At 37.5% G+C, this 144,179-nt stretch overlaps 1 protein-coding gene and 1 pseudogene across 2 annotated transcripts; both read right to left on the bottom strand.

Annotated features, from left to right (window-relative positions):
- Positions 1-34,634: 34,634 nt before the first annotated feature.
- SDG40 (SET domain group 40) lies at positions 34,635-132,856 on the bottom strand. 2 transcript variants are annotated; one of them, XM_089439514.1, is made up of 7 exons: positions 132,509-132,856; positions 132,198-132,348; positions 131,923-131,967; positions 86,317-86,448; positions 86,020-86,160; positions 85,536-85,898; positions 34,635-35,525 (listed from the first exon to the last, which is right to left on the bottom strand). In XM_089439514.1, the coding sequence occupies exons 1-7, from the start codon at positions 132,655-132,657 to the stop codon at positions 34,746-34,748; spliced, it is 1,761 nt and encodes a 586-aa protein (XP_089295640.1). In that variant the 5' UTR covers positions 132,658-132,856; the 3' UTR covers positions 34,635-34,745. The 2 variants fall into 2 exon arrangements, with proteins under 2 accessions (XP_089295640.1, XP_089295641.1); XM_089439515.1 differs by lacking the exon at positions 131,923-131,967 and having other exon boundaries at positions 132,509-132,853.
- Positions 120,597-121,206, bottom strand: LOC149150734 (threonine--tRNA ligase, mitochondrial 1 pseudogene; annotated as a pseudogene).
- Positions 132,857-144,179: the final 11,323 nt, after the last annotated feature.

The raw sequence follows: 144,179 nt of genomic DNA, 5'->3' as shown, positions 1-144,179 counted from the left end.
TGACTATGGGTCACCTCATCATATGACCCCATGCAAAATAATTGTGTTACATACTTAGCGAGTGATCATGCTTGAGTACATTTAGGAAATAATCACTTTTATAATATTGTTGGAATGGGAGATGTCTGAAACAAGAAAAAGGATGGATAGGGTATCTTGTTGAAACAGGTTAGGCACATCCCAGAGATGCATATGAGTTTGATCTTTATGGGACTATTGGATGATGAAGGTTGCGCCACAATTGTCGAGAAAGGTGGCCGAAAAATTAGTAAATGGCCATTGGTGTTGGCTAAAGGATTCAAGACATGAACTTTGTATATAATGAGGGAAATAAAGATATCAAATGCAGTTGTTGTTGCAAAATAAGGAAACTCAATGAAGTTATGGCATAAGTTCTAGGGACACATTAGTTAAAAGGGCCTTAAAGTTCTTATTGGTAAAAAAAATACTTCTAGGTTTGAAATCCTATGAACAATCTTTGTGAGAATTGTATTTATGGTAGAAAATGAAGAGTTTCTTTTATGAGGTGGTCATGAAAGAAAAAGAAATGTATCAGAATTAATATACTATGATGTGCTTGGGTCAGTGCATGTTGTGTCTTTACAAGAAGCCTCATATTTTTTCACATTCATAGATGATGCATCTAATAAGGTTTGGGCCAACCCTATGAAAAGTAAAGGTGAAATGTTTGAGATAATTCAAGGGACACCTCACCAATGGTACAAGAAATATGATTCATTTATGTTGGATCATGGCTTAAAAATACTAGAGGTTGATTATTTGTCTACATCAAGAGGTATGACCAAGAAAGGTATATTATAATGCTTTGTAATTGTATGATATGATAATTGTTGGACATGATAATAACATTATCAACAGGTTGAAGAAATATTTGGTTAAACAATTTGTAATGAAATATTTAGGTCTAGAACAACAAATATTGGGCACGAGTATTATACATGGAAAAAAGAACAAAAAGTTGTGACTATCATAAGAAAAATATATGAAGAAGGTGTTAGACAGGCTCAATATGAAGGATGTCAAACCAATTGGTACACCCCCAACATCACACTTCAAACTTAGTGTTGATTTGTGCCCTCATGATGAAAATGAGGAAATGAGTAAAATCCATTATGCTTTAGTGGTTGGTAGCTTGATGCATGTCATGGTATATACTTGTCATATAATGCACATTCAGTAGGAGTAGTGAGCGGGTTCCTTACAAATCTAGAAAAACAACATTGGAAAGCAATAAAGTGGATTTTGAGATACCTCAAGGATACTAGTAATTATTGTTTATGTTTTGGTAATAATAATGTTGTTCTTGAAGGTTACATATATGTAAATATGGCCGGAGATGTGGATACTAGAAATTCCACCACCAGTCATTTATATACTTTTACAAGGGCAGCGACGTCTTGATGTATAGACTACAGAAAGTAGTATCCCTCTCCATAGCAGAGGCAACATACATAGCTACCTCTAAGGCTTGCAAAAATATGTTGTGGATGTAGTGATTCTTACGTGAGATGGGAATAAAACAAAACAAATATGTGTTGCATTATGACAATTAGAGCACTATTCATTTAATGTAAAAACTCATATCATTCTAAGACAAAGCACATTGATATTGGATATCATTGGATTCGTAAGTGTTAGATGATGGGTTTCTATAGTTGGAAAAAATACACAATAAAGACAATACAGTTGATATGTTAACAAAAATTTTACCAAGGGATAAGCAGGAGCTTTATAGAACCTTAGCTAGAATAATGCTAAGGCATCTTAGGAAAGGTTTATAGAACCTTAGCTAGAATAATGCTAAGGCATCTTAGGAAAGGATAAGTACAGAGGAGAGAGAAACAATGTAAAAAATATTCACTCAAGCTTTTGTTTGGTCTCAAGTGGGTGATTGTTAGGTATGAGACTAAATCAAAGTAAAAGTTGTCCACACCTATGGTATTGGTATCCCATGGTATTGGCCCATGGTATTGTAATGAAAACTATTTTTACAAAGGTATGAGTAAAGAGACTAGTGTGAAACATAATATTATTATTGTTATTGTAATAAAAGAAAGTTCAAATCTCTTTACCGTTGGTTTTTCCTAAATGGGGTTTTCCGGGTAAATATTGTGTCCAATGTATGAATAATTTTTTTTAGTTGATTCCTATGTTGTCTTTTATTAACATCTATCTGTTGGTTTTTTGGTTATAAATGGGGTTTTCCACGTAAATATTGTGTCTAATGTATGAGTAATTTTTTTAGTTGATTCTTATGTTGTCTTTTATTAACATCTATTTGTTGGTTTTTTGGTTATCATAAACCTCTTTTAGTGGATTCTTATGTTGTCTTTTATTAACATCTATTTGTTGGTTTTTTGGTTATCATAAACCTCAAGTTCAAAAACCATTAATGACTTGACCAAGTCAAGTTTACTCTAACCACCCTAATAAGATCCATGCGAGCAACAAATGGTCCATCCTAGTGGCAGGGTTTTATAGTTGAAGGATAATTCTATACAAATTATGTAGCCACAATCTCGAGAACAATGATAAGGTAGCATGGCTGTGAATGTCGATGGTCTTTGAAATAATCATCTTCATCAACAAGGTGTCCACTCCTCTCACCCGTGTAGAGTAAATGGAGTGACCCCATAATATTCAAATCAACATCTCATAAAAACACAATCTTATTATTTCAACATTTTATTAAATAATAATCTTGCACATAAAATGATAAACTTACCATGCAATAACACAAATAAATAAATCACATCCCTCGATTTCCTAAGACCAAATCCTAACCATCTATTTAATTAAATCATTTTAATTTTAAAAACATTATTATGAAATAAATATGCCTATAACCAAATTATATTATATTTACTAAATACATGAGACACTATCAAACACTCTTCTAAATCATATAACCTATATGAAATAACCCTCTCAAAAATAATAAAAATCCCAGTAAGAAAAGTCTTTATACTAAATATATTAATTTTTCCTTACATTATAATATATTTTTTTTCCTTTACATAACTACATAAAATAGATCCATTTATTACCGGTTAACTAAAAAAATATAATATATTATCACCATGAAAACAATATCTAAACAAAACTCAAAGAACCTCTTATCCTTTTAGGTTTCACCTTTAAAAGTTACAACTTAACTACATTCTAAAGACTGTATTTGCCATTTTGATGTCTACATATAAAGTTAGTGTTGAGTCTCTATATATAGCAAAAATATTTAAACCATTGCCTGGTGTTTTCATTATTTTTTTATTTATCATTCGCGATCTTCCCGTCTTTGGAAAAAAGGATCAAAAAGATTTAAAGATTGCTTGGTGTTTTCAGTGTTTTTACTTTATCATTGGCAATCTTATTTAGAAAAAGAATGGAGAAGATACAGTGGAAGCTGGTGGACGCACGAGCTATTGGACTCATTGTCCACGATTTCAATCCTCATGTCGAGTTCACTATATTCTATGGCGAGAAGTGAGCCAGCATAATTGACAATGTAATGCCTACTGAAGTGCAACGCCAACATAATAATATTGAGCACTCCACAGATGTTGTAGAGATCTATACAACCTTCACAACCACCAACCAGTAGCCTTGGTAAGCTTAATTTTTGCTTGAGTCTATACCGGCATAATAATGAATTAAATATTTATATTTTTTCAGCCTGCAGGAATTAATATTATTAACTTATTAATACATTCACATAATTAGGTTATGCAATATCTTATTGGTGTACATGCATTTAGTTAGCCTTCTTTAAATATGGTTAAATTTTAGTGATTGCATGAAGTAATGTGCACTTAGTTTTAGTTAATTAACTTGAGCACTTATATATCTTGTGCACTTGGTTTTAGTTAGTTAATTCTAGTGCTTGTGGTGTACGTGCACATTAACATAACATAAAAAAAAATTAGTTTTAGTTAAACTTAATTATTATTAGTTATTGTATGTACAACTAAACTTAACTTAGTTGCTATATGTATTGATTCTTGAATCAATATTATGTAATTGAATTCTTTCTTTCTTCCAATTTTCCTTTTCAATTCTTGCAAGTTTGTGCAATTATTCTTCAGCTAGATATTTATATGTGCTCTAATAATTTTACATGGTATCAGAGCTATAGGGGTCTAGAGAAGGTCCATGAACAATATTTTATAGGTTTGAAGATCAAGAATTGGAAATTGTCACAGGAGATCTGATTTGCGGATCAAAATATTGGAAAACTATTGCAATTGTTGCTATAGCTACAAGGTGAAAGAATGGAGTTCTCATCTACAACTATTCTCACTTTGTATAACTACTTCCAATGGAAGCCAAAGATTTTACTTCACCTCAAAGGCAAAGGCTTGTGTTGGATAGTTATGAATATGGAATTTGAACCCAATTTTGCCATTAAAATTTTCAGATACTTCAGCAGGATGGATGAAACTTTTGGTCTTCTATTGTTGTCCATATCTCCAGCATTGTGTTTCCATGTGGACACCTGCAACACTCAAATTAGGTCTGCAAAACCTTGGAGAAATTATTTAGAAATCAAGACGAGATGTGGGATCATATTCTTAAAAATGAGCTAAATTCCTTAGATCCAAATAGCTTTGAGAAAATTCAAGATTTATTTATGAAACTAAAATCATTGCTTCTTCAATTACAGAACTGTGGGATCGATAAATCGAAATGGGAAAGTTAATTGATCCTTTCTATTTTGTCTTAATTAGGTCCTGAATAAATTATTTTTGTCTCTAGATTTCATAAAATTAGACTTGCAACTAGAGATAAATGGAAAATGCCCAAACTTGATGCATTTATTGAGTCTCTCATTCATGAGAAGGATTAGCTCATCAAGATGGGTTCATTAAAGCCTTCAAATGCACATGAACTCTCCATGCATGAAAAAAGAAAGTCCAACTCGAAACCAAATCAACAATCCAAAGGAAAAGGAAAGGCAAGATATCTAGATCCAAGAAAAGGAGGAAATCTAAAACCTCAAGATGACTCTTACAGCTCCAAGGGTAAGAAGGGGAAGAAAGGAAACTCCAAGTGTCCTTATTGTAACAAAGGTTGTTATGAAACTAGCTCACAGAAAGATAGAAAAGATATAGGAACACCTTAGAAATAAGCCTCTTCGAGGGGGAAACCTCCTTTACATTACATAAATGAACAATTCCTTGATGATACAAATGACAAGGCCTCATTTCTATATATGAGTCTAAGGGGTCATAATATAATCAGAGCCGGCCTAACAATAATAATGTAACGGCACAATAATAAAAATATGGGGACTACATGGGCACAACAATATAATAAGGGGGTTGTAATAATAACAATAACGGGTTACACTAGTAGTATAGGGACTTAACATGCCCCTCTCCTTAAAAAAGTGTTGTCTTCAACGCTTTAGTAGTGCTTGATGCTTCTGTATAAAATTGATATGAATGGAAAATGGCATCAACCCATAATATTCATCCACCCGTGTTATTCATCCACCCATGGAATTTACCCATGGTATTGTAAGTGGCATCCACCCATGGTATTGTAAGTGACATCCACCCATGGTATTCATTCACCCATGGTATTTTCCTATGGTATTGTGACATCCATCCATGGTATTGTGCCATCTACCCATCGTATTTATTCACCCATGGAATTGACCTGTGGTATTGTGACATCCACCCATGGTATTCATTCACCCATGGAATTGATCATGGTATTGTAATTGAAAAATATTATAAGAAGCAAATCGCATTTTTTAAAAGGACAGATTGTCCACCACAATGCAGTCCTTACAGTTATTATCTATTTTAATAAAAAAGTTCTTTGTGGTTTTGTTAATTGGGCATTCTACTATTTTTCTTCTGTCAATTTTAATTTTTCAGATCTTGGGGGCCTCCCCCCAAAATCCATTTCAATCTTTTAGATTTTGAGGGCCTCCCCCCAAGATCTAGATTAGTGGTATCAGAGGAGGTTATGATTCCATGGGAATGAGGGTTTCATGCATATTTCAGTTTCAAATTTTTGCAGCAATATTCAACAAACTTCACACACACGTTGCGACTTCCACAGAGCACTTTCTTGGGCCAAGCAGGAAGAATTTTTCTTTTTTCATTTTTTTGTAGGATTTTTTTTTTTGTGGCAAGTTTGCAAATCATATCTGAAATAGTTGGTGCAATATTTACAAAAACGAATAACATATTTACACTCCTTGCAAAAAAAATACCAAAATTCAAAAAAATAATCGGCCGAATCGGAGTCTGGACGAGGGAGATATCGTTGATTTAAAATAATCTATGTTGTAGAATTTTTTTCTAACGACAATTGATCGAAGGCAACTCTCTTATCATGTTTTAAAGTTTTGTGTAGAATTTCAAAAAACATATTGTAGATCTGAGCTCCTCTTGAAAAATTGCCCAATTTATAAAAAAAAAGGGTCGAATCGGAGTTCGGATGTGGGAGATATCACTGATTTAAAATCAACTATTTTTTCAGAACTTTTGTGACGGCGGAAAAATTGCAGCGTGAATCTAAGATTCTAGAATGTCCAGCTAAGGATTTCCAACATGTGGGAAGATGAAAAATGATCCTTTTGCTTCCAAAAATAGGTTATAATAAATATTTTGAGTTATATTGACCAATTTATGTGAATTTTAATTCTGGAGCAGCATTCGGAGCGAGTTCCCGTTGGAGACGTGCCATCCCACCCCACTTTAGTAGGCATCTGCTTCACATTCATTAGTTTCAGCATAGCAGCATTCAGCTTGGGTTATTTGGAGATGTGCCTTCCCACCCCAAGCTTTTTAGGCACCTGCTACTTCATCAACAACCAACATCACGTTTATGGGTCAACCGCACAAAAGCTTTGTCGTCGAAGTCCATTTGCTAGGTCGCACACTGTTAATATCACAGTTGGTCAAAAGCATTACAGGGTATCTCTATCCTCGGATTTTCGTTTGTCATGGTTTGGGTCATCCACAAACCCACACTTCATCGAAGTCCATTTGCTAGGCCGCACACTGTCAGTATCACAGTTGGTCACAAGCATTACAGGGTATATCTATCCTCGGATCTTTGTTCATCATGGTTATGGGTCATCCACAAATCCACACTTCATCGATGTCAGTATCACAGTTGGTCACAAGCATTACAAGGTATCTCAATCCTCAGATCTTCGTTCATCATGGTTATGGGTTAACCACATAAAACCCTTCTCTTTAGTGGCTCTTCATATTCAACAAATATTTCACAGGAGGGAACTTCACGGGGACCATTGCTTCTTAAGGAGGTAGGAATGATCCAAATGGAAAATGGCATCCACCGATGGAATTTACCCATGGTATTGTAAGTGGCATCCACCCATGGTATTTATCCACCCTTGGTATTGTAAGTGACATCCACTCATAGTATTTTACCATGGTATTGTGCCATCCACCCATGGTATTCATTCACCCATGGAATTGAACTGTGGTATTGTAACTGAAAAATACTATAAGTAACAAGTCGTATTTTGTAAAAGGACAGATTGTCCACCACAATGTAGTCCTTACAGTTATTATCTATTCTAATAAAAAGGTTCTTTGTGGTTTTGTTTGTTGGGCATTCTACTCATTTTCTTCTGGCAATTTCAATTTTTCAGATCTTGAGGGCCTCCCCCCCAAAATCCATTTCAATCTTTTAGATCTTGAAGGCCTCCCCACAAGATCCAAATCAAAAATTCCTATCCTCCCATGTGGAATCTTCAACGAATAATTTCTTCAACTAGATGAGATACTCTGAAATTGATCGATTTCGTAGCTGTCAAGTTCTTTTTTTTGTGACTACTCCAGGTTCCAATATGATTTTTACTTCCTCGTCAAGTTTTGGCAATATTGCTTGAACTGGGATCTTTTCATTATGTAAGGTCGCCATTTCTTAAGTGCATGTAGTGTTGCCAACATTTCCTTCACATAAATAGCTTTGTGTAAATACTTTCCTTTGATTGGACGGCCTTTGAAAGAAATGGGTCTTTCTTCTTGTGTTAAAACATCACCAATTCCATTTCCTAATGCATCATATTCCACAATAAAGGTTTTTTTGAAGTCTGACGTAGCTAAGACTGGTGCTTGGCACAATATCTCTTTAAAATGTTCAAAGGCCTTTGTTGCTTTTGGAGTCCATGAAAATGCATCTTTCTTCAATAATGTTGTTTTCAGAATGTCTTCAGTCTTCATTCTTATTTGATGATATCCTGAATGAAGATCCAACTTGGCGAAATAAATTAATCCATGCAATTCGTCCAATACTTCATCAATGACAGGAATGGGAAATTTATCTTTAATAGTGAGTTTGTTGAGCTCTCTATAATCCAGACACATGCGCCATGACCCATCCTTCTTGTGCATCAATACTACTAGCGCAAAGAAAGAAATTTGACTAGGTTGAAATATACCAGCCTCTAGCATTAAAGCAACCATACGTTCAATTTCACTCTTTTGGGCATAGGGATATCTGTAAGGCCTGATGTTTGAAGAACACTTCCTGGAATCAAATCAATAGAATGATCATGATCACGAATAGGTGGGAGGCCTTTGGGAGTCCCTAATACCTTGGAATGATTGTCCAAGACTTTTTGGAGATCTGTAGAAATAGATGATTTCGATGTGGGAACCTCTAACGAACATAATTGTGCAATTACGCCTCGTTTTTCTTTCTTTAGAAGCTTTTTCAGTTCGTCAGAGCTAATTATCTTTCCTTGTTTCCCTATGATATCCCTTAATTCAACTTCCTTTCCTTTCGAAGAAAATTTCATGAGGAGTTCTTGAAAATTAAAATCTATTGTACCCAAGGATTGTAACCATTGGACACCTAGTACAACATTAGTACCACGCATTGGAATGGAAAGCATTGGGTTATTCAATACATATTCTCCCATGGATAGCTTGATATTATGGCACTTTCTAGAGAAATTTATGGTTCCTCCACTTGCAACCATCACTTGACACTCTGGTGCTGGATATAGGAAGCAATTAAATTCCTTAGCTATCTTACAATGAATAAAAGTATGGGTACTGCCTGAATCAATCAACACTATTACCTTTGGCTTTTTCTTCTTGATATGTCCTTCTATCTTGATAGTTTGAGGAGTGGTAATTCCGGCCAATGCATTACAATATATGGTCGGATTCATTTCTTCTTTCTCGATGTGATCTTTCACTTGAACTTTTTTCTTCTTGATATGTCCTTCTATCTTGAGAGTTTGAGGAGTGGTAATTCTTTCCAATTCTTTACAAGATATGGCCGGATTCATTTCTTCTTTCTCAAGGGCTGGTTCTTGGTGTATATCCTCTTCTTTTGATGGTTCTTGATCCTTTTCTTGCTCCTCTTCACAATATATGTAAAATAATTTCTTCTCATCACACTTATGACCTTTAGTGTATTTGTTATCACAATTGTAACAAAGCCCTTTTTCCTCCTTTTTCTTCCAATTGTTGTAGTGTCAAGCTTGTAGGTTGTGCAAGGCTAGGAGAAACAACACTTCCATCTTTATAGTTGTGAGGGGTAGGCTTCCTTATTTCCATAATTTTGCTTTCTAATTTTCTTGCTAACCTGAATGCCTTCTCCAATGAATCAGGGTCCCAAAGATGAACCTCGTGTTGAATGTTATCCTTTAAAGTCCCTATGGAGACATCAAACCTCAGCTTCTCTAAAATATCAGTTTCCCTTATATTCAATTTTTTAAAGTCATCAATGTGTTATGCCATTGAACACTTTTGTTTGAGATTTATCAATTGGCTAAAGAAGGTGTTGCTCTTTGTATCCTCATAATGTGCTATCATTTCCTCCATGAAAATTGACCACGTAACAAGTGGTTTACAAGAACAAAGCCCTTTATACCATAAAAATTGATCTGGTTCTAAATATGAAGATGCAATACGTACCTTTTGTAATAGTTGCATCTCATGTAGATCAAAATATTGCTCCATTGTAGTATCCAATTTACCAGATCCTTGCCATCAAAATTCATCATATCGCCTTTTCTTGATTTTAGAAGCTCAATCTTGAAACTACTGTAACTTTGTAATTTCAAATCTCCAAGTTCTAAAATTACATCCTATAGTATCTCTCTGTGTTCTCTTTCTAACCCCGCAAGTCTGATCAAGATTGGTTCTGCAAGAAAGAGTTATGTCAACTCTCCTACGATGACCGAATTATAGACTTGTTCAGTAGAGTTCACTTGTATGAAGTTCCATGTGTCTCTGTTTCAACTTTAGGATATAAAAAATGTACACAGAAAAATACAACCTGTCATCTTTCTATAACTTCTTACGAAATTTCAATCTGATTCTCAGAGAGAAAGTTATGACGATTTTACCAAGGTCCCCTGTTTAGAATGTAATTGGGGATTCTGCAAAAACCCTAACTTCCTCAGATTATATCTCAGAAAATATTGCGAGACAAGCTCTGAAGTTCAGACTCGAGCTTCACCACGATTTTGGTTCAAATGGGTTTTAATTTCAAAGTCTGAACCTTCGTAGGAAAAATATTATAGCGACAATCCCACAATGACCTATTTGAGATGAAATTTTAGAGCTTGCAAAAACCCTAACTTTCGCAGATCATATATCCAAAAATATAGCGAGACAAAATATGAAATTCGGACCCAAGGTTCAGACTGATTTCTTTTCAAATGGGTTTATTTTTTAGCTTCTGAAACTTCATAGTGAAAATGTTATAGTGAAAATGCCACGATGACCTGTTTGGAGAGCGAAACCCTAGAATCCAAAGCTTTGATACCAAATTTTATGAAACCAGCTCACAAAAAGATAGAAAAGATAGATGAACGCCTTAGAAATAAGCTTCTTTGAGGGGGCAACCTCCTTTACATTACACAAATGAACAATTCTTAGATGATACAAAGGAAAAGACCTCCTTTCTATATATAGGAGTCTAAGGGGTCATAATGTAATCAGAGCCGACCTAATAATAATAATGTAAGAGCACAATAATAACAATAGTGGGCTTCTATGGGGCACAATAATAACAATATGGGGACTACATGGGCACAACAATATAATAAGGGGGTTTCACTAATAAAAATAAGGGGTTACACTAGTAGTATCGGGACCAAACAAAGGCTATCATCCTAAATCCTATTGCATGCAGAAGACTATTGATCTGATGGAAAAGACTCTTTAGCAAAATACTCTTGGTCATCACATTCCAGAAAGTGCCAAGAATAAGATGAAGGGAAAACTATCAGAAACAAGCGGTGATGGTCATGCTTTGATTTCCCTTCATTCTACACCACAAGAATGGATCATCGATTCAGGAGCTTCACATTATATGGCTTCTTCAAATGAAACATTTTCTTATCTTTATGCATACTAGATACCTCCTATTCTCGTGGGGGGCAATTATGCAATTGAAGCAACTAGACAAGGAAGATTGCAATTAAAATATGGAAGTTTTGAGAATGTCTTCAATATTTTGAGGCTTTCTGTGAATCTTATTTCAGTGTACACACGCCGACACCAGAAGTAAAGTGGATCTTACCCCAGATTCTGTGAGCATATATGATATGCAAACCGACTTGAAGATTGCATCTGGCAAGGTAAATGATCAATCTCGTCTGCATACATTTTATAATTTTGTTCCTCACTCAGATTCGATTTTGCTACTTACACATGCAAACGAAGAAATTAAGATTTGGCATGAAATATTTTGACACTTGAGTTGAGCAGTGTAGCAAGAAAGGCTCAATTTGACTTTTCCTTGGTCAAATTGAGAATATTCAAATTTCCACGTCAGTGGACAACTTGGAGGCAGTTAACTGAGGTGACATGGCTCTTGTCACTTGTATTCAGTTAAACTAGTTCCACCTGTTGATAGAACTAGTGGAAGGTCAATTATGCATTGGGATAGCAATCTAACTTAGTGATGATCTAGTTAACTCATCAATCAACTCAAAATAGGTAGTTCATGCAAGGAAATTGAATTTCTTAGTTGTGGTGGAGATTCCAAGGTAGTGTAACAAGCAGTTGTAAACTAGTTTGTGTGTACATGTGTTGCATGCAATCAAATGATCAATCCTTGGGAATTGCGCAATAAATTGTAGGAAAAATTCCTAAAAAATAGGGGCTCAAGTTGAGGCATAAATTGACTAAGTTTGGGTCAAAGCTTCTTATTGAGCAAAGTGAAATTTTATTCACTTGCAGGTTGAGCTCAAAGTGAGAAAGAAATTGTAATACATTCTCTATTCATTTGATTAATGCAAATATGCTTGAGGGGTTTTTCCATGTTGGGTTCCCCTAGAAAATTATCGTGTGTGTGGTTTTTCTTATTGCATGTTTGAGAATGTTGTTCTCAATTGTGAATTAAATTCCATAGATCAACAGAGTAGAATTATGTCTCTTGATTTTAGATTAAATTTATTAAGCAATTGAAATTCTATCACCATATTTCTACATGGTATTAGAGCATTTTTGAACTTGTCTCTCAGGAACTTCAAGTGCAAGTAGCACGAGTACAAGAAGAGTGAGTGCAGGCAGCATGAGTGTAGGCAGAGTGAGTGCAACATTTTTTTCTTCAATTGGGAGAATGACCTTCAATGGAATTAGATTAGAATATGTATTGGAATGCAGTTCAAATTTCATTGCAAGGAAGGATTGCATGGAAGTGGTGCTTGATGACAACATATTGTTGGAATAGTCAAGAAAGAAATTCCAAAACCAGGATCAGCAAATGCACATAACCTAGCCAAATGGAATAAATATGTAGCTAAGATCAAGAGAATAATCTTGGAGGGAGTATGAAACCACATTGTCTCAAATATCCATGGGAAAGAAAATCCTTTCACAATGTGGAAGGCACTGATAAAGCTATTCAAGAATAGTGTGACCATAGAAACTGGCCCTCAAAAACAAACTTCAAAATATCAAGATGCAGAAGAATGATACTATTCCACGATACCTCGTCATATTTACACAAGTTCAGGACGAGCTTGAAGGGTTTGGTGTGAATGTTGCAGAAGATAACCCAGTGAGCCTAACTCGTCTAGGCCTTCCCAAAAGCTAGCATAACTACTAGGACTCGCTGAACGGGAGGGAGAAATTACCGAATCATGAACACTTATGGTTCAATTTGGTACAAGAAGAGATCAAGAAGAATACCATAGATGGAGCCTCATGCAAGGGAGAGGATGAATAAAAATTTGCATTGGTTGGAAAGGGAAAGAAGGGAAAAGAGAAGAAATATCAAACCAAACCAAAATCCAACCAAGGGGGCAAGAAGAAAGACTTGTCCAAAATAAAATGCTTCAATTGTCATGAATTCATGCACTATGCTACAAAGTGTCCACACAAAAATTCTAGCAAGAAGAACTCAGGAGGAGTAGAAAATGAAGCATTGGCTTCACAATTTGAGCTAGAATTCACCCTTATTGCATGCATGGCCAACATTATGATGGGGAGTGTGTGGTACTTGGACACATGTGCCTCATTCCACATGACAGGGTGTAGAAATATTTTCAGTGACCTGGAGGAGAAATATCTCTGGATGCATATTAAGCTTGGGGACAACAGAAGGTACAGTGCTACTAGGATTGGTATAGTAACCTTTTAGAGGGAGTCAGGATCCCCTCTTCACCTCAAAGATGTCATATTTTTATGTCATAGGCCTAAAGAAGAACCTCACCTCTGTAGTAGATTTGGAAGACCATGGTTATGATGTGATCTTCAGTAAAGGTAAAGCCTTTCTGAGGCACATAGCCACTGGACAGGTGAAGTAGATCAAGTTTCGTGTGAAGAACTTGTATAAAATTGATGTGGAATATTGTGTTGCATTAAGCAGTAAGGCAAAAAAAGTGTAGAGTCGCGATGTTGTTGAACTCTGGCATAGGAGATTGGGCTATTTTCATCATGGAGCCTTGAAAATTATGCAGCAAATAACCATTGGCCTCCCTAAAGGAGAACTTGAGCAACAGGATGTCCACAAAGGTTTCACCTTGGGGAAGTATGTGAAATCCACATTCAATGATCGAGATAGCAAAGTACATGTAGTCTTGGGAAGAGTCCACTCTGATGTTTGTGGACCTTTCTCAATAAACTTCACTAGCAGATATGTTATTTTTATTAATTATTTCTCAAGGAATTGTTGGATCTTCTTCATGCAAAAGAAGGATGAGACATTCTCAAAGTTTGTAGAATTCAAGGCACTAGTTGAGAAATAGACCAACAAGAAGGTGAAGGATCTCAAGAGCGACAATGGAGTTGAGTATGTTTCGAATGACTTCAAGGATTTCTATGTGAAAGAAGGCATTCAAAGATAGTTGAAAGCACCCTACAACCCGTAACAGAATGGGGTAGTTAAGAGAAAGAACCAGGGCATTGTTAGAGATACTAGAGCTATGTTGCATGACGAACACCTACCACTACATTTGTGGGCAAAGGCATGTAACATAGCAGTCTACTTGCAGAACCATAGTCCTCATCAGATTCTTGGTATGATTACACCGTAGGAGGCTTTCTCCGGGTGAAATTTGGATTTGTCTCATTTCAAAAATTTTGGAGCCTTTGTTTATTTCCATGTCTCCAAAGATTTGAGGAATAAACTTGCGTCGACAACAAAGTTGGGATTTTTTTGGGTTACACTGAAACTTCACACAATTATTGTGTGTACTTACCTTCCCTCATAAGGACATTTGTGTGAAGTGGTGTAAAGATTTATGAGTAGAAAGCGATGTAGTGCTCTCTTGAGAGGGAGCTTCAGATCCCACCAAAACAGGAGCTTTTAGCTCCAAAGGAGGACCCTCAAGGGGAGCCTTCAAAAGTTATGGAGTAGCCATAAATGGAGGAACAAAGAGGAGGCAGAGTGTATACATTCACTCAAGTATAGAAATCCAAAGAAGGTAGAAAAAGAACCAGGGAAGTTGATAGATTAGTGCAGGATGTGAGGGAGAATGTAGGAGCTCCTTCAAATTTGTGCAGGAAAAGGAGGTAACCTGAGAGGCACACTAGATACATGGATCTAATGACTAATCTTGTAGACATTGAGCCATCCTCTTTTGAGGAAGCAGTTAAGCAACTAGTTTGGGTTGATGCAATGGTGGAAGAATATGAATCCATCATGAAGAACAACGTTTAAGAAGTGGTCCTAAGACTGGCTAAAAATTAGTTGACGGTTAGATATGGATCTTCAAAGTTAAGCATGTATAAGATGGAATCATAGAGTTATAAGGCCAAATTTGTGGCCAAAGGATTCTATCAAGTTGAGGGAATTGACTATGAGGAAACATTTGCTCCCATAGCAAGGTATTCATCCATTAGATCAATTCTTGCATTGGCTATGCAGATGGGGTGGAAGATCCACCTGATGGATGTTAAAAAAACATTTCTCAGTGGTTTTATTGAGGAGGAAGTGTACATCGAGCAACCAAAAGGCTTTGAGACATTTTATTGGGAGTCTCATGTGTGCAGACTTAGGCAAGCTTTATACAGTTATAAATAGGCACCCCGAGCTTGGTACACTCGGATCGACAGTTATCTCACTGGTTTGGGTTTCACCAAAAGTGAAGCAAATGCGAAGCTCTATCATAATTTGGTAGAAGGTAAATTTATTATCATTATTTTATATTTTGATGATTTAATATTGACAGGTGATGAATTGTTGATCATCTCTTGCAAGAAGGACCTTGCAAGGGAATTTGAGATGAAAGACATGGGTCTCATGCGCTACTTCCTCAGGCTAAAAGTATAGCAAGGGAATGGGGAATTTTGTGTTTCTCAAGGCAACTATGCCACCAAGATACTGCCAAGCTTTTGCAAGGAGATTTTCAAGCTCATGGAGAGACACCTCTAGACCAACTGGAGGAAATAGGATGACACTTCAGGTGAAGAGGTTGATACTACCATTTACTGGTAGCTAGTGGGTTCAATGATGTATCTTGCGAACACATAACTAGATATGTGCTATGCAAGTAACTAACTAAGCCAATCTATGGTTAGACCGACCAAATTGTATTGGAAGGCAGCTAAGTATGTTTTACAGTACCTCGTAGGCACTACCCAGTATGGATTATGGTACTGATAGAAAGAGGGAGTGAATTTTCATGGCTTTTCATATGCAAATTGGGCAGGGAGTCCATCTGACCGAAAGAGTACATCACGTGGAATGTTTAGTGTTGAGTTTGCATTGGTTTCCTGATACAAAGGAAGCAAAGGTTTGTGGCACTCAACTCGAAAGAAGTTAAATACATGGTTGCAAGTCAAGAAAAATGTGAGGCAATCTAGATGAGAAATATACTTGTGGGATTGTTTGGTCAGGAGATGGATCCAACTATGATCTATTGTGATAATTGTAGTCACATTAAGCTCCTTGAGAATCTAGTATTTCAATATCGATTCAAGCATATAGATATCTCGTATCATCATTTACAGGAATGTGTGTAGAGGAGGATAATGTTGCTACAATACATTACGAGAGAGGAATAAGATGATGACATCTTTAAAAAGGCCTTGTCAAGAGGGAATTTTGAATTCCAGAGGTGAAGGATAGGGGTGGTTGAAAATCCCTTTCTTGCTAAGAGGGAGTGTTAAGAAGTGTAGAAAGAAAGGCTCAATTTGACTTTGCCTTAGTCAAATTGAGAAAATTTGAATTTCCACATCAGTACACAACTTGGAGGCGGTTAACTAAGGTGGCATGGCTCTTGTCACTTAGTTAGCTCAATAAATTCGAGTTCGAGGGCTTGGATTTCAGTTAAGCATGTGCGATTTCTAAATTATAGTAATTGAGTTCAGTTATTTCTAGTTGTATTCAGTTAAACTAGTTCTAACTGTTGATAGAATTATTTGAAGGTCGGTTGTGCAATGAGACAACAATCTAACTCAGTGATCATCTAGTTAACTAATCAATCAGCTCAAAATAGCTAGTGCATGCAAGAAATTTGAGTTCCTCAATTGTGGTGGAGATTCCAAGTCAGTGTAACAAGTAGTTGTAAACTAGTTTGAGTGTACATGTGTTTCATACAATCAGATGATCAATCCTTGGGAATTGTGCACTAAATTAGAGGAAAATTTCCTTAAAAATAGGGGTTAATTCCTCAGGATTTGTGCAAGGAAATGGGGGCTCAAGCTGAGGTAGAAATTTACTAAGTCTGGGTCATAGATTCTCATTGAGGAGAGAGAAAGGTTATTCACTTGTAGGTTGAGCTTAGAGTGAGCAAGCAATTGTAATACATTATCTATTCATCTGATTAATGAAAAGAGGCTTGAAGGGTTTTTCCATGTTGGGTTCCCCTAGAAAAATACTATGCATATGTGGTTTTTCTTATTGCATGTTTGAGAATGTTGTTCTCAATTGTGAATTGAATTCCACAAATCAGTAGAGTAGAATTGTGTCTCTTGATTTTAGATTAAACTTCTTGAGAAATTGCAATTCTATCACCATATTTCTACAACTTGAATCACACACACACACACACACACATATATATATATATATATATATATATATATATAGTAACTTAGCAATAAAGGGATGGTTAAAGGACTTCTGGCCATTGAATTTTCAAATGGTGTTTGTAATGGATGTGCTCTTGGAAGGCATCCACAAGACAAGTTCGAGAAGGGGCATGCATGGAGAGCCTCTTCACCTTTGGAGCTTGTACATGGTGATCTCATGGGTCCATTTCCAGAACCTTAAATGAGAAAAGAAAGATATGTGTTGTCATTTATAGATGATTACACGAGATTCACTTGGGTTTACTTCTTGAAACTCAAGTCTAAAGTTTTTCAACATCTAAAAATTTTCAAAGCACATGCGGAAAATCAGTCTGGAAAACACATCAAGGTCCTACGCACACATAATGGGAAGGAATATGTCAACAGAGATATCCATGATCTTTGTAATGAAGCAGGCATACAGTTCCTTACACTCCACAACAAAATAGGGTGGTCGAGAGGAAGAATAGATCTTTGAAGGAGATGGACAGTTGCATGTTACGTGCAAGATCTCTTCCATCAAAATTGTGGGTTGAATCTATAAATTGTGCAACTTGAATTCAGACATTTCTTCATTTTTAGATCTCGAGCATGAGCCCACATTCCTACAGAGAAGAGAAAGGCTTTGGAGCCTTGAAGTAAGGAATGCATATTTTTTGGATACTTTTATGAAGAAAAAGGGTACATATTGCTTGATATCAACACGGAAGAGCTCTTTATTGAAAGGAATGTAAAGTTTGATGAAGTTGCTTTATGTGCTCCACTAGATGAACCTATTATAAAGTTTCCCTCACCACTAATTGATAAGTATGTAAATAATACTTCAAATTAGAATTCTGATCTAAATGAGCCTTTTCCTATGACACCTATTGGACCACTAGTCGTTGAACATCAAGATAATACTTCCTCATGCATTTCAGAAGATTCATGACCACCTTTAGCACAAAAATGGCATAGCATGAGTGATCTCTTAGATGATCCTGCCACTATACCTCAGTTTAAGGAAGCTCCACAAGCACTCTTAGATATTGATCCATGCATTCTTATATGATGCATGCATCTGTTCCATACACTTATGCAGAAGAAGTTGGGCATATTCAGTGGGAAGCAGCTATGGATGAGGAACACAACTCTCTCATTGAGAACCAGACTTGGGAATTGGTTCCACTACCTTCCATTCATAAACTTGTCAGGTGCAAGTGGGTTTACCAGACCAAGAAGGCAAAAGATGGCTAATTTAGTTTATACAAAGTATGGTTGGTGGTGAAAGGTTTTCAGCGGGTGCATGGTTTTGACTATGATGATACTTTTACTCCAGTGGCAAAAATGGATTCCATTCAACTAGCTCTCTCCATAGCAATAGCAAGATGGTAGGACGTGCATCATATGGTTGTGAAGGATTCCTTTCTTCATGGTGACCTTGAGGAGGAAATCTACATGGAGCATTTGTAGGGATACGTGCAAAATTCCTCTTTGGTATGCAAACTAAATAAATCTCTTTATGGCCTCAAGCAGGCACCTAGAGTGTGGTATGCAAAGATAGAATCATATTTGTTATCTCAAAATTTTATATGTTGCAAATTCGATTCCAATGTTTATCTGTTAAAGAAAATTGACTCCTCGTTGATCATAGTACTCTACATAAATGATATTTTGATAACGAGTAGTTCATATTCAACCATTGGTGAGATTAAAATTGCATTACATAAGTGGTTTTCTATGAAAAACACTGGCTTGGTAAATTTTTTCCTTAGACTAGAGATCAATCAGTGTTTTTGGGATTACCATTTCTCAACCAAAGTATGTTAGATATCTTTTGGCGCAATTTCACATGAGTGACTGCAAGTCAGCAGCCACACCTTTCTTATTAGCGATAAAGCTTGAGAATGGCAAAGACACACCATTGGTTGATTGCACATCATATCTTCAGCTTGTGGGGAGTCTTATTTATCTCACTCGCTCTCGTCCTAATATCTCATATGTTGTAGGAGAAGTTTCCAGATACATGCAAGAGCCACATGAGTTACACTGGAAAGCCAAAAAGTGCATCCTTCAATATGTCTAGGGGATAATCACCTATGGGATTCATTATGCAACAAATTGTTCTTTAGATCTCATTAAGTTCATAGATTTAGATTGCGCTAGCGAAAGCCTTGATTGCAAGTCCATCTCCAATTATGTACTTAGTTTGGGATTTAATCCCATTTTTTGGTTAAGAAAAAATAATTTTTCCATTACTTTATCATCAATAGAGGTCAAGTATAGAGGATCAGTCAATGCCACTATTCATGCCATTTGGCTACAACATTTCTTTTCTGAGCTTAGTATCATTTTCTATCATCTGACTATCATATGGTGTGACAATAATAGTACACTTTTGCAAAGATCCAGTGTAGCAACAGTGGACCAAACATATCAAGATCCACATGCACTTCATCATAGAATCGATTCATGTTGGGATCATCGATCTGCAATATTATCCTAGTTTTGAGAAAACTATCAACATCTTCACCAAGACATTCATTAAGCAAAAGGTTCAATTTTTGTGAGATCGTCTCAGGGTGAAGGACATGACTACCTAGCAGTTGTATTTTCTTTACTTTTTTCATTTTATTTTGGGGCGAAGGGGGGGGGGGGGTTCTTCCCACTAGGTTTTCCCTCTTTCCTTTTTTCATGCATTGTATATGGGTACCTAAAATGGCCTTGTTCTCAAGGCACATTCATTTTGCATCATACTCACCTAACGGTTATGCTTAAGGGAGGGTGTTGGTGTACATGCACTTAGTTATCCTTAGTTAGCTTTGGTTAAACTCTAATGCTTGCATGTAGTGATATGCACTTAGCTTTAGTTAGTTAACTCAAGTGCTTACATGTGGTGTGCACTTGGCTTTAGTTAGTTAACTTTAGCGCTTGCATGTGGCGCACTTTCACATTAACATAACATAAATCACACTTAGCTTTAGTTGATTTTAATTAGTCTTATTTATTGCATGTACAAATAAGCTTAACTTAGTTGCTTTATGTATTGATTCTCAAATCAATATTGTGTAATCAATTTTTTTCTTCTTTCCAATTTTCCTTTTAAATTCTTGTAAGTTTGTGCAATTATTCTTCAGTTAGATCTTTATTTGTGCTCTAATAGTTTTACAGACCCCAATGTAGAGTATTTGCACTGGTATGTTATAATACTCCACTTAAGTCCGATCAATTTTTTGATAATTTGGCACCCAAATGCCATTAAATAATTTCACAATAACAGTATTAAAACTACCATAAAACATAATGTATTTTTGGTTTGTGGTCGTTATATAGGTCGTGTAGCTACTTCTTTTCTTCACATTGTTATGTTATTTATGCAGTGAGGTGTTCTTTCATAAAATTCCAAATAAATTAGCGGATTTATATAAACCGTTTAGGACGGGTTCCTTGTACGTTGATTACAGTTAGATGTTTTGATGTTGAAACTCCCATAAAACATAATGTATTCTAGTTTGTGGTCATTATCTTGGTGATTGAGGTACTTATTTCTTCCATATTATTACTTGTGCACTGAGGTGCTCTTTTATAAAATTCAAATTCTTCAATCCAAGGAACAAAATCCTTATTTGTTGTTCGATATGGCTAGAATGCAATACAACATACTTATCGTTTATCCATGTGGTATGGGTATTTTTTTCCCATATTATTATTATGAATCCTTGTTTGTTGTTCGATATAGCTAGAATGCAATACAACATACTTATCGTTTATCCATGTGATATGGGTATTTATTTATTTTCCCATATTATTATTATGAAATTGAGTGACCCAGCAAACCAAATCATGTACATAAAATTTAATCAAATCCGTGTGATATGGGTATCTATTTTTTCTCACATTATTATTATGAAATTGAGTGCAAACCAATTCATGTGTAGAAAATTGAATCAAATCCACGTAATATGGGTATCTATTTTTTCCCAATTTATTAGGGATGAAATTTATTTCCCAGCAAACCAATTCATATATAGAAAACCGAATCAAATTTGTGTTGCCACCAACGCTTAATATAAATAACACTCTACAATAAAAATATTTTCTGAATCAAACTTCCCTTTCCACTAGCACTAAATATAAATAACACTATAGAATAGAAATATTAACTGAACCTCATGAAAGATAGAATGGAATTCAAACTCCTCAAATCTCATGAAAGATACAATGGAACTCAACTTCCTCAAATCTCAAGAAAAATTATAAAACAAGAATAGAATCTTGACCGCTATTAGAGTGTAAGGAAAACTTTATTCTCATTTAGATAATGTTTGTTGGCATTATGATGCATGTGTTGTACTTGATGGCAACCCACTTGTAGCAGAACAACTTACTTGTATATGGTAACTAGATGAATCTACAGAAGAAATATTAGATGTGACAGAATGCATGACAGTAGTGTTTACAGATATGATGAAATGCAGGGTAGTTTCAAGGAATTAGTTCAAAAGGAAACTCACTCAGATGAAAGATCACAGTACAACATGACAACAGCAAAGAATAACATTTCAGACTACAAAGAATGTAGAAAAAGAGGTATACGCAGGTTCACCTTGACCAAGTTGCGTATACACATAGGTTAACATAACAAAAGGAGCGTATAGCGTACACACGCACTTTCATAGAAAGAAAAGCGCGTATACCTTGGAAAACTAAGTTTTTTGTCCGAGGTATTTGGTCCATGGTATTTTGATCCATGGTATTGGTCCAAGGTATCTGATCCGAAGTATTGACCCTAAGTATTTGGTCCAAGGTATTGGTCCTAAGCGGTTTTGGTCCATGGTATTGAGAAAGGCCTAAACTATATAAGGAAGAGAATATCGTTAGGCCAAGGGGTACAAGCATTTGAATATCTGATGAAGTGTGAGATCTAGTATGCAGGTTATGGGTTTATGATGCTCTACTTGATCTGAACCAAGGAGGAGCCTTAACAGTTAATGGAGGACAATATCTAATGATGGATCGGGATCTTAAGGCTTGGAATGAATAATCTTTATATGGTTTGATCATGTTTATTCTAGATCTGTATATTGATGCATGTGTTGTTCTGTAAATATTATTATCTAGTTATAACTGAAGTCTGGAATAGCTGCAAAATTATGAATGAATATTTACATATGTATATGATGGTTGACCTTGGTAAAAGCGTGTATACACGCAGGTTCGACACGTCGAAGTAGCGTATACCTTGTGAACTACGTTTTTTTTTAAGTTGCAATTGGTTCTGGTTGTTAATGTAGAGATCTAGGTTTTGCTTTATGTTCTAGTGACTGCATTCTAGTAACAGTGTTCAGATTGATTGATTGTGATTTGCTTCAGTAATGATGGATGAGATCTAATAATGGATCAGAATCATAATGACTTATCATTATGTGGTCTGATGTTCTAGATCTGGTTTCTAACACATGTATTATCCTTTATATGTGATGATCTCGGTATGTCTGAAGTCGAGAAGTGCAGCGAAGTTATAAGTAAGTATTTGCAAATCTTATGCTAGTTCACTTTGATGATGTTGCATATACACACTAGTTCGGCTCTTCCAAGTTGTGTATACACTCTGATGCATGGTTTTGAGGTTACAGTGGGTTCTAATTAATGATGCAGTGTTCTGGGTATAAATCTGCGTATTGGCTACAGTGATCTCTCTGTTCCAGTTGATTTGTTGAAGTTGATTAAAGTATGAATGAATGGTTGATTTAGTTGTGTCAGAGGTTCAGAGGTTGTCAATGATTGATTGAGTTTGGTTGATTCAGAAAGTAATGATTGAGTTTCAGTGATTGGTTTATGTAGATATAGTTGATGGTTGTATTGCAACGATGATTGATTTGAGCTTCAATGTTGTTGATGGGTCCAGTATGAAAATTTGATGAAACGTGGCCTTCAGATTATGGTGTTGTGTTCCAGTAGTATCCAGTCTGAAAATTTATGAAACGAGGTCCTTGGAGGAAGAAAGAAGGTTGTAGCCTTCTGTAGGTCGGCGCCTACGTACTAGTAAACATATTAGCTAGTACAAGAACTAGGGGTTGTAGCTCCCTTCCAGTAGACGCTGGAGAACGAGATAAGGTTGTAGCCTTTTACAGGTAGAATCCTGCATACTGGTATGAGTCTGCACCAGTACAATGTTGTAAACAAATTTTCTTATTATTAAAGGAAGACAAAGATGATAGCAGCAGGTGGTTTTCATCCACATTGGGTTTCCACCTTAAATCTTGGTGTTCATGTGTGTTGCTTATGTGTGATGGTTCACTATGTTATTAACCACATATGGTTACCATTTAATGTTTAATAAAGTACTAATGCACAGATTAAAGATCAACATATGATGAATTAAATAAATCATTAGTTTACTGGATATACACTTGTTTCCTTAAGCACACTTGCGTGTACATGCAGGTCACCCACATGGAAGTAGCGTATACAAATTTGAGTATGAGAAGAAAAAGATTATTGACTTGAATAACATTGATTCAACCCATGCCCCCGGCCCACCCCCCGCCCTCTCAGTATTATTTCCAACAATGTTGATGTTAAACATTATTTAATATGAGTAGTCTTCATCCAAAAGAGGAAAAAATGAAAAAATGAGATAGACACATTTATTCCATATTAAAATGTACATAAAAATAAAATAGTGGCTCTATTTGATTCTAATTGATATGCAAACTCCATTGTATTTGATTCTAGTTGATATGCAAACTTCATTGCACATGATTTGTATGTAAGTTTAGTTGATATGCAAACTCCACTGCACATGATTTGTTTTTAAGTTTAGCGATTTTCCATTGTATGTGATTTGTATGTATGATTTATTTTAATTTTTAGTGATTTTCCGTTGCACATGATTTGTATGTAAGTTTAGTTTAAATATCACTGGTCACCCTCATCACTGTCTTTAAACGTAAAGATAAAGCTACAACAAATGTAAATTTATATTTACAATTGCTACAAGTTTTATTGGTGAAATCAGTACTATTTCGATTTTTTTTTAATTTGAAAATGGGCAACTCATTTACTAATCAGAGTGTGGAACCGACACCAGGTTAACCTAGAGGTCAATAATATTTCCATCACTGAGGATACAATGTGAAACAATATAACTATCTTTAACTCATTTTTTATTCCCGGAATATTTCATAATGGGACAAATAAGAGTGATATGAAAATAGGAGTGAGGGTAATTTTTTTGGCCTTTGTCCTGTCAGCGATATTCCCAATATTCATATAATGGACAATTGAGTTAAGCTCAACGCTGTTTTTTCTTGCATTTTCAAGATTAAAATTAATGCAAAAATTAAATTTCATAAGTTATTTGTTTTTGTAGATTACAAATTAAATTTTATAAGCTACATAGTAATTGTAGGAAAAAAACATCAATTTAACCTCTTTTGAGAATGCCATAAACCTTATTGATGCATTCCAATTCATTAACCTTGGGTGTGCTACCATAGACGAGAAATAGTGGCAGACTGTAAATGACTATGTTCACTCGTGTAGTGTGGAAGCCAAAACAGGTTGGCAAAGAAAATACATGCAGTAGCATGTTGGAAGCAAAGCTAGTTGTGAGGTGAATGCAACCATTATGCTACAGCAACAACTACCTTTGAAAATAACAATGTGTGAATCGGCAAAGTGATCCAATGTTATCTCCTTCTTACCATGCCTTGCAACTATAAGAGTTGCTTCACCACAACAAATAGATGAGTTAATGTACACAAATGCTAAGTATGAATGACCAATACTTGAGCAAGATTAAGTTCTTATAAATATCACAAAAAGATTTATTCTGTGGTCTGCAATAAGGTTACTCAAGGAATATGCTTACTTAGAATTAATGGAGAATTTGGTTATTTCTACATTATTTCATTATTAGGTATTTGTTCTAGTGTGTTCATATTATTAATATTATTTTATTTTATTTAAGATTGAAAAGATTCTATTTATTAGGGAGTTGTTCAAACCTCCCAACTAATTTGTATTCTTATATAGATATGTATGCTTGGTTGAATGAATGTGTGTTGTTGTGAGCTTTGGTCGTCTCCAACAAGTCTCACCTAACCTAAGATCTGCTCAGTTTGCTTCTCATAATTTGTCTTCCCTAATTGCTTTTTATTCTCATACTTTCTCTTAAATTATTATTGCTTTGGTATTAGAGCTTTAAGGAGAGGTTGTTATCGTAGACTGGTGAGTTGAGGAAGAGATGAGTATGTGTTTTCCCTGTGGGCTTCGTTGGTGTACGAAGATTGTTGTTTTCCCTAATTGCTTTTTATTCTCATACTTTCTCTTAAATTATTATTGCTTTGGTATTAGAGCTTTAAGGAGAGGTTGTTATCGTAGACTGGTGAGTTGAGGAAGAGATGAGTATGTGTTTTCCCTGTGGGCTTCGTTGGTGTACGAAGATTGTTGTTATGGTTTGTATCTGTAATAGTTGCGGTCGAAGTCGATCGATCCTATGTGAAAAAAAAAAAAAAAAAATCAGACAAGCGTTTGGAGGAGAGCCCACTTTTTGCAGACCTGCCATAATTGGAGAGTCCACTACTTGTATACATGTCCATAGACCTGCGAAAAAGCCATGTGTTGAATGCTGGAGAAGCACTTGCGTGGAGCTACATGTGGAGCATCTTGCATTGGATTTGCATGTGCAGAGAGTCGATAGGAGTTAATTAGTTGTAGTTGGTATTTTCTGGTATGTTGTTAGCAATATAATCATAACCAAAGTGCACTCATAAGTTTTCACATCAAGTAAAATGAGGATTCAAAATCTTGGTTGTCGGAGTTACCAACAGCGTGGCAATATATGCAGGTCATGTTTTCTTGATCATGGTGACTGTCTCAATGACTTGTTATTGTTCTTGGGTAGGAGTTGTGTACTTATTTCTTCCATCGGGCGCTACCAGTGAGGTTGCACTACAAATTAAAACAAGATATTTTGTGTTATAGAACATAGGTTTGAGCCGTAAGGAGCCTGTTTTCAGCCTGTAGGAGCTTGCGTGGACCTACAACGACCACGAGAAGTAGATTTGAAACCTATGGTGTTATTGGGAGTGGAATTTTAACTTGGAGTGGTGTGAGCAGCCAAACACAGTCTCTACATTTCTCTCATTCTAATACATGAAGGAAAATTTATAATGTCGGTCGAGTTTAACATATTTGTGACAGTATGCATCAATCGATAGATTTGTTTGTAGCATTCGAAAAAAAAGTATTTGGTGCATTTTTTTCCTCTGCAGAGAAAGTGGTGGTGTATTTATGATTTTTTTTTTTATTTCTGGAAGTTCATATTTTTATGTGGATTGAGTTTAGTATAAAGTTGGAGAATTTCTTTTCAAAATGGCTAATCCTCTTGGAGAAACCTATTTAAATGAAGATAATATTGGAGAAACCTATTTAAATGAAGATAATAAGTTGGATGGTTTCAATTATGTAAATTGGAATGGTTTCAATTATGTAAATTGGAATTTTAAGCTGCAAATTTTAATGGAAGGCTATGGTGTATGGTCAATAGCAAGTGGAGATGAAGCGAAGCCAAGTGCTAATGGAGGTGCAACAGCTGAGTCAATTCAAGACTAGGAGAAGTTTTAGCATAAGGCCAAGGTATTTTTAAGGACTTTTTTTAAAGATAGTATCACTCCCCTTCGCAGTTCCAAGACCTCTCATGAAACATGGAATACATTTAAGGATTTGTATGAATCTAAAAGTACAAATTGTGTCCTCTCCTTGAAAAGTAAGCTTATTTACATTAAGATGGAAGAAAATGAAACTATTAGTAGCTTTATTTCAAGAATTAATGATTTGAAATATAAGCTAGGAGTCATAGGAGAATTAGTATCTAGTATTGATTTTGTAACAATCACTTTAAATGGAATATTAGAGGAATACAAGATGTTCATTACATGTCTTGTAGCAAGGGAGAAAGTTCCCACCTTTGATGAATTGGCAGGTATGAGGAAGAGAGGCAAAGAAATCTAAAGCCTCAAAATTCAGATCTAGCATTGATGGCAAAATGAAAAAGAAAAAAACCTTTCAAGGGAAAGCCATGGGAAGGAAACAGAGGAAATACACCACAAAAAAGGTCATCATTTTGAAAACCATCTTACATGAAGCCTCAACAAGGTATAACACCTTCAAAGGGTGATTCTAGAATGAAATGTTATTATTGTGGAATGCTTGAGCATGAGTCTAGAGATTGCTATAAAAGAAAGTATGATGAATCAAAGCATAGAAGTAGAAGGAATACAATTCACTTTGCAAATGGAGGTGAAGCTATGAGTCATGATTTTATGAATATTAAATTTTTTGTTTCAAATGCTTTGTTGTCTGTTGAGACTGATGATGTAAATTCATGGTAGGCAGACTTTGGAGCTTCAATTCACATGTCATGCAATAAACACTAGTTTGACAATTTCCATGAAATCAACAGTGGTGCAAACATTAACTTGGGGATGATCGTTCACACTAGATTAAAGGGTATGGTGATGTTCCTGTAACATTACCACAGGAAAATCACCAAATGGTAATGTTAGACATATTCATAATGTAATGTATGTCCCTGGCATTAAGAAGAATTTAATCTTTGTTTCCACCATTACAGGCCAGAGTTCGAAAGTAGAATTTGTGAAATCACGTGAACTTCAAATTCGTTGTTGCAGGTGTGAGACTTGGAGTCTTATATAAGATTGATGTAATAATAAAAATTCATCAAGCATTGGCATCTACACCTATGACAGTTGAAGATATTTGGTACCAAAGGTATGGCCATCTCAATTATCATGATTTCTTGCTACATCGAAAACAACAAATGGTAGAGGGGCTCCCTTTATTAAAGAATGAATATTTTGCATGTGAAGGATGTGCATTAGGCAAAATGCACAGGGAAGAATTCCCTACTAATATAGATAGAAGAAAAAGGGATGTTTTCGAACAAGTGCATTCATATGTGTGTGGGCCTATGCAAACAAGATCATTAGGAGGAACATATTATTTTTTTATCTTCAATTATGACTGTACAAAATATACATGAGGAGAAAGAGTGGTGTATTTGAATATTTTAAAGAATTTAAAAACTTGGTGAAAATCAAATAGGAAAATACATCAAAATCCTCCGATCTGATCAAGGGGGAGAATATGGATTGAGAGCATTTGTTAAGTACCACAAAGACCATGGAATCATACAACAATTCATAGTGCCACATAATCCATAGCAGAATTGCATTGCTAAAAGGAAAAACAGGACCTTGGTGGAATGTACGAAGAGTATGATGAAAGGTAAAATCTTTCTAATGCATTTTGGGTTATCTATTTAAAAAATAGAAGTCCCACAAAAGGTTTGAACCATAAGACACCATTTGAAGCTCTTCATGTATATAAACTAGCAGTAAACCATTTGAGAATATTTTGATGCAAATCTTTTTATCATATTCCAAAAGAGGATAGGAAGAAACTTGATGCTAAAGACATCAAGTGTATCTTTATTGGGTATTGTTCTAATCATGAGGCATATAAAATGTTTGACCCCTCTACACATAAAGTGTTTGCAAGTAGAGATGTCTTGTTCCATGAACATGCAGATGAAGGCAACGTAGATGAAAATTATGATGTGTGGCACATTCCTCCTAGCCTTAATGATGCCAAAGATGAAGCTAAAAAGAAACATAAACATAAACAAGCAGCAGAATCTAGTGACATGGACACCTCAAGCAGTGAAAGCTCACCCAGAGAAGAAAATGGATCACCACAAAGCAAGAGATGGAACAAGAGTAGTGAACTCCCAAGAAAATCATCATGGCATATTCAACTACCTATAAGGTACTATAAAGACTATGCTTTGATGACTAGTTTGAATGTCATAGAACCTCTTGAACTTTAAAGAAGCCAATGATCATGTGGAGTGGAAAAATGTAATGGAGGAATATAATTTAATAATAAGAAATGACACTTGGGAATTAATTGAATTACCTAAAAATAAAGAACCCAGAGGATGCAAATGGTTTTTCAAACTCAAATTTAAAGTTGATGGGAGTGTGAATAGATATAAAGTTAGATTTGTTGTTAAAGGTTATTCACAAAAAGAGGGAATTGATTATGATTAAATCTTTTCACCAATAGCTAAGTTAAATACAATTATATTGATGAATGATTTAGCTACAAAACATAAATGGAAAATTCATCAACTTGATTTTAAATCTGTCTTCTTGAATGGGGAAATAAAACAAGAAGTATATCTTACTCACCCATAAGGGTTAGTTAAAAAGGGACAATAACATCTAGTTTGTAAATTAAAGAAAGCATTTTATGGGTTGAAACAAGCCCCAATATCATGGTATGAAAAGATTGATTCTTTCTTTCTTCAGAAAGGTTTTATGAAAATTCAAAGTGATCATAATCTCTATATCAAAACATATCAAAAGGGGAATGTTTTATTTATTTCCCTGTATGTTAATGATCTTGTCATAACAAGAAATGCTTGTAATAACAGGCAATGATTGTAAATTAATTTATGAAGTTAAAGGGGAGATGTCACGGGTGTTTGAGATGAAAAACCATGGTGAATTTCATTATTGTTTAGGTCTTGAGGTATGGAGAGAAGATGAACAAACTATGACTATATTGGCTAAATATATCACAAAGCTTCTCAAAAGGTTCAAAATGGATCTTTGTAAAGGAGTGTCGGTACCTTTACATCATAATTTCAAATTTTATAGTGACGATGGCTCGGGAGAGGTAGATGGCACATTGTATTATCATTTGGTGGGAAATCTAAAATATCCCACTATAACGGGGCTAGATATTGCATATTTGTTATGAAATCAGCTCACAAAAAGATAGAGAAGATAGATAAACGCCTTCAAAATAAGCCTCTTCAAGGGGGCAACCTCCTTTGGATTACACGAACAATTCTTGGATGATACAAATGGAAATACCCCCTTTCTATATATAAGAGTCTAAGGGGTCATAATGTAATCAGAGCCGGCATAACAATAATAATGTAAGAGCACAACTATAACAATAGTGGGTTTCTATGGGGCATAATAATAACAATACGGGGACTACATGGGCACAACAATATAATAAGGGGGTTACACTAATAACAGTAAGGAGTTACACTAGTAGTATAGGGACCTAACATGCCCCTCTCCTTCAAAAAGTGTTGTCCTCAACGCTTGAGTAGTTCTGGATGCTTCTGTATAAAATTCTCGTCCTCCCATCTGGAATCTTTAGCGGGTAAGTTCTTCCACTTGATGAGATACTCTGATATTGATCAATTTCATAGCTGTCGGGTTCTTGTTTCCGTGACTGCTTCAGGTTCCAATATGATTTTTCCTTCCTTGTCAAGTTTCGACAATATTGTTTGAATTGGGAGCTTGTCACTTATAAACTTCTTTAAGCATGAAACATGGAAAACAGGGGGCACTCGGGAAGATGCAGAAAGCTCTAATTTGTATGCCATAGTACCAATCTTTTGCAGTGCCATGTAAAGACCATAGTACTTTGGAGATAATTTATTATACTTCTTAGCTTGCTTGAGGAATATTTGTTTGTATGGTTGTATTCGTAAAAATACCCAGTCGCCTATATCAAAACTTCTTTCGCTGCGATGTTGATTTTCCTGTTGTTTCATTCGATTCTGTGCCAACGTGAGGTTATCCTTTAAGAGTTGGAGAACTTTTTGTTGTTGAGTGTCTACTTTAGCACCTTCATGAGATATAATATGACCCAAGTATTCCACCTCTTGTACTCCAAAGAAACATTTGGAGGTTTTTGCATATAATTGTTTCTCATCCAATAGTTTGAGCACTCTATCAACATGTTGAACATAATCTTTTCAAGACTTGTTGTAGATTAGTATATCATCAAAAAATACTAACAAAAGTTTTCTAAGGAAGGGTTTGAAAATGGAATTCATCAAACCTTGGAATGTAAAAGGTGCATGGGTAAGGCCAAAAAGCATGACCAAAAATTCATAATGACCCTCATGATTTCTAAATGTTGTTTTCGGAATGTATTTAATGTTCATTCTTATTTGATGATATCCTGCATGAAGGTCCAACTTGTTGAAGTAAATTTCTCCATGCAATTCATCCAATAATTCATCAATGAGAGGAATGGGAAATTTATCTTTAATAGTGAGCTTGTTGAGCTCTCTATAATCCAGACACCTGCGCCATGATCCATCCTTCTTGTGCACCAATACTATTGGAGCAGAGAAAGAACTTTGACTAGGTTGAATTATACCAGCCTCTAGCATTTCTGCAACCATACGTTCAATTTCACTCTTTTGTGCAAAGGGATATCTGTAAGGCCTGATGTTTGGAGGAACACTTCCTGGAAAATGAATAGCATGATCATGATCACAAATAGGTGGGAGACCTTTGGGAGTGCCAAATACCTTGGAGTGAGTGTCCAAGACTTTTTGGAGATCTGGAGAAATAGATGATTTCGACATGGGAACCCCTAGTGAAACTAATTGTGCAATTATGCCTCTTTGTTCTTTCTTTAGAAGTTTTGTCATTCCATTAGAGATGATTGTCTTTCCCGGTTTCCTTGTGATACCCCTTAATTCAACTTCCTTTCCTTCCAAAGAAAATTTCATGAAAAGTTCTTGAAAATTAAACGCTGTTGTACACAAGGATTGTAGCCATTTGGCTCCTAGTACAACATCATCACCGCCCATTGGAATGGAAAGCATTGGGCTATTCAATACATATTCTCCCAAGGATAGCTTGATATTATGGCACTTTCCGGAGAAATTTATGGTTAACAAAGGAATGTTTCTACAACAAAAATATTGAAAGTGAACATAATGTTTCAAATCAAGTTTAACTCAACAATATAAATATTGTTTGGACAAAACATAGGTTCCAAATGTAAGGAATGTTTCTGTAACCAAAATATTAATAATGAACATAATTTGTGCATAGCAACAATCAAACTCATTCACCCATGGAATGGTGACACATTTACCTAAAAACAAGAAAAATATCTCATGTCCATCAATCACGAAGTGGTATTTCTCTAAGGGCACAATGCCAACTTGAAACATTGATTATGTGCAATTTTTTTCTTGGTTTTAATGAGTGAGACTACTAATTAGTGAAAAAGATATATACTTACATGTCTTTCAACTTCCATAACGACATTTTTTTAATGGTGCAGCTGGATTGATTGGAAAGTGCTAGTACCATCCCAATGCATTTTATGTACATTGGTAAAGTGCATTGCTTATCATATTGTAAATGTTGTCTCAGTAAATTTTAAGTACATTAGTTATTATATTGTATTAATTTTATATTATGTTTAATTTGTTAAAATAAAATATACCAATCAATTTTAGAATATACTATTCCTACATTGTTAATTTATAATGCTCCAAAAGGTATCTCAATTGGAGGCTATTGTTTTAAATCTTATAATAAGATATCTCATTTGAAGGCTATTATTTTTAATCTTTAAAAAATAGAGGATATAGCTAATATCATACATTTTTTCATATTAAAAAAAAAAAAAAAAAAAAAATCTAAATAATCTTATAGAAGCTATTTTTTAAAAAAATGAAGGATATAGCTAATATCATATATATTTTTTCATAAAAATCAAAAAAAAACAAAAATCCCAAATAGCCTTTGAAAGTTATTGTTTTTAATCTTTAAAAAATAAAGGGTATAACTAATATCATATATTATTTTCATAACTATAAAAAATTCTAAATAGCCTTCTGATTTTGGCTTTAAATCTAATTTCAATCCTTAAAAAATGGAGTATAGCTAATACCATATATTATTTTCATAACTTAAAGAAATTCTAAATAGCCTTCTGATTTTGGCCTTAAATTTAATTTCATTGTTTTTATGATTTTAGTTGTAAATTTGGCTTTAAATTTAATTCAATTGTTTTTTATAATTTTAGTTGTAAATTTAATTTTAATACTTTTACGATTTTGATTTTGATTTTAAATTTTATATATATATATAGATATAACTTTATTATGGAAATTGCATTGATCATTAAATTGGCTTTAAATTTAATTTCATTGTTTTTATGATTTTAGTTTTAAATTTAATTTTAATGCTTTTACGATTATATATATATATATATATATATATATATATATATATATATATATATATATATAACTTTATTATGGAAAATGCATTGATTATTAAATTAATATGTATTGATACTATGATTTTAAATTTTATATATATATTATTATGAAAAATGCATTGATCATTAAATTAATATGCATTGATATTTTATATATGCATTGATATTTTATAAAAAAAAAAAAAATGCATTGATTATCAAATTAATACTATTTTGATATTTCAATAATATCATACTATATATATAACCAACAAAGGTATTGATTATCAAATCAATACTATTTTAATATAAATAAAATTTATATTATTAACTAATATTAAATTAAAAATGATGAAACATTCTTAAAAAATAATGTGAAATCAATAAGATTAGAGATTATAATGACTAAGCATCAAAATTTGATTGAACACTAGACCAAATGGGATAAATTATGATTTGCTTTGTTCAAATGTGACCCATCAATACGTGGTGAAACTCTCCATCGGCTATGGCCAAAACCTCAATTCAGAATTTATGATTTGTTTGATATTAAGCTGTAATTTTAAAAATGTGCAGAACTATTAGTCCTTACCAAATATCATGATAAAATATACCCCCATTATAGAAGTCCAAAAATGCATACTCAAGTCATTTCGTTATAATAGTATAAAGCAACTTGGTATGAGCACAAGTCCAACGCTAGCGTGTGAGATTGTTTATGGGTGCGCACACCTTATCACAATTTATGGAAATTTGGCATAATTTATTTTCTTATGAAAGTTCCTCTTTTCTTCATGTGTTATCATCTGATAACATTTAGAGCGTATAATGTCACTCCCATGTCAATAGGATTCTTCTTATTCACGGTTAAACTCTCTTGTGCAATCTCATGATTTCAGGCTCATCTTTACAGGATGGTTTCTAGTTATACATAACTATCATTCAGGTCTCCTTAGGTGAGAAACATGAAACCAGGGGAAGTAACTTTCAGTAAACAAGAAAAAAGTCGATTCATTTACAACAATCACGGCAAGACCAAAAGTACTCATTCTGCGTATTTGTGTCTTTATTTCTTTTGGAAAATTGATCTTAAAATGCAGAGGGCTAATGCAAGATAATATGAATAAGCTAGTCCATCTCTTATCTCCGCAATCTTAGTTTAGCACAACGCTTGGTGGGATTTACCTGGTCTTGTTTACCAGACTCTGCTGCTGTACAAAGATGTTCAAGCTGATCATTACAGTGTAAAATACAACGATGAAGAATTGTCTTGTATCTCAATCTCCACTGGATGGCCAGCTTCCATCTACCTAAAGCAGGACAAGCTTCCGATTTACGAGACAAGTCCATGCCTTTGTGTGCCTGCAACCAGTGCAACTTATAGAATGTTCTTATTTCACTAGTTACTATATTGCGCCTTTTTGAGCAAAGTCTGGACCATTTGGGAAAACTGTCCAGCAATATGCAATTATCGTCACGTTTGCCCATTTCTATATCCTGCAAAAGATCAAGAAGGAATTGATTCCCATCAAAATCAAGGCACCTGTTGATTATTTCCTGCAGTAATTCATCTTCCTCTATTGTTGTGGGTAGCTTTGTAATAAGGTTTTCACATCTCTCTAAAAGCCACTTATTGACAGTTGTGTCATTTTCAACAGATATTTGCAATCCTGAAAACGCAAGATGTCCAATCGCCTTGCGAAGATTTGGCGGTGTTCTATGATATCGTAAAGCAGCTAGCAAGGAAAATGAAGGTTTGCCATCCCACTGCAAATAAAGGTGATTCCTCTCCCACTGTTTCACAGTAGACATATCAACATCCAAGTCAATATATATCTTGTCATTTGGATTATCACTGAGAATGAATCCATAATGCTCGAGGAGCTCCAAGTTTGTATATTGCCCATAGCACAGCAGGACCTGCATATTGTGTCACAACAAAAGGGAAAAGAAAAAGTTCTATTAGGAAATACTGTGAGCTATATTACTAAAACAAGACATAGGATGATTTGACTTCAAGGCTCAAGCTTGGGAGATCATTGTACTTTCAAATCCAGGAAATTTTACATTGCAGCAAAAGATCAGTCAATTCCACCTGATGTTCATCACCATTTCCCACTGGGGGTGGCATCTATTAACGATGACTCCAACAACTTAAACATATCTACTGTGACTCAATAACTACAGTATAAAATGATCCCAAAAGGAAATACCTCAATAAAATGAATGTTAATAAATCATAATAAATTTAGAGAGAAAACCCCTTAATATCCCACTTCGCAACTCCCAAACTAAAAGAACAAAGAATGAACGATTAGAAAGAGTAAGTACCAACATACCAAAGTACCACAAATCTATGGTCAAGAACTAAGGCTTGTGATGATACGTGCATAAAAAGCAATTAAATAAATAAAACAATTAGATCAAAAAGAGGTTTTTGTGCATTACAAAAGTAGATATAGAACACTGCAATAATAAAGTACGGCAGGACATCTTTCAAAGGAATAACAAGGTGTTGTACCTTATAGTGGATATGCAATAGTCAAATTCTCTTTGTGCTAATATGGAGATATTTTCGTGGTAGATGTGCAAGAATCAAAATACCAACAACTTTCCAACCAAAATGCAAACCTCTCGGCTGTTCAAAGTCATAAACCAAAACCGCAAGACTTGAAGGTTTCTTCATAAATTGAGATGTACAAACAAATGGTGCATAGAATTTTTGATGAAAAATACCATATGTATTGAAAATTGAAATAGAAGCAAAGCAGAGGAAATAAGGAAAGGAATTTTTAAGAAAAGAAATTCAATTCTTATTCATTATGATCCATATATGATGTGTTCAACCCTTTTGGCACACCCCCACAACCAGACTGTTGACGAACCATGGCCATTGAGATGGGTTGGGGCTCACACCTATAGTGGAAAATGTTGATTTTTATAGTAGCATAAAACACTAGAGCCATTTTACAAACTGATAACTACTTCCAATGGTACAAGTTGACTTCTTTTCAAACATTTGAATCATTAAGCAGTTATACATGAAAATTTCAACCATTAAAACTAAGATCCATATAGTAAAGATCACAATAAGACAATGAACAAGAGACACCAGAAATTACCCTAGGAAAAACCCAACAACCTTTCCTTATGAGAGAATGTCCAATTCAATCTAATTTGTACATCAAAATAACATATTTTTTACCAGATTACATAACAAATATTGACCATCAAGATGACCTCCCACAAGTGATAAGTCAGCCCTCTAAGGCTCTAACAAACTTCCCATATCCACAGGGATATGTCCCACATGCTCTCACATAGTTCCCCAGAGAGTATATTGCCTCAGGTCCGCAAGGTTCCACAAGGCTAATGTGCCAGTGTTCGGCAAAGCTATTGAGAGATCCTAAGTGTAACTTGGAGGAGAGCGAATAGGCTCTATTTATAGCGATTCATCCATGCAAATAGATGTGTCTCTTGGGCAGGCTGACTTGATCTTAGAGGGGTCAACTTGAGCACTTATGGGGTAATAAACCAATAAATATAAATTCAAATTCTATTTTCCTTTTCAATGTCATGAAATTTTCCTTTTACAAATTTTCCTTCAATAAATTTCTCTTTTGAAAATACTGACAGTAGCTAAAAATTTTCAACACTCCCTCTTAGCTAGGGAGGTATTTTTCATTCTCTCAAGATCAATCCCCCGACCAATCCACTGGCCTCTCAGTAAATGACCCAAGGGAGAGTCAGATGTAGAAGTCTTATCATAAAGAATGGTTCATAGCATCAAGTTCATCCCACAAGCCAAAACCAATGGCATCAAGGTCAGAACCCAACTAACCATGGGATCAATCAACATCATTCATGAGGCCAAACTCTCCAACCATATCAAATGATTTCTCAGTCAATCTCAATGACCCAAGAGAGTAATCAAAGTCAATCTCTCCGACCATCCCATTGGTCTCTCAGTCAAAATCAATGACCCAAGAGAGAGAACACAACACCAATCTCCTCGACCAGTCTACTAGTTTCTTAGTCAAACACAATGACTCAAGGGATTAATCAGGATCAAACTCTCCTACCATACCAATGGTCTCCTGGTCAAATTCAATGACCTAAGAGATTACATAGGGCTCGTCTCCCTGACCATAAACAAGGGTCTCTTGGTCAAGCTCAATGACCTAAGGGAGGAATCCCTATCCATTAGGAGAATTTTGAGGTCTAAAATGGACCTCCTAAGAAAATGTACAACCAAAATAAACTTTATAAGAACCAATAGGATTCAATATGATGATGTCAACCATAGGGGAGGATTCACCATTTTTGGAGTAAAAAAGTAAAAAGATTAAAAAATAATAAAATAATAAAACTACTTTTTCAACTCGTATTTTCAACTTATCTCCTTAAAGTTTTACTCAAATTTCGAGCGGAAGCACTTGTTGGATGCAAAATTTAATTCCTTATCCAAGGAGTACCCATATTGCATACTTTCGATGGACCCTGCTACACGAAAAATGAGAAATATATGAAAAAATGTGAAATCACATTTTTTCATGTAATTCTGATTTTTCGTGTAGCAAGGTCCATCGAAAGTATGCAACATGGATACTCTTTGGATGAGGAATCAAATTATGCATCCAACAAGTGTTGCTGCTCAAAATTCGAGTAAACCCATAAGGAGATAAGTTGAAAATACGAGTTGAAAAAATAGTTTTTTCTTTTTCACTGTAAAATTTGATGATGTAATCTAATCTTATTTTATTATTTCCACTATTATTTTATAATTTTCTTAGGAGGCCCAGTTTAGACCTCATAATTCCCCTAATGTCAATATCAAACTCCTTGACTACATAGTCTCTCAGTCCATGACCAAAGGGAGAAATTTTGATCTCGATGTCAAAAAAAGGGTCAATCTCCCAGACCATATGGTCTTTTAGTCAAATGCAATGACGCAAGGGAGAGTACTCAAAATAAGTGCATAATGACCTAAGTGATCAATCCAAGCCTTAGAACCAACCTCCCCAACTATAGGGTTTCTCATTCAAACTCAACGACCCAAGGAAGTAACCAAAACAATCTTCCCAACCATAAACCATGGTTTCTCAGCCATGCCCAAGGAAGATTCATGATATTATACAATCAATGTTTCCTCTCTTCAAGAGATGGATTCTTAATTATTTCAAGTTTCTCTCAAAAGCAAACAAACTTCATCCAGGATAGTGGTTTTGTCAAATCATCAGCAACCTACTCATCAATGTATTTGAGCCTCATAGCTCCTCTTTGGACAATATTTTGGATATAGTGACACTTGATATCAATGTGCTTCGACCTATAATGAAAAAACAGATTCTCATAAAGCTTTACACAGTTTTGAATATATCACGGTTGATTCCAACACCTAATCAAACACACCAGCAAACAACTTTCGAACACAAACTGCTTCACAATAGGCTGAACAATTAGCTATATATTCAGCTTCAGTCGTGCTAAATGCAACTGAGGTCTGCACAATACTCATCCATGATGTCCAGGCTAAGACAACATCCACAAGTGCTCTTCATGTCTTTGGAACATCCAACCCAATTAGAATCTGCAAATCCATGCAACAAATAGTTCAACAAGCAAAACATGTCAGCAACAAAGTCTCGTAGCTTCTTCAAATATGTTATAATGGAGGTGTCTATGGACTTGTTAATTTTAGATAACAATGGTATGTTCTATGCTTAAGAGCAATTTACTTCAATTTCTCTTATTAGCTCAATATCAATTTCCAGATTAGCAATCACATTAACATTGATAGTAAATGCAGATAGAACATAAACAATAAGCAGAAGACAAGAGGACACAATATTTGGTGGATGCCAGGGAAAAACCCCAATGTGGGGAAACCCTTTGATCAAATCTTCTTATTATTCTTCAATAGTTCAGAGAGAGAGTACATCATACAAAATTTACTTGCCCAATCACTATCAAAACAGTCCAGTCAAACAACAGTCAACAGGATGCCCTAACCAGAAGTCAACGCTGGCCAAACCAGCTGAAAATCCCCTCCAAATGAGCTTGGTTAAACCCAGTCAACTCGGCCTCCAAAGACAGTCAGAATCAACCCAGAACAGTCCTAAAATTCTCGGTCAAACTTGGTCAACACAGAGTCAACATTGCAGTGAAAGGTCCTACGGTCAACACAGGTTAATCTACCCCAAATTCCTCAATTTTCATGCCAGGAGATGTGGCATCAAAAGATCGGAGTATCTACCTAAAAATCCCAGTCAAAGAAGGTGATTTGACCCTCCGCCAACGCTAGTCAACGTCCCTACAAATAGCCCAAAACATTCCTGCAATTTATGCCTATAATTTTCAGTCAACCCAAGTCAACGTGAGAAGAAGAAGAGTTGCTCCTTTGTTGTATGAACCAACGAGGAGAGGAGAGAGAAACATGGTTGAGTGATGGTCCAAATGAGGAGAATGTCTCTTATTTATACAATTTGATGAGGGGTGGAGACACATCTATTGGGCTTCATGAGCCTACATTAGACTTCTGGCCAACCTTGACAATTTGCACGTGTGAGAATTAAATTCAAAATCTCACTTCTACTCATCCAAACAAGATGATATTTAGATCAATCTTGCACCTCCCAGAAAGAGGAATCCAATAAAAATATCATCTCCATCATATGACCTCTCCAAGGTGTATTTTGGCCCTAGTTGCCAATTTTAACAACTTGCAATCCATCGTGCCAAATTTCTAAAGGATCTCAACAGAGGTTTCAACAGGCTTATGCCACACTTTCAATCCCAGATAATAATGCATTAGACCAAGATCCTTCCATCAGATCCCTCTTACACTGGACAAAGAGGTCCTCAACCCTAGTCAAAAATAGATCATCAAAATCATGGGCTCATCTCCCGCAACAGATTGCATTCTAAACAACCATCAATTAGAGAGTACCATACACAAGGTGTTTGACTTCATATTCTTCTCTCCCTTACCAATCCCAAATAGTAATGCATTAGACCAAGATCCTTCAATCAGCTCTCTTACACTCAACAAAGAGGCCCTCAGCGCCAATCAAAAATAGATCATCAAAATCATGGGCTTATCTCCAACAATGGATCGGCATTGTTCTAAACAACCATCAATTAGATAGTACCATACACAAGGTGTCTAACTTCATATTCTTCTCTCTCTTACTGAGGTAATCCTTCACTTGATACTTCTAGCCATCTTCATCTTGGAAGTCACAACTGACTTCTTTTCGACATAGATCAAATCTGCTCCCTCTGAGTTCATAGCTCAACACAAGTCTTCTTGTCATTATCTTTGCTTAGTTCTTCCATTCTTTCTATTAGTTGCTACAGTTGTGGCAGCATTCATCATGTACCTGCAATCCTCACTAGGAGGGCATGGAAGAACAATCACAACCAAGCAAGATATACAAAGACAAGAGACTAATAGAAACAACAACAATAGTAATAAACAAGAAAGAGAAATATAAAATACTTATCTTTTAAGAACATGTCGGCTCCCTCTTGATCTTAGCCTTCTTGCATCCAACTTGCAAATCAACCTCGTCCACATCATCATCATGATGTCTTTCTTGCAAGAGCTAGGGTTTCTTCTTTTAGCGGAAACGTCCAATCCTAGGGTTTTATCCAAAGACCCTAGAGCTTTCTTGTTCAAACCCATTTGCATACTAGGGTTTACAAACCCTCAATCTAACATTTTGTCATCAATCATCTTTAGTCAAAATAGCTTGACTTCTTCAAAAAAAACATTGTGGCAATAAATTTCATCATTCCAATATTCAAATACATGAATATTGCTTCGGCCTTACTGAATTCAAGCCTTTCAACTAAAAGTTTTGCCAATTGCATGTCTATCTTGAGAGATCTTTTAGTGCTTAACTTTGAAAGAGGACATGGCCTCTTCATGCAATTGTACATGAAATGTATCTTTCCAGTGCAAAGAATACTTTGTGACAATTTCCAAGGAAAGTTTTCCAAAAATTTGATACTTGTCACTTCAGATCTTCAAAGATTTGATTCTTGCATACAAGCTTTCTTCAAATCTTAACAAGCTCATCTTCTTGAGAATGCCTTTTGCCTTCAAAACTTGAAGGAGGACTTGACCTTTTTAAATGCTTTACAACATCATCATACACGTCTCATATTTTACTTGTGTGACTACAACAATAATGTCATTTTACCTTGCCATATCAATTTCTCAAAGCATGGACTTTTTCATGTTTGTCCTCAAGGAGTCCTACATCAGATATGTCAAGACAGAGCTTCCAAAAGAATTATGACAATACATACCTCATATGTCAAACTTCAGATTTGCAACTTGGACTTCTGGCCTTTCAAATTATTCAGAAGGATATCAGATCGGCTCCTGACAAAGTGTTTTGTCCTTCTTTTATGAATAGAACAGATACCCCTTTAAGCTGACATCAAACTTCTGAATTGATTTAAGAATTCAACCCTTCAGAAGACAAATTTTGAGATCAAGATATTCAATTCAGGAAGACAAATAAGATACTTGCGGCCTATTGGAAGACTTCTCGAACTCATCCACTTGTTTTTTTTTGTGTAAATAAGCTTTTGTATTAACAAGTAAAACATATATTACAAAACTTCTGCCGAGGCAGATTGCTGGTTGCATGGCAAGCCTTACTCAGTAGCAACAGATTGAAAAGAAAAGAGAGAGCTATAGAAGACATAGAGAGAACTGGAGCTGCCTAGAATAACACCATGCAGGGCGACTTGGTCCCAAAAAACTGATTATCACATATCTGAAAAAGACACAGTAACAGAAAATATAGCAGAGTCCCGTGAAGGGACAGGGGAGACTAATCATGGTTGTTGGGAGGGGTTGCATGCGCCTCTTTGTGCCTGGGGGCCTGGGCCTGGTGGCTGCACGACGGTCCTCCCTTCGGCGAATCAGTGGGCTTGCTATCCTTCTCAATGGATTTTTGGAGGAGCTTGATCAGAACCGAGAGCTTTTTGCTGATGGAATCCATCTCCTGATGCAGAGCACAGAGTTTGAATTCGCTGCTTTCGACCACAGCTCGGTGTTCCTTCGTCATCTGGGCTGCGAACTGTTGGAGGGTGTGAAGTTGCTCCGCCTGTTCCCCTTGAACGTCCATGGCTTTTGCTACGATGGTCTTTATCCGCCATGCTTCGGCTTGAGTGCGGACAAATTGAGTTGCTCTGGTGCTGGGCGTACCAGGGTCCTGCAACCAATCCACTTCCTGGCTGAGCTGGTGATCCGAGAGCTTTGCTTCCTCTTCTTGAGCAGAGGCCTCCAAGTCTATAATTTTTCTCTTATTCCTCTGAGAAGTTCTCCGCTCAAACAATTCTCGGGCCGTCTGCAGGTCTTTGTTTGCCGATTGATTTCGGCTGCTATTGCCTGCCATGAGAAACCTTTCGTGCCTGATACCCTCCTGAATGCAAATGGGAAAGTTGATACTCTGCCTTCTGAGCGCATGAGACATGATGCTCCAATGGAGAGCAGGAGCAAATATATAGAAATTGGCGAGGAGGTTTCGGGCTGGGGAGTGGATCGCGGTGTGATCCTTGCCTGTCCGATCACCATAAATGTTATTGTGCGAAAAATTGGAGGGGTTTTCCATTGATTGGGAATGTTTTCCTTCGCCGCCTCCTGCTCGATCTTGAGAGTGCCACGTGTCCCTCCGTCCCGCGGTTCTGCGTTGGGCTATGTCATCCTGGATCATGTTTCTGTACAAATCCCTGTAACCTGCTATATTCATGAATGCCTTTAATCGGCTTGTCCTGCGGTAGTTGTTGGGAGTTGATGGTCCCAGTCCCGTCGGCCTATCCATGTACCTGTGTAAGATCATTAAACGGAATGCTGACCTGCCCTTTCCGCAGCCACTAAATCTACGCGAGCGAGTTGAGAGCATCGGTCTTTTAAATGATGATTTTCCACCATTTGCCAACAGTTGTCCACCATTTCAGCTGGGTATTCGATCCCGTGGTTAGCCAAGTGGTCGGCGACCGAATTTGCCTTTCTCCTTACTGCTTGGAAGACGAGGCCTTTCATTCTTCCAAGCAAATTCCCAATATTTTCTGTGACCATGGATAGGCGCCAGTGTTTCGTTACTTTGCTTATTGGAGTGCCCCTGTAAATTTTCTTGGCCACTGCTATGGCTATCTCAGAGTCGCCCTCAATTATTGCGTTTTCTGTATGATTTCTGTGAAGGATTTTTAACCCCTTTTCCATTGCTGCGAATTCCATTTCGTTGTTGGTGCCCTCACCCAGAGCTGTGTTGTAGATATGTAGTATTTCACCTGAATGGTTTCGGATTATGCCCCCTATACCAGCTGGGCCCGGGTTTCCTTTCGAGGCTCCGTCGAAATTTAACTTCAGAAAACCTGCAGGGGGCCGAGTCCATCCTATTAGCGTGTTGTTAATGTTCTTCTGTTTGGCCTGGAGGACGAGACTTTGGCCGGTGCAAATGTTGAAAGCGTTTAGGATTCGCTGTTCCTCAGGAGAGATTCGCCTGGCTGGGTCGGCTTTACTTTTTACCAGAATTAATTGGCGGATGTTCTGGAATAAGGTAATTCTCAAATGTTCCATATTCTTGTGCTCGCTTTGAAAAATCCTTCTGTTTCTTTCTTTCCACAGAGTCCAAGTTATGAAACCTGGTAGAGCTTTCCAAATATCGTTGATTTGAGGGTTTTCGGAAAAATTGCTTGGCCAATTGTTAATAGTGTTGTGTATGGAGTCTAAATCTCTGCTGTTTTGCTGCATAATTGCTTCTATCTCTTGCCAAATGAGGTTCGCCCACTCACATGTATTGAATAAGTGGTTCATGGTTTCAGCGGCTTGGTTGCACATAGGGCAAAAGGAAGGGCCTTCAAAACCCTTTTTCTGCAGGTTTTCCCAAGTTAGGGTCTTTCGCCGCATGAGAAGCCAAAGAAAAGTTTGAATTTTTGGCCAGAAGAGGGGGTCCCAAACCTTGATTTACCAAGATACGTCCTCCCTCTGCTCTGTGAATTCCATCTGCCTTCGGGCTTCTTTGAGATTGAAATTGCCATTGCCCTTCAGCGCCCATCTCAATTTGTCCTCATCTGCGGTTATTCTGATTTTCCTTTTGTTTAGGATTAGAAGCAGGTTTTGAAGGTTAATATTTTCTTCATTAGGGTTTGTTGCGGCTGGGAGGGCCCATTCTCTCCATTCCTGATCTTGGCTATCAGGGTTCCAGTAATGATGGACGGAGTGCTTTCCATTGTTCTGACAGTTAATTTTGTACTCTGCAAGGTCTGGGTTTTCAAGCTTTGGGTGCTGCTGCCAGGAGTCTTCCCAAAAGAGGGCAGAGTTCCCATTCCGGATCTCCCAAAAACTGTGTTCTTGGATTAGATTTTTATTCTTTTTTGCCAAATTCCAAATTGGGGAACCTTCTGGCAAAGCCTGAAGTCTTATGAGGTCCTGGTCTCTGCAGTTGGGAGTGTATTTCTCTTTCCAATGTCTGGCCCAGGGGAGCTTAGTCTTCTTCAGCCAGCGCCACCACAGCTTCGCTCCACCAGTATTGTTGCTAGTGTCGGGGTCGATAAGGTTTAAACCTCCAGCTAGTTTTGATTTACAGACCTTGTCCCAGGCCACGAGAGCCCATTTCCTTTTCTCTGCGTTGCCACTCCATAGGAAGGATCTTTGAATGGATCTGATTTTCTGCAGAATTGCTTTTGGCGCCGGGAGGATAGAAAGCATATATTGAGGTATGGCCTGAAGAATAGCTTTTGTTAAAACTAGGCGTCCCGCAAAATTTAGTGCCCTGTGAGTCCAATGCTTGCATCTTTTTTCCATGTTTGCTATGAGCCTTTCCCAGTGAAGCTTTTGCCAAGGCTTAGTGGTGAGCGGAGCTCCCAAATACTTCGATGGAAGAGAACCTTTGCGAAAGCCTAGGATGCTGGTAAGATGGTTCTGTATTGAAACATGAGTATTAAAGAAAAATATAGTCGATTTGGAGTGGTTTATGTCCATACCTGAAGCCCTGCTGAATTTAGATAAAATGGATTTGAAAGCCTTGGCATCTTTGATCGTTGGAGAGCCATGCAGCATGGTATCATCGGCAAACTGCTGATGGGTGGTTGCAGGGGTGGAGGGGAAGGGGCGAAATCCATTGATTTTTCCTTCCGCTTTGGCTTTGTGAATAAATCTGTTGAGCCCTTCCATGACTATCACAAAAAGGAAGGGGGACAGGGGGTCTCCTTGCCTTATGCCGCGGGTAGGAGAGAAGGGGGCCGAAGGGGAACCATTAACCAGAATAGAGAAATTTGTTGACTTGACAAGGGCGAGGATCCAGTTGATCCACCGAATGTCGAATCCAAAAGCACTTAAGGTGGCCTCCAGGAATTTCCAATTTACTTTGTCGAAAGCTTTTGAAAGGTCTAATTGAATCATCATACCAGGGATTTTTCTGGATTGTAAAGTATGTATCATCTCCTAAGCGAAGAGGATGTTGTCCAGAATTTGTCTGCCTTCCACGAAGCCTGATTGCTCCTCTGAGATGATGTCAGGGAGGATTGGTTTAAGCCTGTTAGCAATGACCTTAGAAATAATTTTATAAATCACGTTGCACAGAGCTATGGGGCGAAACTTTTCTGGAGTTCTGGCTTCCTCTTCTTTGGGGATTAGGGCTAGGAATGTAGAGTTTAGGGCTTTAAGAATCGAGCCAGATCGTCTTGAATCTTCAACTACTTCCCATATCTCTGTTCTGACAGTTTGCCAACAAGCTTTGAAGAAGTTTATAGTAAAACCATCAGGTCCCGGAGCTTTATCATTTGGCATGTCCTTTACAGCCTCCTCCACCTCCTCCATAGAGATCTTTCTTAACAAAGAGGCATTTTGGGCTGGAGTGATGATTTGGGGTATGGCCTGAGTTATTTCCTCTCTGGCTTCCGAACGATCTTCTTGAGATTCCTGGGCAATTTGCTTAAAGTGGCTGGTAAGTAGCGTTGAGATCTCATTGTGGTTTTGAATGACTTCTCCAGATGCATTGGTAAGTTTTGAATGACTTCTCCAGATGCATTGGTAAGTTTTGAATGACTTCTCCAGATGCATTGGTAAGTAGCGTTGAGATCTCATTGTGGTTTTGAATGACTTCTCATGAGAAAAGCCAAGGCTCCTAAAAGCAACTTGAGTAAGGAAGAGCAAAAGGCTTTCAGATCCTTACAAAGTAATGACAAAATAGTTGTTCTTAAAGCAGATAAAGGAGGAGCAGCGGTTATCCTTGATAAAGAAGACTATGTTAAGAAAATGAATGATCACCTAAATTGTGGCAGTTATAAGAAGCTGAACGGCAATCCCATGGCCAAGATTATGAAGGATGTAAAAAAGATTATCTCACATTCCAACCTTGACGAAAAATTGAAGAAGAAATTAACCCCCTCGTGTGAAACCATTCCTAGAATCTATGGATTACCCAAGATACATAAGGAAGGGGTCCCCCTGAGACCGATAGTTAATACTATTGGCTCCCCAACCTATGAGCTTGCTAAATATGTCGCCAAGATTCTGAAGCCCCTGGTTGGAAATACTGACTCCTTCATTAAAGACTCACACGACTTTGTGAACATGATTAAAAATGAAAGAATGGAAAAGGATGACATCCTTGTGAGTTTCGACGTGGTTTCTTTATTCACGAAGATTCCTCTTGATGAAGCCATTCAGGTCATAAGAAGTGTCACTGATCCAGAGACCGCAAAGCTGGCTGAAGTCTGCTTAAGGTCGACAGTATTCACATTCCAAGGAACATTTTATGAACAGACATCTGGTGTAGCAATGGGATCACCCCTCTCGCCAATTGTGGCCAACTTATACATGGAATATTTTGAGAAGAAGGCCTTGGAATCTTATCCCTTAAAACCAGCGTGGTGGAAGCGTTTTGTCGATGACACCAATATAAAATGGACCCATGGTAAAACAGAACTCGACAAGTTTTTCAATCACCTTAACTCCATATCCCCTGATATAAAATTCACTATGGAACTTGAAGAAAATATGAGCATCCCTTTCTTGGACATTCTTATCATCAGAAAAGAGGATGGCTCGTTGGGCCATAAGGTTTTCAGGAAATCAACTCACACGGAAAACTACCTTCATGCGGATTCCCACCATCACCCAGCCCAAAAGCTTGGCGTTCTGAACACTCTTGCCATTAGAGCCCTCCGGATTTCTGACTCAGAACATATAAATGAAGAGAAGAGGCATTTAGTTTCAACTTTCAGAAATATAGGCTACAAGGATCATGAGATTAAAAAAGCCATAAAGAAAGCTGAAAGGAGGTTGTCCTCTCCCAACCCTAAAGAGGAGGATCAACCTCATGATGGTAAGGTTTTTCTACCTTATATCCATGGGGTCACAGATAAAATGGCAAAGATCCTAAGAAAGAAAAACATTTTAACTCAATTCTCAGCTCCTGGCACCATCAGACAAAGTTTAAAATCAGTTAAGGATGATATTGACAAGCAACAGCTTAAAGGAGTCTATAAAATAGACTGTTCGTGTGGAAAAAGCTACATAGGTGAAACTGGTCGCTCCCTCCAGACAAGACTGAAAGAACATGGCGCTGACATCAGGAATGGAAGATCCCGTACCTCAGCCTTGGCAGAGCACTCCTCAAAGACTAAACACCACATCTGCTTAGAAAACGCATCAATTATCGCGAGAGAGGAACAGCATCAGAGACGGAAAATCAGAGAAGCCCTCGAAATCTTGAAGCACCCTTGTAATCTGAACAGAGACAGCGGTTTGGAGATTAGCGGAAGCTGGCTTCCCCTGATCAGTGATATCAAGAAACATCAGCCCGGCCCCAGGTGAGTTATCAAACAGGTAAGATAGTCACTAATACAGATATTAATATAAGTTTACATACTAAAATATATTATAGATATTAGCATAATTTTGATTTCAATATTAATTTTGTCATTAGGTTATTTATATTCTATTAAATCTCTAATTATTAATATTACTACTAACTTGGTTTTTAATATAATCCAGGCCTTAATGTTTGTTCTAATATAATCTAGTTTTTAATATTGAATTAATATAGAAGTTAGGTTATATTAATTTTTAAAAAATTTATTTTTATTTTATTTATAATCTAGACCTTAATATTGAATTAATATAGAAGTTAAGTTATATTAATATTAATTTATTTAGATATTGGTTTAGATATTAGGTTCTATTGATAATATTACTATTACATATATTAAGTTATATAGATTTTAGGTTTTAAAAAATTTTAGGTTATATAATGTTTAAGTTTTATAAATATTTAGTTTTTTAGTCATTAAGTTATATAAATATTAATGTTATATTGACTTTAGGATTTATGAATATATATATCAGTTTTTAGATATTAATATTAATGTAGATTTTAGATTATATAAATATTTATGATATTAATTTATATATATTAGTTTTTAGATATTGATTTAGGCTTTATTAACATTAATTCTAATATATATATTAAGTTGTATAGACTTTAGGTTATAGAAATATTAAGTTAAATAGCAATCATGTTCATAAAAATATTAAGTTTTAGAGTCATTAAGTTTTAAATAATTTTAATGTTATATATTAAGAGGTATGATATTAATTTTAATATATATATTAGCTTTTTAGATATTAATTTCAATTTAGTATTTAGGTTATATTATGTTTTATGATATTAATATTAATATATATGTTAGTATTTAGATATTCTAAAAATATTTCAATTTAGGATTTAGGTTATATAATGTTTTATGATATTAATATTAATATATATATTTAGATATTAATATTATTTAGATTTTAGTTTAAGATTTTGTTTTAAAAATAATATTAAATAAATGATATTAATTTATAAAATTAAAATTAAAATTAAGTTTCATTATAAATTTGTCTGGCCGACCTGTGCTGTTCCTTTGATATTCATCCCTCATGAGTATTTATTCCCTCCATCTGGCTCTTCTTTTATCATCTTTATCATCTTTCTCTTTACCCTGATGATGGATCCCATTTGGGATTCGAAACGTTGGTGTAAAAACTCTATTACTGTGGATTCTCCGGTCAAAAATTCAAAAAGCACAAACCACAGATCCCTAAAATCCAAGTTTAAGGATTTTATTTGCCCCCCTATAATCCATCGTCGATCTATGGAAGAACTTTGTGTTTTGCTCTCCCTCCTTCAACCATTGGATACGAGACTTCTGCTTCCAAAGGATTTCTTCCTGTTGGCAGCGAAGCTGCCATTGCTGCATAAGGATCTTTTCCTGTTCAGTTGAGTCCTCCTTGTTGATCCCCAAAGCCCAGTCTTTATGAATTTGACTTAGGCGGTCTTCTATGTTGTGCTTTTCCTGGAAAATATTACCAAACTCGGTTGTATTCCAATCCTTGATTTTATGTTTGATGTACTTGAGTTTGGACTGAAGTTTAAACATTTTGGTCCCCCTTACATTTCTGGGTTCATCCCACCATTTTTTCACCAGCTCTGGAAAATTTGGGTGAGTTAGCCAGGATTTTTCAAATCTGAAAGGCCTGTTTTTGGGAGTTTCTAGAAAAGCAGCTTCCAGGGCGATGGGCCAGTGGTCTGATCCCCCACTGGGGAGAATATCAAAATCAACGGTTGTTCCTTCCAGTAAGATGTTTTCTGAGATCAGAAAACGATCAAGGCGAGAGGCTATCCTGTTTTCTCCTCCTCTTCGGTTGCTCCAAGTGTAGAGCCCATTTTTTGGGGGGATGTCGACCAATTGGGCGGATTCCATGAAGTCAATGAAGAGTTCTGAGTCTTTGTTCAGACGCCGAAGGCCTCCTTTTTTTTCCAGGAGGGAGGTGATCATGTTGAAATCTCCTCCCATTATGATCTTTGAAGAATTGTATCTTAGCTTTAGCTTCATTAGCGAGTTCAGGAAAGAAATTTTATCTTCTATACGCTGAGGCCCATAGACATTTATACAGAGGTAGGTTTCAGAGTTACCTGTTAATTGGAATTCTGTGGCGATGTATGATCTGGTAGCTTCCATGGAGGTGATTTCTATTACACTGGAGTCCCAGAGGGTTGCAATGCCTCCTTCCCATCCGTGACTGGCTATGTCTAATATTTGATAGTTTTCCCTAGCTTTTTAGTGATATTCTCCAGCTGATCAGTGGCACATTTCGTTTCCTGAATGAGCATAATATCTGGCTTTTCCTGTTGTAGCTTCCTCTTTAGAAGGCGTTGTTTGACGTGGCTGTTAAGCCCTCTTGTATTCCAGGAGATGATTTTCATTGATAATGATGAGGTTATTGGGAGGACAGGAAGGCATGTAAATCCTTCATTTTGCCTGAATTGATCAGAAAGATACCCAGATCATGAAGAACTTCTCCATTCGTCCTTCGGCCTCTTTTCTTATTTTTCTTCTGTCCTAGTGAATGAAGAAAAAGATTTTTGGATTGGTTACCTGTGCCTTTCATGATTCCTAATCTGAACTCATCCACTTGTTAACGGGACTGCATATGTCACAAAGACAAATCAAACATACAAATAAGCTCATCCTCCTTTGACTGCTAGCTCAACGGTCACAATGGATCAGCTTCTCAAAAGACTTCAGCTATATAATTTTTCTTCAAGGAATTCACTGAGGTATGATTCAAATTCTTCAGCGGAGGAAGAATAATCACTTCTTAAACTCCTCGTCAGGGTTCCTTTCACTTGTCCACAATAATTCCACTTGTAACATATTGGTTAGGGTCTGCAAGATCAAAACAAGTCTCTAACTTGAAGATAGCCTCCTTTCATCCAGAATTCGTGCTAGATCAGTGGACTTTCATCATAAGAGAACTCAGACCTTGTCATAGGAATATGCCTCAGAAGTCTCGACTTTCATTTTCAGAGATATACCATAGGGCAATTTTTTCTCAACAAATGATGCTTGACCTTTGCCATAAGACTGAGGTTTCTCAATTTATTTCACCAAGTGTCTGTCTAAGGTATTTCAGCCTCTAAATTCTGAGATTTTTGGCCTATCAGATCTGAAACATATTAAGATTCGGATCACATATTCTTTGGTTTTTTCAAAGCCTATCTTTAATACAATTTTTTATCCTTTTCATAAATGCAATTTTTTATCTTTAATACAAAACACCTTCTATGTTCAGGACTTCCCAATATGTGTTCTTTAATGATTCTATCCTTTTGATAATCACAACAATCAAATCGAGTGGGCTATGGATATCTCAATCCCTTGTACAGAGGTTGATCAGAGGTATAACATTTCTGAGATTTTCGATTCTAGCCACAGAGGCTTGCACATCTTTTATGTCCTCAAAATTGCCTTTAAAAATAGTGACCAAAACAAGAATTCTGGGCAGATTTTGGGATCCGATCTGGAGCTCTTCAAATCTCCTAAGGCTACTCAATCATTGAGGAGGTCTTGTGGCTTGGAGCTTTAAGACTTGATTCAGATAAAACTTTTATAGCAGATCTCCTAAGATGATATTGAACTCATAGTATTTCGGCCACTTGCAATCCTCTTGATCTCTGAGGTTCTGAGATTTTAGGGCTTCAGAGTTTAACTGTGACAATAAACCTTTCAGCGTGAAATTTGAACAGAGAGGGGAGGCTAACTCGGCTTCATATGCAAATAGTTTCTTGAGCTAGGGTTGCTCTTTTCACCTTAGCTCTGATACCATGTTGATTTTTCTAGTAGCATACAACACTAGAGCAATTTTCAAACTGATAACTACTTCCAATGATACAATTTGACTTCTTTTCAAACATTTCAATCATTAAGCAGTTATATATGAAAATTTTCAACTATTAACATTAAGATCCATAGAGCAGTAAAGATCACAATAAGCCAATGAACAAGAGACACCAGAAATTACCCTGGTAAACCCCCACTCCAAGGGGAAAAACCCAGCAACCTTTCCTTATGAGACAATGTCCAATTCAATCCAATATGAACATCAAAATAACATATATTTAACAACATTACATAGACAATATTTGTCATCAAATGACCTCCCACAAGTGCCAAGTCAACCCTCTAACAACCTTTGCATATCCACAGAGATATGTGCCACAAACCCTCGCATTGTTCCACAAAGAGTATATTGCCACAAGTTCACAAGGTTCCACAGGGCTAATGTACCTCAAATCCAAAATGTTCCATAGTGTAGCTATTTATAGTGACTCGTCCATGTGAAAAAGTGTGTCCCCTGGGCAAGCCGACTTGAGCACTTGTGGGGTAATAAACCAATAAATATAAATTCAAATTTTCATTTCCTTTTCAAGGTCATGAAAAAATGCCTTTCGAAAATTTTCTTTCAATAAATTTTTCTTTTGAATACCGACCACAGCTTAAATTTTTCAACAGAAAATGCCATCTCAAGTTTCAACCCAATGTTTTTACAACTTGCATTCCACATTAGAATCATTCGATGGTCAACTCAAACATAGACTCAAACCTGTTTGAATTTAATGACTTGGTCTATTTAAAAATACATAAAATATTAAAATTTTGATGACAAAACTCAACATTGCTCCAAAACTCCAAATTCCCACAAATACTCAATTACAGAGGTGTAAGGCAAATAAACGTGGGGGTGCTTTATATAGTTTGTTTTTAGGGTTTAAGGTCCTAGGGTTAGGTAGATTTTTTCTTTTTAAATTTACTTTTTCTTTGAGGACCAACTTGACTAAGTCAATACAGACTCAGCCAAGTTGGGCCAGTTCAATAATAAACCAGTTCCCTAACTGAGTAAAGGACCAAAGCGACTTAGTTTGTGGTCAACATGGCCAAGTCCAAGTTCAAGTCAACTGAATTCAAATACACAGTCCCAACCTCTTGATTTGGGGTGTATGATTGACACTTTAGATTAAGCATATTAACAAAAATCACTCCAACACTCCTCCCTAAAGGCCATCTCATTTTCCCTGATTCCAATATGAAGCTTATCCCTACCTAATATTTAATTGAACATATGCACCAACAGATTATGTGTTCAATAATAGATCAATTCAGTACGTATTTCCAACATAATATTTCAAATATAATCATAGTAGGATTCTATATTTTTCCCTAGCATGATAAACGAAATCTTTTATTGACTTAAGCATACAATGATTATTACAATGTAGGGAGACTACTTGCAGCTGTTGCAAGTTCAACTCAAGAAATCTCAATAGCCAATCAGCTTCACATATTGCATTGACACCTTCCTTAAACTCTGCCTCTATAGAGATAAACCAACACTTGATTCCTTCTTACCGGTATACGAAATTGCTTTTAAGTCCATGTGAAAAAGAGTTACCTCTTGCAAAGTTCCTCTCATCTATATCTTACCCTGCTTGTGTCAGAATAACCAGCCAGCCAGAAGTCTTCAATCATGTTTTCAAGTCCATAATGTAATGTAATGACATATCTCAGCATCCTCAAACTTCCTTCCAATGAGCAATCTTGGGATTTATCACAAATATTGAATATACACTAACAGTGTAACTGATATCAACTACATGTATAAAGTAGTATTTACTAACTCAGAAATTTCATGCACTGATAGCTTACTGCCTATTTCGACATGTATGATGCTGGTTTACAATCTTCCATTCGGAATCTTTTCAAGATCTGATTTTCGTGTTTTGACTGTCATGAAAATGCCACCCTTTTTCATGCTTCACTTACTAAAGAGCTAAGTCACCTGACACGGGGATTCGGGACACGTAGGATTCGGGATTCGTGGTGTCGGATTCAGGACACGCTGACCCCCCGGAACAGGACACGTTAGGACACGTTATATATTATTTTATTAAAATATATATATATATAATATATATTTAAATATATATATATATATATATATATAAAAATTAGATATTATCATATATATATATATATTAAAAATTAGATATTATCATATTTCTTACACAAATTTTAATTAATGATACAAATTTATTGATTTCAAACATAGATCTTCATCTATAGCTATTAGCATGCATAGTACATACAAAATTCAAATAAATGTCAGTGGTACTGGTCACATAAATGATAAATCTATTAAAAATTTAAATCATGATTCATAATTCATAAATGAAAGACAACTTACAACTACAAGATAGTAAGATAAACACACTGACAACTGTAGTTTTCTCATTAAGTCATCAAATCAAAATGTGTTACATAGGTAGTGTTGGTGCAATGCCAATGGCAAATAGAAATAGAAAATATAAAACAACTACAGGTATACAAGCCTCAAGGCATCAATCAGCATCAAAATCAGCATCACTGTCCCCATCATCATGGTCCCCACTGCTCTCCTCTACATCCTCCTCCTCCCCTGTATCCATAGTCGCCTTTGCATCTGCTGGTATGGAGGCTGACCCCTCTAAGTCATCAAATCTAACAGGCTCTAGCACTGGATCATTGAGATCCATGTTGGTCAATGCCAACTCAACAATGGTGTTCAGAACCATATCATCAGGAACAGTGTTACTTGGGAGCGGGAGCGAAAGCGGGGAGCGGGAGCGAAAACGGGAGCGGGAGCGACATATTCAGAAGCTCTTGGTTTGGTGCTCTTGATTAAATACGAGTTCCATACCCTAATACATGACAAAATTCAATGGAAACATTGCAATCCCCCAATCCTAAAATCCTGAAAAACTGATAAGTCTGTTGGATTTTCAATGAAATCTAAAATTCTACTTTCTCCATATGAAATCCAATGAGGCCGGAACCACTCTCAAACATCCTGAGTCATTTCATGGTAATGTTAAAAATTTAAGTAAAAGGATGAAAATGAAGATTAAGGAGAATGTCACTTTTACTTTAAGAATTTAACATTACCATGAATAGCATATCAATACTAGGGCCTAGACTTGATTATGAAGCTGTCAAAATGCTCTACTCCTTGCTGCAACAGCACAAATCACTTACCAAATGAAAATATTAATGAGCAAACATGCCCTTTTCATACCCGCGCTGAGCTTAGCAAGTCCTGGAAACCGGACACGTGTCCTAAAATCGCGACACGCCCCTGAAAATCGCGACACGCCCTCGGACACGACGTGTCCTGTGATTTGGACACCAATCCAGACCGAATCGTGTCGGATTCGCCGGATTCGGGATTCGCAGGGGGTTTAGGACGAATCCGGTTTCCTAGCTAAAGAGTAATTTAGAAGCCCCAAGTCAATCATCTTATTTTTTTAACGTGAATCATCCTTTAGACTTTTGATCATGTCTTCATCACTACTTGTGCTCGCAACTAAAATATCCAAACCACAAATTTTCACATCTAGATTTAGATTAAAAGGACAAATCTTGAAACCCAAATTTTTGAAGTTATCTTTATATACCATGCCATAAGTGCCTATTTCAAACCATACAAAGTCTTTCTCAAGGAAATGTTCTATGTAGACGCCCATTTCTATGGCCCCTGACATCTTGTTATCTGAACATTTGGAGAGAGGTTTATTTAGAGCCAGAAACCAAAAAAGTCTTGGAAGGGATTACAGGACTACTGAACACATTCTTATGCTTCGAGTTGGCACTCAAAAGGTTCAAGAATAACCCTCTATGATTGTCTGTTGTTTTGTGAACTTCCAGAAGGCATTTAATTTAGTGTTGATGCACTCTTCATTTCATAGGTTGAATCATATTGGCATCTTTGAGTCTTTCACTGTCACTATCATAAGGCTTTATGCGAAAGTTGCGGGTCTATTTCAGGCAGTCAATCATTTTTTCAGCATTTCTGAGTCCTACAGGTGATTAGCAAAGATGACCCCTCTCCCCAAGTTTCTTTAGGGTTTACATCGATGAGCTCAAGGAGGTCCTTAGAGAGAACAGACTGGAGAATGCTTGTGCATACAATATGTCTTAATCACATTCCTTCTTCTTTATGATGTGGTCCTCCTAGCATCCACTCTTGAAGGTTTGCAAAGGCAACTTGATGACCCTACCCATTTTTTATCATTGACAACGTGTCATTAAACTTAGCAAGAGTAAGGTGTTAGTTGTTAACCCCAAAGTCTCTAATGACACTCTAAAGTTTCACTTCTTCGAAGGGGAGTTGGTTGAAATTACTATGGCCTAAGCTTACTTGGGGTTCAATTTGTTGGTCCCACATTAAAGCTTGAGACTAATGTCACAATTGCAATAGTGTGAAGGGTACACATTTATTTGCACCCAAGTGTCAAAATTTCCATACACACTTTGAGGATTTCCCTTCAAAGAAGCATCTATTTGACATGACTATTAAACCCATAGTTCTCTACAATTTAAGGTTTTGGGCTCCAAGTTACAACCTATTGACTGGCCAAGAGTGGATTAAGTCCAAACTGTTACATTTCAGCATATGATATGTTACAAACAAACTCTATCTCCAATTATTATCCAAGTTGAACTCAGCGCCCACTCCCCTAGTCTTGAGAACATATATGATCTTTATTTTTTCCCTTCACAACTTCATTCTCTAAATGACTCAACCTCAATAGGGAGAGGCACCCCTATTTAGCCTTCACTCCTCAAAGGAGATTGCTCCCTGGATCTCTCATGGCCAAGGCAATGTTTGTTTTCTCAAGCTTCATAGCTTCTTCAGACTACTTCCATTTCCACTAAGTGTCAACCTCCTTACACGTACCCCAAAGATCCCCTAGGTCAACTTTCCCCTTAAAAGGAGAGATTAATAAACTGTTCAAGCAAGAGACCTATCAAAGATACATTCCAGATACTTGGATCTCCCTGTCCTTAGCCTCTTGATCCCAAGATGTGTTGAATGTTATAGCTATGGTCGGTCTACATAATATTCTTTTGTACTTGTAATATTGAAATATGAATTATATTTGCAAAAGAATTGTTTTATGAAGCATGTTCTTCAAGCTTGCAAGAAAAAGAAATTATTTATTTGTATGCTCTTTAAGAGCAGGAAAATGAAAATTTAAAATTGTACTTTTGCCTCCACAAAGACCAAGTCGGCCTGCCCAAGAGACGTGACCCTTCGCATGGACAAACCACTCTAAATAGAGCCAATTTGTCTCCACCAAGGCCACAATTTTTGGATCTGTTCTGAGGCAAGTTAATGTGAGGTTCTGAGGCCTCTATCCTGCAGTTCTGAGGCAAGATAATGTGAGGTTCTGAGGCCTATATCCTGCAGTTCTGAGGCAAGATAATGTGAGGTTCTGAGGCCTATATCAATGTGGATTTGAGGCTTGTATCACACCTATATCAGTGCGGATCAGATACTTGTATCACACCTATATCAGTGCAGATCTGAGGCTTGTATCACATATATTTCAGTGCAGACCCGAGGCTGGTATCACCTGTATTTCAGTGTGGATCCGAGGATTGTGTTTAAGTGTGGATCTCTGAGAGAAAGAGATTGTACTTCGGTCTCTCTTGGAGTTCCAATATCTCTGCGGCATAATGTGAGTTTGAGGCAGACTTGGCGGATGCTTCGTGACCTTGCTGCAGAGCCTCTGTGAACAGAATGGTGGAGGGCTGAATTGGTCTTTGGAGGTTGGTCATCTTGTTGACTTTGATTTGTCTCTTGTTGCATTAATTTTCTTAAGGAAAAGGTTAGCTGGGTTTTTCCCCAATGGGGGCTTTCCCAGGGTAATATCGTGTGTTCATTGTGTGGCTTTCTCTTTATAATCCTATTATCTTATTTGCTATATGGTTGATGTCTTCTGTGCAATTATCGAATGAAGGAACTAATGATAAGAATGTGAGAAAGATTGTAACCATCAAAGATAATTAACAGTAAGAAAACCATGTAAAAATCAAAATGGTATCAGAGCAATAGGTTAAGAACAACCCTATTAAGCCAGCCTTCTTTAATAAGGAAAATGGAGCCCTAATCACAGCCTCAGTCCAATCTAGTCACAGATGTTAAATGATCTCAGGAAACTCAAAAAGGATAATGCCCTAGGTTCTCTTTCTGCTGAAAAGAAATAGTGCCTAAGTGCCCTAGTTCCTTATGAAAGGTGCTCTATTTCATTGAGGTTATAAACCTCAAAATATGAAATCCGAATCTCAATCCTTATTATTATGTCAGAAAGGCTGAGTGACTTTTTCTAATGCATTTTGTTGAGATTTATGTTTCAGAAGGCAGAAGGTATTAGGGCCGAAGACCTTGACTATGTCAAGAAGATGACCAAGAATCTCCTATACACTTGTCACTTGAAATCAAAAGATCCAATATCAAGGTCTCTTCAGCAGGAAGGAGTGTTGAAATATTAAACTAACAATATGATGAGAACCAACCTGATATCTCCTTGAAGAGGGTAAGGTTGGATACACTACAATAACAGGTCTAGAGATCACCAAAAGATTAATCTGAAGTTTTTCATATCATCTTTTTGTTCTGTTAGCCAAAGTCTGAGTGGTAAGTCTGTTTCAGAGTTCTTTTGAACCAACGACTTCTAGTTAAATGAAAGCTAAGTTAACGTAAAGGTCTATGCTCTTTAATAGAAGACTGAATCAATGATCTGAAATCATTCCCTTGCAAATATCGTGGTATTATTGAGAAGTGTTAATGTGATTTTATGAATACAATATTGTCTAATACTAAGTGACCTTGTTTTCCATGTGAATGATGACCAAATGAGTACAAGCACCAAGAAGCCAAAGATCCGGATTGCAATAAAGTCTGCAAGGTATGCACCATCAGGTCACATTCAGAAATTTTGGTCAAAAAAAAAAATGCCAGGTATGAGTCTAATTAAAAAGATCTGTGGTTAGACTTGTGGTTCTCATTGAAACTGTTAGTAATGCTACATTTGAGTGTATCACGAATTAGGCAAGGGACTGTAATGTATACTCAGAGAAACCTTCAAGATCAATCACGATAATTGATGGATTCCCTTCATTCACAAGGAGTATCAGTCATATGAAATATATCCCTGAAAACAGCATCATATGATACCATCATAATCTGGGAAAGACAAATCAAATGTTTGTAACTGACCTGGTTGTTCACTTCAAAAATGTTGCATTGTGTTTAGAAGCAGGTCCTGGAAAGAGATGTATTGTATGTGCCCGTGACAAGACATATATTATGAATGAATGAGTTCTAGATGAGAAGAAAGATCACTGTGAAAGAGGCCAAGTCCCTGCTCAGTCTCTCTCTTGACAAGGTCAAATTATTTGCAACAGGACAAAGTCATAAATGAGATAATGGAATTTCTTAAATAAATTGATTGGTGCTGCTTGCATGAGTACCTGGATTCATTCCTTGCACATTAAAATGAAGATATTGTTCTACTACAATGATTATAAGAAAGCAAAGGCTCTCGGATCATCATTGGACATCTGCCCGTGACAAGACATATATTATGAATGAATGAGTTCTAGACGAGAAGAAAGATCACTGTGAAAGAGGTCAAGTCCCTCCTCAGTCTCTCTCTTGACAAGGTCAAATTATCTGCAACAGGACAGAGTCATAAATGAGGTAATGGAATTTCTTAAATAAATTGATAGGTGCTGCTTGCATGAGTACCTGGATTCATTCCTTGCACATTAAAATGAAGATATTGTTCTACTACGATGATTATAAGAAAGCAAAGGCTCTTGGATCATCATTGGACATCCTTAATTGACTGATGACAATGATTATATAGAACATTCTAGGGTTCTAACATTTGGTTATTTAACATCTAGGGTTTGTAAACCCTAACCAGCAACAAATTTGAATCCTAGGGTTTATAGGATTGAACATTTCTGCTGAAGATAGAGACCCCAGCCTTTACAAGGAAGAAATGGCATCAGGATGATATCAAGACGAATGCAAGGAATCTAAATATCTAGAGGGAACTGTCATTCTTCTCCAAAGATAAGTATCTTATATCTCTCTTTCATGATTATTACTGATGTTGTTATTATTAGATAGTTTCTTGTGTTTTAATTATTTGCTTGATTATAAATTGTTCTTACATGGCCTTCCAATGAGGATTGTAGGTGAAGGCTGCCAAAGCCTTGGCAGCAGATGGAAAAACAAATCGAAGTTGTAAGAAAGAGGCTCTCTGTGATGAGAGATATTGTAATGGAGCAAAATGCCCTTGATTTATGACAAAGCATGATTGGCTGGCAAGAAGTACAAAGCAAAGATATTACCTCAGGAAGAACTCTATGAAGGGACATCTTGTTAGGTACACTTCTATTGAAGGTTTATTGTATTCATAATTTATGTTATTACCAGTGTTGTGAACATCTCGATAACATCCCAATTTTATCTCGAAATCACAATTTTTTGGCCTAGCCAATGTTTGCCGATTTTTAAAAATATTTTTATGGTATCTTAATTTTGCCGATTTTTTACCAATATTTTCCTGATTTTTTCGATTTTTTGGTTTTTCGGACCCTTGCCGATTTTATCCCGATGCCGATGTTCACAACATTGGTTATTACATCTGATAGATGCAGAGATCGTCTTCTTTGATAAGAGAAGAAGTGTACATAAGAGCTACCTCAAGCTTGGGAGGTTTATGAAGAAGTCCTATGCTTGTGAAGGAAGCCTTTGTAAAGACTCCAATGGGATTGATGGATAAAGGTTATCCTATATAATTTGTTTTCTAACAACAGTAGGAGAGCCTATGTGTCAAAGGGAGTTACATTGACTAGAAGATTTTTGTCTTGTCAGGAACCCTTTAGAATTTAAGGACCTTGACTTGGTAGCTGATAGCATAAGTGACAAACAAGGATTGCCATGACAGGATCGGCTTCAGTAAGAATACCCAATTAGGGTAATTGATGTAACCAAGATGACAAATCAAGTGAAGGAAGCAGATCAGTTTACAATTGAGCAAAGGAATATAGCTCAACATGTGTTGAAGTACCAGCATGGTATGATTGGTCATGGCATAGTCAGAGAAGCATAGCTGCAGGGCAAGGAGTGTTGAAAACAAAGGGAGTTTGTATATCGTTTCTAATTGGGCTCCAATCTTGTGGTTGAACAAGAAATAAGACATTTGTTGCACTCAGAGGCCGAGTATGTTGCAGCATGAAAGGCAAGCAGTATGATTGTAGCTTGCAGGATTGGTTGATCAAGTCCAGGTGACAGTAGGACAACAGGTCTAGTGTGGATCTCTGAGAGAGAGGATGTACTTCGGTCTCTCTTGGAATTCCAATGTCGTTGTGGCATAATGTGAGATTGAGGCGGACTTGGAGGACGCTTCGTGAACTTGTTGCAGAGCCTCTGTGAACATAATGGTGGAGGGCTTGACTTTGGTGTATCTCTTGTCACATTGATTCTCTAAGGAAAAGGTTAGCTGGGTTTTTCCCCATTGAGGATTTTCCCAGGATAATATTGTGTGTTCTTTGTGTGGTTGTCTCTTTATGATCCTATTATCTTGATTGCTATATGGTTGATGTCTTCTATGCAATTACTGAATGATGGAACTAATGATAACAATGTGAAAAAGATCATAATCATGTAAAGGAGACCATGTAAAAATCAACAAGATGGCCTTCTACACTCTAAGCATTTCTTACAAATAGTTGATGATATTATTGTTTGTGTAGACTATCATCTGCAATGCCAATTTCATGGCCTTAGGACCCCCTTTGGTCAGTTGAGGGTTTTCTCCCACCAATTGCAAATTTTGACAGAAATCACCACATTCCATAGATGGACAAGATCTAACAACTTTGTTCTCTCCAAGAGACCAAGATGAAAGAGCACTTCATTTTCCAGGGATTTTTAGATGCACCATATACTAAGAGATTCAAGGGAGATTTTATTGTTTATACAGGGTTCAAGTGTGTCCCTTGCTACTCTAATCAAAAGTGTTTAGCTCATTTCCAAAAGGTAATTTCTTTTAGATGGAAAAACCTACGAGGCCACTATATATATATATATATATATATATATTTGGTTATTGGGTGTTTATGGAACATGATGGAAAACTTTATTAGAGTGTTTACCTTTATGCCAACCTATTATTCATCAATGGTCAAAGGACGGAGCTCCTTTTCTAGAAACTCATAATCTAACACAAGGGGATCACCCCAGGTTAATTGTTGGGGATGTGGAGGACCACATTTTTGTTGATTCTTGGTAGCATCGGAGGTGCTCTAAGTCTCAAATTTTGCAGGGAGGTTGAGGCACATGTATTCCAAAGAACCCAAAAAGTGTTTTGGGAAATTCCACCCAGAAACAGTTTTATTAAAATAATTAATTATTTTTAAAGGGACCTTAAGTCTAAACTAAGGAAAATAAAATAATTAAAGGGTATTAATATAAATTGTGGCTGTAACATCTAAATGAAGACGAGGATCAAGCAGAAATAATCTTAGCCATTGTTTAGCTTCTAATCTGGGTCGTTGAATATCAACGAGGAGATTATTTACGGAAGTTTGAGGGTCATTTGGAAGAGACACAAAGAGAGTTCAGAAGTTCGATTTTCTGAAGCAGAGCAACTGCCAGGAAAATTTCAATAGTGAGCTTTTGTAGTGAGGGGCAAGGATAAGTGGGTTGGAGTATCTTCTCCAAAGCCCAAGATACGCAACAGAGAGGCAGAGAGACACCAGGAGGAGGCAGCACAGACCCAGGAGGGGTTGACGCTAAGCCAAAAGGGCCCACGCAGTTCTTGACGCAGAGCCAGAAGGGTTCACGCAAAAGCAACGCAATCTTCTAGCAGAAGTCTGAGATTTGTCGGGGAATTGACATCTGAGCCAGGAGGGTTGACGTCAGAGCTCCAGGGGGCAAGTAGACCCAGCGCAAAGCTAACGCAGAGCCTTTAAGGCTGACACAGGGCCAACGCAGAGATAGTCGGGGACAGTTGGTTCGAGGCAGCGCAGACCCAGGAGGGGTCGAGCTAGGCCAGAAGGGCCCACGCAGTGCTTGACGCAGAGCCAGAAGGGCTCACGCAAAAGCAATGCAATCTTCTAGTAGAAGTATGAGATTTGGCGGGGAATTGACGTCTGAGCCAGGACGGTTGACGTCAGAGCTCCAGGGGGCAAGTAGACCCAGCGCAAAGCTGACGCAAAGCCTTTAAGGCTGACACAGGGCCAGCACAGAGATAGTAGGGGGCAGTTGGTTCAGCTACCAGATTAGCTGAGCTTGCTGGGTAGAGTGAGGTAATCTCACTAAGTTTTTCTGCTAGTTTATTTCTCTGTAACTAGGTTGCTAGAAGGGCATCCAAAGTTGTATTTAGAAACTACTTCTTAATCATATGAAACCCTCAGAATTGTTGCACCGGTCTTCCCGCATTGGGATTTTCGGGAACATTTGTCCAAAAAATATTGTCACTTGTGTGGATTTTTCTCTATTGTTTTGTTCTTGTTTTGGGCAAATTAATTAATTAAGCGAAGGCTGCAATTGTATTAGCTTCGATATTTGTTGTAGGAAGCAGTAGATAATTTGTTTCAGTAATTAACAAATAGGAGAAGTTTAATCAGTTGCTGCAGTAGATAATTTGTTTCAGTGATTAACAAATAGGAGAAGTTTAATCAGTTGTTGCAGTAGTTGATTCGGGTGGGATTTTCGAATTTTCACATGGTATCAGAGCTAGTGCGTGTGAAGCAAGAAGAACAGTGCCAGAGTACCCAGCGCTGAGCAGAAGAGGGAGATCGAAAAGGCATATGACAAGTCTATTTGTAACTTTCCACCTAGAAAGGCTAACCACTTCCTTGACAAAAGCATGCCCCATCCATCACGAACATCAATGACCATTATATCCATTGGCACGGAAATATCTTTATTAGCAGCCAAGGTGGCCTTGACATCGTTTATTAAACCATGCACAAGGATAGACTTTGAGTCAAAACCACACACATTCCTTTATGGCCTAGTAATCTACATTTCTAATTGATTCATGACTCTTAAAGGCATGACATTTGTTGAGGCACTTGAGTCAAGAATAACATTATGCAATATGAGATTATTGATTGCTATCATCAATAGTAATGGTGTACACCCTCCACTTCTTCAATCATTATACATGTCTTACAATATAATAATGGGTCCTCAAACTCTTTTTGAAGGTTAAGAATCTTCTTAACTTGACCTCTTTGAGGTTCAAGTTTGGCAAGTTCCATGAGTGGCACAGGCACATTGACCTTTGATAAGCACTAAGCCACGACCAAGCCATTGTGTGAACTACCAAAGAGGTTCCTAACAATGGGGGAAGGGGAAATTATAGAGGAAGTTGAGGAGGTAGTAGTCTTACGATTATTTCTTCTCTTTCTTGAAGTTGTGGCTTCATCAAAGGAGCTACTAGGGGAAATGGAAGGGATTCAGTGTTAGGCCCCTATACTACTAGTGTAACCCCTTATTGTTATTAATACAACCCACTTATTATATTGATGTACCCATGTAGTGCCCATATTGTTACCATTGTGCCCCATAGAAGCCCACTATTGTTATTATTGTGCCCTTACATTATTATTGTTATGTCGGCTTTGATTATGTTATGACCCCTTAGACACCTATTTATAGAAAGGAAGTCTTTTCATTTGTATCATCGAAGAATTGTTCATTTATATAATGTAAAGGAGGTTTCCCCCTCGAAGAGGCTGAATTCTAAGGCGTTGATCTATCTTTTCTATCTTTTCTTGAGCTGGTTTCATAACATTTGGTATCAGAGCTTTGGATTCTAGGGTTTCACTGCTCCAAACAGGTCATCGTGGAATTTTCGCTATAACTTTTTTTCTGCGACGTTTCAGAAGTTGCAAAAAAAACCCATTTGAGAATAAATCGCGCTGAACCTCGGGTCCGAATTTCAGAGATTTTCGCGCTATATTTGCGGAGATATGATCTGAGGAAGTTGGTCTTTTTGCAGACTCCTGAATTACATTCCAAACAGGTGACCTGGGGAAAATCGTCATAACTTTCTCTCTGGGGATCGGATTGAAATTTCGTAAGAAGGTATAGAAAGAGGACAGACTGTAGTTTCTTGTATGCATTTTTCAGATCCAAAGGTCGAAACAGGGACACGTGGCACGTCGTACAATTCCGCTCTACTGAATTAGTCTATAATCAGGTCACTGTGCGAGATTTGGCATAAATCTTCATTGGAGAATCCAATTTGGGTCAGACTTGTGGCATTGGAAAGAGGACACAAAGGGCTACTGCAGGTCACAAATTCAGAACTAGATGATTGGAAATTAAGAGATACATCACAGGCAAGATCAAGCTCCTAAAATCAAGAAAAAGCAAGATGAGGAAGTTTGATGGCAAGGATCCAGTAAATTGGATACTTCAGATGGAGCAATATTTTGATCTACATGGTGTACCACTATTACAAAAGGTATGTATTGCATCTTCATATTTAGAACCGGATCAATTTTTATGGTATGAAGGGCTTTGTTCTCGTAAACAACTTGTTACGTGGTCAATTTTCACGAAGGAAATGATAGCACATTACGAGGATACAAAGAGCAACACCTTCTTTAGAGCAACACCACAACAATTGGAAAGAGTAAAAGGGCTTTGTGACATATTGGAAAACAAAATTATGGAAACCAGTAAGCATACTCCTCACAACTATAAAGATGGAAGTGTTGTTTCTCCTATCCTTCCACAACCTACAAGGGTTACACCACAACAATTGGAAGAAAAAAGAGAAAAAGGGTTTTGTTACAATTGTGATAGCAAATGCACTAAAGGTCATAAGTGTGCTGAGAAGAAATTATTTTACATAGAATATGAAGAGGAGGAAGAAAATGATCAAGAAACATCAAAAGAAGAAGATATACGCCAGGACCCCACCCCAGAGAAAGAAGAAATGAATCAAACGATATCTTGTAAAGCATTGGCAGGAATTACCACTCCTCAAACTCTCAAGATAGAAGGACATATCAAGAAGAAAAAGGTGCAAGAAGTGAAAGATCACATCGAGAAAGAAGAAATGAATCCAACCATATCTTGTAATTCATTGGTCGAAATTACCACTCCTCAAACTATCAAGATAGAAGAACATATCAGGAAGAAAAATGTTCAAGAAGTGAAAGATCACATCGAGCATCAAGAAATGAATCCGACCATATCTTGTAAAGGATTGGAATAAATTATCACTCCTCAAACTCTAGAGATAAAAGGACATATCAAGAAGAAAAAGGTTCAAGCAGTGAAAGATTACATCGAGCATCAACAACAAGTTCTCCAATTTTTAAAGGATAACACCACTTCGGTGCAAAATCAAACGAAACAACAGGTAGATCAACATTGTAGTGAAAAATGTTTTGATGCAGGTGATTGGGTATTTTTACTGCTACATCTCAAGCAAGCTATTTATGAGAAGGAAATGTTGGCAATACTACATGCACTTAAAAAATGGTGACCTTACCGAATGGGAAGACTCCTCAAGGATGAGGATGTGGAAGCATTGTTTTGTGCTATTTCTATTATCCAACCAGATTGGACAAACGAAGCAAGGGATGAATGGAAGAAGGACGAAGAAGTATGGCCACTTATTCAAAAGTTGCAAAAGATCCCAATTCAAACAATATTGCCAAAAATTGAAGAGGAAGGAAAAATCATATTGGAACCTGGAGCAGTCACAGAAACAAGAACCCGACAGCTACGAAATCAATCAATTTCAGAGTATCTCATCAAGTGGAAGAACTTACCCGCTGAAGATTCCACATGGGAGGACAAGAATTTTATACAGAAGCATCAATAACTACTCAAGCGTTGAGGACAATGCTTTTTGAAAGAGAGGGGCATGTTAGGCCCCTATACTACTAGTGTAACCCCTTATTGTTATTAGTACAACCCACTTATTATATCGATGTACCCATGTAGTGCCCATATTGTTACCATTGTGCCCCATAGAAGCCCACTATTATTATTATTGTGCCCTTAAATTATTATTGTTATGTCGGCTCTAGTTATGTTATGACCCCTTAGACTCCTATATATAGAAAGGAGGTCTTTTCATTTGTATCATCGAAGAATTGTTCATTTATGTAATGTAAAGGAGGTTGCCCCTCGAAGAGGCTGAATTCTAAGGCGTTGATCTATCTTTTCTATCTTTTCTTGAGCTGGTTTCATAACATTCAGACCTGGTCAAGGGGCCAAACCTTATGTCAACAATGGAGAAGGGTTGCCACTGCCACCTTAGCAACCTTCCTCTTCCTCTTTAGTGGGATTTCAACCACAAGGGAGTTTGTTAATTTTTGGTAGCATCGAAAGTGCTCTAGCCTTGAAAATTGGTGGAGAGGCTAAGGCACATGAGTTCTAAAGAACACAGAAACCGTTTGGTGAAATTCCACTCGGATTGTATTTTATTAAAATAGTTAATATTTTTAATGAGTTCCTAAGTCTAAACTTAGGAAAATTAAAATATTAAAGGGTATTAATCTATGTTGCCAGGAAACGTGGGTTTGGGGACAGGTATGGGGACGGGGACGGGGACGGGGACAGGGACGGGTACGTCATTTTTTGAAAAAGGGTGTGTGGGTTTGTCGGGGGTATATTATAATTTATATATATATAATATATAAATATTATATTTTATAAATTATAATATATATGAATTTTTATATTTTTCAACTTTAAACAAGAAAACTAAAATATTTATGATTTAAACTTTAAATATTTAAACATGCACATCATTGAACATTCAACATTCACAATGAAATTTCAAAATTTTTAGTTTCATATCAAGTGCAAATTGGAGTTTACATATTAATAAGAATCATGATATATGTCCATTGTCATACTACATTCAAAATTTTCCTTAAGCAATCTCCAAACAAAAACTAGGAAATTTTAAAATACTAAAATAAAAATAGCTAATAGTGAACAATGGCTTCCTCAAGCCATGTCATCAGCATCACTCAGATCTTCAGTTAACATGTTCTCCAGGTAGGAATCACTCTCATCTTGAGGTTCCTGCTCATCCATAACAACTGGAGGTAGCTCAATAAGGCCATCTGGTTGTATCTCCTCGTCCACACACATAGCATCATTTGTGTATTGGTCCCATCTCTTGAAAGGACCCTCCTTGTACCCATGGTCTTTTCGAGATATGAGACAAAGTGAGCTATGAATGTACACTAAGTTTTATGCCTTCTTTGAGCCTAACCTATTTCTCTTTACTGAATGGATAAAGGCATAAGTACTCCAATTCCTCTTGCAAGATGAAGAACTAGCTACCTGGAATATTAGGGGAAGCCCATTAAATTAATTAAAAATTTAAAAATAAAAACTAAAATGAACCCCAAAGAACCCTAAAGAACCTGATTTTGGGGTTCCAAGTACCCATCATCAGGGTTCTCCGTACCCGTCAAGACAAAAGAACCCAATTTTTTTTAACAGAGAACCCGGTTCTTATGGGTTCTTCTCAAAAGCACCCGTACCCAAATATGATACTTGGGGACGAGAACCCGAGACAGGTTCGAGAACCCCACCCCCAGGTTTGGGAACCCGTGCAACATAGGTATTAATCAAAATATGGGTGAGAATGATCTAGAAGGCGGATCAAGTCAGTTTTAATCTTAGCCATTGATTAGAGACTTAATCTCGGTCGTTGAAGTCTCAACTAGAAAAGTATAAGAAGGAGGCTTGGGGTTCGTTTACAAACACAAAGAGATTGAGGAAATCGATTTTCTAAGGTGAGAAGTTCTCAGGAGGAAAATTGATTGGGGAGATCTTGCAGTTGAGGGGCAGGGATAGCAACTTTCGGAGAGAGTGATTCTCAGTCGAAGATACATCAGCAGAGAGAGGCAGTAAGTGATCCAGAGGCCTTGATGCAGACGCTGACGCAGGGCTAGAAGGGCCACGCAGAAGTGACGTAGAGGCTGAGAGAGAAAGTCGAAAGTCAAAGCAGAGGGTCAGTTTCAATAACCAAAATCCGGGGTATGAGACCGGGAGGCTGAGAGCAGTGACTCTGGGATTCTGATCGAATTCCCAACTGGGTGATGCAATCCCTGCAAGGTTTGACGCTGGGACAGCGTAGAGGCAGCGCAGTGCCTACCAAGGGCATCTCATCCAGCAGTCGAAACAGCCAGAACTTTTTCTCAGTGATTGTGTGAGGTAACTCACAAAGCTTCTGCCAGTATTTCTCTCTGTAGCTGAATAACCCTGTGAGGTATTCAGTAATGTATTCAGATTTTGCTACTGCATAATAATAAAACCCTCAGATTTGTTGCACCGATTTTCCCGCATTGGGTTTTTCCAATGACTATTTTGTCCAAAAATAATTGTGTCCTATGTATCTTGTTCTTTGTCAGTGTTTTGTTTCATGTAATCAAATTTAAGTAGAGTAGGCTACAGAAGTAATTTGCTTCAGTATTCAGTATTCAGTATTCAGAAGAATAACTTGATGAATGTAATTAAAATCAAGTAGGTGAAGTAGATTTAGATTTGTTGTAGTAGAGGTTCCTTGAGGATTAGGAATTTTCACAGAGGCTTCCCTAAATCACCTATAAGATATTCTAATACTGGGGCTTAAGGCAACTTGTTTTTACGATCTAATGATGGATAGAGAGCTTGGTGAGACCAAACATGACCAAAGTTTTCAATGCTAGGGTCCAAGCACTCTAAAGTTAGACCAATAAGAGGGTTGATATAAGTTAGGGTTTGAATAATGTTCAATATTAGAGCTAGCAATGGCATATAGCAGCCTAATAAAAACCCTCCAAGTGATCTTCAACAAGAAAGGATCAAGGGTTTCAAACAAAGACTACAGTTGAACTAAAGCACATAGATTTAGGGTTGTTAAAAGTGCATAAACTATAAGAAAAGAGAAGACAGCATCTCTTCTAGGGCCCGTAAGGCTACTCACTATGCTATATTTTGCTTTTAGAAGGTTTATGGAGACTAGCCTACAATTTAGGGCTGCCTTTAAATAATAGAACAGCATTTTTACGCATAAATATGCTCTCAAACCCTAGTGGTTGCCCTAGTCGTCTAAGAGAGAGAAAATTAGATGGTTAATTTTAGTTTTTGCGATGACCAACGCACTTTTAAACCAATGCCTTATCCTAAAAGGGATAATGGAGACTTAATGGAACAAAATACTAAGGACAAACAATGAAGGAGTATGGGGGGATGCTCCAATGCATCCACTTCTAGAACCCTAATTATTATTCCTGTGAAGGGATAAATTAATTATAAGGTCTATACATAAAGAGTTTCCTTATAGGCTTTGAAGAAGACAATTTTACACGCAATTATGAAGCAAAGTTTGAACAACGATGAGCATTTAATCATGGAACAAGAGAAACCCTACTTTGAACATGAAAACATGCAAAATATCAATGATCAACAATAAACTTACAAAATCTTCCACAATAGCACTTCTTTCAATCCCAGAATAATGTCTCCAAGCAAAAATCTCCTCCAACTTTTTCTCAGTGATTGTGTGAGGTAACTCACAAAGCTTCTGCCAGTATTTCTCTCTGTAGCTGAATAACCCTGTGAGGTATTCAGTGATGTATTCAGATTTTGCTACTGCATAATAATAAAACCCTCAGAGTTGTTGCACCGATTTTCCCGCATTGGGTTTTTCCAATGACTATTTTGTCCAAAAGTAATTGTGTCCTATGTATCTTGTTCTTTGTCAGTGTTTTGTTTCATGTAATCAAATTTAAGTAGAGTAGGCTACAGAAGTAATTTGCTTCAGTATTCAGTATTCAGAAGAATAAATTGATGAATGTAATTAAAATCAAGTAGGTGAAGTAGATTTAGATTTGCTGTAGTAGAGGTTCCTTGAGGATTAGGAATCTTCACAGAGGCTTCCCTAAATCACCTATAAGATATTCTAATACTGGGGCTTAAGGCAACTTGTTTTTACGATCTAATGATGGATAGAGAGCTTGGTGAGACCAAACATGACCAAAGTTTTCAATGCTAGGGTCCAAGCACTCTAAAGTTAGACCAATAAGAGGGTTGATATAAGTTAGGGTTTGAATAATGTTCAATATTAGAGCTAGCAATGGCATATAGCAGCCTAATAAAAACCCTCCAAGTGATCTTCAACAAGAAAGGATCAAGGGTTTCAAACAAAGACTACAGTTGAACTAAAGCACATAGATTTAGGGTTGTTAAAAGTGCATAAACTATAAGAAAAGAGAAGACATCATCTCTTCTAGGGCCCGTAAGGCTACTCACTATGCTATATTTTGCTTTTAGAAGGTTTATGGAGACTAGCCTACAATTTAGGGCTGCTTTTAAATAATAGAACAGCATTTTTACGCATAAATATGCTCTCAAACCCTAGTGGTTGCCCTAGTCGTCTAAGAGAGAGAAAATTAGATAGTTAATTTTAGTTTTTGCGATGACCAACGCACTTTTAAACCAATGCCTTATCCTAAAAGGGATAATGGAGACTTAATGGAACAAAATACTAAGGACAAACAATGAAGGAGTATGGGGGGATGCTCCAACGCATCCACTTCTAGAACCCTAATTATTATTCCTGTGAGGGGATAAATTAATTATAAGGTCTATACATAAAGAGTTTCCTTATAGGCTTTGAAGAAGACAATTTTACACGCAATTATGAAGCAAAGTTTGAACAACGATGAGCATTTAATCATGGAACAAGAGAAACCCTACTTTGAACATGAAAACATGCAAAATATCAATGATCAACAATAAACTTACAAAATCTTCCACAATAGCACTTCTTTCAATCCCAGAATAATGTCTCCAAGCAAAAATCTCCTCCAATATCTAGTTGCATCCAAAAAGATTACATTATGCCCAAGTAGCGAAAAAGAGACTAGTTCACACTCTCTTTTGGAAAGGCTAAATTCAACGTGTGTGATGATGAAAAGAAAAATGAGGGGTAGGATCTACTTATATGAGCTTTATCCCATTCATTTTACAAATAAAACAAGTAAGAATCCCTATTGACAAGTTTAATTTAAGTGTTCCACAATAAAAAAGTTACAAGCCAACCTCGTAGCTCAAAAACATAACAAATATGCCATAAAATCCCACATGTGTGTTGATTTTTGTAGCATCAGATGTGTTCCAGCCACGAAACTTTGTAGAGAGGCTAGAATACATGTATTCTCCAAAACCCAGAAATCGTTTTTGGAAATTCCAACTAGAGACGATTTAATTAAAATAATTAATCTTATTTTAATGGTGTCTAATTCTAAACTTAGGAAAACTGATTAATTAAAGGGTATTGATTAAGTCATGGTGAGAATCTTCTAGAATAAGACATGGATCGATTTCTAGTTAATCTTAGCCATCGATTATGTTTTAATCTTGGCCGTTGAAACCTCAATGAGAGATTATAAGAAGAAATTCAATGGGGGTTGGAGAACACACTTGGAGCCACCAAAAATTCAATTTTGCTGGGAAATCGAACTCCAGAGTAGCAGCAGTCAATTGCCGGAGGTGATTCAGTAAAATCGAAGCAGTGAGAGAGGGGCAGGGATAGTAAGGTTGGAAGGAAGATTCTCCAGTTCCGTGATTGCATAACAGAGAGGCAGTGAGTGCCACAGAGAGGCAGTGCAGAGCTTCAGAGGGAGATCCGTATTTTGTTGAGGAGAAGTCAAAATTCAATGCCAGAAGCCGGAGTGGGAGCCCAGAGGCCAAGAGGATCGATTTTCCAGATAGCAGCTGATCAGTTAGTGAGAGAGACGTTGGTCCGAGTTGTGGACGCAGATCTGCGTAGGCTGACGCAGAGGCAACAAGGGGCAGCTCATCTTGATCCAATGTCAGTGTCAAATCACCGGTGGGAGTGAGATTTTTTTCACTAGATCTCCTGTCAGTTATTTCTATGTATGGATTGCTAGATTTGAGCATCCATAGATTTGTACTCAAATTTACTACTGCATAATAATAAAACCCTCAGCGGCTACACCGGTTTTCCCAAGTTGGGTTTTCCGGGGACACTAGTCCAAAAATAACAGTGTTATTTGTGTGTGTGTGCATCTATTCTTCCAGCATTATTTTTCCTCCCCAATATTGTATTTGTGAGGGCTATAGTGTATTAGCTTCAATATTTACCGTAGGATGAGTAAATAATTCATTCAAGTTATTTAACAAATAGAAGAAACTTAATCAGTTGCTATAGTAGGATTCGAGGTTTCTGAATTTTCACATGGTATCAGCACAAATTGCAAGTCAAAGAGCTCAGTAGTAGAAGGGAAGAGAATTTTGAATCTCTGCAGAGACAATAGTTTGAAACCCTCTAGAGGCAGCATAATCCTTGAGCCAGAAGGGTCAATTTCTGAGGAAAAATTATTTCTCTGAGAGAGTCAACAGAGAATAGATTTTCCAAATCAGAGGTTACCAGAGGCAGAGGGAGACGCAGTATTTTTCCTTGCAAAGCAGATCTTCAGTTGGGACGCAGTTATTTTGCAGCAGTTTGCTAGTGCAAAATAGTGTCAAGAGGAAGGAAGAGCACACACAGAGGGAAATCCTTTCACAAGGGACTTCTAGCCCAAAAGTTCGATTATTCCTAGCAGAGCAGTAGTAGCTGTGAGCAAATTTGCCCACTCCAGCATGGAGTGCGAAAAGCCAATTAGTAGTTGCGCAGAGGAGAAGAGGAGGAATTCGACATTTTTGCAAAGATGGCATTAGCAAGGCTGAGAGATTAGGATCGGTTGGACAGAGCCTCCAACTACGTGATCTGGAAGGCAAGAATTTCTTGTCTTCTAGATGAGTACGATCTCAAAGCTTATATCAATGGCGTGGTAGTTGTACCCGTAGATGCAGATCCGCTTAAGGCCTACAAGAAGGAGATGGCAAAGGCAAAGAGGTTGATTCTCGATGGGGTTCGAGATCACGTGGTGTCTCACATAGTTGGCAAAGATACTGCCCGACAGATGTGGGAAGCACTTGCTACGCTATACGAGGGATCTTCCGAGCAACGAAAGATGTATCTTGAGGAGAAGTTGAGATGCACGAGGATGCAGAAAGGGGAGCGTATAGACCCATTCCTTACTAGGCTTTAGGATATCTGAGATCAGTTGTCTATAGTAGGGTCAGGACCTCAACCTACTAAGTTGGTGCGGTTTGCTCTAAATAGTGTTTCCAAAGAGTGGCAAGTCTTTGTCCAGAGTATTCTAGGTGGAGAAAAGTTGCAAGACTGGGATCATATGTGGGCTGATCTACCGCAGGAGAAGATGAGGCGACATTTGGTGAAGACCACCATCACTGGCAGCAGCAGCTGTAGTGGGACGAAGCAAGTAAAGGAAGAGGAGGATATGGCCCTCGCATCAAAGGGGCAACAAGAGTAGCACAGGAGGAAGAAGGACATTTCCAAGGTGAAATGCTTCAGATGTGGTGAGTTTGGACACTACAACACTCAATGTCCTCTCAGAAAGAAGGACAAGGAGGAGAAGCAGGATCGGCAGGCTGCATCCGCGGAGATTGACAGGTTGTCCTCCAGATTGGAGGAAGAGTTTGCCATGATCACCAATATACCTCCAATAATGAGGTGGGGTGATTTGGTTTTGTAGCGCCAGAGAGCTACAGGATGGGCAGGATTCTTGAGGAGGTCCACCTGAGCCCAAAACACATGCAGTAGCAGGATGGATCAGTGGCAGCTGATGTAGTCAGATGCCAGAGTGAAAGATACAGTAGCTAGTAGCGGTCAGATACTGGGCAGCGCAGTGCAAAGTTAGCAGCAGTGCAGATGGCACAGAGCAGAGTCAGCAGCAGCGCAAAGACTTCAATGGTAGCGCAAAGTCTAGCTACAGTCAAGACTCAGGTGACAGATGCATCATACTGACCACAATTGGTTCAGTATTTCGGATGCTTTTCCATTGCAATTGTTGAAGTTGCAGCAGTAGTAGATGGAGAGGGAGTTGCAGTGTTGGCAGCAATTCAGCAGGACCAGCAGCAGCACGGATGCAGCGTCTATCAGAGTTGCACAGTAGTTGGTGGGCAACAGCAGCCAAACATCAACAACGTAACAGGAGGTGGTGTAGAGACAGGGTGTTGCTTTAGTGGGTTGCAGTGCTAGAACACATTCCTCGCTAAGAGGGAGTGTTGATTTTTGTAACATCGGATGTGTTCTAGCCACGAAACTTTGTGGAGAGGCTAGAATACATGTATTCTCCAAAACCCAGAAATTGTTTCTGGAAATTCCACCTAGAGACAACTTAATTAAAATAATTAATCTTTTTTTAATGGTGCCTAAGTCTAAACTTAGGAAAACTGATTAATTAAAGGGTATTAATTAAGTCATGGTGAGAATCTTCTAAAAGAAGACATGGATCAATTTCTAGTTAATTTTTGCCATCGATTATGTTTTAATCTTCCGTTGAAGCCTCAACGAGAGATTAGAAGAAGAAATTCGATGGGGGTTGAAGAACACACTTGGAGCCACAAGAAATTCAATTTTGCTAGGAAATCGAACTCCATAATAGCAGCAGTCAGTTGCCGGAGGTGATTCAGTAAGATCGAAGCAGTGAGAGAGGGGCAAGGATAGTAAGGTCAAAAAGAAATTTCTCCAATCCGGTGAGTGCACAGCAAAGAGGCAGTGAGTGTCACAGAGAGGCAGCGCAGAGCTTCAGAGGGAGATCTATATTTTGCTGAGAAGTCGAAATTCAGTGCCAGAAGCCAGAGTGGGAGCCCGGAGGCCAGGAGGATCGATTTTCCAGATAACACCTAAATAGTTAGCGAGAGAGTCCAAGTTGTGGGACGCAAATCTGCGTAGGCTAACACAGAGGCAACAAGGGGCAACTCATCTTGAGCCAAGGTCAGTGTTGGATCACGGTGGGAGTGAGAATTTTCTCACTAGATCTCCTGTCAGTTATTTCTCTATATGGATTGCTAGATTTTGTTAGGATATTCCGACACATAAGAAATAGTTAAGTACAACTTGGTCTAGTTTAGAGTTAGGTATAGAGTTAGGTAAAGTGTGTTTCTTTACCGTTGTACATTTTGTAACTTACAATCCGACGGTCACGATATGTAGTGATCCGACGGTTCATTCTCTCCTCGGTATTACCGACACTTGATCCGTGGCTTGACACCCGATTGGTCCATGAGTTCTATTTAAAGCGCATGGAGGGTCATTGTTCGGGTAATCCGTGCATGAGAGAAGCTTATGTAAATTTTCATTCTTTGATTAATAAATTGCCTGTAGTAGCCACGTTGGCGCAGGCCGTGGACTGTTTCCCTCTTTGAGGGTTTTAACCACGTCAAAAATACTGGTGTATTGATCTGTGATCTGGTTGTGAGCGGTGTCCTTTTAGTGTTCTTTCTGAGGAACTTACCCTGTAAATTCCTACATGGTATCAGAGCTATTTGAGGGCCGTGTCCGTTGGTGATCCAAATCTGAAGCCGGTAGAACTGCATCCGACTGTCGTTTCCTAGATCTGCTGTTTCTGACTGCTTTCGGGCCGAGAGGACTGCTCTGTTGCGTTCGGAGCATCTGTTCCAGTGAGGAACCCCTTTCGTTTCACGCGAAAAGGTTTCCGGTAGCCCTAGCTGCGTCATTTTTCAGATCGGGAGGTATACAGTGTTTATTTGCAGTTTACTGTTATTTTCTCTCTGCTTATTTCGGTTTCGGTTTATTTACCCTTTTTTAACCGGATCTATACCTTTCATTTCTGCGTATGCTCTTTGCCCTGCGACTCTGTGCGATCTGGGCAAATCAGAAACAGAAAGAAAGGATTTTTCTCATGCGTATGCTCTTTTCCTTGCACCTTACTGTGATCTCGGAAAATCAGAAACATTGAGAAAAATATTTAGTTTTTCGGCTAAAGCTAACTTTGAGCCGCAAGGTTCATTTTTTTAATATATCTAGTTTTTTGGCTAAAGCTAACTTCGAGCCGCACGGTTCGTTTTTCTTTGCATATTCGTGTTGGGTTTTGTGTTTTGTGTTTTGTAGGGAAAAAGAGCTTTCTCAAGGCAAGCACGCAAACCAAGGCCCCCCCCCTCTCTCTCTCTCTCTCTCTCTCTCTCTCAAATTTTTTGTATAGATCAATTGGTTCAAAGCTATTTTAAGAGAGTAGAGGTCTTGGGTTCAAGTCTCCATTTTGTGGGGGCGGATTTTTTCATTCCCGCACATTCGCGCACTTTGCCGGCAACTTCAACAAAAAAAAAAATTTAAAAAGCCATAACTTCTTCATCCGGAAGCCTTTTTCAGAGCCGTTTTTTTTAAAACAGCCTAATTTTTCGAGATCTATCCATTGGAACACTTACTTTCAGCATCTTCAGCTTCAGTTTTTTTTTTAAAATGGAAAGTCCATGCCAAGTCATTCTTGACAGCACTAACTACTTCCAATGGATAGCCTACATGGAAGATTTACTTAGAAGTAAAGGTCTCTACAGAATAGCCACAGACCAAGAGAAGAAACCAAAAGATGAAGACAAGGCTGCAAAATGGGAAAATAGACAAGATCAAGCACGTGGTTTGATAGGGATGTCTATTTCTCCTGATCTTAGATTCCATATTGCAGAACTTGAGACTCCTCATGAAGCATTGGAAAAACTCACTAAAGTTTTTGGGATTAAAAATGAAATTAGAGCCCATCAACTTGAAAATGAGTTGCTTACATTGGATCCTAATAATTTTTCTTGCATTGAAGATTTCTTGTCCAAATTCAAGACCCTTAGATATCTTTTGGAAGGTGTTAAGGTTAAGAAAGAAGATAGTAACCTTATTTATTCCATCCTTACTAAGTTGGGACCAACCTACTCTGTATTTGTTTCCACCTTCCATTCTACAAGGGAAGCTTTCATTTGTCAAGGAAAAGACTACAAGGCCCCTTCCTTTGACTCTTTTTGTGATTCTTTAATAAGAGAACAAGAAAAACTCTTACACCTTGGTCTTCTTAATCTTGGAAACTCTTCCACGAAAGCGTTAGCCGCCCAGCAGCAACCAAATTCAAAGAATCCTAAGAAGTCATATCCTCAAAAGAATGGTCCTAAACCAACTCAGCCTCAAAATGATAAGACCAATAAAAACAAATGGAAGAAGACTGATAGACATTGTAACTTTTGTAATCGAGATGGCCACTTAGAATCTAAATGCTTTAAGAAGATGGAAGCCTTGGAAGCCGCAATGAAGAAACATAACATCCATGTGGAGCATACTTCAACTTCAACTTCCGGAATGGCACTTTCTGCATGTCGTTGTCAATCATCTCAGTCTGGTTATGCATTAAATGTATCTTCTTCCTCTCCTTCTCATGAGTGGCTCATTGATTCTGGAGCCTCTTATCACATGGCCAAAAACCAAGCCATGTTTTCTTCTTTAAATGATTGTAACACCAAAAATATATATGTTGGTGATGATAGATCTCTTAATGTTGTCGGGACTGGAACTGTTCATCTAGACAATGGTCAGTTTAATGATGTATTATGTGTTCCAACCTTATCCTGCAACCTTCTATCTGTATATCAGATAACTCATTCAGGTGAAGGTAAAATTGTTGAATTTTCACCTCATGATGTTGTAATCAAGGATCTAAGAGATCCTAAACAGATTCTAGCTACTGGTATTGCTGATGATTCCACAAGGTTGTATAAGTTTCACAACTTTGGGTCATCAAATCTTCCCTCAGTATTTGTTGCTCATAATGATGAAGTGAGCAAACTTTGGCATGAGCGATTTGGTCACTTAAACTATCGCTCCCTTCAGCATCTATGTAAAGAAAATATGGTGACAGGTCTTCCTATGGTATCTTGCAGAGATGGCGTTTGTTCCGGATGTGTACTCGGAAAACATCATCGGGACAGTTTTGACAAACGTGCCTCTTGGCACGCCTCAGCCCCTTTACAGCTTGTGCACAGTGATTTATGTGGTCCACTTCCTATTGCTTCATTCTCTGGCTGCAAGTATTTCTTAACTTTCATTGATGATTTCTCCAGACGCACTTGGGTATACTTCTTAAAACTCAAGAGCGAAGTATTTAACACATTTTTGGCCTTCAAAGCCTTTGTTGAAAAACAATCTGGACATCAAATTCTTAAGCTAAGAACTGATAATGGTGGAGAATATGTTAAAAACACATTCATCAACTTTTGCACCGAAAATGGAATTCAAATGCAACATACTGTTCCATACACTCCACAACAAAATGGTGTAGCTGAAAGGAAAAATCGCACCTTAAAGGAAATGGCTAATTGTATGCTGCAATCTAAAGGACTCAGTCTTAGTTTTTGGGCCGAAGCAATTAATTGTGCAAATTATATAATCAATCGCACTCCTACTAAGGTTCTAGAGAATATCACTCCAGAAGAAGCTTGGAGTTCCATTAAACCAGATGTAAGTCACTTTCGTGTTTTTGGAAGTGAAGCATGGGCCCATATTCCAGATGAAAAGCATAAAGCTTTAGAACCTAAGAGTGAGAAATGTACTTTTGTTGGATATTCTGAAGATGTAAAAGGTTATAGACTTATTCCATTTAAGTCCAAAAATGTTATCATTAGAAGAGATGTAAAATTTGATGAAAATAAATCGGTCTGCGAGCCTAGTCCGGCGGATGTGCCACCTCTTCCTATCTCTTCTACTTTTGAAAACATTTCTTCTTCAGATGATGAAAGTGAGGATGATAATCCTCCCCCACCTTCTCAGGATCCTCAACTTCCAAGATGGGTCCGTGCTACTCGGGATGCAGCAGGTGATCTTGCCGGTGATCCTACAGATCAGCGACGTACACGTTCTCAGTTTGAAAGAGCCTCTTCTTTACTGGCTCAAGCTCCAGTAAATCATGATCCTGACACTTTTGCAGAAACTTCAGGCCATCCACATTGGGAAGCAGCTATGAATGAAGAATATCATTCATTGTTGGCAAATGATACATGGGATCTTGTTCCTCTACCAAAGGGACGCAAACTTGTTAGATGTAAATGGGTTTACAGAACCAAGTATGGACCAGATGGGAAAGTTGATAAACATAAAGCTCGTCTTGTTGCTAAGGGCTTTTCACAAGTTGAAGGCATTGACTACACTGAAACCTTCTCCCCTGTTGCCAAAATGAACTCTATCCACCTTGTTCTTTCCCTTGCTGCCTCTTTAAAATGGGAAGTCCATCAGATGGATGTTAAATCTGCCTTCTTGCATGGGGACTTGCAGGAAGAAATCTATATGGAACAACCCATTGGCTTCATACAAACAGACTCCAGCCTTGTTTGTCGACTTAAGAAATCCCTTTATGGTCTCAAGCAAGCTCCTCGGGCTTGGTATGCCAAAATGGATAGCTTTCTTTTAGAATCTGGCTTTTCTAGGTGTTATTCTGACAATACTGTCTACACCAAGAAAGTGGGCAACTCTCTTATCATCCTTGTTCTTTATGTTGATGATCTTATTCTTACTGGTAGTGATCCCAACCTTATAAACCATGTGAAGTCCAGCCTTAAAAAGAAATTTGAAATGACAGACTTAGGACACTTACACTATTTTCTCGGTCTTCAAGTCTTGCAATCCAAGGAGGGTATTTTCCTTTCCTAGTCCAAGTATGCTTGTGATATTCTTCGTCATTTTCACATGGAAGACTGTAAGCCAGCCCCTTCTCCCTTTCAGTCTGGAGTCAAACTTTCAGTCTCTTGTACTTCTCCTGAAGTTGATGCTACCTTATACCGTCAACTTGTAGGAAAACTCTTGTATTTAACCCATACTCGTCCTGACCTTTCCTTTGTTGTTGGCCTTGTTGCTCGTTTTATGCAAAACCCCCGTGAAAGTCATTGGAAAGCAGCTAAAAGAATACTTCGTTATGTTCGAGGTACAGTACAGTTTGGGATTCATTACAGTGCCAAAGCAGCTCCTCTATTAGTTGGTTTCACTGATTCTGATTGGGCTGGTGACCCTGATGATCGGAAGTCTACTGCCGGTTATGTCTTCACTCTTGGTTCAGGACCTATTACATGGGCTTGTAAGAAACAGGCTGCCATTTCTCTTTCGTCAGCAGAAGCAGAGTATCGTGGTGCCGTGGAAGCTAGTAAGGAAGCCTTGTGGCTTCATCAGATCCTATCAGAGTTTGGCTTTGAGCAGCAGCATCCAACCACACTTTGGTGTGATAATCAAAGTGCCATTCAGCTATGCAAAGATCCAGTCCAGCATCAGCGCAGCAAACACATTGAACTACACATGCACTTCATCAGAAAGCTCATTCATGACCATGTTCTTGAAGTGCAATATTGTTCAACAGATGATCAGGTTGCAGACATCTTCACAAAGGCTCTCACAGAGGCGAAGTTCACTAAACTTCGATATATGCTTGGAGTTCAGGAAGTTGTCACTAAGGGGGGATAGGCTCTAGTGCCTCCTTCCTTCTCCTATTGTGTCATATTTGTAAATCCTTCAATCCTATCCCAAGTTGTTCTTAAGGGGGGATGTTAGGATATTCCGACACATAGGAAATAGTTAAGTACAACTTGGTCTAGTTTAGAGTTAGGTATAGAGTTAGGTAAAGTGTGTTTCTTTACCGTTGTACATTTTGTAACTTACAATCCGACGGTCACGATATGTAGTGATCCGACGGTTCATTCTCTCCTCGGTATTACCGACACTTGATCCGTGGCTTGACACCCGATTGGTCCATGAGTTCTATTTAAAGCGCATGGAGGGTCATTGTTCGGGTAATTCGTGCATGAGAGAAGCTTATGTAAATTTTCATTCTTTGATTAATAAATTGCCTGTAGTAGCCACGTTGGCGCAGGCCGTGGACTGTTTCCCTCTTTGAGGGTTTTAACCACGTCAAAAATACTGGTGTATTGATCTGTGATCTGGTTGTGAACGGTGTCCTTTTAGTGTTCTTTCTTAGGAACTTACCCTGTAAATTCCTACAGATTTGAGCATCCATAGATTTGTACTCAGATTTACTACTGCATAATAATAAAACCCTCAGCTGCTACACCGATTTTCCCAAGTTGGGTTTTTCCGGGGACATTGGTCTAAAAATCACAGTGATATTTGTGTGTTTGGCATCTATTCTTCCAACATTATTTTTCTTCCGCAGTATTGTATTTGTGAAGGTTGCAGTGTATTAGTTTCGATATTTACCGTAGGATGCAGTAAATAATTTGTTCAAGTTATTTAACAAATAGAAGAAACTTAATCAGTTGTTGTAGTAGGATTCGGGGTTTCAGAATTTTCACAATGTTTGGGAATAAAAGCTCCAAAAGCATGACATCACCCTACAAATGAGCACAATAAGCCAACAAAAGGTGAGATAAGGGTTAATGAGTGCTCCATACTCCAAGATGTATCTCAAGGATCATGTGCAAGCCATCCAAACTCACTCCATGCTAACATGTCATGTCCAAGGTACCCTATGTCACCCTCAAAGGAGGAAAGGCATGACGTAGCACTAAATATCTCAAGTGTTGGGGCTCCAACGTGATGTACAAGCCCTCCCTTGTCATCTCAAGGATGACATCATCATCTAAGTTTTGGAACAAGTCATTAAATAGCCCAACGCTCTGCTCTCGGTAGGCATTGTTGCATCATCACAGTCAATTTCTCTCTCCACACTAGATAGTACGGCCTCTACTACTCTATTGAAGCGGTGAGGCAATCACCTCAAGAAGCCTTTGTTGTTGTGATGTGAACCACTAGACAAAACATCCACCAAATAAGGTATAAATCAACAATCATTAGGTAACAAAAACCATAGATGCATTATAGTCAACCATACTTAATGTCAAGGTCACAGCGAACTCTTCACACAAAGATCACCTTCAAATATCTAACTAGACTGAGTCTCGTATAAATGCTCCCTCTCTTATGTTAGGGATAGCTAGATGGATAACCCTATTAGGTGTTTCCAGCCCCAAGGAGAAGTGATAGGTCCCAACTTAACTAATAAATCCAGAGGTGCCTATGTAGATGGTGGTAATGGAGTCGAAAAGGCTTCAAGGCAAGGTGCCATAGCCAAGTGACCAGCTAATGGTGGTCCAAGGTCTGAGTGTATAGATGTATGGAGGGAGCAATAGTGTTGGCATGAGTTACCCCATTTCCTCAGCCTGCTTCTTCTACCTCTTCGGTGCACCTTTTACTTCTTTATGATAATGCTTTGATATGTGTGCACAACTCAGGAGCTTAAACTTGCATTTGAGAGATTTAGCATTTATTACCCCTTAATGATGAGGTGGTTTATCACTCATCAGGGTTGAGACAATACAAGGGTTCCTTTTTATGGAAGGAGAATCAAGTGCTCTAGGAACCAGGTGATGGCTCACGAGGGAGGTAGAGCTCATATTAGACTTTTTCCCACCTGTTAATTTTTGTCCCAATCATCTTTTGCATTTTATCTTTTTCTTTCATTGTGGATTTCTTTTGCTTCTATCATTCGTTTAGCTACATCAACCTCTAGGGCAAAGTTTTCCAGCCCAGACTCAAGGATAAGGATGAGAAGGTGCCAATTCCCATGACCAATGACCACAGGCTGGAAGAATGGACATGGAATAGAGGAAAAGATGGAAAGTGGTAAGTATGGAATATTATGGGCGTGCTACTTCAATTAAAGCCTCCCCGATAGTGTCCTTCCTATAACCCTAAGGCCTCAGAGGAGATCCCCCTGGACTAGAGTAAAAGACTAACCTCCTAGGTGAAGTGAGGGAATGAGAATATAATAAAGATCAGTCGATCACCCAAATCACCCCTTGATTTATATTTAGTATGCCCCAAAACACTAAGTAAAAGCACCTGATTACAAAATGGTTAAAGTACCTGTCAATGGATAATCCACATTCCTTCAAGAAGGAATGCCAGATGCGGAGAAAGAAATCTGACCGGAGCAATATGTGGAGGGTCTACAGCATCATGTCATGTGTTGATCAATAGGATTGTTGGCTGACCAGCTGTCCAAGGAGGAGGAAAATATTTTCCATGGGTTACCCACTTATTTGTGGGTAACAGTACCAGATTGGTGCTATAATTGTACACTACTGATAAAGATTAACTTGAAGAATAAATTGTTCTTGAAGAAAACATTAATCTTGTCAATGGTGTCTTGTTCAGTCAATGAACGTAGGGTGTTGTGATTGCCCCCAGCAAGGTTCAAGTCTCTACTATGCTGTTCTAGCTTGTGCCCACACTTGTCATTCAATGTGCTTGCGATTGAAATTGGACTCAGATGCAAATCCTGGGTGACTTTGGCAGAATAGGTAAACACCCCTTGTAGATCCTTAGTTGAAGGACTTTGAATGGAATGTTGTAAGCTAGCTACATTGCTTCTAATCTCTTCCAGATTGGGGAAGGGGGAACTTGCTCCATCACACCCATAAGAAACTAGTCCAGCAAAAATCTAATATTAATATTGAAGATAAAGTTTCGAAATAAACAAAATTTTGCAATCCTAAAATTGACATAGTTTCCCATTATAACATTCCTCACATGTCTATATTGCAAATACAAGAGAACGAAAAATACAATAGTCCAAAATTCAAATGCATAGATTACAAAATAATTTTGGAACATACCTAGACTAAACCACCTAAAAGTGATTATGTCTCATCACCAATTATCTTGGAGACCTTTCAACATGTACAGGACAATGGACAGATGTCAAGGACATCCCAGAAACAAGAAGGAATGTCCCCTATTCTGTAGGGGCATCCCCACAGCAAAGGAGACTTTTCCCAGTATCCCCCTATCCTGTAGGGACCGAAAAATGCAAAGGATTTGTTCTCCAAGGTGACGACACATCCACATGCTTTGGGGACAATTAATAGAGGGCATACCAAAATTCATACTCCATTGAAAGTATAGATTAACTGAACAACTACAAGTTTATCTTTCACTGTCATGTTGAAAACAAGGGCAATTTATTTCAAACAACCAATGGAAATAGAATGTAGGAAGAAAACTTTCCACATTATTCCGTGCAGATCAGTACAACAAAAAACAAAACAGAAACTGGACAACAAAATTGGGATAATTTCCAAAAAGAAAGCCGCAAAATTTGAACAGACCACTAACAGGAAAATATGAGATATATGCTACAAATGGCTAAAACTAGCTGCCGGTCAAGCAACATAAGCAACATGAGTGGTTATATGGCTAATTGTAACATCACATAGATTTTAGCAATTCAAATAGATCAATCGATAATAGGTTGAATATATGATGGAAAACAAACCTGTTCTCCTTGCATATATCGCTCCCTTGCATAAAGGCAATATGCACCAATGTCTGCCTCAAATCCACCATCAGTCAACCTTTTATTCAAGTCATTACATCCACTGCTCTCAGACACTTCCTTAATTCTATCTTGGTTCGGTAAATATTCTTTTTCACAATGCACAGGAACGAAGGTTGAGGAACAATGTTTGCCTTGATAATTCTTTTCCCGGGAACACATCGAACCACAGACTTCTTTCTCAGCAACAGTATCTTCAACAACTTCCATATTAATTCCAGGAGCAGCATAATTAAACAAATCCCCCACTGGACACAAGCAACCAGCATCATCCCATGGGACATGCAATGTACGGGAAGATACCTATCAACATCAAAGCATTGTGAAATCAATTTTATACAAATCAAAGGAAGCCAATGTTAGGTACTAGATTCCAAAAGTTACAGAAATAATGAAATAAGTGTCAAGACAGCCACTCACTCACGGTAGCAAAGGCCCAAAGCCATGACTTGAAATTAGCGAATCGGCGTTTTAATCCTACTTCATGCATTAAAACTTGTGACTCCTTCCATTCTTGATGTACCCCTACAATAACCCTTTGTGCAACCTTCACAGCATCCTCGGCCTGGATTATTCCATTGTCATTAAACTATTTAATAAGTATTTTAATATATTACATAACTGAATGAATCCTATAACACGGAGCCTTGGATATCAACATTACATTAAAGATCTTTTCCAGAACGACTGATATAAAAATGTTACAGGAAGCAAGGTAAACCTGCAAAGCTTGAGCTTGGAAATCAGTAAAGCTGGCTAGCGTATAATAGTTGTGTGGCAATTGCAGAAAATAAGGATACCACAATGATTTCTTCCCTTTTGCTACCTCAGTTAATAAATAAACAACCAGTACCTGTTAAAAACACACTGATATAAGTGACAGGAAAAGTAGCAGATATCTGATAGACAATTAAATTGAGATACAGTTCATTCTATTTGTCACAACTGAACTAAAAAATCTAAATCAAATCACGTAGAAAATAAAGTAATTGGTCAATTCAATCAAAATATTTAAATTGAACACAATCAACTGAACAGGAAAATTCTATTTAAGCATGCAAACAGAATAACAATTTCTGAACTTAACCCTGATGCAGAAAGAATCTGAACATTGCAGCCCTTCAGTGATGGTGATAACTAGCTCTTAGGCTCATCCCCAGTCACCAGTTGGCCTTTTGAACACTAATCATAATAGACCCAACCCAAAATCAACTCAATAGATGTATGCAACCATGCATCTCTTAACATGTATTCTCCAAATAAGCACAAGTTTGGGACCATAATTCTCCATACAAAAGTCTAATTACATGGAATTTAAACAAAGAGTCCAGAAAACCTAAAGAATGACCGAAAAAAAATAATTGAAAGTCTATATTCACCCACATAAATCTGCTAAAACAAAATGTACAGCAACAATAAAGTACAGAGAGGTTCAAGAAATAAAGGATAAAGTTCATATAAATCTTTTAACTTCTACTAGATTCTTGAAGAAGTTGTCCTAACTAACCAAACTCTGGTTTTAATACACTTTACAAGCTTATACCTTCATAGTGTCAACATTGATGCTTTATTGCACTTTCCATGTCCATGGCTGTTCATTTGATGTCTAGTGAGCTTAATTCATATAATTACTTTCTCTTGTAAGACAATCAGCAAGGGCACAAAGAAATTTCTTCTCTTCTAACCGTATTTCCATCTATGATGTGGATATTGAGTTAGGGCCCCATTTATATCTAGCCCCTGCTTATTCTCTCCCTTCCTTCTGACATCAATTGACCTATCTCTTTTTTAATTTTCTCATGTATTAGCAAGCAACTTATAGTATGTTCTCAAATTGGCCCTAGGGACTACCACAGGTGTTTATTGTTGATTGTATTGGTTTCTTCAATCCCATTCACCTTCTTTTTTAGCCATTCGTTGGACCAATGTTACTTGGGAGCGGGAGCGGAAGCGGGGAGCGGGAGCGGGAGCGGAAGCGGGGAGCGGGAGCGGAAGCGGGAGCGGGAGCGACCATTTTCAGAAGCTCCCGGTTTGGGAGCGAATCCCGGAGCGATTTTTTAAAAATATATATATTTTTTATATTTTTTAATTTTTGATACATATATGTCAACAAAAACATGTAGAATGATGAATTAGATATAAAAAACATAAAAAAGCATAGATTGAACCATATAACAACAATCATCTAGAAGTTATAATCTTCATCAACCACGTCCGCAAGTTAGTAACATAGTAACATACAACATATTGAGTCTCATGATTCATCAATCTTAAAGTTTCAAGCTTTCAAAATTCAATATATAACATTTATCATCATTGATCACCAAAGTTGTACTTGTAAGCTAAGTGTAACCATTACAACAAATAATATCTAACATGAAATGAAATGTTATAAAATGAAATGAAATGAAACAACTTTCAACTTTCATGAAGCATCATATTCATAATTCATTACTAATGAGTTATAATTGCCAACTTCAAACTTAAATTGTCATATATTGTTTAAAAAAATATCATAATAAATATGAAAGAGTCAATAGTTATAAAAGCTACTAGAAACTAGAAAAGAGAAGTAAATCTATTATCTATTTCTTATGCTTGGGCCTCTTGCCACCACGAGAAATGTCTAATTTTTTAGTCTTGTTGCAAAATCAGGATCTTTGTCATTAATATCACCCTCCAAGCATTAATATCCAGAGGTATCTTTGTCATTACCTTTGTATCTGTATAGGGATCTTTGTCATTAATATCACCCTCTAAGCATTAACATAAGATAGAAAAAGCATAGCATGTCAAGTCAAGATTTTGTTTGAGTGATGCGTACATTTTTAGAAGGGTCATGATAGAGGAGTTCGACAACCAATGTCACTAACATCAAGGTACATAGAGGGATTGGTACTCTTGATTAAATATGAGTTCCATACCCTAATACATGACAAAATTCAATGGAAACATTGCAATCCCCCAATCCTGAAATCCTGAAAAACTGATAAGTCTGCTGGATTTTGAATGAAATCTAAAATTCTACTTTCTCCATATGAAATCCAATGAGGACGAAACCACTCTCAAACATCCTGAGTCATTTCATGGTAATGTTAAAAATTTAAGTAAAAGGATGAAAATGAAAATTAAAGAAAATGTCACTTTTACTTTAAGAATTTAACATTACCATGAATAGCATATCAATACTAGGGCCTAGACTTGATCATTAAGTTGCCCCACTCAAAAACTATTTGTTTCTTTCAAAAAAAATTGCATTTCGAACATTGCTACAAAAAAAAAAATGCAAAAAAGGCAAAACGCTCCCGAAAAGGCAGGGAGCGAAATTTTTTTTAGGGAGCGCGCTCCCGAAATCACTCCCTTTTCGGGAGCAATTTCGGGAGCGCGCTCCCGACCCGCTCCCGAGTCGCTCCCGCCCGGAGCGCGGATCGGGAGCGGGAGCGAGGGGGGGGGGGCGCTCCCCCGCAACACTGCGTTGGACATTCATACAATTATCTTATCTGCTGTGGATCTGTTACCCATGCATGTAAAGGGGTAAATATAGGAGAAAATTTTCTCCCATTGATGCAGATTTCCAGCCAGCAGCCTCACATGACCCTCAGATAGCGGCTTCTGAAAAACCTCTCATCCAGTTCAAGCAATCAAAGTTCAGCGAACAAGCTTCTAGGGTTTTCTTCCATGGCCACCAGCATTCAGTATGACAATAGACAACAAGGCTCCTCAAACTATCTTCAGTGGAGGGTTCAAATCACAGCAATTTTCAAGGAGAAAAAAACTGTGGAACTTTGTCAATACAACAGTTACTCCACCTAATTCAGATTCAATTGCTCTAGACCTTCACAAGGTTGAAGAGGCCAAGGCGCAGAGGATTATTCTCGATGGGGTCAAAGACCAAATGATACCCCATCTGTTGGAGAAAGGTACTATTAAGAACACGCGGTATGCACTCACCAAGTTGTACCAAAGTGACTATCAGAGTCGTAAGATGGTGCTGAGGGACAAGCTTCACAACATCAGAATGTCCAAGGGTGAGGGTATAGCCACCTACTTGACCAGGATAACGCAGTTGAGGGACAAAATGGCAATTATTGGGGATACAATCCCAGAACCTGAGCTAGTGTGTATAGCCTTGAATGGCTTTACGAAACAATGGGAGGTGTTTCAAGTGTATTGTTGGCCGAGAGCACCTGCACTCTTGGGAAAGGATGTGGGATGATTTCATCCAGGAGGAAATTTGAGAGGGAGCTCAGCGTGGTGACCAGAAGAAGAGATTCAAAGAGGAGGAGAATCTTGCCCTAGTAGGCAAGGGTAAGTCTAAGGTCAAGAAGGGGCCAAGTGATGGGTCATCTTCAAAGGGTGAGAAGAAGAAGGACCTAAGTAAGATCAAGTGTTTTGCATGGCATCAGCCAGGACACTTCGCCAGCTAGTGCCCTAACAAGAAGGGGGGCAAACAGAAGCAAGTTGTTACTACTGCAGAAGTGGACGAGTTTGCAACAAAGTTTGAGAATGAGTTTTCACTCATTGCTTGTCTCTCAAGCTTAATTGCCACCAGCGTGTGGTATATTGATAGCAGGGCTTCTTGCCATATGACGAGAGTCAAGTACTTCACCAACCTGAAGGAAAAGGAGATGGATTTCTACATAGAACTTGGAGACAATGCCAAGAACTAGGCAGCTGGCATTGGCACAGTCAAGTTTCAGAGTGAGTCCGGCAAACCCTTGTTGGTGGAGGACATGTACGTTTTGGGCATGACCAAGAACCTGATTTCAGTTGCTACCTTGGAGGACAAAGGTTACATCATAACCTTTGAGGAGGGTAAAGTATACATTTGGCTCAAGAATCCAAGACAGCGAAATTGATAGGAATGCCAAAGCTTAAGGTCAAGTGCCATGAGTTTTGCAAGGGCTGCACACTAGGCGAGTACGCAAAGAAAAGCTTTCTGAGCAGCGACACTAGGGGCCAAAGGGATTTTGGACCTGATACACTTAGGTGTGTGTGGACCATATGAGTTGTATCCTTAAGAGGGTATCATTACTATGTGACTTGTTGCCCACTGAAATGGGTAACCTAGGAGAAATCTTTTCTACTATTTTTGACAGTCAATCAGTCATCCATGCAGCCAACAGCTCCTAACAGCCACCACTAGCTAATGATATGCCATATATCTCCGCCACTTGCATCAGCCATATGCTTCTCATCCATCAGGCAAGGGCACATGGACGAAGGTGGGTTTCCAAAGCTCCACTCAAAAGGTACTTTGCTCATTTTGCAATTGAGTGCTTATGCTTGTTTGTTTTTGGGCATTTGATATGGATTATGCGGTGATCTGGAAGAAGGATGGGCTTTGACCGTAATAATGTTCTCTCACTTTAAAAGGTGGGTTAATCTTCGATCTTATTCCAGTGGGACCTCCCCTAATGGCCCGATGGGTATAGGAGGGGCACTACTTGGGAAGCCCTGATTGAGATAGCATAGTTCCACCTATCTCTATGTCATACTTACCGCTTTCCATCATACATCACAAGCCCCATTTTCCACCTTCATTCTTTGGGTTCAACTGACCACTGGTTTTTTGGGATTTGGCACCCATCCATCCACATACCCAGATAGGGACTAGAAACTTTGCCGAGGTTGATGCAGCTAAAAGAAACAAAAAGAGCATATCATGGCCACAAAACAAAATCAAAAGAAAAGATGAAAATGTTTAGCACGTGGGCAAAAGCTTAGCATGAGCTCTATCTCACTATGTATGGCCATCAAACAGTTCCTAAGCACATGTTGCTCCATTACATCATCAAAAGGAACCGTTGCATGTCCCAACCCCAATGAGCAATGAAATGATCCATCCTTAAGGGGTAATACAACTAGTATATTACTCAAAGAAAGATCTAACCCTTGAGTTGTGAGCAATAATACAAAGAAAAGTCAAGAAAAAGTAAAGCGCACACAAGAGAGGTGGAAAAACAAAGGTCAAGTTGGTAACTCATGCATCCACGATTGCTCCCTTCTCACATCTATACACTTTAGGTGTGGATCCCCATCAATCAGTCCCTTCGACCATGGCACTTGGCCACAAGTCTTATCGCCTTCCTATCATCATTACACTAACACCTATGAATTGAAGGGTAGATTGACGAAATGCTACTTCCCCTTAGGGGCCAAAAACACATAATAGGGTTGTCCTTTAGCCACTCTTACCTAGGGAGAAAACACCATTACGAGTTCGACGCCCTGATTTTGGAAGGGGGTCTTTATATAAAGTATTAGGTAGCCCAAGACACTCAAGCTTGGTTCACTTAGATGCAATAATGATTTTTGTCCCTAATGATTGGTTGCTTTCACTAAACTATGTGTTGTGATTATCAAGTGGTTTAGCAGCGCATATCTCGGTCACCTTACCCACAAGTACCCAGGCCATTAGAGGGATATATTAGCACTATCAAGTGAAATGTTGAGATTCTTAGGCCTCCCAGCAGCACCATCATATTACGCACGTACTAGAGCACTCCTTGGACGATGTGCCTCTTTGCATTGGATTTGATTATTCTTCAAGATGACACATCTAGACCCAGCATGCCCCCAGGGTGGCCTAGCAGTTAGCACCTTATGAGGGATGGCAGTTAATTCAAGGCCCAGATGAGGATGGTTTCACCTTCAGAGACTTGGAAAGGCTTGTAGCACCTTGAAAGCCCTCGACATTGAAACAAAGATGGACACTTCTCATAGTTGAAGACCCATAGAAACCATTTTGTGGTGCCCCATCTAGGTTTTGGGACCACAGGGAGCCATTGAGGTGGATTTGAGGGCCAACCCTCAAATCATGATATTTACATGCTCCTACATCACATTTGGCACCTTCTAGCACTTGTACATGGCATATGGAGAGCATTGTTGATTTTTCAAGGATCTCCTAAATTGATAATTACTTCTTATGATTTCTTAGGTTAATCTTTTCTTGCAATCACATTCATCATAAAGTAATTACATAGAAGATCTCAACAGTAGAAACAAAATGCCAGTGGAATCATAAAGAGACAACTAAACAAGAGACAAAAGAATTTAACCTGGGAAAACCCACATGGAAAAAAAAACCAAGCAACCCTTTTCATAGAGAAATCATTAAGCTCAACAAGGATACATCAAGTCAAACATAAAGTCAAGCTAACTAGTAACATAACCCTGGTCATACCAAGTCAAAATGCCCTCTAGACAAGTCAAATTGCTGCCCAATGAACTTGGCCTAGTATGATATGCTAGGGCCGAATTTTGGCATCCTATGCCCAAAAACTCTACCTTTGATTTGTCTTAGACTCATCTTATTCTCTGCCTCAAATGGTTTGAATTCTCTGCCTCAAATCATTCGAATTTTCTGCCTCGGAAGGTTTCAATTACTTGCCAGTTGATGAGGTCGAATGGGCATATGTATAGTGATTAGATGATCCCAAGTGGTGTGTCTATAGGGGCAAGCCAACCTAAACTTCTGGAGGGCCAACTTTACATTTTGGAGGCAAAAATAATTTAAATTTCAAAATTCAAAATTTCTCTTTTGAAGTCAACATGAAGAACATGTCTTATATTCATTATTACATATATATTAAGGGCTAAGATATTAATTAAGAAGACTGACCATAGCTACAAAATTCAACAACCATTTCCAGCATGACGTCAACCCTAGAAGGCTAGCAGCTCACACATGTAGGCTTATTTTGCACTTATGATCAAAAGCTAGAAGATTGGCTTGTAACCCAAGGGTTTCTTGTGATTTAACTTGTTCATAGGGGCTTTTAGACTAATATTTGGACTCGTCCTCCTCATATCAATACAAGAGAAGATCATTGTTTCTATTCATCATCACTTGGACTATAAGGCCCTCCTTAGGAGAATTTCGGCCTCTTGTATCTTTGGAGAGATGTGATCTATGGAGGACATTGTTTATCGGAGCTCTTGTCTTGGATTTGAAGAAGTTATCTTGGATCAATGAATGGATTTTTCATGCATTTTATCTTGTAAGTGAGCCTTTTATTGAAGAAATTTTGATCTTATGCCTAATGTATGGAATGTATTGGTAATCTAAGGATTTTCTATTGTACCAATTATTGTTGAAAATCAATTGCATAGAAGCTAAGATATCATCATTGTATCCATTACTCATGAATGAAATGTTAATGAAAATCCCCTTGGTGAACTTTTGAGTTAGCTCTCCCAAGTGAATATTGGTCCCTCACAAAGATAATAGTTAGGATTTTGTGCTAGGGCATCAAAATATCCTTACTCCTTCGCAAAGCTTGGTTAATCTATCAATCTTGTAGACTCCATCAACCTAAGGACGAGGCACTTGCCTTGTCATTTGGAGGTGATCAAGCTTTACTTCATCCACAATTTGAATTTCGCTCACCTTTTTCTTTCTTTTTCAACCCTCTCAAGGATAAGTGGTTCAATTAGGACTTGGAGCAAAATTTCCTAGAAGAGTAATCTTAGGGTTTGGAAGGATTCAACGTCAAGAATAGGATTGGTTACCTCAAAATCATCCTCCTTGGTGGCTAATTCATCCATTTTTCACCATAATTTCTCTTGCCCTAGCTATTTTTCCCTAGGAGAAACCCTAGTTTGGCTAAGCTTCAACTTGAGGGCTTCTTGAAGGTTTCATATGCCATTAGATTGTTAATACTCATTATTGGAAACCTTTTCCTTGGTACCTTGACCTTAGGATATTCCATTTTGCATGCTATCACTCAAGCCCTAGGTCTAGCATGCCCTAGATTGGCCTCTCTAAGGGATGTGAATTGCCTCTTCATCATTGTTTGAACCTTGTACTTAAGTTGAGCCATCCTTTGGAAGCCTATTGTGTCACCTTAAACCTCTAAGCCTAGAATATCTCTTGTAGGTGACCTATATACCAAGACTCCTCCCATTGGTGAAAATCCATAAAGAGCAGGGGATAGTCGTTGTAGTGACAACAGGCCATTACCTTATTGTTGTCATTTGGTCCAGTGCTTGCCTTGTAGGGTATTCCTCTACAAGACCTGCTAGATTTTGCAATAACAGGACCTTCATAGATGACTTCTCCAAGAAGTCCTGGATCTATTTCATGAAGAATAAGTATGAGGTTTTCAACAAGTTCAAGGAGTTCAAGGTTCTTGTTAAGAACCAGTTCGACAGAAAGATCAAGACACTAAGGTCTAATAAAGGAGACAAGTACACCTATAACACTTTCAACAACTTCTCTGCACAAGAGGGCATTAGGAAGGAGCTGACAAATCTGTAATGTTGAAATTTCTAAGTCTGGCACGTTAGAAATCCCTACTGCATTATCTAGTTTATTTCACCTACTTGTTTATTCCATTAACAAGTTATTTATACATATAAATATTGAAAATAAACACAAATGCAGCCTTAACTCATATACAGATCAACAACTGAAATACTAGACAAACACACAAGGGACACCGTTATTTTTGGACAATTGTCGCCGGAAAAACCCAATGCGGAAAAAACGGTGCAACAGTTCTGAGGGTTTTTTTATTATGCAGATTTCTTGAGTACAACTAGGGTGTTGAACTAGTTCATCCAACAGAGATTGTTACACGGCAATAATACCTCTTCTCAAAGACAGATATTCAGCTAGTCTTCCCCATGAAAATCCTTCTGGCGCTTCTCCTAGGCTCTGCGTCAGCCCTACTAGCCTCAACGTAGCTCCTGAACCCTCTGCGTCAGCCTTCTGCCTCTCTGCGTCAGCTCTCTGGCCTTTTGCGTCACCCACGTAGGCCCCTCAGCCTCTACGCAGTCTCTCGTTGCCTCTGCGTGGCTCTTGCTGCCATTGCGTAGCTTTAGCTACCTCTGCGTCAGCCTCTTCGGTCTCTGCACTGACCCTCCGCCAATATATCTGCCTCTCTGCTATGTACTCACTGCAATAGATCACTAATTCGAATTTTCTTAGCAAGCCCCGCTCTAGAGAATCGAACTGCCTGATCATTCTTGGTGTGTCTCCAACTGACCCTCAAGCCTCCTCTTATACTTTTCCTATTGAATCTTCAATGGGTGAGATTAAGTCTCTAATCAACGGCTAAGATTAGATTTGGATTGATCCATGTCATTTAGAACATTCTCACCCAATTTTATATTAATACCCATTAATCTTTTAATTTTCCTAAGTTTAAACTTAGGAACTCCATTAAAAATATTAATTATTTTAATATGTCTTCAACTGGGTGAAATTTCCCCAAACCATTTTTGGGTCTTGGAGATCTCACGTGCTTTAGCCTCTCTACCAATTTTCATGGCTAGAGCACATCCGATGCTACCACAAATCAACATGTAAAACCCTAAGTAGAATGGGGTTGTAGAACAGAAGAACAGGGCTTTTGTTGGAGCAACCAACAGTATGCTTCATTCATGACTAGGAGTTGCCCATGTTTTTATGGGCAAAGGCTCGTAATATTGTCATATATTTCTAGAATAGAAGCCTGTTGATTTTTGTGTAGCATCGGGAGGTATTCACACATGCCAAGAGGCCTCCTAAGTCGGCCTAGAAAAATCATGGAAATTAAAATATAATAAATTTTATTTTTTGGTTTTCATGTAGGCTCAAAAGGGACAAGTCAACCCCTTGTATATATACACATAATGTGACACTTCATTTGCCTCACTCACTCATCGTCTCTCTTATATAGAAGACACTCGTGGGAGCAGAAAAATGATGAAATTGCTAAAGTTTGGACTTGGTTTTGTTGAATTTCCATGATCTTGGGTATAGGATAGAATCTTAGAATCTCTGACGCTACCAAACCAAGAATCTCAACAAAGCTACTTTTCACAACAGAACAATATAAAGCAATAAATCACACATGCACAAGTTTTTGGCACAGATTTCTAGACATTTTATTGTAAACCTTGTTGAATAGGAATTTCTTCTAGAAGAAGAGTTGTTGAGTTTTCTCCCAAGTTTGGTTTCACAAGGAAAATTTGTTGTCTCTATTGTGCATGGTTGTCTTTTTATGGTCTTATTTGATTCTATTGTTTTTGTTGCATCACTGTTGAGATTTTTTGTGTATAATTGCTTAATGATATATGTGGCGCAAGATAAATTAGTTGAACATCGTTAGAAGTAATTATCAAATCAAAAATTGGTTGCTATTGTGTTTATTTTAGAAAAATAAACATGGTATCAGAGTTGTGTTAAGAGAATAGCCACTAAAAACAAATTTGTGAAGGACTACCTGTGTGGAGAACAAAAGAAAGCCACAACCAAGGAGGAAGAGTTATGGTTTGTGCTTGAAGGAAGTTTTGCTTAAGAAGAATAGGTTGAAAGCCTCAAGACCCTAGGGAAATGGGTGGCTAAGGTCTAGATAGACCTAAGAAGGGCATCTGAGAGGGTCTGTTCATGTTCAATAGGGTTGTGAGGGTTTTGTGGGCAAAAGAAGACCCATTTGAAGTCTATTAGGGTTGGAAATCTCAGACCGAAAGTGGAACAGACCGAGGGACTGTTGAAAAATGTAACAAGGTTTGGTCTTCATAATTGTATTTGAGTCAATATAAAATGTACTTATGAAAAAGAATGAAAAGAAAATTTATTATTATTATTATGACTTATTAAAGCATGGGTTTCATGCTTGGGTCATCATGTTTTAGGTCAAATTCCCCATTGAGGACTTCTAGGATTTATTCTAAGTCAATAGAGTCATTGTACATTTAAAGAGACCCTTCTTGGGCTTTTGAATCATGTAAAAAGAATTATTTTTGAGTCAAAAATGAATTATGTCACCTCCACACCAAGTCGGCCTCAAGAAAGGTAATTCAACCTCACTAGAAGCCTATATATTGAAGCAGTTTGATTCATTTGGAGGACAATCACACACACAAGTTTCAATCTCCTAGAAGAAGTCGTGAAAAAGTGCAAAGTTGCAGTGGAAGAAGGAGAATTGCAGGATCAAAGGTTTTGGGTTATCTCTCTCTCTCAAACGTGTGATTTTCTAGGCTACAGCATCAAGGTTGAAGTTTTGTTACGGCATCAAGAAGTTTTGTTACGGCATCAAGAAGTTCTGTTATAGCATCAAGAAGTTTTGTTGTGGCATCAAGGTCGAAGTGCTGCTCCAAGGTCGAAGTGTTGCTTCAAGGTCGAAGAGCTAAGTTCTTCAAGGTCAAAGTTGTTGCATTAAGATCGAAGTTGCTAGGTCGAAGATACTACTGCATCAAAGTGTTGTTGTTGCTACATACTACTAGAAAGTGATCATCTGCTGAAAAAGGAAAGGGCTAACATAGTGTGGAGAAAGTTTGTGTCTAAGTCTAGAGTCTTGGATTATCTCAGGAAAACTATTGAAAAAAGAGTTGTTGACTGGGTTTTCCCCAAGATTGGGGTTTTTCCCCGGCTATCCCCTTGCATCTGGTGTCCTTGATCTTTGTGTTATTGTTTTGGTAATTGCTTGATGAACTAAGATAAAAGAAGAACATAAGAAAGTTAATAAGAACACAAGAATCTCACAAGTAATTATCAAGTATAAGAAAATCTTTCTGCCTTTCCGATTTTCTAAAAGGGACAACAACCATAGAGGTTGCAAGGGCCACAGGCCTAGTCGCAGGACCAAGGTTAGTCGGAGAAAAGGCTAGACGGAAATCCGTGGAACTATTCAAGAAGTTGACTGAGGCTAGTTAAGGGTTACTATTGAAGCTTTCTACAATGCGAACATAGGACTTACTAAGAAGCCAGTCCCAGATTTCAGCTTTTATGATCATTGTGCTCCAATCCCAAAAAAGGTCCCTACCACCTTCAAAGCTCTATTTTTAAAAACGGCCAGTTCGAAACCGACTCGGCCGAGTTGGTCCGAGTCATACCCCCACTGGGTCGACTCGGCCTTTGAACCGGAACAACGAGCTGGGTTGTTACCGAGCTGGCCAAGTTGGCTAACGACTCGGCTGACTCGGTGATAGCGGCCCAAAAAAGTCAGAACAACGCATTTTTTTTTTGGAATTTGTTTTTTGGGGACCCCAAAGCCATTTCTAATCTACCTTTAGGTTCTTTGGGATCCATTCCCCTCTCCTAAACCCTATAAAACCCACCCAACCCCTCTCATTTCCTCATAGCCATCTCATTGCATTTGAGTGAGAGTTTGTGAAGAGTTGTGGAGTTTATTTTTGGAGCAGCAATGAAGAGTCTTGGGCAAGCATTGTAGTAGGAGTGAGGAGCTTCTTGCGCAGCCATTGGAGCAACATTGAGGAGTTGGTTTGTTGGAGCAACCTTTAGGAGGCAGTTTGTGTCTAGAGGTATTTTTTTCACTTGTAAAAATCTGTTTTTGCTTATTTATTTTTTTGTGCAAATCTGGAAATTGAAAAGAGTGTTTCTTGTGAAAGAAATGAACATTGAAGCAAAGCTATTTTTTTTATTTTCATTTTCAGATTTTTTTTTCCTTTGATTTCCAAGTGAAAAAATGGCACCTACAATGAAAGATGTTGCTTGGGCATATGTTGAAATGGTTGATAGTCAAATGCATTGCAAATTTTGCCATAGAAAAATTAAGGAAGGTCCTGGGGGCATTAATAGGCTCAAACAACACTTGACAGAGATTAGAGGCCAAATTACTCCATGTGAATCACCAAAAATTAGGGAGATTAGGAAGGATTTGTGAGCCAACTTTGAGAAGTTTAAAGAAGAAAAAGGCTAGGCAAAAATAATTAGAGGCTGAAATTGGGAGGAAGAGGAGTATACAAAAAATGATGGCTACCAACCCCCATTTTGATTTTGAGGGTTCTTCTTCTATCCCTTGTACCGATGCATCCAACCCCTTCTGGTATGTTCCTCCCTCTTTGGAGTCTACTCAAGAAAAGGGTAAGGGTAAAATGAAAAAGAATGGTGATATGAATATCAAAAGTTATTTCATTGTCACCCGCCTCTCCATCATATGCACATGGTCCTCAAGCTAGTAGAACTTTGCAGCCCACTTTAGATGACCATTGGAAGAAAGAATTGAGGGAGACTATTTGTGATTACATATGTAGATGGTGATATGATGTTGATATCCCCTTCAATGCTTCCCATTCACCATATTATGAACCTACGTTTGATGCCATACATGCTGCTCGAAAAGGCTTCAAAGGCCCTACTATGGATGAGATAAGGGGGTATCGTTTGCAGAAAGAAATTGCCTCCATTAATGAGTATTTGAAAGATTTCAAGGACTCATGAGCAAGAACAAGATGTACCATCATGTTAGATGGATGCACTGATCAAAGGAACCGTACCATCATAAACTTTCTTATCTTCTGCCCACAAGGAACCATGTTTCTAAAATCAGTTCATGCATCTGATAAGGTAAAAGATGGACATTTGTTGTTTCAGCAATTGGATGAGGTTGTTGAGGAGGTGGGGTTGGCTAATGTTTTTCAAGTCATCACAGATAATGCCTCTAACTATGTTCTTGTTGGTAAACTATTAGAGGAAAAATAGAAAACCATCCTTTGGACCCCATGTGCTGCACATTGCATAGACCTCATGCTTGAGGATATTGGCAAATTAGATTGGGTCAAAAACACTGTAGGTCATGCCAAAAGCATAACAAAATTTATCTACAATCATTCATGGATTTTGAGCCTTATGAGGAGACACACAGGGGGCGGGGATATTATTAGGCCTACCATCACTAGATTTGCTACTCATTTTTTGACATTGCAATTTATGCTTTCACAACATAGAAACTTGCAAAAGATATTTTCCAGTGAAGGATGGAATCAAAGCCAGTGGTCTCACAAACATAATGGCAAAGAATTTAAAAAGAAAGTTAATGAAGAAATATTTTGGAGAAAGGAAACAGAGATTGTGAAGGTTGTTGAGCCACTGGTTAAGTTGTTGCGGTTGGTGGATGGGGAAAGATTGGCTATGGGCTTCATTTATGAGGCTATGGATCAAGCAAAGGAGCAAATAAAGAAGGCATACAAGGATAAAGTGGCTAAGTATGGGCCCATTTGGGCAATCATTGATGAAAGATGGAACAATCAACTCCATCACCCTATACATGCAGCTAGGTATTTTTCAATGTTCCACCAAGACTCCGGTGCGGGGAGACGCGGGTGCGGGGAGACGCACAGGGGGGACGTGTGGGAGTACCCTCAAATTTTAGGGAAATTTCGGGGGTGCGGGGAGTCGTCGAGGTATATATATATATATATATATATATATATATATATAATTCAAGTTCATATTCATTGTTCACTATTCAATAATGAAAGCATAAAAATATTAAATAGACAATTGAAATTTGAATCATTGATCCATCCTCATCATTCATTTTGATACATACATCATTCATATGACATACGCAAGTGACAAGTCTCATTATTGAATTAATTATTATTCATACATACCATGAGATTCGAAAAACAAAAATAAAAATCAATAATAAAATATTCAAATACATTGATTGATATCATTCATCATTCAATGGTTCATCATTCTACAATCTACATTGATTTAAAAACTAAATTCATCATCCATCATTCTAGAATCTAAATTGAAAGCAAAACATACTAGTATATTTTCAAAGTTTGAACACTAAATCTATATAACTCAAAGTTTCAAAGTTCAAACTCAAAAATGGTTAAGAGTGAAATGGAAATGACTTTGGGTTGAAATGAAATGAGCTTTTAACTTTAAGGTTTAGGCTTTTAAGTTTTAGTTATTTAGTTTTAATTTTAATTTTTTTTTTAGACTTTTAAGTTTTAGTTATTTAGTTTAAAAAAAAATAAAATTTAATGGTTTTGAGTTTTGAATTTTTGATTATTTTGAATTTTTAAGTCTTATTAGACAAATTTAAAGGGGGACACCCAGGCGCACCCTTTTTGGGGAGTCTAGACTCCCATACTGAAGGGGGACGCCCAGAAGCACCCTTTTTGGGGAGTCTTGGGGAGTCTAGACTCCCACACTGGGGAAACGCACCCCCTTGCGTCTCCCCAAGACTCCCCAAAAAGGGTGCGTGGGGAAACGCACCCCTAAGAGACTCCCCGTCCCGGGTGCGTGGGGTGCGAGGGGTGCGTGCACCCAACCCTGGGGGACGCGTCCCCGTGGAACACTGGTATTTTTTGAACCCATGGTATCATTATAAAGCTCTGGCGGCAAGAGCTTTGAAGGGGGGAGGTTAGAGATGGATTGATTGACTACATTGATCGCATGATCCCATTAGAGTGTGATTAGCTAGAGATACACCGACAGGTCACAACCTTCAGCAAAGCCACAGGTACCTTTGGGAAGAACCTAGCAAAGATTGCAAGGGAACCAGATGAGCTTAGTAAACAAAAATTTCAATTTTCAAATTCTTAATACTTATTTTATTGAATTGTTTATAATTTGAAAGTTTGATATAATTTGTAATTTTGTTGAGCTAACTTATTACACTCCTATGTTTTTTGTAGCACAATGGTGGGAGGCTTTTGGTAGCCATTGTCCTGAATTGCAGAAGTTTGAAATTTGTATTTTGAGTCAAACTTGCAGTGCTACTGGGTGTGAGCACAATTGGTCTGTCTTTCAGAGGATTCACACGAAGAAGAGAAACCGTTTGGATGAAAAACGGTTAAATGATCTAGTCTATGTCTAATACAACCTCTGAGTCAGACACAACCAATTGTTGAACAAAAGACCTGATTCAGATCCCATTATGTTGGAAGACATTGATCCAACATCAGATTGGGTAGTGGAGAGTCATCCAACAGAGTTTGATTTTGATGAGGATCTTGATTTGGATTTACAGGTGGAGGCATCACTCGAACATAATGTTCAATTGAATGCAGATCCACTTGTACCAGCCTCAGATCCAACCCCAAGTCCTCCAGTTGCAGGCGCTTCCTCTGCTCAACCATGACAGAAGCGCATAACTCGTCTATCTAAACTTGCAACTGCTACACAGCCTGCTAGTGCTACCACTTCTATAGTTGTAGTTGGAGATGATGAGGAGGAGCCATGCACTGACCTGTCTGACTCTGATGCAGAGGTTGGGCCAAATGGTCTTGGCTCCTCTAGTAGTAGCCAGTAGTACTGGTCACAGTTTACTTTTGTTGTAGAGGCCATTTCTAGCCTCCTTGGTTATGTGTTTTTGTTTTGATCTCTATATCATCATCATGTATGTATTCGACAGTGCACTAGTTGCCATTTTGATATAATGGATATATTCATGAGCCCACTTTGATCATATGTTGTCTTCTATCAATATTCTAATGCTGCGTGTTTGGAAACACGAATGAAAATCTTTAAAATTATGTTTTTTTATAATAAAAAAAATATTTAATGTATTTTTTACAACGACCAAGTCAATGAAATCAAGTCGGCCGAGTCGATACCGAGTCGGAGTTGAAGTCGGAGTCGACCCTTGACAAAGTCGAAGTCGGAGTCTTAAAACATTGCTTCAAAGATACCTGATGCAAATATCACTGACAATGTCATTGCCGAAGAATGCATCATGAAGAATTGCAAGATTAATCACTCAATTGTTGGGTTATCCAGGAAGAAAATTGATAAAGAAAGAAGTTCCCTTAATGGTTGTGGCAATAGAATTTCGTTTCTAAACTAAGACCAAGACAAACTTGGTAGTTGTTCTACCCAAAAGCCCACTCCGATTTATTAGGTGGAGCTAGTTTCAATTGTGATTGGAAAAGGATTGCGGGGTGTTGTCAGGGTATTTCACTGCATTATCACCTTAGGACAAACATCATTAAAAATGCCAAGGCGAGTTAGCATAGTGGATAGCATTGCTTCTACCCTTAAACATACTAGACCAAATTTTGAATACTACATGTATTCATGCTGGTTGAGAGAGGGTCGAATATGCCTCAAAAAGTTAGAAGGATAAGTTTGAGAAAAGAAAATATATACATTTGTGTTCAACCTTTGTCTATTTATGTGTTCTGGAATAGTGGTCATGGTGTCTTTTATATTTCAGAACTGAAAGCATTCACAATGATTAAAATTATGATGTAGTCAGCATTTCTTTGTTTCTCTTGTTCGAGTGTGACCTGGTCTAGGCAAGTATCTTTGTGTGAGGAGCTCGTCATGATTGGAAATTTGATTGTGATTATCTGTGTATGCGTGAACAGAAAGAGGTAGCACAAGTTTTCTGGTTGGCAATCACAATTTGGAGTTCATAATTATTTTCCTCTAATTCATTGGTTTGAGAGCAGTGAACTCTTGCCTTACTGTTCTATTATTCTGAGAGCTCCAATCCCTTGGTTCATAAATTTTTGGTTATGGTTACGATTTAAGGTTCCACATGTGGGGCTCAAAAATTTGAAGTCTGTTTTGGTTTCAAAGCTTGAAGGGGTCGAAATTCAATCTGGCTATATGTTGTGGAGGATGGTGAAAGTTGAGCTTAACACTTGGTTTTAGATGAGGTTGAGTCCCCACACGACTCCTTCATAGTCAAGGCATTCACACCAGAGCAAAGTCAAGATAAGGATCACTCCCATGTAGAATCTGACAACTTATTGACGTGCGCCTGGAAGGAGTTAAGTGTAGAGCATTTAATTTCATCATTGTCTCTTCTTGTATTGTCCTTTGTTCCGTCTTTGAGGTCACCATGCTTGGAGATATCCTTGGTTTTCATACTTGTAAACATTTGGGCAAGAGAGTATCCAAATGCACAAGTCAACATATTTTGCCTCTTTACACTAAAGGGTTTCTATTTGCCCTGGGTTATGCTCACCAAGAATGTGATTTTTGGTTCATGACTACTTCTGAATCTTATGGGCATCCTTATTACTTTCTGATAAAGCTCCATCGTCGTGTTAGTATACTGAAGACACCGCTTTAATGGCTTGAAGCCAACTTGTTGAGCCTTTGGTATGGCTAAACAGTTCGATGAATCCGCAGGATGAAGAAAAATCAAACCTTACAGAAAAGGCAGCATAGATCAGCAAGAGATGTTGAGCATGAGGATGAGCATACACCTTAGAAGAAGAAAAAGTAATCCAAGCTTGATGACATTTCAGATTGACTTCATTAAGGAGGCATGGATCAAGAGGGAGTTGACAATTTCCTACAACCCTCAACTGTTCTTTTCTTAATCAAGAGATATTTACCTATATTTTTTCTCCCTTGATCAGTCTTATTATTTTACTTTTTGTTCAGCCTCTTGTCCTTGTATTTTGCTTGGTTATGATTTTTCTTCCATGAACTCCTAAATGGAGGAAAGAATGGGTACATTGTGGTAACTACCAATGGAATGATTTATGCAGCAACAAGCATCATATAGAAGTTTGTGACAAGAGGGTTCCCACAAAAAGAGGAAGTCGACTATGAAAATATTTTTGCTCCTGTCGCCAATGCTCAAACTCTTGGGCTCGAGAATAGACTCAGCAAGAAGTGATTAATGTTGAAAAGGGTGGACATCCAGGATCGTGCCAAATGACCAGAAGAACTTCTAGTTCAGAGGGAGCAGTAATAGCATAAGGACTTGCTCAAGTGATAGAGAGGGCAGCAGTATTTGTTTCTGTGACAAAGGAGAACAAAAACTACCACAGGAAGACCTACTTCACAAGCCAGAAGGACATGGTTGGGCCACTTCATTTGAGGTGATATAGAGAGGAGCAAGAGATCTCCAATACATATCTACAGACGAACAGATTGTGGATATAATTCAAACAAGAGCTTAGTATGATGTTGAATGTCTTCCTCATTGGAAGGAAATGATGAGGTCTTTGCAAGATTGGGTTGACCATCTCCTGAAGCCATAAAAAACTTTGGTTGGGTCATAAAAGACTTTGACCAAAAGGAGATTAATACATTCACCCTTGAAGCCAGAAGGACTTGGCTAGGTCATAAAGGACTTTGACCAGAAAAGTGAATGGCCCAAGACAATCACAGGGGCAAATTATAGGATACATTCACCTTTGAGGCCAGAAGTACTTGGCTAGCTCGACTAGAGGTGAATGTCCAAGGGAAATTATAGGATTGGATATATCATCTACTTAGAAGCCAGAAGGACTTGGCTATGTCGACTGAAGGAGATGGATGTAGTTCACCTTTGAAGCCAGAAGGACTTGGATAAGTCATAAAGGACTTTGACTAGAAAGGTGAATGGTCCAAAGGCAAATTCTCTCCTGAGAAGCTAGAAGAACTTGCATTCCAGAAGTACCTGGCTTGGTCGTGACCAAAGGAGATTGATACATTTGCCTAAGGAGCCATAAAAGACTTTGGCCAAAACTGTTGGGCCCCTATAATACTAGTGATTACCCCATTATTATTGTAGTTATACCCCTTATTTATATTGTTGTACCCCTATTACCCCCATGTTGTTATTTATGTGCCCCATAGAATCCCTCTATTGTTATTTTTGTGGCTTTATATTATTATTGTTAGGTCGGCTGGATTATATTGTGACTCCTTAGACTCCTATATATAGAAAGGAGGTTTTGTCATTTGTATCATCCAAGAATTGTTCATTTATGTAATGTAAAGGAGGTTGCCCCCTCGAAGAGGCTGAATTCTAAGGCGTTGATCTATCTTTTCTATCTTTTCTTGAGCTGGTTTCATAACATTTGATATCAAAGCTTTGGATTCTAGGGTTTCGCTGCTCCAAACATGTCATCGTGACATTTTCGCTATAACTTTTTTCTGTGACGTTTCAGAAGTCGCAAAAAAAACCCGTTTGAGAAGAAATCGCGCTGAACCTTCTAAAGGTAAAAGATATTCCAGAGGAGCATAGGATTGATGTGTTCATAGGGTCTTTAAGGGATAATATCCAACATGATGTTCGCCTTTGGGAACTCGATTCATTAGAGAAGGCATTCAGGTTAGCAAGAAAAATGGAAAGCAAAATTATGGCAACCAGGAAGCATACCACTCACAACTATAAAGACGGAAGTGTTGTTGCCCCTAGTCTTCCACAACCTATAAGCTAAGTTACCAGGATTCGGATACGGATACGGATACGGATACGGATCCGGATCCGGATTCGCTAGTTTTTTGAAAATCCAGGATCCGGATACGGCAAGGATACGGCAAGTACAAAAAATATAATAATATTAAAAATATAATAAAATTAATAATAGACACAAAATCATCCATTTATATATATATATTAAAGCTAAATCATTGTCATTCATTTTGTGCTTTTACCATATATTCAAGTTCATCTTTAATTATCTCTTCAAATTAACAAATTGTTGTTTTTTAAGTTTGCATTCATAAAACACCATCATTAGTTTATGCCCACACACCATACAAGAGCCATTAAATTCAAATATATATATAATTATAATTATTAAATTTGTAATCCTTTATATACACATAAACATTATTATATTTAACATAAAATTTAATTGAACTTAATATGCATATTAATATGATATTTTTTAATATATATAAATAAAGAAAATAAATTATTTATAAAACAATTTTAATGAGAAAATATATTCAAATAAAATTTAATATATAATTCGTTATTATGAATATATTATTGTTTTTAATATGTATAAAAGAATATGTATCTAAAAGAAAATTATAAAACCATATGAATTCAAATTAAAAAAAAGGGGTAAAAATGAAAAAGTTAAAAGCTTGTTGACTGAATTACCATCGTGTCTTTCGAGGGCATAACCTACCGAAGTTTGCAGTGGCGTCTCTATGCGACTGTAGTTCCGTCAATCATAGTTTTTACATTTTTGATCTACAAATCGTCAAAGGCCAATACATTGAAGGCTCTCTTATGATAGCCAGCATTTTTTGGGAAAACCGCCCGATGGCTTCTGAAACTGCCGGAGTTTTTTGGGAAAACCGCCCGATGGCTTCTGAAAACCGCCCGATGGCTTCTGAAACTGGCTTAGATGTATGCGCACATTTTACGCGGATTCGAATGACGCGGATATATGCGATGTATGCGATGTATGCGCACATGTTCCCGGTTCTTGGGCGTATTTACGCGGATCCGGATCCGAATCCGGATCAGATCCGTGGATCCGTGGATCCTGTACCCCAGAGGGCCGGATCCGGTAACTTAGCCTATAAGGTTGACACCACAACAATTGGAAGAAAAAAGAGCAAAAGGGCTTTGTTACAATTGTGATAGCAAATACACTAAAGGTCATAAGTGTGCTGAGAAGAAATTATTCTACATAGATTGTGAAGAGAAAGAAGAAAAGGAGCAAGTAAGGTCAAAAGAAGAAGATATACTCCAGGAACAAAGCCTAGATGAAGAACAAATAAATCCGACCATATCTTGTAATGCATTGGCGGGAATTACCACTCCTCAAACCATCAAGATAGAAGGACAAATCAAGAAGAAAAAGGTAATAGTGTTGATTGATTCATGAAGCACCCACAATTTTATTCATTGTAGGGTAGCAAAAGAATTGAATTGCTTCCTATATCCAGCACCATAGTGTCAAGTGATGATTGCAAATGGAGGAACAATAAATTGCTCTGGAAGGTGCCATAATATCAAGCTATCCATGGGAGAATATGTATTGACTAGCCCAATGCTTTCCATTCCAATGGGAGGTGCTGATGTTGTACTAGGAGTCCGATGGCTACAATCCTTGGGTACAATAGCTTTTAATTTTCAAGAGCTTTTCATCAAATTTTCTACGGAAGGAAAGGAAGTTGAATTAAGGGGTATTGCAAGGAAACCAGGAAAGATAATCAGCTCTAATGGTATGACAAAGCTTCTAAAAAAGGAGCAAAGAGGTGTAATTGCACAATTATGTTCGTTAGATGTTTCCACATCGGAATCATCTATTTCTCCAGATCTCCAAAAAGTCCTGGACAATCATTCCAAGGTATTTGAGACTCCCAAAGGTCTCCCACCTATAAGTGATCATGATCATGCTATTCCTCTGATTCCAGGAAGAGTTCCTCCAAACATCAGGCCGTACAGATATCCCTATGTCCAAAAAAGTGAAATTGAACGTATGGTTGCAAAAATGCTAGAGGCTGGTATAATTCAACCAAGACAAAGTTCTTTCTCTGCTCCAGTAGTATTGGTGCTCAAGAAGGATGGATCATGGCGCATGTGTCCGGATTATAGGGAGCTCAACAAGCTCACTATTAAAGATAAGTTCTCCATTCCTGTCATTGATGAATTACTGGATGAATTGCATGGATCAATTTACTTCACCAAGTTGGATCTTCGTTTGGGATATCATCAAATCAGAATGAAGATTGAAGACATTCCGAAAATGGCATTTAAAACTCACGAGGGTCATTATGAATTTTTGGTCATGCCTTTTGGCCTTACTAATGCACCTTCAACATTTCAAGGTTTGATGAATTCAATTTTCAAACCATTCCTTAGAAAATTTGTGTTAGTATTTTTTGATGATATACTAATCTACAGCAAGTCTTGGAAGGATCATGTTGAACATGTTGACAGGGTGCTACAACTATTGGAGGAGAAACAATTATATGCAAAAAGATCCAAATGTTTCTTTGGAGTCCAGGAGGTGGAATATTTGGGACATATTGTATCTCATGAAGGAGTTAAGGTAGACCCTAGCAAAATTAAAGCCATTAAGGAATGGAAAATCCCCACATGCATAAAGCAGCTACTAGGATTTCTTGGGTTGACAGGGTATTATCGCAAGTTTGTTAAGAATTATGGGAGAATAGTAGCACCTCTAACAACATTATTGAAGAAAGATGCATTTTCATGGACTCCGGAAGCAACAAAGGCCTTTGAACATCTTAAAGAGGCAATGTGCCAAGCACCGGTCTTAGCTACACCGGACTTCACAAAAACCTTTATTGTCGAATGTGATGCTTCAGGAAATGGAATTGGTGATGTTCTAATGCAAGATGAAAGACCCATTGCTTTTGAAAGTCGTCCAATCAAAGGAAAGTTTTTAAGCAAAGCTATTTATGAGAAGGAAATGTTGGCAATACTCCATGCACTTAAGAAATGGCGACCCTACCTAATGGGAAGACACTTCAAGGTAAAAACGGATCATGATAGTCTCAAATACTTTTTAGAACAAAGATTATCCTCTGAAAATCAACAAAAGTGGGTCACAAAGATGTTGGGTTATGACTTTGAAATCATCTACAAAAAAGGGAAGCAAAATGTGGTGGCAGATGCACTCTCAAGAAAGGATGAGGATGTGGAAGCATTGTTGTGCGTCATTTCTATTATCCAACCAGATTGGATAAACGAAGCAAGGGAGGAATGGAAGAATGATGAAGAAGTGTGGGCACTTATTCGAAAACTACAACAAGATTCCAGTACGTCTGATACATTTAGCTGGCAAAATGATTCATTATGGTACAAAGATCGCTTATACCTCTGTAAGAATTCCCAACTAAAACAAAAGATTCTTATGGAATTGCACACTTCACCCTTAGGAGGGCACTCAGGATTTTTAAAAACTTACCACAGGGTTAAGAAGGAATTTTTTTGGGATGGCCTTAAATCAGATATTCAAAAGTTTTGTGGCTTTATATTATTATTGTTAGGTCGGCTGGATTATATTGTGACTCCTTAGACTCCTATATATAGAAAGGAGGTTTTGTCATTTGTATCATCCAAGAATTGTTCATTTATGTAATGTAAAGGAGGTTGCCCCCTCGAAGAAGCTGAATTCTAAGGCGTTGATCTATCTTTTTTATCTTTTCTTGAGCTGGTTTCGTAACAAAAACCCTTGGAGACACATGTACATATGAAATAATTACATTGCCCACTCCAAGATGGAGTTATTTTATAGACCTACATCAACATGGCAATCTCAAAAACTCTTAAGGAAGGAAAAATTTCAACTAAAGGAGAATATGTTGCAGCCAGGGAGAATACCTAAGAGGGAGTGTTGATTTTTGTGTAACATCGAGAGATATTCCCACATGCCAAGAGGCCTCCTAAGTCGACCTAGAAAAATTATGGAAATTAAAATAAAAATTAATTTTATTTTTGGGTATCATGTAGGCTCAAATGAGACAAGTCAACCCCACCATGAAAGGGTGTGTCCCTTGGGGTAAATGCACCCATTCGACTTGTATATATACACATAATGTGACACTTCATTTCCCTCGAATATTCATCATCTCTCTTATATAGAAGACACTTGTGGGAGTAGAAAAAGGATGAAATGGCTAAAGTTTGGACTTGGTTTTTGGCATAGATTTCTAGATATCTTATTGTAAACCTTGTTGAAGAAGAATTTCTCCTAGAAGAAGAGTTGTTGGGTTTTCTCCCAAGTTTGAGTTTCTCAAGAAAAATTTGGTGTCTCTATTGTGCATGGCTATCTCTTTATGATCTTATTTTGTTAATTTTAGGCAACAATGGTATGTTCTATACTTTAGAGCAAATTTACTTCAATTCCTTTATTAGCCCAATATCAATATTCAGATTAACAATCACATCAACATGATAGTAAAATGCAAATAGAACATAAACATCAACAGTAGAAGACAAGAGGACACAAGATGTGGCACCAGCCAACGACAAACCCCAATGTGGGGAAACCCTTGATCAAATCTTCTTTTAGTCTTCAATAGTTCAACAGAGAGAGATAGTACAATTTACAAATCTGATAATTTATAACAGCAGCAAAAGAGCCCTAACCAAAAAAGTCAGCGTTGGTCAACAAGGCAGATTTGACCCTCAACAAATTGATCAACTTCAGTCGACTTTGGCCTCCAAATAGCAAGATAAAAAAACCCTCAAAACAATCAAATTAAGCCCAGTCAAAGTCTAGTCAAACATCCCACCTGCAGTCAGCCCTAGTTGCAGTCAACATTGGTCAAACTGTCTAAAAATTTGGTCTCCTGAAATTTTGGCCTCCTGAAATTTCACTCTCCTGAAATTTCGCTCTCCTAAAATTTTAGACGTGTGGAGAGAGAGACGCCCAGAAATCTGTACCCAATCAATGAGGAGAGAGAGAGAGAAGTGTGAAGATGAGTGTGTGCAAATGAGGCTAAGTCACCTTCTATTTGTATGCAACGTTGAGGATGAATAAACGTGATTGTTGGGCTTCTAAGCCTACATAAGTTTTCTGGCCGACCTTGACAATTTCACCATAGTCAAAATAAATTCATAACTTCATTTGTAGATGTCAAAATCGGATGATCTTTAGATCAATCCTACACCTCTCAGAGACAGGAATCCAAGAAAAATATTAGTTGTCATAAATAAGATGACCCATGTGGAGTTTGGCCCTAGTTGTCAATTTTAACACTCCCTCTCAACTAGGGAGAACTCCATCTGCTAATCCATCTGCCAATATGTACTATCTTTGCCATCAATGCACTGCTCTACTTTGCTGAACTATGAAGAAGAAGTGATTGAGAATGTATATACCATTCTCTACTGACCCAAAGTCAGTCCTAATCAAAAGAGGGTGTGTCATACCACTCTTACTGACCCGAGGTCAGTTTCAATCAAAAGAGAGTGTCTCATACCACTCTTACTAACCCGAAGTCAATTCCAATTGATCCCAGACCAATATCGGTCATCCTGGCATAGGGAGTACGGTAGTACACGATGCGTCTATCGATAGTACTATGGTCCCTATCCTCATTTCCCTACTCATTGGCCAGATGAGAGGTACTTCCCATGAGTCCCAGACTGCATGGGTAGGATGTCTCAGCATGAGAAGGATGAACCACTCATCTTGCCTACATGTCGCCAAGGGGTATCACAGGGGAAGGCTAAACCACTCACCTTGTACACAACAAACCGCTAGGGGAAGGCTGAACCACTCACCGTATGGTTGCTCATCGCTCCAAGAAGTACCCCAAGCCCCCTCGGAGCTCTTAGAGCTCAATGTCCATCTCATATAGGACCCTCATAAGAAGGTCTCTCCATGACTCCAAGTCGTTCTCGGAAGGCTAAGAATTTGACCTTCCCTAGGGGCTTTGTCAAAATATCGGCAACCTGCTCATCAGTCCCAATGTGATGGAGCCTTATTTCTCCTCGTTGTACCATATCCCAAATAAAGTGGTACCTGATATCTATATGCTTGGAGCGATCATGAAACACGGGATTCTCTGATAATCGGATCCCACTCTGGTTGTCGCAGAGGATCACGGTGGTATCCAGCACATGTCCAAACAGCTCACTGAAGAGCTTCCTCAACCAGACAGCTTCATAGGAGGCCATACTAGCAACTATGTATTCGGCCTCAACGGTGCTCAAGGCAACCGATTTCTGCTTCCTGCTCATCCAGGATATTGAAGTAGAACCCAAAGAAAAATAGCATCCAGAAGTGCTCTTGCGATCCACCACACTACCAGTGCAATTAGCATCAGAATAACCATGCAGCCTCACATATCCGGTAGTGTATCTCAATCCATTAGCGATTGTACCCCAAAGATATCTCAGAAGATTCTTGGCACCAATCCAATGTATATGATGACGCTCAACCATATATTGGCTCAATGTGTTAACTACAAAACATATGTCCAAACAGGATTTCACCAAGACAATCAGTGCTCCTATGAGTTGACGATACTCAGAAGCATTTCCCAATTCAGGTCCAGCAGCACTACCACATAACTTCTTAAAGTTAAGTTCCATCGGAGTAAAGTAGTCCACCATCCCAAATCTTTCCAATATCTTCACAACATATTTTCCTTGAGAGAGGAAAATTTCACCTGCCTTTTGCCAAACCTCCAACCCTAGGAAATAGTGCATTGATCCTAGATCCTTCATCTCAAATTCATAAGCCAACTCCCTCGTACATTTGTGAATGAGAGGGTTTGCACCGGTCAGAAAGAGGTCGTCCACATAAAGTACCAGAATGAGAGGTTTATCATTTTCAACCTTAGAGTAAAGGTCTGGATTGGCTTCACTTCTAGTGAATCCCAGCTTCATCAAATAGCTATCGATCCTCTCATACCAAGCCCGAGGTGCTTGCTTCAATCCATAGAGAGCTTTCTTCAACCTGCATACATGAGATTCCCGATCATGAACCTCAAACCCCTCGGGTTGTTCCACATAGACTTCCTTTTTTATTGAGCCATGCAAGAAAGTGGTATTGATATCCATCTGATGTAGGTTCCATCCTTGCAAGGCACCAAGGGCTATGATCAAGCGGTTGGTGGTGTATCGGACAACAGGTGCAAATATATCATCGTAATCTACACCTTCCTTTTGAGAGAAGCCTCGAGCAACAAAGCAAGCCTTCAACTTTTCTGCGCTTCCATCAACTCCATGCTTGATTTGTAGAGCCACTTAGAGGTGACAACCGATTTGTCTTGGGGTCTAGGGACCACATCCCAGACATCATTCTTCATAATTGACTTGTATTCTTCATTCATAGCATCCTTCCATACTTGATGCTTCACAGCTTCTTCGAATGATGAAGGCTCATTTTGAATGATAGTGCTCATGGCGGTCAAATATCCTTGATACCTATTCGGCTTCTTACTTTCATGGAAAGTTCCCCTTCGTGCAATGTGTCTCTCGGCATCTTCAAGAGTCTCCCTAAGCCATGAGGGTCTCCTTTTGGAGGAGGATCAAAAGGATCCATAGCTTCATCAACTTCAAGCATCGTTTCGTCTTCTTTTGCACCCTGATTTTCGGTGTCAGCTTATTTGTCCTTCCTTAGGATAGGAAGGTTGTTGATCTCCCTGAGGGCCATATCTTCGTCAAATGTGACATCATGACTTATCTCAACTTCCTTTTGACCAACCACATAAATTCTATATCCCTTAGAATTTTCACTATAGCCAACGAAGATTCCTTTCTTCCCAGATGCACCCAATTTGCTTCTTTTCTCTTTCGGCACATGAAAATATATGGGACTTCCAAAAATTCTAAAATGAGAGACATCGGATTTCTTACCAGTGAACATTTCTTCGGGAGTCTTGGAGTCCAATGCTTGATGAAGGCATCGGTTTTGAACATACACGGCGGTATTTGCAGCTTCAGCCCATAGGAACTTCGAAAGGCCTTGATCATGAAGCATGGCACGAACTGCTTCTACAATAGAGTGATTCTTCCTTTCAGCCACACCATTCTGCTCAGGAGTGTATGGCGTTGTAGTCTCCCTCTTAATGCCAGCTTCTCTGCAATAATCTTGGAATTCATTGGATTCGTACTCAGTCCCATTATCAGTCCTCAATATCTTCATTTTCTTCTCGGATTGGTTTTCAGTCGAGGCTTTGAAGTGTCGAAACCAGGTGAACACTTCATCCTTCTTCTTCAAGAAGTAGATCCAGGTCTTGTGAGAATAATCATCCATAAAGGTGAGATAATATAAGTATCCTCCCAAAGAGTTTACGGGCATCATACCAGATATGTCGGAGTGGATCAATTGCAATATATTTGTGGTCTTGCTATTACTTGAGGGGAATGGTCCCCTTGTAAGTTTTCCTTCAGCACATCCCGGACATACACCTTCATGCTCTACTTCGAACTCGGGCATACCTATCACCATCTGTCTCAGATCGGGTAAGGCCTTATAATGAAGATGGGCAAACCTCTGGTGCCATAGTTCAGATTGTAGAGATGTGTCGCAAAACATGGCTCCCAATGGACTTCCTCCAACTTGATACAAAGTGTCAACCCTAAGCCCAAGAGTAAAAGCATCTTTAAAATTTCTTTTCCAAACACGTACCTTTCCATCAATGAATTCCACCTTGAATCCTTTATCCTCCATCGCATGGACACTGGGTTCTTCTTAAGATCAAGTACATATAGTACTTCTTGCAAATGAATAGTGTCACCTTGATTCAATTGAAGGGTAACATTCCCTACTCCCCTCATGGGATAGGTGGCATCATCTCCAAGGATGATTTCCAAGTTTGTCTCTTTTTCTATCAAATTAGAGCGGCCTTCCTTGTATCCGATGAAGTGCTTTGAGGCACCATTATCAATCAACCAATTTCCCAAAGTGTCTGGAGGAGAGGCAGTGGAGAGGGTCGATATAAGATAGTACTCTTTTTGCTTTTTGTTAACAACATTTGATTCTTCATAGCTGGACTTCCCTGATTTCTTGGAGGGTCGACCATTTCCTTGATGTCCCGCATTCCTTTTTCCTTTGCCATTAGACTTGCCATTCTTGTTGTTGAAGTTTCCCCTAGAATGATTGTGATCATCATCATGCGATGTGTCCCTTCTATTTGGACACTCCCTTGCATAGTGGCCAAACTTATTGCAAACAAAGCACCTGCCCTTCCTTCCTCCCTTAGATCCAAGCTTTCCATGGAAATGACCTTTAGACCCTGCATTATTTCTCCTTTTGGCATGAGCGGAGAATGCAGTGGGGTTGCTTCTATTAGAAGGCATTTCTTGCTCCACCATTCTTGTTTCTTCTTGAATGCATCTCGACATCAATTCTTCAAACCTTGGAATTCGATCATTGTTGAGGACGATGGTTCTAAATACATACCACTCAGGTGGGAGTCCTCCAAGGGTGGTGACAGTAACTTCCCTGTTGGGAATGACTTCTCCAATCAAGAGTAGATCATTCTCGATCTTAGTAAAATCCTCAAGAAATAGGATTGAATATCCTCATCCTTGCCCTTCTTAATATCCTTCAACTTATTCTTGAGAAATAGAATTTGATTAACATTACTAACCTTGAACATGCCAACCAACCTGTCGTAGATATCCTAGGAGGTCTTCAATTCGGAGATGTAGGCCACCAAATGCTTGTCAATGGAATCCCTGATAATCTTCTTTGCTTTGACTTCAGCCCTATCGTACTTTGTCTTCGCAGCAGCCGGTGCATTTGAAGGAGGTTCAGGGATTTTAGCCTGCACATAGTCCATCACTTCTTTTTCTTCCAAGGTCAGATCAAGTGACATCTTCCATCCATGATAGTCAAATTTATCATGGAGCTTGTCTTCAGCCGGGAAGTAGGATGAGGAACCCATTGAACCTTTTGTCCTTGTCCAACTATCTTTGGTGATTGCTCTTTCATTCTTGCTTGGGCTTTGTCTTCACCTCAGCTCTGATACCATGTTAATTTTAGGCAACACTGGTATGTTTGTCGTGGCCAATCTAGGGGACTAGATTAGACTAGATTTATTATCAACCAGGGTAAGTAAACTTCGAGGCATGTGTCTAAAGTCTATAGACATAAAGGATTCCTAACTAAGTGTTTATTGTGATAGGTTACAGTACTTCTTTACAGAAGGTTAAGATATGTTTCCTCTCACCTTAACACTCAGATCACCTAACTTATCTAACTGTCCTAAAGATACAACGTATTGCTAGACTGAGATTTTAATCCTCTTACAAGGATGCTATGCACAAAAGTTTTGTCTAGTTAACACTTGAGCATTCATGAAAAATCAAAATCACACTAAAGTTTAAATGCATGAAAAACAGAGTCTATGGAGATGCTTCAAAATATAACAATGGATCAAATCTCTTACAAGATATGGTTCAATGATCTAACGATAAAATCTTCAAGCTATCACCATAAATACCATTTGTGAGAATTTCTAATCAAATCGACAAAGTCATAAGCATGGAAATAACACTAAACACTATGCGTTCTATTCAAATTCAAAAACTGCTAAGGAAATGAAATTAACAGTATACCAATCCACGCAGGGCCCGTCCACATTTCAATGGTACACTGAAGTAAACTCAAGCAACGAGAGTATTAACGCATAAACACTGCTGGAGTAAAACCGTGACTATATTTAAGTGCTGAAGATTGAAATCACATACAAGAGTTCTGTTCTCAAACGATGTACAGAGATAATAATCGTAACTGTAACTGTTCTTGAAAACAAAATAATACGCAGTCTTTATCTGCCTGTCCCTATCTGAATCGAATGTACATTCATTAAGCAGATGTTTCTACTTTTACAATGGAATGATTTTTGGTCATTTCTAATCTAAACCGATTTCCAAAAAAACAAAAAGAAACCGGTTTGCGAAACCATGGCTTTTACTGCCTTTGTAACCAAAAGGCTGGGATTTGACCAGCGTGGACCGCATAACCAGGAGCTTTTGATTTGCTGTAGAATCGATTTTTCACCATGCATGTACACAAGGTTTTGGGCAGATTGACACCTAAGGAGGCATTTATGGAGAAGAAACCAGACTTGAGACACATCTACATTTTTGGATGCTTTGTGTATCGCCACATTCCTTCTAACAAGAGAACAAAATTGGAATCTACTACAAAAACGAGGATTCTTGTGGGGTGCAGCGAGACTTTAAAAGCCTATCGAGTATACATTCATGCTCTCAGGAAGACAATGATACGCAAGGATGTGAGGTTCGAGGAAGCGGGGGCTCTTTTCAAGTTTAGCAATGTGGATCTACCTACAGTTGAGGTTCAAGAGAAGCAAGCACCAGACAATGCAGACTCCTTAGAGCATTGTCACGCAAATTAGAGAGCAAAGCAAGCAGGCCGAGCAAGAAGAACAGGACGAGGGGCAAAGGGCTCCTCACACCATGCCTCAGAGTCCTAGCACAGGGATGAAGAGGGCCAAGTGGGTTGAGCAAACACTTAGAGAGGCCCAAGAGTACGTTGGTACTCCAAGATATTCAGTTAGACATAGCAAGGCCCTTTAGCATTATTTTGGTTACATGGCATTGATAAGTGCGCTTCTTATGGCCGAACCTGCCAGCTTTTAGGAGGCATCTTAGCATCAGGCGTGGATGGATGCCATGGCAGTACTCTTCCATCATGAAGAACTGTGTTTCAGAGGTAGTGCCACGGCCAAAGGTTAAGTTAGTTGTTGGCTCCAAATGGGTGTACAAAATCAAGCATGCTGCAGATGGTAGCGTGGAGAAGTGTTAAACTCACATGGATAGCGAGACAATGTGAAAGATAAATCAATGAGTTCATATTTTTTATTAACAGGAGATGTACATTTATAATACAATGTTGTGACTCTTGGGTTTCAGATCCCAAGGTCTCTTGGACTGCTTAGTCTTTTCGGCTTCCACACTAACCCTTTAGGATTAGGTGTCCAACATTCCCCCCCTTAATCCGAAGGGTTATGTATGAGTCCAAGAAAAGAGCTGTAATACAAAATGTGCAAAAAATACATGGCAGCACTAGGCTGAATGTGCTCTATGAAATGTTGGTAAAAAAGGGCGGTGGTTTAAGGATGACCACCAACACTGGAACGCTTAGTGCAATTCCCGGAACTCTTCCAAAACTGGCAAGAAACTGAAGTTTTCTGCTAGAGGAAGTGATCCTATTGTTTTAAAGAGGGAAACCTTCAACCATAAAAGGGAGGTCTCACCCCGCATAAAAGGTAAAACTTCAACCTGAAAAGGGAAGTCTCAACCTGTGATGGTTTAAGGATGACCAACAACTCTGGAATGCTTAATGCAATTCCTGGAACTCTTCCAAAACTGACAAGAAGCTGGAGTCTTCTGCTAGAGGAAGTGTTCTTAATCTGTGATGGTTTAAGGATGACCAACAACTCTGTAATTCCTGGAATTCTTCCAAAACTGGCAAGAAGCTGGAGTCTTCTGCTAGAGGAAGTGTCCCAGATCGCCAACTAAAGGCATGTTCAGGCATCTTTGTCTCTGGCTACAACTCTGAAACTGGTGTGGCAGGTTGTGGCTCAGGCTCGCTTGATGTGACTTTGAAGCTTGTAGATGACCATCATTTCCCCCCCTGTCAGATACAAGGTGAGATGATGGAGAAAACTCAACTGCAAGACTGTTCAATACTCTAGAACAAGTTTTAACATGCGTTTGGAATATCTTCTTGGCTGTTGATGCCCATTGCCAAGAAGCGATCCATCCAAGATGAATCTTTGTTATTGCAGGACGTTTATTTCTGAAGCATCTGTGTGAAGAATGACTGGTTTTATGACAGTGCTTACATGGATGAAGATCAAAACAGTGATCTTTCAAATGGCCAACTCGGTCACAGTGTTGGCATTTCACGATCTGTTGTTGTTGTGGTTGTTGTTGTGGAAGAGGGGCAGAATCTGGAACAGCTGGAGCTGAACTGTCATGAGGAGCAGGTGAACTGTCATGAATGAATCCAGCACTCTGAAACTGAATGGGCTTTGAGTAGTCTGGAATATGAAAGGACAAGTCCTTGTCATATCCAAGACCAGTTCTGTGCTTGTTGTGGACAAGCTGTTCCCAAGGTCTGATGATGGGCTTGGGAAGTGCAAATTGAGTTTTTGCATCTGCATGTACAACTGTTGCTTTATCTGTAACATTATTACCATGCTGCTGATGGGTGGTTGTCTCAATGTTCTGAACAAAAACAGGTTCAGAATGGTGTCTATTTTGATGTAGCTCTTCTTGTTGTAGCTGTGATTCAAGCTGCAAAAAATCGATCTTTTCTTGTGCATTTTGTAAACATGTCTGAATTTCTGAGAGAGATCCTTTGCTGATTTGTAATGTGTCATCAACAGTAGATAATATCAAAGTTTTAAGGAACTGTAATACTTCACTGGTTCTGGCCATCTGTCTTAATGCAAAAAAATAATATCTACTCACAGTACACAGCAATATCCTTTATAAATGTCAGCAAATGATCAGTGTGCAGTATAAAAGATTACAATCAGCTCACCAAAATCTTTTATAGATCCACGCATCCAAAAAACTCTGTGGGTCCTCAAAAACCTGTCTGTGTGCCGTACTGCATATTATTCATTTATAAGTAAAGTAGTCTCTCCAGAATCCTTGTGGAAGGCATGGGTAAATATCATTTTTCCTCCTCTACTAAAGCTGACAATGATATGTAGTTTATACACACCCAAGTGCTTGGCAAATGTGCAAAAATCGAGAAGCAAAAACTAATGGCAGGATCATATGATAGTTTCAAATATCACTGGACAGCGCGCATTTAATATTTAAAACGTTTCACATATCATTGTGTAACCATGCTACCTCAAAAGTGTTGTTCAGGTTCTTTAGTTCTGCGCTCCTGCTTTCTCTTGCAACAACAATAATAACGCTCAGTATCAAACGAATCTCTGGTTTTTCTTCAGTTGTAAATCTTCCATGGCAGTTCCTCAGAAAGAAGGGACTGGACTGTAGCAGCAGCTCAAAGATGCATCAATATCGGAGACTAAACAAGAATGGCGTCCCTTATTAGCCAATTCAAGAAAAAATATCGGAAAATATTTTTTTATATTTCTGTGGTCACTTTACTCATCAATACACAAAATTTCATCAATAAGAACTTTGACTTGGTTCAGGTCAAACCCTGAACCTTGATATACATTTCCTGATCAGAGAACACAGGTTTTTACACTACATTGTGCATTTCTTCACTTCCAAATATGATATAAAATTTCTTTCCAATTCAGGGCAACAAAATTAGCTGAGAAATAAAGACCGAGGAGAATTTTAACTCTGAAATTTTATAATTTTCTAAGCAGCTTAGCCTGCCTTGAGCTAATGAAACGCTTCAATCTCCTCTCTAAACAATTTAAGAAGTTCATCCATACTCCTTACTTCATGTGTTGATTTATCTCGGATGCGAACACTAACCTGTCCAGTGTTTGCTTCCTCTTCACCAACAACTAAAATATAGTTGTATTGTGCTAGCTGTGCCTCCCGGACCTTCTTCTGAATCTTTCTGTCTGACGTATCAACATAATAACCAGCTTGATGAATCTGATCACGAACTCTCAATGCATACTCTGAAGATTTCTCTGACACCGGGCATACAATTGCCTGCCGAGGACTGAGCCAGAAAGGCCATTTCCCTGCATAATGCTCCAAAAGTATTGCAAGCATGCGCTCAACAGAACCAAGTATGGCCTCGAGTAATACTAGGCTCGAGTGACAAACGCTCTGAGCCGTCACTCCTCACACGAGAAGCGGGGGGAGGAGCTGAAGAGTCTCCTTACAGTTCTACGCCCCTTTTCTCTGATTCCAAAGGCTGAGACTGCTAAGATTGTCAGAGGAGTAATTGATGCGATGAGAAGGACCCAGCACTAGAGAGGAGATTCCAACCAGTACAAGTGCCAGAGCCAACTGTTGATGAAACGATAAAGATACTGAAAGGTTTACGTGAGCGATATGAGATTCATCAAAAGCTTCGTTATATTGATGAGTCTTTGGTGGCTACTGCAAAGTTGTCGTATCAATATATCAGTGATCGTTTCCTTCCTGACAAAGCAATTGATCTGATTAATGAGGCTGGTTCTCGAGTGAGATTGAGGCATGCACAGCTTCCTGAGGAGGCCAGAGAGCTTGAAAAAGAACTTAGACAAATAACAAAAGAAAAGAATGAAGTTGTTCGAAGCCAGGACTTTGAAAAGGCTGGAGAGCTACGTGACCGGGAGATGCAGCAAAATCCATGAAGGCCGATGGGATTCTCTCCCGCTAGACCTTTGCTACTATTTTTACTTTCTATGCAATGGCAGAGAAGGCGAACGAGGCGATGATGACTTTTGAGGCAATGATGACCGTTTCAACAATGGTTCATGACATATGTCAATGGAACAAGCTTCAGAGCAAACGTTACATAACCTTCAACGCAATTTTAACAGCTTCTCAAACGTTTTAGGATCAGCAGCAGTTCAATTCTTCATTCCAATAATTAATCAATACATGGAGACCTTTTATATCAACCCACGAACATGGATTTCAACGCACAGTGAATCACATACTATGCATCGAATATTTACACTATGAACCGAATCACACCATTCATATACACCATAAATCGAATAGCATACTATGAATCGAATCACGCCTTTCTACTGCCTGTGACGCTTAATTAAAATGAATGCCATTAAAATTTCTGACTGTGAGTAACAGAACGTTCCAGCGATTCATTTCTAAAAGGTAACGGGCAACCTCATAATTCTCAGGACAATCCTCATACTCCACATGGAATTGTAGCAGACCACAGGTAATGGCAGGCACTCAACGCATTCAAACAGGTGGTCAGACAGCGCAACAGAAGAGCAGGAGAATAATGTCGGACCAGCGTTCAAATGTCAGGTTTGTATGGAGCATAGCGCAAGGAATATAAATAGAATATGGCAGAAAACGGTTATAGAGAGTGCACAGAGCGTAGGAAAGAATATGGTGCAGAATGAGCAATACAAAGCTCAATAAGGTGGCAATTCTGATCAACTCTGATTAGTAGAAAGACAAAACTGACATGTAGGTAGAGACCACAAAACAAGTGGCTCAAATATGAGCAGGGTCAGAATTCGCCCGCTCTGATACCATGTTAAACTCACATGGATAGCAAGACAATGTGAAAGATAAATCAATGAGTTCATATTTTTTATTAACAGGAGATGTACATTTATAATACAATGTTGTGACTCTTGGGTTTCAGATCCCAAGGTCTCTTGGACTGCTTAGTCTTTTCGGCTTCCACACTAACCCTTTAGGATTAGGTGTCCAACAGTTCAAAGCTTGTTTCGTAGCAAAGGAGTTTTCACAAAATGAAGGAATCGACTATGAATAGACCTTCGCCCCTTTAGCCAGAGATAATCATCCATCGGGGCTATTATCTCTATAGCAGTGCAGATGGGTTGGATAATTCACCAGATGGATGTGAAGACGGCCTTCCTTAATGGTGTTGTTGAGAAGAAATGTACATTGAGCAATAGGAGGGTTTTGAGGTGCAAGGGATGTTGAGATTTCTAAGTCTACCAGTTAGAAACCCTCCATGCACTTTACTGATTTATTCCTACCTACTTGTTCCGTTACTTAACAAGTTATTTACAATGTAAATCATGAAAATAAACACTAGTCCATGCTCAACGTATTACAGATCATCAACTAAAGGAAACAGAAACAAGCACACACATGACACCGTTATTTTTGGACAAATGTCCCTGGAAAAACCCAATGCGGGAAAACCGATGCAGCTATCTGAGAGTTTTCTTATTAAGCAATTTCAGAGTACAATCTGGGTGCCAAATCCAGCTTACCCAACAGAGAATTTCCTTGGTAGTAGTACCTCTCAGTCTGAAACAAATGTCCCGACTGAAACCCTGGATAAACCCTCTGGCAGCTCCTTAGCTCCAATCTGCCCCAAAAACCCCAGCGTCTGCCTTTCTAGACTGCGTCAGCCTCAAGAGGCCCTGTGTCAGCCTTTTGGCCCTTTGCGTCAACAACGCTAGCCTCTCTAACGCATTGCGCAGCTCCTCGCTGCCTCTGCGTGGCCCTGCGTGAGCCTTCGCTGCTACAACATCACCCTCTCTGGCTCCTGCGCTGATCTCCCGACACTATCTCTGCCTCTCTGTCTCTCTGTACTCAATGCCCCTCAGCTGCAACTCCGATCACTGATTCTATCTCTCTTAGCAAACCCCGCTCTAGAGAATAGAATGATTGATCATCTGGTGTATTCTCCAAGTGACCCTCAAGCCTCCTCTTATACTTTTCCTATTGACATCTCAATGGTCGAGATTAAGTCCTTAATCAACGGCTAAGATTAGATCTGGCTTGATCCATGTCTTTTGGACCACTCTAACACAAATTCATATTAACACACATTAATATTTTATTTTCCCTAAGTTTAGACTTAGGGACTCCATTAAAAATAGTAATTATTTTAATATCTCCTGATCTGTTTAGAATCTGCCCAAACCCTTTCTGGGTATTGGAGATCTCATGTGCCCCACCCTCTCCACCAAATTTAGTGGCTAGAGCACATCCGATGCTACCCCAAATCAACAAGGGATGGATTCCTGTGTGTGCAAATTAAGGAGAATGTTGTATGGGCTTAAGCACGTTGCCAGGGTGTGGTATCTTAGGATTGACAACTGGTTGCAAAGTGTGGGCTTCACCAAGAGTGAGGAAGACTCAAACTTGTATTACATTCAGGTGAAGGTGAACCTCTCATATTGGTGTTGTGTGTTGATGATTGTTTCTCACAAGATCTGAGAAGCTCATAGCAGACAGCCAAAGGGTCTTAGCAACAAAGTTCAAAATGAAGGATTTGGGCTTGATGCACTACTTTCTGGGTTTGGAGGTGTGGCAAAAAAAGGGACAGAACTTCCTTGGACAAGGGAAGTACACAATTGAGATACTGAATATATTCAAGATGCAGGACTACAGGCCCATGTCCACGCCACTAGTGACCAACTGGAAGAAGATTGATACTTCCAGATCAGAGGCAGTGGACCCTACTTTGTACAGACAGTTGATTGGCTCTCTCATGTATCTAGTCAACACCAAGCCAGATATATGTTTTGCAATGAACGGAGTCAATCAATGGCGGAGCCTAAGCAAGTTCATTGGGTGGCAACAAAACATGTGTTGAAAAATCTTTGAGGCACAGTCGAATATGGGTTGAGGTACATTCAACAGGATGGAGTGAAGCTAGAGGGGTATACTGATGCAAATTAGGCAGGCGATACATCTGACGAAAAGAGCACTTCCAAGTGCAGTTTCAGTCTAAGATTAAGAGCAGTCTCCTAGTTTAGTAGGAAACAGAAGTCAACTGCCCTGAGTTCCACCGAGGCCAAGTACATTTTTGCTAGTTTGGCAACTTCTACGGCCATTTGGCTTTAGAAACTTTTTGTTGGGATTTTCGATCAAAAATTGGAGCCAACTATCATTCAATTGACAATCAAAGTTGCATCAAGCTCTTTGAGAATCTAGTGTCTCATAACAAGTCAAAGCACATTCTGGACAAGTACCACTTCACCAAAGATTGTGTCCAGAAGAAGACAATGAAGGTGCAATATATCCCTATAGACGAGCAGGTAGCATACATCTTGACCAAGGCCTTGATGAAGGGCAAATTTGTATTCTTCAAGGATAAGTTGGGTGTTGTGCAAAACACCTTCCTCGCTAAGAGGAAGTGTTGAATTTGTAGCTTGGAAGGTGGTTTTGTTGAAGAAAGCGTAACTAGGTTCAGTATTCATAATGACATGATTTTTGTAAACAATGTAATAAAAGGAAATAAATTATTTTTGTATGCCTTGCTACATGGGTTTCATGAGCAAGAAGTGTCACTAGGTGAAAGATTTCTTCTTGATGTCTTTAGGATTTATTTATATGTCAAAGAGTTGTGTCATGTGTATCATGAGTTTACGTAAATGTAAACAAGTCTTCAAAGTTGTGAAGAAGCCCTCCAAAGACCAAGCATAATCCTCCAAGAAGTCTGCAAGCGAAAAGGAGAAGGAATTCTTCATGTCGGCTTGAAATTGAATTAAATAGATAAATGACAGTCACGTCAGCTCAAGAATAGACATGTCGTTTCACCCCTTCATGTCAGCTTGCATATATGGACAAAGTACTATAAATACCCACGAAGGGTCAGCGCAAATCACACAAGTGAATTCGCAAGTTGTCTCTGAATTTTCAGGTGATTGAGGAACAGAAGATCCGCATTAAGGAAGGATAGATCTAAGTTCAGCTGCCTCCTCAGATGGGTATAAGGAGCAGCAGAACCTAGGTTAAACACACTCTTGGCATAGCTGTGATTTGAAGAAGATGTAGATCTCGGATGGAGGATCTCGGCATACCTGTAGGTGCAGTCATGTGTCAATATCAAACGTATGGAGCAAAAAGGGCTTAAGATGAGGACGCATAACAGTCTCGGCATTATCTTGAGTCATGTGATAAGATTCTCGACATACCTGTGAAGTTGAAGGCACAATCAAGCTAAAACTCAGATGAATGGAGCAGAGAAGACTTCGGATGAGGATGCAGTATGAGTACTTGGCTAGACACATTTTCGGCATAGTCATGATAACCTCGGTATTACAGTGAAGGGTATTCAATCTCAGAAGCAGCCTCGAATAAGGGTTTGGATCTGCCTCTAGTTACCTCGGCATTCTTTCCAGGCACAACCACAGTCTCGGCATATCATTGATGAAGTGAATTAAGATGGTATCCCTACAGTAGTCTCAGCATAATGATCAGCTGTGAAGTAGGGCTACATTCTCGGCATCACTATATAAAAGATCAGTTCATATACCATCTCGGCATTCTCCCAGTCAGATCCATAATAATGTTAACGTACAAGATAGACACGGTATATGATCACTGTATGTATTGATATTAAGGAATGATCTTTGTGATACACAGTCTTATGATAGTTATAGGATCATGAGTTTGATCTCGATATAACTCTCATATCTCAGTTGTCTTGGTAAATGATCTCGGTGGATCTGATGTAAAGATCTCAGTACTACAGTAATGGTGATCTTAATGAAGAGCTCAAGTGAAGGAGCAGCAAGTGAAGGTGCAGCAGTAACATAAGTATTGCAGCAGTGAGCATGATGATCTCAGCAGTGCTCGAGGAGGAGGATTGATGTCTTGGTCTTGGAGAGGCAGATTGTGTCAAGGGTCATGATCTTGGTATTCATCAATGAAATCTCTATAAGAAGAATTTTGCGTGGGTTTTCCTCTCCAAGAGGGAGAGGTTTTGGCCCTGGCAGTAAGCCAAATATTTGTGTTCTTGTTTCTTTTTTTTTTTATAGCGGTTTGATGAAGTAATCACTCACACTAATAATGAATGGAACATCAAGCTAAGATTAATTGTATAAACACTTCAGAAATTGTTATCATGTAATTATGCACTGCCCTAGATTCTTCAACAGGTTTTGCATATGTCATGTGCCATGACATGCAACCAACCACCTCAAATAACTCCTACAATGATTATTTAATTAATTCCCTAAGTCAGGACTTTAGACAACAATTTAATTTAATTATTTGACTTGCTGGCCACCTTTTTGGAAAAGGTAAAAGGGTCAATGACAGATTAAGTCATAGCCCTTGATCTCAACAGATGAGATGAAATCTCAACCATCCATCTCTTTGGAGATTAGGGTTAAGCACTTTATGAAAGGAGTTCGAGCTGTTGAGGAGATCATTCGATTGGCACGCTTGGGCATTCAGCTGGAAAGAACGTTTTGACAGTCAAAGCAACAAAGAGCAGGTCGAGACACTAGGGCAAAGTATAGGGAAAGATCGAATCAGCGAGCAAGTCAAGCAAAAGGGGTCGTACAGCCACAAGTTTCTTAGGTTGTACAAGACGAAACTTGTTGGGCACAGAGGCTGATTTGTTGGGTCGCACAGTGTTGCGTAGCGGTCAATTTGACTTAAATTTGATGGGACAAATTGTTGTATCAATTTTGTTGTAAAGATCTACTGTAAACTAAATTTCTAAAGTTGAATCGAAGCCCATTGTTTGTTGGTTTTCCCCACACTGGGGTTTCCAGGCTAAATCTATGTCATTCTTTTATGTGTGTTTGACTTTGAGTTTTGCTTCAGTCGTTTATGCTGGTTAAGAACCCAGAGTATTTGTTGTTACAAATCAGTTTTGAAAGCATCTTTCATTTCTATTATGTGAATATTTGTTGATCATCAAATTTGTAGTTGGGTTTTCAAGAATTAACAAACAAAAGGTATTTAACAATAAGAGAGGAAGTCTCAAGTGTCAATATAGGAGTATTAACTGAGCGATTTGCTTCCTCGGCAATGAGAACAAATCCAATAGTTGTGACCCTCTCCCTGCCAATACGGTGTCCTATCCCTCGTGATTAGAGACATACAAAACCAATAGTCCGTTCAACCATCAACACAGCTTCTTACAACTCATTCTCAAATTGGATGAAACCTTGATTGATTGACGCACCTTTTGTGGGATGCTTCTTCGCATAATGCAAAATTACTAATATGTAAGATATGATAAATTTTAAACAACATATTATTATTTATTAATATGAGGTTAGGATGTCTATTGTTATTGGTATGTGCTTAAAGCATATTGGTCTCTGTAAGATACAAAGCAAATTAATAATAATAATAAGACAAGATGCTTAATTAATAATACTTGAGAGAGAATGCTTATTATTATTAACATAACTTTTTAATAAATTATAAAGATAGTTTCAATAAATTATAACTAGTTTCAATAGTTTCATTATAATATATCTTCTACAAAGCTCATAAAGTTATAAAATACTAAAATATATAACTTTATATAATTAAAGTAGTATATATATAGTTCAATTAAATGAACAAACATCAAAATTGGTTTAACGATTTTTTTTCAAATTTCATTTGTTATCGAATTCAAATACAAACTCGAACCAGCAGACTTAGCTCCTAGATTATGGCATGACACCCTATAAAATGACATGGGCTTGAGGAGGATGACGTTATGCTTGAGGAGCACTTTTTGATGATGAGACATGACCTTTGACTAAGAGACATGCCCCTTGGACCATTTATTGCACCTTTTGATGGAGAGACATGTCTTTTGAAGATGACATCGCTCTTTTAAGGCCTCTATACTCACCCATGTGGCCTTTTTGAGAGGATTTTTCATGTTTTATCATAATATTTTCATATTTGAGGCTATATTGGAGATCAATTTGATGACCTATCCATCTTGTATCATGGGTTATTATTTTTAGGGGCTTTTAGCCCAATGAGAGCTAAAGTCCTTGGTTGCCCTAGTATAAATGATGGAACGTTTAGCTCATTTGTATCATTGCATAACTTGAAAGACACATCTCTTGAATTATAACTTTTTTCTCTGGTTCACTATGGAGCACTAGTTAAGCGACTAGCTTGGGGACTTCTTGGAATCTTGGATGTGGATTTGATCTCTTTTCATGGATGGTTATGGTGAAGCTTAAATGAATGCATGGTAAATCCATAGTTTTGAAAACCAGTTGGTTTGTACTAGTAACTAGTCAAACTGACCAGTCAACAACCTTCAACCAATGATCCAATAGAAAAATCTAGTTTGGTGACCATTTGTTACTGATTAGGTACCAAACTCGCTAGTTTGGTACCTAATAGGTACCAACCAACCCGAACTAATCAGTTCCACTCAAAACCAATCCAGTCAGATTTCACATGTGTGGGGGAGTCTGGGACCCAAGGTAGCAGTTTTTCAAGTGCTTTTGGAGTAAACTAGGGGTTGTTTCCCTAAACCAACCCTTCCCCTCCTAAACCCTAAACCTAAACAAAAAACATAATTCAACTCCAGCAATGTGGCAATCAATGGTAATGTTGAATTCTAATCTAACATTACCATTGAATGTGGCAATCAATGGTAATGTTGAATTCTAATCTAACATTACCATTGATTGTTTCAAAATGTCTGAAGGTGGTTCCAACCTTATCGAACTTCATATGGAGAAAGGAATTTCATATCCCACTCAAAATTCAGTAGATTTAACAGTTTTCAAGATTTTAGGATTGGTAAAATTGCAACAATTTCATTGAATTATATCATGTATGAGGGTATCAAATTGGCATTTAATCAAGAGCATGAAGCCTTTTATGTACCTTGATGTTGGTGGTATTGATTCTTGAACTCCTATGTAATGGCCTTAACAAAAATGTCCCCTTCTCTCAAACCAAAATCATTGGTTAGGCATGTTAAGATTTTTCAAATTCTATCATATTATAAGGTTGAGGAATCTAACTCTGAAGACTTTCAGCCAGATGATGTTTATGTAGCTCTTGTTGAAGATCCCATTTTCAATAGTGGTGAATTAGTGATGAGTTTAATGAGTGATCAAGTTGATCAATGATTTGTGGTAGGTCGGTGGCCTAGTAGCTTGTAGCATTGTCTTTAGACTCTAGAGGCCATTTAGAATCTCATTGATTATGTATTTTGTTGATGATATGTATTGCACTCTGTGCCATTTTGATATATGCACCTTTACATGGCATATGTATGAGCAAAATTTGCATATCTTGTCTCTAATGGTTCGGAATCACAGTTTGAAATCTTAAAAGTATTGTTTTCATTAAAAGATCAGTTTTTTGAATCTTGTGCAGTCTTATTTGAGCTAGTTCTAGTTCGAAACCTAGTCTGATAGGTGGACCAGTTCAAAACTCGGTTCTGATTTTTAAAACTATGGGTAAATCTAGTAGGTTAATTTCTTTTATCTTAGTTTTATGTTTTATAGGATGGATGAATCATGTATTAAGAATTTTAGCATGATTTTTGTTTCATGGTCCTTGTTAAGCTGTCCCTTCTTCCAAGTCTTCGAGGAAGTAGCATGTTAGCGCCTTCCCTTAATCTAATTTTGGAAATGGACAACCTTGATTCAAACCCTAGGGTAAGTAGGTTAACTTGCCCTGGTTCTTTTAAGCCTCGTATCTACTTCAAAGTCCAGAGTTTCCCTAAGTTTGTTTGTTCATAGACTCCATTAGCCCTAGATTGAGAAGGTAAATTAGAGTTTTATTCCAGCAAAATCATATATTTTTAGCATTTATTGGCTTGGACATTGATGTCGTGGGGTTAGGAATTGTTTGAAATAAATTGGATAAGGATTACGTTTTGTGTGCATTTTTTACAATTACTTAAGGCTAACATCTATGGTTTAAGTGCTCTTATATGTCTTTTTAACCATAGAAAGTTACTATAATTTATTTTCTTGTTTACTCATAATTTTAGCCCTCATTTTACACTTTATCATCATAGTTTCCATGGCTAAATTTGTTGTTGTCATAAACTATTATATTGCTGCAATTTCTGATTTCCCAAACTAATTTATGATGGCCAAATGTAATTTCTTATGTGTGTTTGGAAACCTATTTTGACCCTCTATTGGTTGACCTAAGCCTCTAGAAGAGCCATAGGTACCTTTGAACTCAAATATGGAGGATACTCTTAAATCCACCCTAATACCCTAGTTTCCTATTTTCATCCTTGGGTGAAAATCATTGTAGAATCCTTAGGAGACATTTAGCTTAAGTTAATTGGGTTATTTGATCCCCATGATCTACCAGGGAAACTTCCCTTATGTTTGATTGTGTCCATCACTCAAAAGAGAAGAGTAATTGCTTAGGTGATCTAGGTCACCAAATAAGGCTTTGCACTATGGTGCTAGATTTTGCTGTAACAGGATCCAAACCAGAGTTAGATTGCTTTCTCATGATTGCAATACATTTTGAAACCCTTAATATAGCTTGTTCATGTCAATAAATATCACTTTAATGTAATTAAATCTTCGATATAATGATGATAAACCTCAATATCCCAATTATACTAAATAAACAATTCACCGTACTAACGATTCCATGATGTGCCCCTTAACAGGTCTCGTGTTCTTTAGGTTCACATAGACTACATTTGACATTTTTAAACATTCATGTATCCATGAAGAGGTGATAATCATGGAAGTATAATGCCTTCGATAAACTAATATGAAGAAAAATAGTTTACTACTGTTGGTTCACCTTTTAATTGTCATATAAAATCAAGCATTCACCATATTCATAGTCAGCAAGTCATACCATGATCATAGACAGAAGAGGTAAAATAACTCATTGCATCTCATAAAGAACAACATAAAAGACGGCAATGAACTTCTATTGCATGCGCTGTTCACAAAACATATACTGAAGATGCCATGGACCTCAAGTAACTATTAACTGATTTGCCATGCCCTAAAATTGAGGAATCAATCCTCATCCAGTTACAACAGCAATTATATTACATATCATACTTTTTGCACTGCCCTCGATTAAATTAAAGAGCATCTAACCAGTATAGCCTCCCAACACTCATGATTTGTACCTACTTTTAAACGACAATGATGGCTGCAAATACTAGCGTCATCGTTTACCTAAAAAACAAAAACAAAAAGAATAAGAAAAGAACAAAATGCCGGTGGACTAAAAGCTCCAAGAACTGCCAATCTATTCTTACACGCCTTTAAAGGTATGAACCATAATTACTGCAAGTCGTATTATTCGCCAGTGATAAAAAAACGAGGAGGATAAACTATTTTTTTGGGGAAACAATATGGGTTTTTCTTTACCACGAAAAGCCTAAAAGTTATGGACTGGAACTTACCTGTATGGAGGACAGATTGGGGTGTCTCTCCAAGGCTTTCGCAAGCTCCCCATTGTCCTTCATGAGGCTTTCTCGGCTCATTAACGCGCTTTTGGGAATTCGGAGAATCAATTCTCCCTTCTGAAGATCCCGGGCAGCAGCCAAGCCTCTCCTGTCAAGTCCATCGCAATAACTATTCATAAAAATCCCGCATATTCATAGAAAATTCAGCCATTTTTGCATTATTAAAAATTGATATATAATTCCATAAAACTGCGTTTAGCAGAGTGGGCTATTTTAAAATGTTAAGTAGAGCGAATGAGATAACTTACCCACCGGCATCCTGAAAATCGGAGACAAAGAGAGAATATCCCAAACAAGATTGCATTTTACCGTGGGATACTCCGAGTGGGGCATCGGAGACCCCCAGCGTAGCTGCCCAACTCAGAAACTCTTGTATGTCGGGAGGAGATGATGCCATTGATATTCACATGAATGGTTTCTTCCTGTCCCTGACAGCAGTGCACTTCGGTATGTTTCTTCTTTTCTGCAAATAAGGGCTGAATAAAAGTTAAAGCGAACCCTCCTAAATACTATTTAATCTACTCTTCCCAACTCCACTCTCCTCTGTCGGACATGGATTGCTTTTACTATGTTAGCACAAAATCGCATTACACATGTCGTTGCCATTGACATAAGGAGACATAGGTTTGCAATAGGTTTTGCTTTTGTTCCAATAATATAAATGAAATTAAATGAAAATTTAACGTTCACAAGATATATAGTTTAAACTTTATGGGATCATTAGTTTTTCTGTTTTTTACTTTTTGTAATTCAACTTTTTTATTATTCAAATTAATGGTGAGTTTACCTAATTTTTTAACATTCTCCTCACTGAAAAGACAATGCCAAGGAACTGATGTTAACATATTGTTGTAATTGTCTCTAATGTCTTTGAAAGCATCACATTACAAAATGAAATGTTTTTCCGATTCCACTTCCCCAGAAGTGCAAAAAGTACGCACCCATTCTTCACAAACTTCTTTAGGTCTTTTCCATTAACATGTTTCATGTCGTAGTTGATGTGAGTTAGTTCTTAACTGAGCAATAACAATCTTTGCTCTCCATGGAATGCTAGCTCCCTTGTACTCTTTTTGTTGGAGATTACAAGTGGGGTTGAATACTTGAACATAGTATTTCTTCTTTCTATCTAACTCTTTTCCCCATATACACTTGCGAAACTTCTCCATAACAAAACTCTTTAAATCCTTACTATTTGTGGGACATGCATTGAGGTAAATATTCCATTTTTGCATTCATTTGATGTTTTATCTCATCCATGATTTCTTTCTTTCACTCATTCCTTCATTGAAGATAACTTTAGGCCTTTTATCTCTCCCATTTGTTCAATTATTTGTAGATACCTTATGAGACACACTATAGCAATTGCTTCGATGGAATTGCTCCTGTTTCACTCACCATTATCGCATAAGAAACCGAACTTTTTATTTTCAACTTTCTCATGATCAAACATTTTTGGATTTTCTCGATTTGCTTCCATTTTGAGATAGGGATGTTGCTAGCCCACAATTCACACCCATACAATGTCACTGGACAAACTAGAAGCCCAAAATTCACTTTAATTGTTTTCCAATCCCATAACTTTGTCTCTCTACATCTGTTTGAAGAGCATATAATGCTTTCCACCCTCCTAAAATACTCTTCTTTCTACATTGCTCAAAATTAAGATTGTTGTTGAAATCAATCCCGAGGTACTTGTATTCATTTAATTCTCCAAGAATATTGCCTTCAAAGAAGAACGTATGATGGCTCTGCTTCTTTTTATTTGAGAAAATCATTATTTTGGTCTTGCTGGTATTAACTTGCATCCCCACTACTTTACAAAAATGCTCAAGAGCATATAGGTGCATCTGCAATCCCTGGGCCGATTTAGCAATCAATACAAGGTCATCAGCATATAAAAGAAGCTTTATCACAAACTCCCCCAATCAAACACCATCCCCACCTTGCAAATTTAGCCACTCTTCCAATTTATCTATATATAAACCAAAAAGAGTAGGGGATAAAGGGCAACATTGCTTGACTCTGATGTCACTTCTAAAGCTTTTTGAAATGCTTGTTGAAGTTCTAATTTTGACTTTCACCTCTTCATAAAGCCTATGGACAACAACTCTATAATGCAAAGGAATTTCAAGTTCTTCCATTCTACTCCACAACTTATCTCTAGGGACCGTGTCAAATGCCTTTTTGAAGTCAACAAAGCAACAAAATACTTCTTCTTTGCCCTCCCAAACCTTTTCAATAATGTGTCTCAACGTGATACCATGATCTACTGTAGAATGTTTCGGCCTAAAACTTGCTTGCCCTTTTGCCCTCTTTTCTTTGACTTTTGCCCACTTACTGATTCTAGTTTCTACCATGCCGCTAAAGAGCCTTGCAAACAAATGATTGATCATAATGGTTCTATAGTTGGAAGGATTATTAATGTCTCCACTTTTATAAAGGGGTATTGCTAGACTAGTTGTCCAATCTCTTAGGAATCCTTGTCAAATGACGTTGTTGAGTATTTTCATGATGTGCGGTGCAAGAATGTTCATTCCCCACTTTATATATTTTGCTTGAAGTTCAACGAAGTCCTTTGTCTTTCCTATTTTCAAATTCTTAATTCCTGTCTCTACTTCCTGTAATGTGAAAAGCTTTGCAGTGGTGTTGATCCTGGGAGGAGGCTCCTCCTCTAATTCTTTCTCATAGAGTTTCCTTGCATAGTCAAACCATTGATTGACTATAATATTATTTTCAATTTGCTTCTTCCTTGGTTGAAGTTCCTGCCAAAAATATTTTGGGTTATTCTTGCCTAGTAATATTAACTCTTCTCACCTTATTTGCATGAACTTGTCTTTCTTCCTTTTTAAAATCTACTTATATAGCTTTACATTCATCTTCTTCTCGCCTGCCTTTTTCAAGGTTTTCCTTGCCATTTTGCATTCCTCATCAAACCAAGCATTTACAGGAAAACAATTTGATTCAGATTTCCTATTTTTTGCTCTTTTGCACTTCTCAAGTGCACTCTGAATTATATTTGTTAACTCGTGACTATTGAGGCTTTGGGAACCACTCTTCCCCTTTTGAATTGATCTCTCCAACATTGTTTTGAAGATAGTGCAATTTTCTTGTGTTAGAAGAATTTTGCCCCTTGATATCGATTGTCGAGAACATTGGGTTTTCTTCCTATGTTGTCTTTCTTCTACCCAAGATAGCTTTATATATATTGGGTTATGGTATGATTTTAAGTCCCACATATGCTCTCTAATCTTAACTTCATCTATCATTTCTATCAAGCTTTGTGAACAAATAACGTAGTCAACACCCCATTGTATGTGTTGCAAGTAAACTTCCCAAACCTTTCCATTTATCTAGACCATTGCAAATAATTAAGTTGAAAGCACCACACAATGTGAGCAATTCCTCTCCAAAATGATTTCCAAGTTTGTCATCTTCTAAACATCTAAACCATTGGGGATTTTCCTCTTCAATGAGCCACATAGGATTGTGATCCTCTTTGCAACAAAACACACTAACTTGTTGATTTGTTGTTCTAGCATTGAAATCTCCCACTAAAATAACTTCTCCTTGCTGAGAATATACAAAAATATCTTGCTTTAAAGCTGCATATGGGTCTTTGTATCTAGTCCCTTATTTTTGTAAGTTTTTTAGACTTGAGGTGCAAAATAGCATGTTGCAATTATTATGTGGTTCTCATTCTCTCTTATTTTGAACCATAAATATTGTTTATTTGTATCTTCTTTGACAAATCGTATGTGACGACCTTCTTTTTCTTTCACTAGAACCAATATTCCTCCATGTCCTTTGCCATTTTCTGCTACCTCGTTCCAAACTGCTAATTTCAAATAGCCATCAAACATAGGAGTTTTACAAGCATCATGTTCATGAGTTTTTGTGAGACAAATTATGTCTCTAACTTCTGCAATAGGCCCTATCCCAGGTCCCCTCCTCTAAGGGTACCCTCTACAGTTCCAACAAACTAGACTTAGGTAGACTTGGGTGGGATTTGATTGCTACACGACTTGGCACACAAGACTCAAATTTGAGTCTTCACCCCTTTTCATCCATGTTGATCATTTTGTTTTCCTCCCTATTATAGAATTAACTATTTTTTCTTTATTGCCAAATTGTTGCCCTGCTTTGTCATGAGGCCCAAACATTGCAATAATCGCTTTACCATTGTACAACCATGCTCTTTTCCCTTCATTTCTTGCTGCTCTAATTTTCTCCACTTCTTCTCTTCTCTCCTCTTGTTGTTTGCTAGTTAGATCTTCATTTAAGAAGAACTGTGAGCCTTTCAAGAGTTTCTTTTTTCTTAAGAGATAATCTTGGTCTTCCACACTTGTTGTGATGACTTTCATGGGTTGAGGCCTCTCTTCACATATTTTTCCCACCCTTCTTGCTTGACAAATTTGCCCTTTCCAATGTAATTTCTCTTTCAAAAAGTCTCTTGTCAAATTGAGAGTGCTTTCATTCTTTCCATAGTCACTTATTCCTCTTATAATAAAGTTTGTTTCCCTATCTTTTATGTCTTTGTGTTCTCTTTCATGTTCTCTACAAGCACTTACATCTTCTTTTTCATGCATCCTTTTGTAACCATTAGTGTCCTCAACTTTGGTTTTGATTTCTATTGGAATGTTTGTCCTCTTTATCTCTTTTTCCTTTTTTTGGAAATGACTACCTGCTGAGATATTTGTGTATCCACTTGAGTTGTGTTAGAGATTATCGCTTCCTTGTTTGTTGCCATTGATTCTTTCATGGTTTGCCATGTTGTCTTCATGTTTTCTTGTCTCCAAAGCCTCTTGTAGCATTGTTATTTGCTCTTATATGGTAGGGATAGGACTATGAAATGTATTTGTATGGGAAGTTTGTTTATCATGGTTTTATTTTGTTTTAACCTCGTACACCTCACATATGGAAATGTTTACTTTCTCCTTAATTCAAACATTATGTTGTGTTGTAAAGTATCTTATGAGGATGGTTTATCCTTTTTCATTTTTAGGTTGCTTGTTAAAAAACAAGTGGTAATGGAGGTCTAATCGTTTTGGAGCAACAAAACTTTTATAACTTATATTGGAGGTGTAGATCGAGATATAATACAAACGCGAAGATTATAGCTTTGTCATGAGTTTTAATATTTGCAAAAAAATTAGGTTTGGAAAATTTGCAGGGATATGGGGATTCAAATGTTATGGTGGAATGGACCAATGGGAAATATAATATGGACATTACAACCCTTGGGCACTCGAAACAAGAGTTAGACACTTATTTAACCCCTTCAGTGATATTAGGATGGGACATATCTATAGGGAATTGAATAAGATATCATTTTTCGGCACATAAATTTGGAGTTATTAATATGCTTGCTACTTGGGCTCTTAGAATTTCTGATGATAATCACTTGAAAGATGAGAAATTCCATCTTTTGAAAGTTTTCGAGAATAATGGTTATAGCAAACATCAAGGTTTCAGGGATTTTCAAAGAGCCAGTAAAGAACATAGGATTAAAAAGCTCATATTAAATCGATTTCCAATGTTCAACTTTTGTTCATCCATGGGACTACCGATAAGATCGCTCATATTCTTAAAAAGAATAAAGTCTCAGCTACCTTCAAGCCTCTTGCTAGCATCAGAAACTTCCTTAGATTTGTTAAGGACCCGATAAACTCGAAAGACATGAAAGGGGTTTACTCAATACCATGCTCTTGTGGTATTTCTTACATCAAAGAATTCAAGAGCATGCAACAAACATTAAGCATAGGTGTTCCCACTCCTCAGCTATAACTAAGCATACGGAAAAAACCAAGCACCATGTCTGCATTGAGAATTTTCAGGTCATCGCGAGGATTAATCACTTCCATCACAGGAAGTTAGGGGAAACTATTGAAATTGAGAAATAGATGAATAATCTCAACAGGGACATTGGTTGAAATTTAAGTAAGAATTGAATTCTTACCCTCTCGTCATAATGATTTCAGTTTCCTCTTTTTTTAATTATATAATATAATAAATTATTTTATTTTTTCATTTCTTTTTTATTTTATTTATATATATATATATATATATATATATATATATATATATAACATATATATAACTTCCCTCTGTATCTTAGCATATTTTTTATAAGATTATATACATTTAATAACTTTTAATAATATAAGATATTATAATATATATTATAATATTATAAAAAACAAAAATTTATTATATTAGATTTATTTTCATAGATTTATATCTTTTTATTTTTCTTTTTTAATTAGAGGTGTAGAGTATGTATGCCTTTTAGATTTAACAGTGAAATCGTTGTGCGGAGGTGGGTCCCTTGTCTCACAAACAAGGGGGTCTCATACACCAATTTGATGTGTGGCTTAGCCGTGACCTTAAATTGGATGAAAATAATAATAATAATAATAATATATTACATAGTGGTCAAATCTTTAATCCCTTTTATATTAAAAAAAAATTAATATAAATGTTATTTCTCCCAATTTTTTTATTTTATTTCTAATAAAACTTGGAATAATTAAAATCCTATTTGACTTTCTCTTTTATCATATTAATATACATAGTTTCATAAATCTTATGATATTATATAATAATACATAACTTTATATTAGTATAATAATAACTTTAATTTATAATTATAGTTGGTCTTTTAATTCTTTCTTATTATATAATAATATAATATTAATTTGGTCTAATTTAACTTTCCTTTTTATATTTTATTTATTATTTTCTTTCTAAATAAATTGTTGGTTTTTTTCATAACTAATTAGTTTTTTTAGGTGGTTCACGGGTGGCCGTTACATCCACGGAAAATCTGGGCAGGTCAACCTCGAAGGGAATATTTAAATCTCGTCCGTCAGACTAGTAGGGCTTAACCCCAAGGGCGTCAAGGAGAATTGACCCTGTGACCTCTCAATCGGCGAGGTACTTAACAATGGAGACTCGACCAGTTTAGCTAACCCTTGGGGCTTTTTCTTAACTAATTAGTTTTTTAATATTTTCTTATTAGATAATATAATGACCAGATTCTTTGACTCAACATTCATTAAGCAAAAAAATATTTTATTAATCTAATTTTTATAACGTTCATTTCTAGAACATGATGCATCTACATTATTTATACCTAAGGGTTCATTTCTAGAACATGATGCATCTACGTTATTTATACCTAAGGATAGATCGATGTTTTCATCTTTGTCTTGAGGATGAACCACATTAAATGGTTTGAAACGTCGATTAACAACTAATGATGTGATTAATCTAAAAGACATTCTCAAAAATAATATGGATCACAAAAGTTTGAAATCAAAGGGAATTGAATGGATAAGTGAATGTTCTCGCAAAGAAAGGGTTGACTGCACAATTGAGGTCTATCTATGTGGCAGAATATGATGTTGGCACCCTTAGACAGTGTCCTCTTTGCTAATATTTTTAATTTTTGTCTAGTACTATTCGATCATATATGTGAATATGTTTATTAGCTATAGTATTTGGACCATTTAGATATATTGAACAATGTTGGACATATCCATATCTTGATATATTATGAAGGATGTAAACACTTTATTTAATATAAAGATGTTAGTCTTTTTCTTTTGAAAAAATAAATAAATAAATAAAAAGTGTGTTGTGTTGAGATGTTAAGGAGACTAATTTTGCAGGTGTTAATTAAAAATTAATTAAAATTTATAATTTGACACAAATTTTAATAATAATAAAAATTATAGTTAGGATTTATTTCATGGAATTTAGATGTTTTGTCAATGGGATATGATGAAACTATAATTGGAATTATAATTTAGGTGGAATAATGAGTGGAAATTGTGATTCAAGTGGAACCATGAGTATTCTTATAATTTTAGTTGAGATGAAACCAGTCTAGATCCATTTTAACCCTAGATCTATCAAGTGTTGAGAGGGGTCAAATCTATCGGGGTGCAAACTTCTTTTTTGAGTGTAAAAGATGAGGAAAGGTTTGCACCTTGAGAGATTTGATCCCTCTGATCACTCGATAGATCCAGGATTAAGATGGATCTAGTTTGGTTTTAGTATTGCACGGTCACACAATATTTGTTGAACAAATAATTATTATAATCATTGAAAATATGCTAAACATGTCTAAGATTAATTTGGTCACTTCAATTTTAAATTTGCTCAGTTGCCTCAGTTTGTTGAGATGATAGAGATTGTTAATAACTTAAATGATGAAATGAAAATTTTGAATGCAAAGTGATAGAGTAACAGTGTTGAATGATAGAAAATGTGAATAATAAGAATGTAGTCAATTTACAAAGTGTCTTCATTGTGATCAATCTCAAACTATTTTCTTCTACTATTCTTATTGTCACACTTGTTAGTGTTGTCAGCTTTTCATATCGATCATATAAAAAGGGCAGTTGAAATTTTAGACCATTCAAATCTTTAACTTGAGCTATTGTAATTAACATCATACCTTGTCTCTCTTGCTCACTGATATTAATAATTGCTTTCTCCAAAGTCAATCCTTGTGACTTATGAAGTGTTAAACCCCAAGTAAGTTTCAACGGCAGTTGTTTTCTATTGTCTTGTTTGAATGCAAAGTGACTAACAATGTTGAATGATCGAAAATGGGAATAATAAGAATGTAGTCAATTACAAATAGTTTACAGTTTCAAGAAGCAAACATTCTAGGTAAGTGAACAAACATTTTATTTAAGATGAAAATTCAAGTATTTGATTTATGGTTGAATTGATGTAACACAAAAAGAAATGCATGTTGTCAATATTTTTTCGCTGACACTGAAATCAATGCATACTATTAATCTAATTACTTTGAAATTAATGTACATCATATATCTAGTTACATCAAATCATAAATCAACTTCTACATTAAAATCAATGCATCTACTGCAAGCAATCAAATAGGACTAGAAATCGACATCTACACTGAAATCAATGCATCTAGTGCAAAGCAATCAAATAGGATTACAAATCAATGCATCTAGTGCAATCAATCAAGTAGGATTAGGAATCAATGTCTACACTGAAATCAATTCATTTATTTAACTGAAAAACCAAAATATTCGTTGTTTTCTAAATCCAACTTCTTTTATCTTTTGTAAAACCCTTACTTCCTCTTCCTTTATGGTTAATAATGTTCAATATTATATAAGGTGCAGTCTAACTCAGACGAAATGACCTTTCTCAAGGTATTTTTTTTAGTTAATTTTAACCAAAACCTAATAGATATTTTCAAAAACTTGAGTTTAAGTTGTTTAATCTATAGAATTTGAGTGCCCTGGGTTTTTTCAAGATGTGAATCCATTTATGCATTCAAAAATGCATTTTAAACAACAAAAAATCACAATCTCACTTGAAATTGTATTATCGGATTCCAATTAAAAAAAGTATTCCATCTATAAGTTAGACTACACCTATTATATAATACTATATAATATGTGTATTTATCTATATGTGCCACTTTATTCTTCCCTCTATCTCCCCCTCCATCTTTGTGTCTACCTCCCTCCCTCTCTCCTTCTCTCTCTCTCCCCCATCTCTCTCTCTTTCCCCTCCCTCTCTCTCCCATCCCATTATCCTCTCTCCCTTTCTCTCTCTCCATCTCTCCATTGTCACTCACTCTCTCTTTCCACCTTTCTCTCTCTATGTCTTTCTTCTTCCCTCCTTCTCTCCCCCCTGCAACTCCATCTTCTATCCCTCCCTCTCTCCTTTTCTCTTTTCCTTCCTCTCTCTCTCTTTCTCTCCAACCTCCCTTTGTCTCTCTCTCCAACTTCATCACCATCTCCTTCTCTCTCTCCCCCTTCCATCTTTGTGTCTCCCGCTCTCTCTCTCTCGCATAATATTATTAGTATTTAATATTAATATGGTTAATAATTAATATTTAATGTTAATACTATTAATATAATCTAATATTTAATATTAATATTATATTATATGCTATTAATATAGCATACTATTAATATTAATATGTGCAATGAATGGATTTTACTTCATTTGTCAAGGATTGTTATTAACCATTTAATTATCATTTACATTAGCTAATGTCTTACATTTCGTTCTTAAAACCACCAAAATTTAAAACAAATTCAATTGATTTTTTGTCTTTTATGTGGACATCCTCAAGTTTTCCACTAAAAAAAGAGGTTTACACCTCAAGAAATTAGATCCCTCTTGATGTTTGATAAATATGGGATTAAGATGAATCTAGACTAGTTAAATCCCTTTTCATGAATAGAAATTGTTGTTTATTTACCCTATATGATATTATAATTACCTAAACATATTTTGTTATTAGGTTAACTTATGTGATATTATAGTTACACATAGTCATAATGTGGTGCAACAATCGACAATTATTCCAGGGAAATATATGGAAAGTGTGTTGTGTGGACGTGACTATTATCAAATTTCAATGTCTTTTGATATTAGGGATGGATTTTGAGAACATTAACTTTTCTACATAAGTGTTTTGATTATCTCTTGTTTGAATTTTGTGTGGTTGTAATAAGAAGTGTTGTGTGTTTCAATCTTGAAGTATTTATTGATTTTTTGAAATTGTTTGTGGAGTATTTAACATAAAAAGTGCTTAATTTCTCGTTATAATTTGTCCTATAATATTTGTTGACTTTAGTACGATTCTTCCATTAATTGTTTACACAATGGCAATAATGTCGACAACCTAAGAAGAAATTATTCCCATTATATGTAGGAAACCAAAATGAATATGGTTAACAACAATAAGGCAATCAAATTGAATCACACCCTCCCAAATTTTCACTTTGATGAAAGATTATAATTGAAATCTCCTCATTCACAATCTCCTAAATCCTTTTTCAATAGATTGCTCTTGAAACATTATGTTTCTATGAGATCTCTTTACAATATCCTAATACCAAGTTATCTATAGCAAGTTCAGGAATAATTATTTTCTATAAATAATATGGCTAATGAATCCACCTACATGTTTTGTGTTGTACATTAATTATTTTTATATATACACTCTTTATGTACTACTTAAAACCTATAAAACAAAATCTTTCGCTCAATACACATTTACATCTGCACTAATGTATTCTTATCATTAATTTACTTTACATTCACCTACTTGAGGGGAACATTTTTGTACACCATCTTGATTGGGAATGTATTCAAACAAAATCATATCCTCCCTGAAGTCTAGGCAACCCTTCCTTTCAGAGAAAGGATCTCTATTCATTGAAGTTGCCCTTACACAGGAATTGATCCATCATTCATCTATTCAAGAATTTCCCTTACTGAATTTGTCCATGTTCTTGTGTAATATGTTTTTTTTAGTGATTTTTTTTTTGTGTTTTTTGTTTATCTAATACAAAGTGCAAGTAATGTAGTTTTCATAATATCCAATTTAGATAGTACTTATAAAGTATAAGATCATGCATGATTGTACTAATAACCAATGTGGTCATGTGGATGCCCACCTTACCTTTCAATTTGTGCTTCCGGAAGATAATCAAAGTCAATTTTTAGTTGATTGACACACCATCAATAATAACCTCACTTCTCAACTCTTGAATTATGCTTCTTCACATACCCATCAAAGTGTCTCGGGTCATGCAATTTTTATATCTTTGAGCTTACAAGCATAAGGCTCGCATAATTGTAACACTACAAGATCATCGGTATACATTTTTGTAGCTGTAGAATTTGTGGAGTCTTAAAATTTTGTGCAGGTCATGATGCCTCTCGAATTTGCAGAGAGTTCTTCATCTTTTTTTGTTCTCCAGTTCTCTATGGTTTTAGAACCTCTTTCTTTGCCAAGTGAAATTATTTTACAATAGTTTACATTTTATATTTTATATTTATATATGTTTTAATTTGAATATTAATTTAAACATATGAAGTTGGCATTTAATTTTGTTTTGGTTTTTTTCT

Source organism: Pinus tabuliformis, chromosome 9 (assembly GCF_031772625.1).
Source record: "Pinus tabuliformis cultivar Carrire ecotype Pingquan chromosome 9, CPIR1, whole genome shotgun sequence".
NCBI lineage: Eukaryota > Viridiplantae > Streptophyta > Pinopsida > Pinales > Pinaceae > Pinus > Pinus tabuliformis.
Note: the sequence above shows the minus strand (reverse complement) of the source record. Positions and strands in the feature narration are given on the sequence as shown.

What these genes read in the sequence shown, in the direction of transcription:
- SDG40 (XM_089439514.1), bottom strand. Translation starts at nt 132,657, where the DNA reads ATGGCATCATCTCCTCCCGACATACAAGAGTTTCTGAGTTGGGCAGCT. An exon ending in GATTTTCAGGATGCCGGTGG is followed by an intron (nt 132,349 to 132,508) that starts GTAAGTTATCTC and finishes TGGACTTGACAG; the next exon opens with GAGAGGCTTGGCTGCTGCCC. An exon ending in GCCATCATTGTCGTTTAAAA is followed by an intron (nt 86,449 to 131,922) that starts GTAGGTACAAAT and finishes TGTTTTTAACAG; the next exon opens with GTACTGGTTGTTTATTTATT.